The 102,355-nt window shown below is 39.2% G+C and overlaps 2 protein-coding genes and 1 non-coding gene across 3 annotated transcripts; 1 reads left to right on the top strand and 2 right to left on the bottom strand.

Moving 5' to 3' along the window:
• Window positions 1-737: 737 nt before the first annotated feature.
• VEGFD (vascular endothelial growth factor D) lies at window positions 738-36,175 on the bottom strand. Its single transcript, XM_053580379.1, has 7 exons — window positions 35,524-36,175; window positions 15,841-16,051; window positions 11,520-11,710; window positions 8,599-8,747; window positions 6,930-7,030; window positions 1,992-2,187; window positions 738-1,391 (listed from the first exon to the last, which is right to left on the bottom strand). The coding sequence occupies exons 1-7, from the start codon at window positions 35,620-35,622 to the stop codon at window positions 1,265-1,267; spliced, it is 1,074 nt and encodes a 357-aa protein (XP_053436354.1). The 5' UTR covers window positions 35,623-36,175; the 3' UTR covers window positions 738-1,264.
• A 268-nt stretch (window positions 36,176-36,443) lies between these two features.
• PIR (pirin) lies at window positions 36,444-97,282 on the bottom strand. The gene is made up of 10 exons (XM_053580380.1): window positions 97,118-97,282; window positions 95,160-95,290; window positions 91,190-91,282; window positions 77,834-77,917; window positions 74,014-74,220; window positions 58,972-59,056; window positions 50,639-50,683; window positions 41,860-41,942; window positions 38,434-38,500; window positions 36,444-36,784 (listed from the first exon to the last, which is right to left on the bottom strand). Exons 2-10 carry the CDS (start codon window positions 95,253-95,255, stop codon window positions 36,672-36,674), a joined length of 873 nt encoding a protein of 290 aa, XP_053436355.1. The 5' UTR covers window positions 95,256-95,290; window positions 97,118-97,282; the 3' UTR covers window positions 36,444-36,671.
• LOC128578729 (U6 spliceosomal RNA) lies at window positions 78,726-78,833 on the top strand. Its single transcript, XR_008377864.1, has one exon. It is a non-coding gene; the product is annotated as a U6 spliceosomal RNA (small nuclear RNA).
• Window positions 97,283-102,355: the final 5,073 nt, after the last annotated feature.

Here is a 102,355-nt window from a genome sequence, read left to right on the forward strand (position 1 = left end):
ACACAAATTTGATCAGGGCACAGTTTTTGATCATTGAGGAGGTCACAGTAGAATGGGGAGATAAACATGAACACAACTATTTACACAGGTGTGTGGTAAATGTTTTATATATAGAGATATACACATCTATCTGTCAATCTATGCAAGATACCGTGGGGATCAGTTTTTAAGTGATTTGATAATAACTTTGCTAATGCTGCTAAATTCCCTGTGTTATTCCAAAATATCACGGAACTCTATGCCACCAAGAAGTGAAATGTGGGGGTAGTTTGGGGAAAAATCAAAGGAAAAAGGCTTTGTGCTCCTCTGGTGCATAGCTTTTGAACAGGGAGAAGGATCATGTTGCTATAAGAGTTGAGATGTCCATGAGATCAACACTTGAACAAGTGCAGAAACTTAGAGCCTGAAGTGACCAGAAGAAACGCAAGATTTCAAAGATGTCAAGAGAATGGATAGACTCTCCTCTGGCATGGGATGGGGATCAAGTCAAGTTCAACTTAATCTCAAAGCACAGAGTGATTCCCAGCTTATTCTTGGGTCACATTTGCTCAACCTCATCTATAATCTTAAACCTGAGAGTTACTCCCTTTGTTTCCACAAACCGAGGTCTGGTTTTGCTGTATTTATGTCTCTCTCTGCACCTCACTTTTAGATTCTTTTCTCTCTTTAAAACATTTTTTCTTTAGCATAAAATGTAGAGTAGAAACATGTTAAAAAACATGAGAACAAAATTATACGGCTTGAATAATGGTGTTTATTTTTTTAAATACAATTAAATATGAAACATCAGACAGTAGTTCACTAAACTGGAAAACTACAAGCTGGACAGTAATCAGAAAGTCAGTGCTGATCATACAAATCAAATTCTGCATACGAAAGAATCATAATAATTCACAAAAGAGTTGCAATTAGCAAAGGATTTGGACTACACAGTCCTCACCTGCTCTGAGTCATCACATGGCACCTGTCATTCCTTGACCAGCACACCTTTCTCATTCACCAAAAATTGGGGGTGGGGGTGCTCTGGGGGTCTCATCCTCTCCATTCTTTGCTGTGCAGAGGTCTCTGCGGCTAGAAGACATCTGTCAGTGAGCCAGGGAATCCTCAGCAGGTGTGAATGAAAGCCTGGTTTGGATTTACTGTGGTGCCATGTAAAATAGATTTTTTCAAACACCTGGGGTGGGGGGAGAAACAGTGACAGCAGCTCAGCAAAGCGGCATGCTGTTGAAAATGACAGGGATGCAGAACTTGGAACAAAGTTGAATCAAGGATTCTCTTGGCTGTGGGGCCCCTGGGCAGCCCTCTTCTCCTTTGGAAAGCCACAGTGCTTTGCACATGCTGGTTTTCCATTTACACATTGTCTGGTATGAAAGGGGCATCTGTCCTCACAGCTGTTGCAAAAGAAAGTAAAGATAAGAATTCAGAATCAAGGACTGAACTCAAAGGAATAACTATGTTCTGATTTGGATTATGTGTTCAAAGAACATTTTCCAGCCATGTATTTAAGATGTCAATATAAGATCCTGAATGGTTATCCCACATAATTCAAGATCTATTAAAGTCCAATAAGTAACCTCCAAGTGTTCTATTCATTGATAAATTCCTTTCTATGTAAATTTAGTGATAGCCCTTCCATCAAAGAAAAAATGAATACACGTATATAGTCATGTATGGTGAGAGATTAACCAATGAGTTTGGTGACCCGAAACCTCCCTTCCCCCAAATAATTGTCTGAATTTCATCAATTTAGTTTTTGCTTAAGAGCTATAAACCCACAATGGCAGGCAGGATTTTCTTAATTTCACAATTACCCATTACTTTACATACTCTTACTATTTCTTAGTTGCCAAACCTCTCTTTTACTATTGAAAAAGGGCTTGGGCACTGAGAACAAAAAAAAATGGCCTGATAAGGAATCTCGGTGAATAAAAATGGCATTTACATTAAATGTCTGTGAGTTAAGGTTAGGTGAAAGTGAAAAAGCCATTCACCTGCAGGTATCTGGGTGAAATAGCTTGTGCTTCTGGCAGCAGCTCTCCAGACTTTCTTTGCATTCAAGACAACTGCAGTTTTGGGGGTGCTGAATGAAATCTTTGGGACATGATGTTTTACAGACACACTCGCAACGATCTTCATCAAACTTCATGTGTGGCTCACAGAGAGCCGGTTCCTGGAGCTGAGAATAGTCTAACAGAAACAGAAAAGCATTGGTCAGATAGGTGGAGCATGGATAATGTGATCACCAAAGTTAATTGTATATTTTATATCACGCCTAAATAACTTGCCCGTAGATTTCCAATCTCCTTTCCTGTAGATGTTTACTTTACCCCTATTTTTTTTTCCACAGGGTGAGAGAGAAATGCACCTGACTTCACCATACAAGTGCAGAAGTCATGTTTATTCTTAGTTGTGTGATTTAAAAAATAAAAATAAGCTGAATATTTCTGGTAAGTTAGTTCTAGAGATTTTTAGGTTGGTAACTTGTTAAAAATTTTAGGAAGGCATTTTACAATCGAGTATGAGTAATAAAATATAGTATGTCAAAAGATTATTAGTCCTCCCAGTGTTTAGGTGAAGATTAACAGGAAAGAGGAATAAAATTAGTGGTGGTGTAGGAATATACCTCAGACTTTCCAGAACAAGGGTAGCAACAGTGATGTGTGTCCTCAATGCAGATCATAACACTAGTATAAAAGATAACAACAGTGACAATGAACTTTGATTCCACAGACATCTGCTGGCAGATATAATCAGGTTAAAAGGAGGGTCTAAGAAGTTTTTCACACACTTAGCTGACAGATACTTCTTCTAGAAGGTGTATAAAAACAATTGGATAGTTATAACTGTGTCCATTTCTGATCAGCAAGTTGAAATTTATTGCAAAAAAAAAAATGGAAGAGCTCGACTATGTCACCTTAACATTGTTGCAGGTTTTGGAGGAAAGTGCATATTTATTTTCCTTCCCAAACTTGATTCTTTCCCCGGTTCACTTTATTTAGGGAATAACACCAAGATTCTTTTTTTTTTTTTGGGGGGGCCAGGGCTGGGTTTGAACCCACCACCTCCGGCATATGGGACCGGCGCCCTACTCCTTGAGCCACAGGCGCCGCCCAACACCAAGATTCTTAACTCACCTGCTCTATTTAGGTCTAACCACCATGTGCACTCAGTTCTGCCTCCCTGAATTTGATCTTTCTTTTCCATCACCATTGGCACCCACAACTGAGTCAGTCTCTTGTATTTCTTCTATAGATGGCTGTCACTCATCTCACCACTGCTACATCCCTCCCATCTAGTCTCCACATGATTACCAGCTGCAAACCTAATCAGATCATTCTCCTGCTTTAAATGCCTTTAAAAGGTTCCTTTCTCACAACAAAATCCAATTTTCCCACCAGGGCATACCAAACCCTCCATGAAAAGACCCTGCTTACCTCCCAGGGTCATCCTCTATGTCTGTCTCTCTCTCTCTTTTTCATATATCCTTTGCTCCATCAACACAAAATTACAGTGCTTTCTGTTTTCCTGCTAGGCCAGCATCTCTCAGCTCCCATGCCTTTGGCTTTTTCCTTCCCTCTATCATTCCCTTCTCCTGATAGCTTTCCAAACATCTGCAAGTTTAGCCAAGTGCCCTTACCTTGTGTGTACTTCCGTACTTCCATCCTGTCCTTTCCTGGACTGATTATAACTGTTTGTTTACTTCTATGTCTCCTCACCCCCACAAGGAAAACATACTGATGGGTAGAGACCAGGTTTCATTATTCTGGCATAAAATAGGTACACCCAATAAATGTTTATTGGATTTATTTGGTGTAATAAAATTTTCTTGAGGCAGGTCAAGAGAGCCTCTGAAGAATTCCATCCAGCATGCCAAGTTGGGTTCAACCATATGCTCTTGCCAATATCTGACCATTACCACAAAGGCAATCTTGTCATTCAGTCTAGTAGTTTTAACTGCTCTGTAATGGGTGATGCTTGAGAAATTATGTGGAATGGGCTCTGGAAGTCTAGATCTGGTAAGACTCCATTCTGAATGTTGTGAAGAGGAAGAATGTGAGCTTTGTAAGCCGTATGCTAGTGAGGCAGATGTCACTTTGGGGCAAGACAAGACTAGATTGTTAAGGATAGTTAAAAAGCTCTTAAAATATTTGCAACGGGGTGGCGCCTGTGGCTCAAGGAGTAGGGCGCCGGTCCCATATGCCGGAGGTGGCGGGTTCAAACCCAGCCCCGGCCAAAAACCACAAAAAAAAAAAAAAAAATATTTGCAACGATCTCTAGGTGGCAGCAGAGGTTCACTCAGAACATTTAGATCAGCTCAGTGCCCTTCTTGGACAGGGTGATCTGGGGAAACTCAGTCCACAAGGTGGTTACAGAACTTTGCAGGTTATTTGGCAGAGGCTGTCCTCATGCCCTTATAGGTAAGTTCAAAGAAATGGCAACTGGATTCAAGAGAACTTTATTTCAAAGAATTTTATATTGATTTCTATACCTAATGAGGTTAGTGATGGGATACCAATGTGTTCCATCTATCAATAAACTGATGGAATTTTTCAAAATCAATTCTCGAAACTGTGGCTCTCTTGAGGAAGGAAGGGACATATTACATATATTAAAATACAGAATTGGGACCTCTTTAATTTTTCCTCCTTTTTTTTTTTTTTTGTATTGCTTGTTTTCGCAGTTTAGAGCCATTGACCTGAATCTAACAAGATGAAATTAAACTGGACTTGGATTCACTAACCCAAATGTGCTCATTTGGGAAAGAGAAGTCATTGTAGAAAAGGCAATTGGCATAACAGCCATATGTATGAAAAACAAGTTTAGTGAGCAGTAAAATCAGAATATGTCATCAGTTTGATGAGACCACTGAAGAAATGAATGTAAACTTGACCCATATTAGTGACTTAAGGGAGGTGAAAATTAGAGTGATTACGATCCAGTCAACCCTGCTCATCTCACTTCCATCATTGCTACAACTTCGTGAAAGGTTTCCTCTCCTCTCCCGCCTAGGGCCAACCCATCCTTTTCTACACTGTTGCCGGGTTGATTTTGTTAAAATTCTGGTGGGTGTTGTCACTCTCCTGCTTGAAGTAGCTGTGTGGTTTTCCTTTGTCCTTACCATCACATCCAAGTTCTGGCAGACGGCTCACAAGGTCCTTCCACTCTACCCTGTGGGCCTCCCTAGCTTCCTCCCTCACATCTACTCAGTGACCCCACCCCTATTGTACTCCCACCATACTGAACTTCTTCTGGCACTGAGGATACACTCTGTTGTCTCACCTCCAGCCCTGAGTGCTCATAGCCCCCTGCTCATAGCACTACTCTCCTCCCCCACTACTCTTTCCACCCTTAACACACACATGTGGGCTGAGTCTCTCCCCGGGAATTACCTCCAGCAGAAAGAAGCTGCCTCACCTAAGGTTACAGCCCCTATCCGAGGCAGGCTGTATCCATTGACTGGCCCATAAGGCCCAGCCTCTTTGCCTGGATTTGAGACAATCCCCCTTGGGATTGGCTGATACCTCTCAGCAACTGCACTGGGGTGGACACCTCTCAGCAACTGCATTTGGGTGGGCCCCTTCCTCTTCATCCTTTAATGCCTTGTGCTTGCCTGCAAACCTCCTGGATGGCCATCTCTGTCTTGGGGGCTGTGTGCCAGGGAAACCTCCACTAGGACAGCCTTTAACTCTAGGCCAGTGGTTCTCAACCTTCCTAACGCTGCAATGTATTTTCATTGTTAAAAAGGGGTTGTGACCCACAGGTTGAGAACTGCTGCTCTAGGCATATTGCCCCTCACCGTAAGTTTCTAGCATTATTTAAAAATGAGTCACGTAGGGAAAGAATTAGATTGGTTTCACATGGCTGTATAGGGTAAAATGAACTAGTGAGCTTGAGTTCTTAAACTCAGGGCTGTTCAGCAAGGTAGCTACGGGCCCTGTGTGGCTATGGAGCATGAAATGGAAGTCCAAACGGGGAAACGTGTCAAGGACATTCAAGATTTGCATGGGGATTAAACTACATGTACTTTCAGTTTCCCTCACACTCTGGGTTGAGCTTTCATGAAAACATTGAGAAAGAAGCTGACAGAAAAATAGGAAGTAGATTGTTATTTATAGTTTCTAGGACAGATTCCATAGAGTTTAAAACTTATTGTGCCTGCTTGTGGACCATAGTTTAAAATATGCAAGGTTGAAATTGCATGATTCCTTGTGATTTTTTTTTCCAGTGGCACCATGTAAAATTCTCTGGGAAATAAATTAAAAACACATTCATCATCACCCCAAATAATAGCTTTACGGATTATGAGCAATGATGATAGCCTACCTCATTTCATTCTTAACTCCTCTTACTCAGACTAATAGCCATGGTTTGCTTCTACTTCGCCCTAGTTCCAGAAACAGTTTTCTCATATTCCTCATCCATTTCTTTTTCCAAATTATTGGCATGTTTTTATATGATGCAGTTGAAAGAAACCAAGTCCAAGATTGCTTAATGTTCCTGGGAGACTTTTTTGCAAATAAATCAGTCAACTGCAGTTGACCAGTGTTTAGTTCTGAAGTAGTTTTCCTTAAAGTTTAACATCCCCTTTTAAATTCAGTGCTTTGGGATACTCCGATTACTTGGAGCTTTTCTTAGAGATTAAAAAGCAGACTGATGTACTGGTAGACTTTATGATTATGCTCTGGAATAGGACTGCCTCTATTACTCTTAGCTGTGTAACCACGACGAAATTACTGGACAGCGTGGTGTGTCCATTTCATAATTGTAAAAAAGGGATAATGATAGTACATGATAGGGTCATTGTGAGGATTAAAGGAGTTAATACATATAAAAGATCTAGAGCGTTGCCTGTCATAGTCAGTACTCAATGTTTGTTGCTATTGTTATTTTTATGATCACCATTATTATTTCAACACTGCTATCATTACCTTCCGTTCCAGCAAGTGGATTCTCCTCCTGTAAAACACATTTACATTTGCTGCTATCCCACAGCATGTCAACAGGACAGAGTTTCTTGGAATAGGAACAACTGGGAAAAGAAAACAATGAACCAGATGTAAAAGTTTTCAAGTTTCAATGTTTTGGAACATTAAATAAATTTCTGAGTTAAGATTAGTTAATAGTTAAGATTTTTTTAATTAATTAATTTATTTATTTTTAATTGTTGGGGATTCATTGAGGATACAATAAGCCAGGTTACACTGATTGCAATTGCTAGGTAAAGTCCCTCTTGCAATCATGTCTTGCCCCCATAAAGTGTGACACACACCAAGGCCCCACCTCCCCCCCTCCGTCCCTCTTTCTTATTTTTTATTTTTAATCTCAGACAGGAGGAATAAGGTTTTGTGATCTATTGCCCAGCATGGTTAACTATAGTTAATAATAATGTATGTTTCAAAATGGCTAAATGAAAAAATTTCAGATGTTCTCACCACAAAAATGATAAGAATGTGAGAATAGTTAAGATTCTAAGGAGCTTAATCCACATGTATGAACTACATCTTATTAGATAGTAATTCTGCAGTCATAAATATTCTATTTGGAAAACTTTAGACACTCAACTATAATTTTGGAAAGTTATAATCTTTTTAAGAAGATGGTTAAAAGTATGCAAACTATAGTTATCAACAGTTTATTTACCAAAAGTAAATATGTTCTATCATAGATCCTAAGATTATTTTCTTTGCAATGCAGATAAGAACGTTGGCCAGGGCAGCAGGAACATCTCAAGAATAAATAATTGCTTTTCCATGAAGTGTCTCTTCTGCTTGAAAGAAGTAGAGGTATTTTCTTGGCTCAGCATTAACTAATATACCTGTAATCACCATCTTGTGCTTTCACTTGCCAAACACACTATACGGGTATTGCTTTACTTTTGCAAAATGTAAGTATCTAACTTAGTTACTTTATCATTTCATTCAGTATTTGTAATTTGCCCTTTATTTGTTTCTCTATATTAAATCCTTTTTATTTAAGTTGATTATCCTTACTTACCTCTGGTTTCAGAACACTTCAGAGTGTTATAATTTGCCTTATAAAGACTCAAAAATTAATCTCAAGAAAATGTCAAAGGCAAATTCATTTTAAGTCATTTAAATTTAAAATAAGAAGTTTCTACTTGGTAATCTTTAAGGGGAAAGTTAAAAGTTGCAAAACGCATAGACTAATAGTTTTGTCACATTCCCGTGACTCCAAGAATTCTTTTTTGTTTTTTTTTCTTATTTCCAGACATAAACATACAAACAGCAGGAAATAAGTTTTATTTAATGCTAATTCTGGGATGAAGGGACATGTGCCAAATTTGTGGCTGGAGCAGTTTTGCAACTGCATTAGACTATGCATAATAATGATCACAAAGATGTCTGCAAGTAGACATGAGTTTATAACCACTGAGATTTTTGGCCCTACCACAATATACAACTAACATCTAACAAAAATATGTATTTGTCAAACGGGTATCACCAATACATCTGAGTTAGAAGCTAAAAGATGAGGAATTTGAAGAGAAAGCGATGACTTTATAATTAACAAAGTATTCTCCACACACAGTTTTGGCAAAGGCAAGAGCAAACATAATCAAGTGCAAGAAATGCTTACCTATCTTCTTCTGGGATCTGGATGGATCTTCTGATAATTGAGTATGGATGGCGAGAGGCTGTTGGCAAGCACTTGCAACCTGTATGGTTGGCAATTTTAACAGGCACTAGTTCAGGTACTGATGTCAAAGGCACTGATATCTCAAAGAGCTATAGCAGAGAAAGATAACCACAATGCATATATTATCTTATTTTATATATTTTTAAAAAATTGTCTTCTATGGTCTGAATTTTTGCCTTTGACATTTATGGTATTGACTTTAACCAAATTGGCCTTTCGGAATTGAGCAAATAATAATAATAGGGGCTGGTAGAATACTGGGCTGAGAGTCAGGACACCAAGGGCTCATCCAGCTTTACAAAATGTCTAAGTTTGGTGAAATCTCTTAACTTTTTGGTGTCACTGCTACCCACATAAAATGGTACAATTGATTTCTGCTCCTGCTTTAAATTTGAATGTAAATTGTGAAGATTAAATGAGATTACAGCTATGAAGTTTCTTTGAGATCTTGATTCAAATTTCCCATACCATCTATATACCTACAGTTTCCTGTCTATTGACTTTAGATTTGGCCATGACACTTTTTTTGGCTAGTGAGATGTTAGCAGACATGACACAAATACAAACTTGAACCAGGAATACGTTGTGGGGCTTGTTTTCTCATGCTTATGCTGGAGTTGTGAGAAGAGCTTGAAGTCAAGCCCAGCTGAGCCCACACTATACTAACTGAACCTCAGATACATGAGTGAGGATAATTCATAGTTCTTTGAAGCCACTGAGTTTTAGGATGTTTGTTACGTAACATTGTGTATTAATAGCTGAATGATACTCATGCCCAAACAAATAGAGTTAGCACATATATCATTATTTCCATGTTTCCATATGCCAGGCCCTGTTGTAAGTACTTTCACATTAATTCATTCACCACTTATTATGGGGGGGGGTTTATTATCCCCATCTTACAGGCAAGGAAACAGATGTACAGAGAGATTATATAACTTTCTAGAGTGGTTCTATGATGTGTGAATGAATTTGAACTTTATTTTAATGAATTGTCCATTCAATCACCATTCTATGTAGTCCTTACTACATAGACTATTCATTTATTCACTTTCTTTCTAAGAGAGACTTCACCAAATAGTCCATAACTTAGGAGAAAGAGATAGTTTTTATAAAGAACTACTACTAAAACATTCAAATATGCCTATTTGGAAAGGAAAACTGTTAATGCACTTACACTTAAGTACATTCTTTAAAACTAATCATTTGTTGAGTAAAGCAGTCAAAATAAAGTACTCAATTATCTATTAAGTGGAAACAATTCATTAAGGTTGTGTTTATTCTGACCTTTGAATGTGTAATAGAACTTCCAGGAATCTGAGTAAGAGCCTTTTTTTTAGTGTTTACTTTGCATAAACTTCATCTTCTTGCACAATTCTTCAGCTATGCTCTAGGGAATATGATCATGAACTAGACCCTATTACGTTATGTGAGCATTGTTTCTAATAACAGTCAAAGCTCAGCCATACTTAGGTCATTTTTTTCCTAATTGTCAAATAGTAGAGGTCAGAAGTCTCACAAGTTCCAAGATTCTCTAATAGGTTTTAGAAAACAAATTCTCCAGTTTAAAGGATATTTTAGAGGGTAAGGGAAACAAAATTAAAAATAAAATAAGTTAACTTATTAACAAAAAATCAGCATTAAGATAATTATGTAGGGCGGCGCCTGTGGCTCAACGTGTAGGGCGCCGGTCCCATATGCCGGAGGTGGTGTGTTCAAGCCCAGCCCCGGCCAAAAAAAAAAAAAAAAAGATAATTATGTAACATGGATGTATTCAGCACATATGTAATTTTGGTTTAGTATCTCTTCACAATCATGAAAATGGATCATACAGGCAAATATGACAATTTAGTCTAGGTATATCAACATTTGAGGAATTTGCAGCATTCCACAAGGAATACAGGTTTTCCTAAGTTTGTTACTACTGTTTCCACATTGCAACATTTGTTACATTTTACAAAAATATAGTATCCACAGAAAGAAAAACTTATCTACTAAGCAAAGGGGATTTTATAAGATGCAGTGGGGAGAATTATTCCTTCCATGGGGACTGCAGAATTATTTTTGGAAGGTCCATAGTGTTCCTTTGTCCCTCCAGAAATACCATTGCCTCTCCTTCTGTCCCTACCAGGCTCTGGGCCCAGGACACTGCCCTCCACGGGATGCATCTATGGTCCTTCTTGGGTCTCCCAGCCCCTGCCTCCACCCCCTGTCAGGCTAAGGGTTGACAGTGGCCAGCCCAGCAGCTCTCTTCTCACTTTCCCTCTGCATTCCCATCCAGTGGTTCTCAACCTGTGGGTCGCGACCCCTATTTAACAATGAAAATACATCCTGCATATAGATATTTACATTATGATTCCTAACAGTAGCAAAATTACAGTTATGAAGTAGCAATGTAAATAATTTTATGGTTGGGGGTCACCACAACATGAGGAACTGTATTAAAGGGTCATGGCATTTGGAAGCATTAGGAAGGTTGAGAACCACTTCAACGGATACAGCAGGTTTCATGCCTTTGAACATCTTGTTCTAGTAACTTCCATGCGTTTTCTGACCCTTGACAGTAGAGCATCAGAGAGACAGTCACTGATGAGAATCAGGCTCCAGAGTCAACCTAGACCTGGGTTGAGTCCCAGCTCTGCCATTCATCAGATGTGTAATGTTGGATAAGTAAGTCACCTATCTGAGCCTGAGTTTCCTCATCTATAAGAAATGATAAGATACCCTGAGATACCCTGTTGGCTTGTTTCAGGGATTCAATGGGCATTTAGCACAGGGCTTCGTAACAAGGTCAGTTGTACCTGCCAACATGATCATCACGAGGGCTGGGGTGGGGGGCACACATGCTGATGCGCTCATACCTGTTTGGAAACATACGAGGTGCTCGTGTTCATACAGACGAGGCTCTCATCATTGCAGCAGCCACCACACCGGAACACATGCACACAAGGGGGCTTGAAGAATGTGTTGGTACTCTGCCCTAGCTCGCCGGCAACCTCCACGCACGTCTCTCTAGGGCTGCATTGGGTTCTTTGCCACTCTTCGTCTATGACTGCAGAGAGAAAGTTCTTTGGGGACAGCAGAGGAAATGGCCTTGACATGGCAACATGTGCCAGAGTGATGCTGAACACAGTCGTCTTTATGTTTTTACTGCTTGTTAAGGGCACTAGATGTGGATTTTTTGTCAGTTCTTTAACCAGAGATTGTTTGCAGGAAAATTAAACTCCAAACTTGTTGTTTCATCCCATTTACACCATATCTTTGTAGAATATTAAGCATTTTATTTCCCTGTGGGAAGAACACTATTTCCCACACATAATAACGTAGGATACACCTGGAGGAACTAGTTAATACGGAAATGGATGTATATAAAGAAATAACATGTAAATATTATTTATCAAGCAATTTACAGGATACAGCTGACAGCATTTCTTCTACTTGAAGTTAGGTGTGGGTAGGTTTTAGCATTAGGAAGAAATGCGTTTCTGTTGATTGCTTACGTAACTACAGTAGTTTATAAACCTGCCAAATGCATGAATGGAAATTGAAGTGGAGCTAATCTTTCTTCAAATCAGTTTTCTCATTTGCACATGCCCTATATTTATATAAAATGGTGACATAATTTTATTTTATTGGAAGGAGCAATCCTCTGGCCATAGCTAATTTGAGGGAGATGAGAGAGAGAAAAAAAGCCTCTGGGAATAAAAGATTCTTATATACTTTCTTGTAAAACAGTGCTTGTTTTTCTCTTATTTATTTATTTTTTTAATTAGATTTTGGCACTTCAATGCTTAATGCTGCATAGCCTTTTCTTTTTTTTTTCTTTTTTTGGCCAGGGCAGGGTTTGAACCCACCACTTCTGGTATATGGGGCCAGCACCCTACTCCTTTGAGCTACAGGTGCCGTCCATGCTGCATAGCCTTTGTATGACTGTTTGGTGAGGGGAGATTCAATTTCAAGATAAAGACAACACTTAAAGATGTTCTTTTAGCTTGCCATGGAATTGTAGAGTTTATTATATATGGGGTGGTGAAAACTTCTAGTTTCTTGATTCCCACCTCCTCGTAGTCACACCCCTGTATAATTCCCCCCGCCCCCTTGTGTGTGAGCTGAATCTAGTGACTCTCCTCTCAGGAAGAGAAGACACCGCAAAAGTGATGGGATGCTGCTTCCATGATGAGGTTAAAAAAGACTGCGGTCTCTATCTCTTGAAGGCTCTCCCCTTTCTTGGAAAGGTCCACCTGGCAAGGAACCGAGTCTGGCCTCTGTCCAACACCTAGTGAGGAACTGGAACTCTCAGTCCAACAGCCTCTGAGGAAGGGCCTGAGTCCTGCAAATAATTGTTGCATGAACTTGGAAGCACATCGTGCCCCAGTTGAGCCTTGTGATGCCTGCGGCCCAAGTTGACGTCTTGACTCCAACTTCTGGAGAGATCTTGAAGCTGAGAAACCAATCTAGGCCATATCTACATTACTGACCCATGCAAACTGTGAGGTAAAACATGTTTTAAGCAGCTAAGTTTTGGAGGTAATGTGTTATGTAGCAATAAACAAACTTTTCTCCATTTTTACCCCTTCTTCAAAAAACTCTCTCTAAATTATTCTGAATCCCATATATGTAAACAGACATCTCAGAAGTATAGAGAAGACTGATTTTTGAAGTATACCGATATAATATTACTGTTAGAGATTTACTCCTAGTCTTGAAATTATTCCCTTAAAATATCTTTTCCATATCCATTTTCCTTTCCCACCCCTTAATCCCAACTTTCTTCTTATGTTGCTTCTTTAATCACTGAAGACACAAAATGCAAGATTTTTGGCTCAGGAGCACTGCATTTTACTACAAAATTTACCTAAACTTTGATTTTTTCATAATAGAATCTACTCCGAGAAACTTTTTTTTTAAATTTCTGATTATAAACATTTCTATAAAATCCTGAAGGCTATACACATGAGAAATAAATTGCTCAATGAGGTATTTTTTAATTCACTATTATTAATCATGAATCCTTGAAAAAACAAGTAACCAACTTTTGAAAATATTCCCCATGTAAAATTCTATTTACATGTTGCTTTCCTTTTGCTTTTTCTTGTTTTACAAAACTAAGATTTGACAGTTGAAGTGGAAAGATTTTAATCAAAATTAAATGCAATTATGGCCAATACCACTGATTAAAGGCTTCATAACTCTTCTTTACTACCGCCAAGCAGGACTGTTCTGCCTCAAGGAATTACCCTGAAATCCATGAGGGAGTGTTGATAACAAATTATAATTAGTGTAACAAACCAATTTGATCATTTATTGCTTCTAAGTTAGTAAATAACTTTAGATGATCCCTTATGTAATTAGGAAAAGAATTTTAGAGTTCACAAATTCCATAATTTTGTATGGTTTTCTCTTTAGAAAATGTCAATGTCACTGACTTGTTTAGATCATCCAATGTTGGTTTTATGGTAATACTCTGCTTCCCAGAGTTATCTCCAGGTTCATTTCAGTCCTTCAGACAGGTAATATAGCTAAAGCCTTTGACCTCCAGATGAGTTTTACACTCTTTGTTTTCATGACGTCAGTGCTATTTCACCACATAGAAACAACTAGAGCTTCAAACCCCTGGCTGAAGTGGATTCAAGACCATGGTTCCTACCATCTCAGTTGACTTACACACAGTATACACATGAACACTCATGCATATGGTACTGCCGAGGGATTTTTCCCCTCTATGCACAACCTTCCTCATAGCCAACAACAGAGGCCTGTAAAACATCATCATTTATTTACAAATGGGAAAATAAATCAACTTGAAGTAGAAAGAAAGGAATCTTGGCTCAGTGGTTGATTTGAATGATGTGATAGCTATAATCAGTAACCAGTTAATCATGTTAATAAAAAATGTAGGGCGGCGCCTGTGGCTCAGTGAGTAGGGCGCCGGCCCCATATGCCGAGGGTGGCGGGTTCAAACCCAGCCCCGGCCAAACTGTAACAAAAATAGCCGGGCGTTGTGGCGGGCGTCTGTAGTCCCGGCTGCTTGGGAGGCTGAGGCAAGAGAATCACGTAAGCCCAAGAGTTAGAGGTTGCTGTGAGCCGTGTGATGCCACGGCACTCTACCCGAGGGCGATACAGTGAGACTCTGTCTCTACAAAAAAAAAATAATAATAAATAAATAAATAAAAAATGTAGAATGCTCCTCAATGAATCCCCAACAATAAAAAAAAAGAAAAAAAAAAAAAACAAAAAAAAAAATGTAGAATGCTAGATCAGCAATGCCATAATAGCTTCTAGTGTTGTTTTGGCATGTCTTCAAAAAATAAAATGCCTAACTGGAGGCCATACAACTTTACTTAACAAGTATTTTCATTCATCATGGCACCGTATATACAATGCTGGTTTTCTTATATATGATACCTTAGTAAAGAAAAATCATCTCCTTCATTTCAATTTATATTGTTTTCCAGGCTGAAGTTTTGTCTTCAGATTTTTCTCCTTTGTTATTCTCTTAGTAATACCAGTACCTAATATGACAACTCAGTTTCTAACTTCTACATTTCACTTTTACTAGAAATCACACGATTTTGAAGAATTAAAAAACTACACCTAATCTACTGGGTTTTTATCTTTGCATGTATGGCAGTAGAATGCCCCCTGTGGATGAATTCCTAGATTATTTTATTTTTAAAGCAAACCCAATGATTTTTTTTTTCTATTGAGAATAGTGTTTCTGGGTTTGTTTTGCTCCCACATCTTTGAGTTAAATTTATTTCTGTATTTTGAAGTGTTCTTTTGTTTTTTTGGGTTTGGGTTTGAACCTGCCACTTCCGGCATATGGGGCTGGCGCCCTACTCCTTTGAGCCACAGGCGCCACCACTTGTGTTTTTTTTTAATCCCCAAATCATGTTAGATATATTTCTCTTTGGAGTAAACTTTAAAAAGTTGGAATTCTAAATTAGCACATTGTACCCCATAATTGCATTAATGTACACAGCTATGATTTAATAAAAAAAATAAATAAAAATATAAAAAGTTGGAATTCTTCTCTAAAGACCAAAATTATAAAATCAATGATCCTCTTTTGTTGTCCCTCGGACGTGTGCCTGCCTGCCCTACTCAAACTTTTGGAAGAAATTGGTGCATTTGTCACCATTTGATAAAAGAAAGAATTTGACTCCATAGCCATACACCTACCTTTTAAGGTTTCAATGTCATAGAAAGTTGCTGCAAACCTGGTGGACCGATGAGATGTTGAGCGTGAGTCCATACTGGTAAAACTTTTGAGCCTCAGCCGGCATCTCCACAGCTTCCAGTCCTCAGAGTGCATGATTCTCAGTAGTTCCTCCAAACTAGAAGCAGCCCTAATCTGCTGTTCAGATCGTTCTAACATTGACTGAGGTGAACGCTTAAAAAATCAAAAATATAGGTTTAAGAACAAGTTAATAATTTTTTTCTTTTTTTTTTTTTTTTTGTAGAGACAGAATCTCACTGTACCGCCCTCGGATAGAGTGCTATGACGTCACAGCTCACAGCAACCTCTAACTCTTGGGCTTATGCGATTCTCCTGCCTCAGCCTCCTGAGAAGCTGGGACTACAGGCGCCCGCCACAACGCTTGGCTATTTTTTTGTTGCAGTTTGGCCAGGGCTGGGTTTGAACACACCACCTTCGGCATATGGGGCCGGCGCCCTACTCACTGAGCCACAGGCACCGCCCAAGTTAATAAATTTTAAATTTGTCATGACACCCTTCATTGTTAGCCCTTAAAAGTGGAAATAAAGTAGGACCTCCATAGTTGACTACCTCCCCATACTGACCACCTCCTTATGCTGACCTAATTTTCATAGACCAGACATGCACCACATGTATATATCAGTAGAGTAGGCCTAGTTCCTTGAGTGGTCAATATACAGAGGTTCTACTGTAGATTTGAAAAGAAACTAGAGAGATTATTTACTTATTTATTCATTTAGTTTTTTTATTTACTTTTTTATTGTTTGGAGTTTATTGAGGATACAAAGAATTAGGTTACACTGATTGCATTTGTTAGGCAAAGTTCCTCTTATAAGTGTGTCCCACTCCCAAGAGGTGTCCCATACACCGTAATCCCCCATCACCCTCCTTATTCCCCTGTCCTGGCTCCCTCAGCCCCCCACCCCACCTTGAATTGATTTGAGTTTTTCTCTTATGAGGGTATGTAGTAGATCTTCTACTGGCTTCATGTTAGAATTGAGTACATTGGATTCTTGCTTCTCCACTGTTGTGATACTTCACTAAGAAGAATGTGTTTCAACTCTATCCAGGTTAATACAAAAGATGTAAAGTCTCCATCACTTTTAATGGCTGAATAGTATTCCATGGTATACAAATACCACAGCTTGTTAATCATTCCTGGGTTGGTGGGCATTTAAGTTGTTTCCACATTTTGGTGATTGTAAATTGAGCTGCAATAAACACAGTCTAGTGCAAAGGTCCTTGTGATAAAATGATTTTTTTTTTCCTTCTGGGTAGATACCTAGTAATGGGATTGCAGGATCAAATGGGAAGTCTAATTTGAGTTCTTTGAGGATTCTCCATAATTCCTTCCAAAGAGGCTGTATTAGTTGGCAGTCCCACCAGCAGTGTAAAAGTGTTACCTTCTAGAGAGATTATTTAAATGTATGCCAGTACCTAGGAAAAAGGACATCTTCTAATAGTGTTTTTGGTTCACATTCTTCTCATTTTTGACTGAATCAAAGGATTTACTTATTCCTCCCAGGTCCTCAAAACACTTAAAAGAATATTGTAATGGGTTGAATGGTGGACTTCAAAATGATATGTCCACATATTAGCCCCCCGAACCTGAGAATGTTACCTTATTTGGAAGAAGGAACTGTGTGCAGATGTAATGAAGTTAAGGATCTTGAAATTAGATTATCCTGGGTTATCCATGGGGACCCTAAATACTATACAATGACAAGTGTCCTTATAAGATGTAAAAGAGAAGGCACAGCACAAAGGAAAAGGCCATGTGAAGACAGAGGCAGAGATTGGAGTGGTGCAGCCACAAGCCAGGGACAGCCTAGAGCTGCCCCTGCCCAAAGCTGGAAGAAGCAAGAGAAGCTTCTCTCCAAGAGCCGTTGGAGGGAGTGCAGCCCACCTGGCACCTTGTTTTCAGAATTCAGGACTACAGAACTGTGAGAAAATAAATCTCTGTTATTTTAAGCCACCAAGTTTGGGGTAACTTGTTACCACAGTTACCGGAAACTAATACAGATGTTTATCATACTATTGGGTGATAGTAACCAATGACAATTGTTTTCTTTTCTTTTTTTTTTTTTATTAAGTCATTTGTACATAGATCATAGATACATTTATGCCATTATGGGGGAGCTGGAAAATATTCTTCTTGGTAAAGTATCTCAGGAATGGACAATTGTTTTCATCTCTATTATTTGTTTGAGAAACTGATTCACAAAGACCTAGGGACCCTGCCTATAGTCACATAAGAAAGAAAGGGATCCAGATCCTAACAACCTGAATTTCCTGACTTCTAACCTTTTGCATCTTTTTTTCTTTTGAAATCTGTTTACTATTTCAAAAACATATTTTTTCCCCCTGATAAAAATACTCTTCTAGAGTTTATGTTGAAAATTTGCTTTCCACATGGTTTTCATGAACTGTATTGGGTGATACAATGCAATGCATTGGATGGATTTGGGAGGAAAAAAAGACTCAGGCAATCAAAGATTTTCAGTATGTAACCTCTTGTTCAGAATTGGGGGCTTGGTTATATAAATAATGATACATGTACACAATGAAATACTATGTGATCATCAAAAACAACAATGTAGAGGTGTCTTAGGACAGAAAGAATTGAGATCCTCCCTGAAATGTGCTGGAGAAATATTAAGGCCATCTGCCTATGGCTAGGACCTGGGATTTACTTTTGCTGAGCTTGTAGTTACTGGGTGCTTTGTTTTGCTGGGTGGTTGAGATATGCAGGCTGAAGGCATTTTTAGTGCTGGGATGAGGGGAGGACAAAGGGCCTGAGTGGCTGCAGAATGGTGCTGAGAAAAGAAGGTGGAAAGAAGGGATGAATGTCAGCTGCCTGCTACAGGGAAGGAAGAGAGAGGAAAATGAGAAATGAGCAAATGGGACTATTGAACAGCTTTATGTTGGGTGGTATGATGTACACCCTCCTTTATTGCCCTTTATAACCTATAATTAAAATCTGTATCATTCATCAGAATTTTGGGAATAGAAATTTTTTTACATATGCTAATGCATACCAAGAGTTATCCAAAGATGTGTGCTCAGAAGAACAAGTGTGGTCCATGTCATGTGTGATTCAGTTATCGTATGGTCTCTTTTAAAATCAATTGTGTGTGTGGAATGCACATCATATATATATATATACATAAATACACATATGTATATATGAAAAACTGGAGACAATAGACTTGAAAATGTAAACAATGGTTATTTAGAGCAGGGATCATCAAACTCTGACCTCCTGGCCTTATTCAACCTGTCCCCTGCCTATTTTTATAAACAAAGTTTTATTTGCACACAGCCACGTCCATTCATTTACCTATTGCCTTTGGCTGCTTTCCGCTACAATGGCAGACTTAAGAAGTTGCCACAGAGACCTTCATAGCAGTCTCAGTCTTAGGCCACCCATCCTTTTTTCCCCTGAATTCTTTAATACTCTCAGCTGTTATCTTTTTAATTATTCCACCTATAATATTGTCTCTACTCTCTTTTTTGAAATACTTACCAGTCATGTATTGGAACCTTTAAATCATGGTACGTGTCTCTTAAATGTGCTTTTATATTTATGCATTTTTTCCTTCCTCTCTCTTGAATGTTTTATGAGTAAATTAATTGATCCATCTTTCCAATCACCAATTCTCCAATTGCCTGAGTCTAAAGTTTATTTTGTTAATTTTTTAATTTTAATTACCATATTTTAAATTTCGAGTATTTCTGCTTCATTCTTCTTATCTACTTTCTGTTTCATTTCTGTATGTTTTTCCAAATTTGTCATTCTTATTTTATGAATATTTTTCTTTTCTTTTTTATCTTTGAGGGTCCTAACTATGCATATTGTAAGTATTTCTTCAAATTGTTTTATATTTTAACTTTATATGTATGATTTATATCCTATTTATTTTGTTGCTGTCATTCTTAGTAATAATTATATCTCTGTGATTTGGAATTTTGTTTAGTAGTTTCATTTTCATTAGGAGATCATTTCTCCTTCTCATTATTCTTTCCTCATCATTTAGAAGTTTTGTGGTTGCACCTGAATCTTTGGGGGTATTTATGATTCAGGGATTAGCTTAAGTCAAGTTCTAGTTGCAAGACGTATCTGCTTCCTCTTTTACTTCATAGAAGTCACAGCTTCAGGCAGTAGTGAACAATAACTCCTTTCTTTTCCAAGGATCTGCTGGAGTGTGCTCCCAGAGCCCATTTCCTACTGGAGCTGAATTCTCAATGACCTTTGCCTTCCAGACTCAGATACACCAGTTCTGCGGCTTCAGCTTCATGGTTTTAGTACATTTCTGCAAATGCTTGTCATCTGCAGATATTCACCATCATTGGATCAATTTTATATTCCATGGACTAAAAAATCTTAGAACATGAATCTACAAGGTCATCTCACTTAAAAGTCCAGACGCATGAGGGGGTGTGTGTATGTGTGCGCATGTGCACATGCTTCAATACAGGCAGGAGAGTTTTGAACATATTTATAAGCTGAGGAAAAGAGGCAATAGAGAGCAGGAAACTTCCTGGAGGCATTTGCAGGAAGGATAAGGCAGAAACCTAGAAACAGAAGGAACACAGAGAATGATATGGGTTTGTAGAAAAGGATATCAGGACTGCCTAAGAAGCTCCGTGAGCTCATATCTATGGTTTCTCACTTCTCTACAAAATTTGAATCAAAGGTAACTTTCTGAGAATGAGAGGAGAGGGAGGCATGAGAAGCATAGATCAGGTTTGTGGAATTGGAACTGAATTTAAGTGGCTTGCTACAGCTTCTTCATCTAAGAACTCTGGCAATGAAACTGAATGATTGCTGTTATCTCTGGCAACTCTGAAATTCAATGATTTTCATTAAGGCTTATTTGTCAATAGTTTGTCTTTTCCTGATTATTCCTTCCCTCTTCTAGTTGGGATAGTATAACTACTTCATAGCCAATTCAATCTTCAAAATAAAATATTGTGACAACACTGCTTCCACATGAAAATAACAAAACCAATCAAATAGCTTTGCATTTTTAATTGAAATATAGTGCAAGGATTTTATTTGTTGAGACAAATTTCATCCAATACTATCCAAAAATACAGACTGCCATATGGCTTTGTAATTCTTACAGGTTTCAATTTGATCTTAGAAATATATTTAAACTGTCCAAGTATGAGAACTCAGGAGAAAACATGAAATCTCTGGATTGAATTAAAACCATTAAATGGCTTATATGACTTGGCTCATCATAAAATATGCAGTGTTTTCTCAAGCACTCAGAGTTACTTTAGCATACTGCAAGCCTCATCGTTTAAAACCTAGTTTGAAATAACTTAGAAATTACAGACAATCATTTTGCTATTATAAATGGGAGTACTATCAATTCAACATAAGAAAAAACTTGGCAACTAATTTATCAGGGGCATACATTATAAAGGGTATAGTAGAATGGCTGTTTGCTACCAGTAGGCTTTCTGTACTGGTTGATTTTTTACATCACCTTGAGAAGACTAAAATAAGAATTTGAAAGTGTGGTTATAATCCTAAATACATACTTAAACCATTGATTTTAATATTTTTAATTACCAAATCTTCACCAAATAAGTTGTTCATAATTTCCTCCTATTTTCTGATGGAAATGCTAATCAAAGCTAAAATAACTGAAAGTAGGCAGGCAGCCAGGGGAAGGAAAGGTAGCAGGGTTAGCAGATCTCTGCTTTTTATTACAGCAGAAGCTTTTTTATGGTAATTAATCCAGGACTACTGGCAATTTTAATCCTAAATAACAAATCATTCTCTGATGTCTTGGCTACTACAAACCAGTTTCTAAATTGTGAGGTTTAAAGTCTTTGTGACACGACTTTACCATCATTTGAATGCATACTTCTTTCTGCAGGACAATGTTAAGGGTAGTCATTTCTCCTTCTGTTAATTTGTAAGTTCACACAGCATTTGCCCCTGAGGAAGCACAAGCAGCTCCACAGCCCAGGGTTAGGGATTAATCCACATGACCAAAATAGCAGGCAAAATGTTTAGAAAGGAATGGTGGTGAGGTTCAGAGGAGGAATTTGGAAGTGCCCGTGTTGTCAGGAAGTCAGAGGCATTCTGTGCTCCTACTAATTTGAGCTCTCAATTTCATCTGCTCTCCCCTGAAAAAATAATCTAGTCAAGAAACACATTCAAAGAGTGAACAAAGGCACGATTTGAGGACACCAAGGAGCCCCACTGACAAAAACAGCAAGAGATTCACTTTGGTTGAGACACAGGAGGTTTGAAAGTGGGGAAACTAGCACATAAACTTGTGAAAAGGGGTTGGTGAAGTGGGGTACCATATTCCGTTCAGTAGAATGGCTATAATCCAAAAGACCGACAATGCCAAGTGTTGTTGAGAATGTGGAAGAACAGGACCCTTCATATGCTGCTGCTGGAATTGTAAAGTGGTACTGTCACTTTAGAAGAGTTGAGCAGTTCTTTAAAAAGTTAAACATAGTTTATTATATGATCAACTCATTCCACTCCTAGGTTTATATCCCCCAGAGACAGGAAATAGATTATCAGCTGCCTGGGGCTGGAAAGGGGGTGCATTGTAAAAGGACATAAGGGCTCTTATATGCATGATGGCTACACAACTCAGTAAATTTCCTAAAAATTATTGAATTACCTAAGACAGGTGAATAGGTAAATTTTATAATATGTAAACTCTATCTCAACATAGTTGTTTAAAATAAAAAAGGGGGAAGGAATGGAAACTTGAAGGCCAGGCTACTTTTACCTAATTGGGGGGGCAATGGAAGCAGTTGAAGAGTTGAACAATGGAATATTACTGGACATTCATTTCATTGCTTTGCTCTTTTTTTTTCAGTTCTTCCTGCTTTGCCCTCAGTCCATGCCGTTCTCTTGGCCTGGAATGCTCTCCACTCTGTCTAGCTACACCCGTTTCAGCTTACCACTTTCTTAGAGAAACGTCTCCCACAACTCCCACCTATGCCTAGTTCTGGTCTGTCATGTGGATTCCTAGCGCCCTGTCCTCCTCCCCAGGGCTTACCAGCATCGACACTACTGAATTATTTGTGTCATCACCTGTTCAGTGCTTATCTTCCTGACTAGGTTGTGAAAAGCCACTTGATCCGTAATGGTATCTGTCCTATTCATCTAATAATAGTTAAGAACTGAATAAATATTTATGAAATGTCTGAATAAACAACTTGATTTACCAAAAGCTATAGAAAATTCAACCCTGAGATTGTTCATGTATTCAAACTACATCATTTATCTTTTAAATCTCTTCTTTAAGGTGTTTTTTCTTGTTGATCAAAAACAAATGCCACTCCTTCCATCAAGCATTTTATGCAGTCCCTAACTTAGACTACATCATTTATGAACACATTGCATTTCCCTTACTAGAATGTGACCTTCCTGAGGGTAGGATAGACACCTTTTTCATCTTTTTTTTATATAATAAGCACTTGATACGTATCTGATGAAGGAATTTATGAGTAACCCATACATGTTTCTGACAAATAGCAGTTGGATCCAGGTTTGTGTGGTCTGTTTAATCTTTTGTATAGAGTACTGCTTCTCAAAACTTAATGTGCATACTAATTACCTGGGAATCTTGTTAAAATGCAGATTTTTGATAGGGTAGGTTTAGGGTGACACCTAGGATCCTGGATTTTTCTTTTATTTTCTTTTTCTTTTTTTTTTTTTTTTTTTTGGTAGAGACAGAGTCTCACTTTATGGCCCTCGATAGAGTGCTATGGCCTCACACAGCTCACAGCAACCTCCAACTCCTGGGCTTAAGCGATTCTCTTGCCTCAGCCTCCCGAGGAGCTGGGACTACAGGCACCCGCCACAACGCCCGGCTATTGTTTTCTTTTTCTTCCTTTCTTTTTTTTTTTTTTTTTTTTTTTTGAGACAAAGTCTTATTCTTTTACCCTGGGTAGGATGCCATGGCATCATCATAGCTCACAGTAACCTCAGTCTTTTGGGCTCAAGCAGTCCTCCTGCCTCAGCTTCCCAAGTAGCTGGGACTACAGGTACCCACCCATAACACTAGATTTTCTATTTTTAATAGCGATGGTGGTCTCTCTCTTTTTCAGGCTGGTCTTGAACTCCTGAGCTCAAGGATCTACTGCCCTCAGCCTCCTAGAGTGCTAGGATTACAGCTGGGAGCCACTTCACCAGGCCAGGATCTTGGATTTCTATCTAACTACACTTTGAGAAGGGCTTGAAGCAGATGTTCTAAATTTTGGCTTCACCAGGAAAATACTAATGTTCAGATCTTATCTTCAGAGATTCTCATTTAGAGGGTCTGGGTCATAGCTTTGCCATCAGGACTTTTTTTAACTTCCCAAGTGTTGGGCTTAGAGGAATGTGAGGGAGGGGTATACAGAAACTCTCTGTATTATCTTTGAAACTTTTCTGTAAGTCTAAAAATACTTCAAAATAAGAGTTTTATGTAAAAAAAAAAAAAAAAACCTCTTCCCAAACAGTTTGAATGAGTGCTACTAATTTAGGGCATGCTGATTTTTTATTTAAAGACCTGTGTTAGTGTTTGACCTCTGTACAAGTTCACTAATCTTCAGTAGGGAATGAATGGCTGATGTGTGCTGAGAAAGTCTTAACCTTTAAATCACTTGGAATTATAACTTGGGTTCAATATATTTGCATTAGTATCTTGCTGAACTGGGTTTATGAAGGCTTTTCCTGACTCAAGGCACCTGCTGGTTTGTGGAGCAGTTCCCAACCTGTATGACTTTCTCAAGATTGAAGACCAACAATATGGTTTTCCAGGCCAAACAGCAGGATAAGGTTGGCTGCCTTATGTGACACCATCCTAAATGACAGGCTAAATTGCCCCTAAAATTCCCAAAAAGCCCAAACAACCCATTTCTCAATAATAAAATAAAAATATTGCTATTGTCTTAATGTACTGAAATCCAACAGAAAAGTTTCCATTCTAATCCTTTCAGAAGGCAGTCCTAAAATATAACTGATAGAAAATATAAATGAGATTGTAAATATAGATGCCAAGTTGAAGGGGCTGGGCTTGGGAGGACACAGCTGGGTTCTGATCCTGCCTCTGAGCTGTTGAGGCAGCAAAGAAAGTGTAAGTGGAAATGCTGGCTACTTTCCTCAAAGACATACAAAAGGCCTTTCTTGGGCCATTCCAGTCCCATGCTGTTAAAAATTCTATTCTAGGCTGGGTGCACATATACTAGGGCTGGTGGGTTCGAACCCAGCCCGGACCTGCCAAACAACAATGACAACTACAAAAAAAAAAAAATAGTCAGGCGTGTGGTAGGCACCTATACTCCCAGCTACTTGAGAGGCTGAAGTAAGAAAATTGCTTAAGCCCAAGAGTTTGAGGTTGCTGTGAGCTGTGATGCCATGGCACTCTACCGAGGGTGACATAGTGAAACTCTATCTCAAAAAAAAAAAAAAATTCTATTCTAGATATAGAAAAGGAGTTGAGTTTGGGTACATTCCTCCATGGAACTCTTGAGCACTATGGGTTTAAGACCATGCTTCCAAGTCTTTAAAAAGTTATCAATACTATTATCTTTGTCACATTCCGTTGGCCTTATGTTTTCAGGAAGCTTGGTGATAAGGGATAGTGGTGAATAGAATTTGTATATTCAGAATATCCAGAAGCTTTGGGGTGAGTTATGGAGGGAAGATATTTCACACAACCCTCCCTACATTTGCTGAAGGATTTACATGCAAATCCTTGCCTAGGGTCACAGCTTTCATTACTTTTTTACCCCTAGAGTTTAGGGAAACTGCAGTCAGTCGTCTCCCTTTGCAGTGGGTTTGGAGAAGTGGATCAGGTTGCAATACAAATAGTTCTGTATTCCCTCCACCTCTTAGCAACTTCTGTTTCCCTGGAAGAGCATTTTGCATTTCCTCTTTAACCTGATGGCTCAGGCTCAGCTAAAACCACCCAGTTTTTCCTGGTTTGGGGTCCAAGTTGCACTGTCACACTGCACTCCTAGCTGCCTTTGTCTACCTGGTCAAGGAATTTTCCAAGGTCATGTTAGACTTGAGTCTAAGTTGAAGTTTTGTGATTTTTTCCACTCCATAACTCTCAAGTGGAAATAATATCCCACCAAAGGAAGCTTTGCCTAATATCATAAACCGCACTCTGTTGTCTGAAGAAGAGAGGGCATAATTCGAATTGTTCAAAACTGGTTTGGAATGGTATTAACACTCTGGAAAATGTGTTGGCAATTTCTTATAAAGATAAACATCCGTTCACCATATGACCCAGCAGTCCTACTCCTGGGAATTTACCCTTGATAAATGAAGCCTCATGTTCACATGAAAACATATACATGAATGTTTGTAGTAGCTCCACTCATAATAGCCCCAAACTGGAAACGAGCCGTGTGTCATTCAATGTGTGAATGCTTGAGTAATCCATGAAATACTACGCAGAAATAAGAAGAAATAAATTACTCATATCTGGGTAGACCAAAATGCCTTGGATGGGTCTCAAAAGAATTACGACTGAAAGAATCCCATCTCAAAATGTTGCACACTATATGATTCTGTTTATATGACATCCCCCCAAACTCAAAATTATATAGTTTGGAGAAAAGATCAGTGATGGCCAGAGGTTGATAAAAGGCTTTGACTAAAAAAGGGTAACATAAGTGAATTTTGGGGCAGGGGATGGGCCATGGAACAATTCTGTATCCTGATTATAGTTGTGAGTACATAAATCTATCATCTGTCTCCTATCATCTATCTAAAAATTCATTTTACCATCTAATAAGTTAAAAAATAAAATAAACTGGCTTTGAATCAAGGCACACTTCTTTTTAGTTTTTTGACTGAGGATAACTTATCTAACTCTTCAATATTTGGTTTCCTCATTTATGAAACAGCTGTGTTAATATTCACCTTGTAGAGCTGGTGTGGTGCTTATGTGAGGCCATATGTGGGAAAGGGTCAGGTATACAGCAGGCACATAATCAAAGTTCATGTCCTTTCTCTCCTTTCTCAGACGTGGGTCTTATGTGCTGGGGTTTAGAGATCTGTGTTTTATAGTCCTTGATACCCCTTAGAAACCAGAGAGGTAAGTTTGGAAACAGGAAGATATGGCAATTCCAATTATAGTAAGTAAATATTAAAAATTAAAAAACAAAACAACTTTCCAGAGGGTCTTTTTCTGACACAAGCGATCAATGTAACCTGGTTCTTTGTAACCTCAATGAATCCTCAACAATAAATAAAAAAAAGAACAAACTTTCCTCACACCCCTGACCCTTTTAAAAACATTTCTAGGTGATATTTTCAGATAACAGGTGAGTTTAAAAATATCTGCTCGGGCTTTACATATATCTTTAAAGATGCATGAAGAAAAAAAACATTTCTTGAAATTTTGTGTTTTGTTATTTGGGTCTGATCTTATCCAGAACAGGGGCCTCATGTTACTGGTGGCTCTGGTGGCTCTTTAATTTATGCAGCTCTATATTTAAAATGAATATATGAGAAATCCAGGGTGTTTAATTAAACTTAGACTAAAGAAAAGAAGTAAATATGCAGGAAAAGTATGTGTGGAATGTGTGTGTGTTGTGTGTGTGTTTTTTGTGTGTGCCTGTGGTACTGGGGCTACGATGCTTGTGTCTTCCATGTCCTCCAGTTTGATAAAGGCTGCTGGCAGTTGTCCCCAGCCAAGTCATCTAGCCATGTTTGCAATCTGTGCTCTATTCATATCCCTCTTTTCTCACTTGACACAGCTGTGCTTAGGAAATGTGGGGGTGGATGGGTGCAGGATGGGCTTGAATGGCAAGACAGCCCAAGACCTTCTAAAGGTATGCTCTGAATAACCCAAGACAATACAGATTCATGAGGCCTGTTACAGTCTGTCACTGATCTCACAATGTCTAAGGAAACCACCCAAAGCCTTTATGGTAATTACATTGTCCTTAAAAACAATTTCATTTCCTCCTCTCCCCTCCAAGGGAGGATTATATTTCCTAGCCCTATTGATGTTGGGTCATGTGATCTGCTTTGACCAATGAGACATTACAAGATAATGATGCAAGCGGAGGCTTGACACTTATTTATGCTTACACGGTTCTCTATTTCTGCCATCACAGCAAGCACACACTCCTGCTAGCCTGCTGATCCAATGAGGATAAGAGATAGGTGGGGAAGACACACACTCAACCTAGGCCTTGAGCCTTGATCCTCTAACCCAGAGCGACATAACTGAGAATAAATGAGTGATGTTTCAAGCCACTGATACCTGGACTGGTTTGTTACACAGCATTACTATGGTGACAGTTAACTTCTACAGCCGTTTCAGCCTAAGTGTAGCACCATAACTAACCCATTAGATGGGGAAAGAATCTTTATGCAAAACGTTATTGTCCCTTCTATAAAGCAGCCCTGCCGTGCCACTGGCAGTCAGCCCAGCATAGCCCCTTTCACATTTCTTTGTAAAGATCTAGGGGGTCTCATGTAAGCATCCACCTATCTTCTTCTCTTCCTTAGCAACATCCCCTGCACTGTCTAGGATCCCTAATGAGCCCAGTCTTGCTGTGACAATGTAGGTATGAACCAAGCACGCCATTGCCAAGCAGCTTTTACTTTTTCATCCAGTTACCAGGCCCTGTTCACCTGACTGGCCATCTCATGCGGGGTGCTGCTGGTCAGGCCCTAACAAGGCCAGATGAGCCTACGTGCTGACATTTGGAGATTGTTTATTCATTTCCAAGGCCCACTGTCATTAGATAAGCTGGGGAACAGGACTCCGTGGTACCGGCCAAGGACCCAGGACACTTTGTGCACCCAGTGAAGTGTTGACTAACTATAAATTCAGTCTAGAATAAAAATGCTTTGAAGATATAATAACCTCTTTAAGATAGGGAGCTACTGTGTAACTTTGTAACCTATGAGGGGGAATCTGTTTCACCTGTACTATGATGAGTACCATATTGCTGATGTTTACTTTCACTATGAGAATAAAAAGTAACCAAGGGAAAGAGGAGGGCAGAGCAGTTCTTTGAGGAGATATCCTGGCTGTTCTCCGGAATTGCTGGCTTTTCTGTAAATAAAAGTGAAACTGTTCGTCTCTCATCCACTTCTCCATTGACTGGCTTGACTGACAGGCGGGTGGATAGACTCCTTAGTCCAGCAACAATCTCACTCTGTTCTTTTTGTGCAGTCTCTTATTTAGGATGAATTTGGGGTGTTCATTCAATCAAAATTATATTCTAACACTCTCCATGATGGAATGGTAATCAACAGAAAAATGTCCCGTAAACATATCCAACACATATCATTTTCAAAAATATTAGCCAAACCTAGATGTCAGGAAATCAACACTTATCCCCAACATGTGAGTGTTAAAGCTATTTAGTAATAGTGAACGACAAAGAGAGAATCAGCATAAAAAATTACATTATTACTTAAAGCTTCAAGCATTAAAATTATCCTTCCCACAGGCCAAATTGAACTCCCTGGCTGTTGCTTAAGAGATGCAAATAACTAAGACATCTTTATTTTATAAAAACATCATTTCCACTCATGTGCCTGGCACATGGTAGACATTCCACAAATGTTTACCGAACTGAATGTGCATCTTTCCTTTTCCCAGGGAGAAGGCGCGTCCTGAGCCATAGAAATAAACCCGTCTTCCTTCAGGACACTTTACCCCAACAACCAGCCATGTTTGTTTCCTAACTTCACTAAAGTTGTTTTGAGTATAGAAACCTGATTTCCTAAGCAAAGCATAGGTTCTCCCATGCATTAAAGGAGGCATGATGGAAATTAAGGCATTTTTTTCTTTTTAGTCTTTCTCCCCCCGACTCTCTCAACTTGTGCCAATTCAATTCATCTTCCAGTATTGCTGTAAGGTTGGGAAAGTTTTCAACATTCCATAGTCAAAGGTATGTCCAGAAACACTTAGAAGTGATCAAAGTAGTGGGTGATAGTCATTAATACCATTGCTAAATAAAATATGTCCAGCGTTCTACCTTCTAGGCACGTGGTAAGATTGCACTTCCTGGCCCCTTGTGGCTAGATGGAGCAGTGGGTCAAGAGGCTGTGGCCAGAAGTGATATGTGTCACTTATTCTGGGCCACAGCATTTAATTGCCAGGGTGAAACTCTCCAGGGCTCTTTCTCCTCTGTCATAGTGATTCATAGTATTTGAGATATGGATGCTCAGCCAGTTTCATCCCCATATGGTGGTGACCCCAGATGAACCAAGGTGGTCATATGGGATGAGCAGTAAATAAACTTTGGTTGTTTATGAGCCACCAAGATTTGGGGGGGTATTTGTTATTACAGCATATCCTGGCCTAGCCCGATGGTTAAAGTCTCTGATCAGAGTACTTTGCTATCATTTACCATGTCTTTACAAATGAAATGAAAAGCAAAGATAGGTAGTACTTCTAAGGATGTTAGGGCTGAAGGAAAACACGAAGGTGTCTACTTTGCCCATCTCTCTTTCTGTGAGCAGGCTGGAATGACGGGCTAAGTTGACTTCCTTCTATAACTTTGCTCCTAGAAGTGAACACCTTACAGGATGGCTTGGGCCTAGAAGGAGACTGGCAACTCTTTAATACATCCACCCCTATCCCTACAGAAAACTAGCACAGGGTAAATATACTGCCTTAGGAAAAAATACATTAGAATTAAAAACAATCAAAAAAAAGGAATTAAAAACAATCATGAAATCAGACAAAGCATGATGAGTATAGACATTTGGAGACTATTTAATAGAGTAGTTCACATCCTGGATGTCTCAAAATCCAAGAAGCCTACTCCATCAGTCACAAATTCTGTTTCAGTTCCCACCCTGTTAAGGCTTTGTACTAGGTGGTTAGGATACTGCTGCAAACAAGACAATTAAGAATTTCTCTTCTCCAAGAGCTTTTGTTCTAGTGGATAGTGACAAAGCAATAAACGTATACACAAGCAAATAAAAAAGGTCAGGTATGGATGTGTACTATGAAGAAGATCAAATAGTGTAATGACACATAACACAGTTGGCAAACTATGACCCATGGGCCAAATCCGGCCTGCACCCTGTTTTTGTATGATTTTCTATGTTTTTAAATGGTTGAAACAAATGAAAAGAAAATCTCATGAGGCAGGAAAAATATTCAAATTTCAGTGTCCACAAAGTTTTACTGGAGCACAGCCACACCCTACATAATCAACCCTGGCTACTCTTCCAACCTTGACAACTGCATTTCTGGCCCCCACTCACCCCCTCCAGCCACATCGTCCTCCTGGCTAATATCCGGACACCCAAGTAGACTCCCGGCCCCCACACGGCCACTGCCCCGATGGTTGCCTCTGCTTCCCTCACTTCCTTCAGGGCCTTGCACAAATATAACTGAATTAGAGAGGTCTCCTCTACTTAGTCAGTCTGGGTCCCCCTCCCCTTACTTGATTTTTTTCATGGCACTTATTACCCCTAGTATGTTACAGATTTGCATATTGTCAGCCTCCACCTCCCACGCTTAGAACACAAGTTCTAAGAGAGTTGAAGCACTGACTTATTTCCTGCCACATTCCCAGCTCCTAGATCAGTGCCTAGATATAGTTAGTAGGTGCCCAATAAATACTTGTTGAATAAATAAATGAAGGAATTGTCAAATATTGGAAAGTTCTAGTAAGAGTAAAGGGAGATTCTTTATGAACTAGGACGTTACAACCAGCCGAGGCTTTCCTGATGCAGGAGGACCTCAGGGTGTCTGTGCTGCTTAATGCCTCAGTGTCTTGGTAAAAACTGTAAGAACTAGTGGCAAAGGGGAGAAAAAAGTGGACTCCTTACCATAAAAGCAACCTAGGAAGAAATGTTTCATCTCAGCTCTGTCTAATCTCATCTCAACCATGTTCCCAATTAAATCCAGTTTCTACTCTAGGAAAAAGTTAGCCTAGAAATGTGCTCAGAAACAATTTTACTGCCACTTGTGTCCTGATATCTCTAACACCTCTATTCAACTGTGGTAATAATAAATGTGTCTGGGAGTTCCAGGTCTTATGACATCAAGTTCTACATGGAATCATCTGTATGTCAAACACTATATTCTCATTTCAAAAATTGTCTTTTTCAGGGGTTTATAGTAAAGGTCGATTCACAAGTCTAATTCATGATTTTTAAATTAAAAAATAAGTCACAGAAGGAGGCACTATATTGAAGATGTAAAGTACAGGGACTTCTGTAGTATCCTGGCACCAATAATATGCTATAGTGATATAAAAGCTTTAGTCACCAGTTATAAGTGACTGACTAATTAAAAACAGGTCTGTGTATAATAGAAACATAGAACTCAACACATTTAACTACAAGGTCATGAGTGAAGAAGAAATTAATGAAAACATTTCAGATGTCCTTTGCTCCAAGGACTGTGCTTGACAGGAAAGTAGACCTGAGCTCCTTGGGCCATCTGATTACCAACAAAGTCAGTGGACTTTTCCTGTATGTGAAAAGTCCATACACTTTGGAAGTAGAAATAGGGCAGGGATTAAGAGAGGGTCTACTTCCTGGAATTAAATATGGAAAATGTACAAGTGTACAAGGCAGTCCTTGTTATTCAATTCACTTGAGAGACAATTTCAAGAGAAGGAAAGTGACACAAAGGTAATGATGTCTTGTGATCCATGTAGTTTCTCATGAAAGTTAGAGGTATCCCACATTGCTGTGGATCTTAGACTATTCCAGTCTTACACAAAATTTAACATCCAAAAATATTTTTCTACCAATGAAGCTAAGAAAGAGGTTGGATGAAAAGATAGTATTCAGAGAAGATGAAGAAGAATGAAACAAATTTTGTCAGAAAAAGAGTTGTGAAATCCTACCATGACCTAAAATTATTCTTTTATTGCCATATTGATATGTCTTCAAAAGATTTATGAAGGCTGGCTTCCCTCAACATCTTAAGAAGACTACCAAGATCCTTGGTGATAAGAATTATTTATTAAATAAGCCAGAAACAATCTTGACCAGAAGGCCAATGTGAATAGCAGGCCAGTAAAGCTATAAGTACGAATTTACCAAATGTCCAAAGTACCTACCATATTGTATTTGGGGATATCACATATCCATGTGAATCTCTGTGGATGGAGCTCTTCAGAGTTGTGCTGTGCATACTTTGTGCAACTGTGGGTGGGTACCTGTGGCCTTCTGATTTCAAGATTGCTCTTTTTAAAGCACCAATGGAGGCAAGAAAGGCTTCATATTTCTCTGTTGCACCCTTTTTAATAAAAGCATTTGTTATGTGAAATTTGGAGTCAGTCAAAAGGCCATACTCAAAAGCTAGGAAGGCCACAAGTTTCCTTAAGGCTGTAGGTTCCTCACCTGAATGGGCAACTATCTGATTATATTAGTGAACCAAGCACAGGCATTGGGTTAACCTTACTTCTAAGAGAAAACATGCTCTTAGAGTGGAAAATTTAACATCTAACCAGTATATACAATGGATTTGAAATATCAAGGTGAGATTTTCAAATAGATTTGTCACAGTTCAAATGTTCCACGCACTGCTGGCCCCAAACAGCTAGCCTTCCAAGCACGAGTGGCGAAACTAATGAAATTAGGGTGCCTTACACTCGAATGGCATTACACACAATTGCCCAGGATATTAGCAGATGTCTGCATGGTTGCTGGAGAAAAAATTGTTCATGGACTCACAGAACCTAGTAGAGGCAATGCTAGTCTGAGCTGAAAAACAGGATAATGTTCAAAGCTAAGGCAAAGAAACATTTCCTCTTAGATTCTCTTAAGAAAAAGGTAGGGGTGCCGGTCCCATATGCCGGAGGTGGTGGGTTCAAACCTAGCCCCGGCCAAAAACCAAAAAAAAAAAAAAAAAAGAAAAAGGTAGGGGAAAAAAGAAAACTGTAACCAATATTATATATCTCATTATCCCTCAGCACCCTGTCACATCTATGCCAAACGTCTGTTTAACTAGAGGCTACCTTTTTCTTCATATCTGAAATCATCAGTATATGTAGCTTTATTTCTTAAAGAAAATGATGATCTATAAGACAGAAATCATGAATAGTATTAGTAATGTGCTTTACCCCCCATGTGTAAGGACCTGTTTCCTGTCACATGCAAATTCAACTGCTTCCTTCTGTTGTCCCATTAAACAAATTTACATGCTAACAATAAATTCAAAACATTAAAAGCTTCACAGTGCCCGGAACACCTAAAGAATTCTTGGTGTTCATACTCTTTAAAAGAGCTAAGCAATCTAAAGCATGTCACTTATGTCCCACAATTCAGAGTCTTCTCTTGTACCATCAAATAAATTAATGTTTTACAAGTAAAACAGAAACATTTTAAAACCCGATGAGCCCAGCGCATCTAAAGGATTTCCAAAAATGATGTTTTAAAGGATTTATAAGAAAGCTGGACTGTCTGGAAGGCCTTACTTGCTTTAACCAAATCAGGCTTTTCTCTTGTTACCTATGGTCAGAATTAGATTCCCTGTTACCTACAATCTGACCTTGAGATCCTACATCAAGGCCAGTGGCAGTGAACTCGAGCTGGAGACTGTGATTTGTCCCATGTACATTTGGAATTTGAGAAGTTAAAAAGGAGCATGTTGCTAGACAAGGTGACTCTCTACTCCTAATTCAATACTGTTCAACTTTTTATTTTATTATCAACCCCTGTCTATGACAACTAGGAGCCTTTTTAGACATTTTTTCTTCTATGACATTTTAAAATGGATTTTATGTATATATATATATATATTTAAGCACTGTATGTATATTAATGCTTTATATATCAAAAAAGTAAAATGTTTTCATTCCTCAAGAACCAATTCCCCCTATTGAAAAATGCACGTAACACCAGCTATAAAAATAAAAACTCAAGCTCCATTTGATTGTCTGTTCACGGCCAGAAATTTCTAAATCAATAATGATTCAGCACCACTTCAGTCAAAACAATTACATCCGAATCATTTTCAAAATAATAGGTTAAAAATATGCCCTACAAAATACATCAAATATTGTTCTGGCTGTGAGTAATATTCCTGTTAATTTTATTGCATTACTCTCAATTCGTTGGGCTGTAGTTGATGTTTGCTCATAGAACCAAAAATTCAATTACTGGATTTGATTACTGTTGAATTTTACACACATTTCAAGAAGCAAAAAACCAAACAACCTTGAAGAAAACATTTTTTTTTCTGGATGGTAGCAATTGGCAATTTCCAAACTAGACAGAAAATGTCCACAGATAGCATGTAATTTTCAGTTTACAGAAGAAATAAACTTTTGCTGCTCACAAAAGGACCTGAAATAAATGGCCCACAAAGTTATCTGCATCTTGAAACTAGTGCTTCATAAACTGCATATACAACTGAGGAGACATCTCTCCATCTGAAAAGATCCCAGAATGTTCATGTTTTATTACAACTCCAAAAAAATCAAAACACACCCCAAAACAAAAACAACCAAAAAATACCCACCACTTTCAAATACTCACGGCGAGAAGCTAGCAAGACTAAGAAACAGAACAGTTACTAACAAATGCAGGATATGTCCTATCCACCATTAGGAGTGTTCTATATTTTTAGATTGGTTCAAAATTAGTGAGGGCAAAGAAAGAAAGCCCTCTGAATAAATCAATAAAAAGAATCTTCAGCACATTAATAATTGAGCTCACCTACCTTCACAGGTCCATGTTCATTACTGCAGCCTTGCACCAGTTGCACATAAAACATCATGAAAATATTCATCACTGCCCACTCTCTGTACATTTTGAACATTATAATATCCACCGATTACTGAGCAGTTGACATCAGGAAGCTAGAGAAAACTGTTTCAAAAGGCATTCTCCAGAAGGAAAGTTTGAAACCCCAAAACTTTACATGGAAAAACAAATAATCAGTTGTGATCAAAATCCAATGATATGACTTTCAGTTAGCCAAGGTATATTTTTGGCACAATCTTGGTGGGGAGAGAGAGAGATGAAAAAAATTAAAACGTTCTCATGCTCCAAAAATAATCAGGAGGTGGACATGTCTTCCACCTGAAATTTGAAAGTACTCTAAATAAATTTCATGTCCAGCAAATTAGAAAAAAAAAAATTTCTCTCCACCCTATATCCTCAGTTCTTCCTAAGGAGGTGGCACAGCCACAATGGTTGCAGCTACAGAAAGCTGGAACGCAATTCTGGATTAAAACTTTTTTCACAACCTTCATGGAAGCTTGCAGAAGCATGTGTCTTAAATCTGACACAGATTTTGGCAGAAAATGCAGGGAAGTGTTGGCTGCAATCCTGTTGCGTCCCTACCAATAGCAGGGCAGTTTAAAAAACTGACTCAAATGCTCAGGACTGCATTATTTTCAAGCAGATAACCTGTAACATGAAACCCCCAGCACACAGGCCTGACCTTGTATCTCAATCAGATTGCTTAGGAAGGGACCTCAAGAAGCTCACGCATTTGCTGCCAGTGACACTCAGAAAGCAATCAATATGTTTTAAAAAACGCACACATGCAGGAAAACAACCAAAACATCCTCATGTACATGCAAAAAGGCAAACATACACAAAACGACTTTTTAACAGGAGCTTAGTAATTTAGGTCAAAATGAAGAACATCGATTTTTTAGAGAAGCAACGATTACTTTTATTTGCAGGTGCTAGGAAACTTTCATCTTACGTGCCTTGTTACATAAACCAGGTTACCACTTTAGCGTGTAATTCTTTAGAAGCACCGGCTAAGTTAGCTTTAGAAACTAAAGGCCTTGAATAGTTGCATGCTACAAATGGCCAAATTCTAGGAAGCATGGAGACCTGCTCTTGTGGTCTTCACTAGTTTCCGATCTTTGATTTCCAGGTTTTGGCCTTTTCGAAGCCATTTTTTCCGTTTCTGAAGTCTAGGATGGCCTGAGATATTTCCTCGTTGGTATTCATTACGAATGGACCTAAGGCAGAAAGAGACATTCAGAAACTTCTGGGTGACAATATTTTCTTCTGCCACGCGAAATGGTATGTATTTCTATAGTTCTTAATTTGAAACAAAATCCAGGCATAACTAACAATAAAAGCTTACTTTCATAGTGCTCAGTCCCCAAGGACTGTAATACAAATTTCTCGAATAGGATTGTGTATGATTATGAATCACAACAACTTCACTTGACATAAATTAATGCACTATATCTCACCCAGCCATTGCAGGTTTTTCATCAGCAATGGCATCTCTTCATTCAAAAAAGTCTTAAAATTCGTTCTATGACAACCATTTTTGTGGTTATTTTTGACTTTAGCTGATACCAAGAATTGAATCTACTGGACACAAAGAATTGGCAAATCTCTTCATAGTTTAGATGTGTAAACAATATACGAGGCTGTGTGTGTATATGAGCATTGTGAGTCATTTTGAAAATCAGCAGCACTTCACTGACAATAAACAGGAGATTCAAAAATTTTCAAGTCAAGAAAACATCATTTTGGGGGTTCCATCGGGGTTAGCAAACTTTCTGTAAAGGGCCAGCTTAGTATATATTTTAGACTTTGTGGGTCAAACAGTGTCTGTTTCAACTACTTCTTTCAGTGAAGTGCAAAAGCAGTCATAGGCAATATAAAAGTGAACAAGGATGGCTGTGTTCTAATAAAACTTCATTTACAAAAACATGTAGTAGGCAGATTTGGTCCATGCACCATAATTTGCTGACTTCTTTTGTCTACTTCCTGGGTCTGAACTTAAGTTTTGCCTTGTATAAGAAGTCTTCCCCTAATCTATCAGGAGATAGTATGTCTGTCTCTTCCCTTTCCTTCACACATTGTCGCAGCACTATTTCTACTATGCAAGTTACCTTTGTTCATTTTTTTAAATAGACAAAAAAATGACTTAACGATTTTATAAACTTAAGAAATATTATTCCTAAAAGGTTCATATTTTTCACTAAAAATACAATAGACAGTATGGAAATCATTGTTAATTTTTCTAAAGATACAAATGATATTCAAGTCCCCACTAGAATGCAAAAATCTTTTTTCAAGTTGAAATTCCCTATGAAATGATATAAAAACAGTATTTTTGTTCTTCCCACCGTTCCAAGCTCAATGTCCTACACGTGATAGGTACTTAAGAAATATTTCTTATTAAAAAATAGATAAGGGCTAGGTGCAGTGGCTCATGCCTATAATCCTAGCACTCTGGGAGGCTGTGCGGGTGGATGGCTTGAGCTCAGGAGTTTGAGACCAACCTGAGCAAGAGTGAGACCCTGTCTCTACTAAAAATAGAAAAACTAGCTGGGGGTGGTAGCGGGCTCCTGTAGTCCCAGCTACTTAGGAGGCTGAGACAAGTGAATCGCGTGAGCCTAAGAGTTTGAGGTTGCTGTGAGCTATGATATCACAGCACTCAATCCCAGGGCAACTGAGTGAGATTTTCTCAAAAAAAATAAAAAAACTAGATAGGAATTATTTTTCTCTCACAATAAAGAAATTAAACAAAATCCTCAGATGTGTAGATGGAAAGACTAAACGAAAATCTAGCTATTTCAAATAATACTCTACATGTACAATACTTTAAAAAAATCAACAAATGGAATCATCATTATTTGAGACTTACCGTGCTGAACAATCGGTTCCTTTATGGGTTCCCCAGCAATTAATACGAAGTGGCTTCTTTTCTGATCCTAGAGTTAACAAAGAAAACACAGGACAACAAACGGGCTTATTTCTGAATGTCAAACTAGGAACAGTACGAACTTGATGTGCTAGGCAAATGGATACTGTTCCCAATTCTGAATATAAATTCCAAAAATATTTTCTGCGTAACATTCAACATGGAAACATTTATTCCTTAAGTTATTTAGTAGCAATTAGAACTCAAGAATAAGTCCAAGCCACCAAAATATTAATATTCTCAAATCAGAAAAGGAGAATTTAAGATTTTCTTTAATTGGAAACATCTTCATGACAAACTATCAAACTATGCAATTGAATTGGTTTATTATAGGGTTTATGATTTCTCACTAACAATATAATTTTTAAAAGGGAAGATTACTTCTGCAAATCCAAAAATAAAATTTTACTTAGTGAATTTATTTATTTATAAAGACAAGTTCTTGCTTGGCCACCCGGGGTAGAGTACAGAGGCATGATCTTAACAAACTGAAACTTCAAATTCCATGGCTTATACAATCCTCCTGCCTCAGCCTCCAAGGTACCGAGGACTACAGGCCATGTGCCACCATGCACAGCTAATTTTTTTTTTTGTCACCCTGGGTAGAGTGAGCGGCACATCACAGCTCACAGCAACCTCAAACTCTTGGGTTTAAGCGATTTTCTTGCCTCAGCCTCCCAAGTAGCTGGGACTGCAGGTGCCAACCACAGTGCCTGGCTATTGTTCTTACTAGACTTCACTGTTTATACTTCTTAGGCTAATGGAAAGATAAAACAATTAACTGTTACCAGTTTTAAAAAATTAATGGTTTATTTTATTATTAATTTTCACATATACATAAATAAAGTATCTAGCTTTACTAGGCTATTTTGTTTTATTTCTGTCTTTCAATGTTATTTTAATCAAATGTTAATCTTTATTATTTAAATGAGTTCCCCATGAATGGTGATAGTTAAAAGGCATTGTCACTCTGAAGTATGGTTTTGATGACAGTCAGGGTCTATTGATTGTCTACTTGGGTACTCTGTAGGTGAATTTGCTAATCTATGAGGCTTAAGATCTTCTCAATAGGACATTAATATAAATATGGATATAAAAGTGAGATGGAGCCCTTCCTATCAAACTCATGTGCTCCTGATCATGAAGTCATCAGGACAATCACCATTCAGGACAAAGTTCAGAGTCCCAACTGTGGGCCAAAGCAGCACAGGGAGGCTTGGAAACAGAAACTGCTCCAGGGTGAGTGGTACCAGTCCAGGGTTAAATGTCTGGAGTAGCCTGGGGTTGATTCCAATCCCTACAAACTCTGAAAAAGTTAAGTACATTTTGAAGTCATTGTTGTGGTTTGGGCTTCTTTCAAGAAGTCAAAGTGTACAGCCTCAAGGCTCTCAAGGCTAGCATATGCCAAGCACCCTGCAGTTGCTACCCACCATGGAAGATTTCAGAGTGATGGGCACGAAAGTAATTCACACTGAGTGAGGAAGTCACCTGGCCCTGCACACTTTCATAAAGTCTGGTGGCTCAGGCTGTGTAACAATTACGGAACTGCATACAGCAGAATGATGCCCCTGCAGCCAGGAGCGCTAGTAGCCCATGAATTGATGGTTTCAGCCGACTCTTTTCTCTCCTGGCTGCCCCTGTCCTCATGTCCTCATTGTTTCTTACTGGTGTTCTGTTTCAGCTGTCAAATCCTGAGTATCTGCAGTGTGTTCTCTGTTACATTAGAGGAGGAACCGAGGTCGCCAAGTTAAACCAGATCATGTTCTAAATGACTCTGATATCAGTAGGTTGTGGCCTTTGTGTAGCTTTCCTGCCTCTTTCCTATACTAGCTTGAAATATATTAAATTGTCTTTTTTTGTAGTTCACATGGCAGTTTCCTATGGTTCAGTCTAATATGAGACGGCACAGATCCTGAGATAAGCATTTTTTTCCTGGTGCTCATGAGATCTTTCTCTTGTTTACTTCACATCTCGTGGCAGTGCTACAGATTAGAGCAGCAGGACGGGGCTGCCAGAAAAGGAAGCTGAGACAATCCCTCAATCCCACTGCATTCTGTAATACCTGAGTCAGAGGCCCAGGACTCAGGCACACTGCTTCTCCCCCGCCATTCACCCACTGGAGAAGCTCTCCACCCTTACTTTTCAAAATTCATCTTTATAGAAGCTTTTGTACAATTGTTTCCTGAATCCTCTTTGTGAGAACGTCACAAAGCAGTCAGATTGGCTTACCAGACTCATAAGATGCTAAATCAGTCACCCAAGGGAACAAAAAGGACATGAGAAAGAAATGTGGAAACCTGGGGGTAAAATTTCCCAAGACTCCTACAATATCAGAAACTTTAAAATCAGGGATTTGTCGCAAAAGGACTGTGAAAGGCATCACCTGCTCCCCTCGGTTCAAAATGCAGACTATTTTCACATGGCTCTGCAATGTACACGCAGACCCATATTTATGCTTCTAGTATTCACTTAGGCTAAAAACAAAATCGTCTTTCCCTTGCTGGCTGCTTGAGGATCGCCTACCATCGTGAATGACACAGTGACTGGACCAGGAAGTTCATGACCAACTGACCATTTCAGAGTAAACAAATGGCCACTGATGTCCTTCACCCTGGGAAGGCAACAGCCCCAAAGACAGAAATGAGGGAAAAACTAGCCAGAATGTACAAGACCACACCCGATGTCATCTTTGTATCTGGATTCAGAACTCACTTTGATGGTGGCTAGACAACCGGCTTTGGCATGATTTACAATTCCTTGGATTATGCAAAGAAAAATTAGCCCAAACATAGAATTGTGAGGCATGGCCTGTATGAGAAGAAAAAGATGTCAAGAAAGCAGCGAAAGTTAAAAAAAAAAAAAAAGAAAGCAGCGAAAGGAACGCAAGAACAGAATGAAGAAAGTCAGGGGGACTACAAAGGCTAATATTGGTGCTGGCAAAGGGTGAGCTGGAGATTAGACAGCAGGTAAGGAAGCAGGGAAGATTCTACAATGACGTTATCTGCAGCCATTGTGTGGATTTTTCACAAGGGGATTAATACACCAAAGACTTGTCATGTGAAAAGAAACAAAATAAATTAATTGTACAAAGAAAGAAAATTAAGAGACAACAAATACGTGTTGCCTCCAGATTCAAATTTTTAGGGATAAATAACAGGGACTTTAGATGATTCTTGGAGATGAATCAATATATAAAAAACTTTAAAACAAACCAATAGAAATAGCAGAAATTAATGAAAGGGGACAATAAGTTTGTGGTATCATTTCTTCCCCAATTTCCAGCTAGGCAGGAGAGTTAGGCATTTTCCTGGAAACTAGGTGAAAGTGTAAGTTAAGAAAATTGAATGAAAAAAAAAACAAAACACTTACTTTGTTCTCCACCTGAACTTTGTCACCTTCCCCGAGCACGGCCGTATGATGTGGTTCTATTTTTACTTGCTCATCATTGGGCCCTAAAAACAAAACCAATGACCCACGAACTTTAGTCCTCATTATAGTACATTCATCATACAGTTACACACTGGGTTAACTATGTAGCACCATAATATTAATTTCAATTTCAAAAAATAACAGACAGCAATTTCCTTATGGTTGGTTATCATCTGAAACTGATTGGTTTTAAATTTTGAAAAGAACAGGAATGTGAATCCTGCATTGTGATTTCATTTACTTTTAATGTCATGCTTAAACAGTTCAAATAATAGCCAAGCCTTTGGCATTACGTGCTAAGAGTGTTTCTTTGGGTAAATTATAAACCTTATAAGAATTAAGCACACTTAGAAAAATTATCAAATGCCATTATTAATTCATTGCAACAAGTATTAATTGAACACCTACAATTGCCTAGTACTACCGGGGAAATACAAAGATGTGCAAAGCAGATTTCTTGCACACATATAATTCATAGTGTCATTGGAGCAAATAAATTATACAAACAAAATAATCCAAGAATAATTTAATTGAAAAATAAGTAAATTGGATAGTTGCTGAACCATTGCTATTGAACTGTGAACAAGACCCTGTTCTAAATGCTGTGGGGGTCTTCAGGATAGATGAATGTCCATCCCTTCTAAACTGATGCTCACAGATAAAGCAATACTAATGAAATTATCTCTTGGGGCAATGATAAATTAATAAGCAAAATGCAATAGAAGAAAAGGGCTGGTAGGGGCTCATTCAGGTCTAGAGACCCCAAGAATTTGTTGTGGAGGAGGTGAGATTTGAATAGAACTCTGCAAGATTAAAGGCAAATATGGAAAAGAAAGGCATTCTAGAAAAGAGGACAGATCATGCAAGGGTAATATGTGTGTATTTCTGGGGAAACAGTGAACAGTCTACCATTCTTCTGGGAAGAATGATCAAAATATAGTCTGTCTTTAGATCATGGAAAACCTTCAAAGCCATGTTTATCTACATAAAATTAAGAGCCCTCGAGGAGTGAGAGAGAGAGAGAGAGAGAGAGAGAGAGAGAGAGAGAGAGAAATGGTCAGATCTTGAAGAAATAATTCTAGAAGCAGAGAATGAACTGGAGGGAGGGGCAAGACTGAAGCTAGGATGACCTGTTAGGGGTTTGCTGTAACAGTCTAAGACAAGTGAAGACGAATTACAGTCTGAACTGGGAGAGTGGCAATAGAAAGATGGAGATAGATTTGAGAGAGTTGAGAAAGAATCTAAAGGATTTGGCAACAGTAGGAGAGAGAAGAGTCTAACATGATTTTCACCCTGTGCAGAAGAAGATTCTAACAGTAGGTCTACAAGAATGGAGAGGCTTAAGTGAGCCAGAACAGCCACAGGGGGCTGGAGAGAGGGGATGAGATTTGGACTGGTCTTTCAATTGGCTAAAAAATCAGACATGATTGGAGAACAGAGAGAAAATTCCAAGTTAGGTGAGTAGCTCATAAAGATGTCTAGGCGGATACCCCTGCATGCCATTTGGGGCTATAAATAAGGGCATTCACTTGACCTGTTGGAGTTAAAGCTAAATAATCAATAAGGAAGTGCTTATTTAAAAGATAACAATATAATTAAGTAAACTAGATGAGGTATATATTAACCAGTGCAATGTAAGCGTTCCTAATTTTATATGAAATCAGCACATTGTATCCCATAAATGCATTAATGTATACATGATCTATGTGTATATGATTTAATAAAAAAATAAAAGATAACAATAGCTTGAGCAATTATTATGTAAACATAAACATAATTCATGAATTTACGGCATGTTGGCTGGAGTCCAACTATACCTATATTTTCTAGAGAACTTATCCTTTCCATTACTACTTTGGAGATAACTGGTATGACACAGCAGGGTTCATTCTGATGCTTGCAAACATGAAATAGCATTCTAATAGAGCAGGAGTTCTTAATGTGGTGTCAATGTGCTTGCAGGGGTCTATGGATAGAATTCAGGGCCTAGTGCACTTGGATGGGAGATAAATTACATGCTTATTTTCATTAACACCTAATTGAAATGTAGCTTTTCCTTCAGTCATGAATGTAGCCAACAACCTGCAGTAGTATTAAATGGACCAATGGCTTTGTCTCCAGTGGAAATCATAGATGTTATATTACTGTATTGTAGCTAATTCATAATACAGTTTATGTTAATTATTACTTAGAATTTAGAATGGGCCTGCTGCTAGATTATGTTATTTCAAATGTCATTAGACAATCACACATATAACTATATCATGAACTTGTTCCTTTACAATTTTAATAACTTCACTGAATTTAAAAACATTATATGAGAGAGACAGCTTGGCAGATGTCAGTAGGGTCCATGGGACAAAAAAGATTAAGAACCTCTGTCCCAGAGGCAGTAGTGTGCTGTATAATCATTGAAAATTGGCTTTAACACATTTTCATCACAATAGTTAACACTGTGATGAAAATGTGTCAAATGGTCTATGAAGCGAGTGTATGATGCCCCATGATCATATCAATGTATACAGTTATGATTTAATAAAAAAAAAATAAAATAAAATAAAGAAAATTGGCTTTACAGGATGAGGGGGAAAACAGATTTGTAGCACGTGTCAGTTTCCATGGTGTAAATTATTCCAATGTGGCTAATACCATGCTACCAAAGTGAGGTCAGGGAAGAAGTGCACAATCAGTGCCTGCAAGCCAGCACGAGCCAGCCCCAGCATAACACTAAAGGTTTCTCCCCCATCAAAGATTTAGGTCAACGAATATCATAGAAGTGAATGATAGAACTCCACCAGTTTTCTATTTACATAGGAATGTAGCAATAAAAGAGCAATCTGAGAGTTAAAGAAGAATCTCATTTAGAGTTGGGTAATATTTTTAACTGTGATACAGAGCAGCATTTTATGAAGTGTGCTTTACTGTGATCCCCCAGGAGCCATGTCTTCAACCAATTCATGTATAACACCCATGACCCACGTGATCCACTCCTGGCCTCTAACTTTGTCATGTACGATGTTTCATGATACATAGACTAAAACGGTTTATAAATGCCTTTACTGTATTTTAATGGAGTGAGCTGATGAGATACAGCATTCAAAACTCATGCCGAATTGGTATTTCTCTGCACCCCCATCAGGGGAGCTTGCTTGACTGTGGTGTTCACTGGTCTGTGAGGAAATCTTTTTTTTTTTTTTTTTTGGCCGGGGCTAGGTGAGAAAATCTTAATATAGAAACAAAGAGTTCAGCTTGCCCAAAGGGCCCTAATTCTAACTTCATGTGGGATGAAGTTCTGCCCATTCTCTTTGCAATCACAGCGTTGACACTGAAGAGGCCTTTTGAAATGGTCCACCCTACAGTAAACCTTTCTTATAGACATTGGAGTCAGGGTTCTAGTTAATACTAATTGTAAGTACACCTTTAACTTCCCTGTTATTATATGAAATCTTTAAAACAGGGTCACAGAAAACAGACTTCTTCTATCTTTATTTCCAGGTCATTTCTATAATATTTCATTCATCTGGTTATTTCCTAAACCTAAAATAAGTCTCAAAGAAAATATATTTTATCATTTCTGACTACTTTTAATTATAAATAGAGCCAAATCAGATAATAAATAGTTTCCACTGGGAATCTGTACCAAGAATGTTAAATCTAATACTGCAGTTAAGGGAAATTTAACTGAAAACAACTCAGTTGCATTTTTTTTGCCTAAGTAGTGATAAAAGGACAAAATACTGTAAAACTGAAAGTCAGTGCTGCATCTTCAGTGTGCGATTAATCGCCATAAAACTTTCCTGCTCATACCATCTTTCCTTTTTCCTTTTCTTCTCGTTATAAGCAGTACTGACCCACTTACTCTGTTTTCCACCTTCTGATACTTCTAGCAAAGATCTTCAAATCATTGATTTTATGTACATAGTTGAAGCCTTCTTACCTGATGCAATTGAGATTGTTAATTGAAAGAGAAACTGCCTCAAACATTTTATTTTAAATTAAAGCATAAATGTGCATTTGTTTGTGAATTTTGTAAAGTGCAGGTAAGATGGGTCTGTTAATTGGCCTGAAGCACTGTCTTCTAGATTATTACAGTTCCTCCCAATCATTTACTATCATCTCTCCCACACTAGCTCAAAGGCATTTTCCTTAGCAATTCATTTTCACAAAGCATTTGACTTACTTGTTCTAGAAATACTGACTCTCTTTTCACGGCTACCTCATTCATTTACATATCATTTAATTAAATTACATAATCGCAATCATTGGTGCATCTGGCATACAGAGATTGCGAACAAACAGTTGCCTTTAAGTCCACCACACCTCAGCTGTGGGCAGGCAGACCAGGGAGGAGCTGATCATCTTGGTCTCAGGCACCTAGGCCCTCAAGGTATTTGCCACTACTGGCCAATCCAGTTAGTTGGTTGGGTAAGTGGAGGGCAATTAAGAGGCCTTCTGGGGCACATTATGTATTTTCCCCTCTTTATTGTAAGATCCAGAAACCGTGTAAAACTTAATACCACCCAGAGCAGAGCAAAAGGATGAGTACAAACTAAACATGAATACTTATTTAAATAAATGTGAAACGTTTTACTACCATCCTAAGCCAGTTCATTTCAATAACCGCAGATAAATGTTTTTAGATTGCAGATTTCTAAATACATTTTCTAAGCACCAACAGTATACTTGATATTGGACCTTCTAGGGGACTGGCATGCAAGCAGATAAACTGTACCAAGCTTCAAGGGTACAGGACATAAACTCTTTCATCCTTTTATCTCTGCATTAATGTGTAAAGTAATTTCCATCACAGCTGCAGGCAAGAGATTTAGTATTAGTAGCTGCGGAATCTATTGGTTTTCTGGCCACATAGTTTTTCTTTTCTTTTGATTTCTCTTTTTATCATATGTTGCACAGATTCCAGCTGAGGGGTGGTCAAAGGACTTTTTGCCTCAGTAAAAAAATTATTGTCAAAGATTCTCTCTCTGCTGCACAATTTTTAAAGCTACTATTCAACAGTCAGCTTAGAAGTTTCTTCATTGTTGGAAAAAAGCAGATGTAACAAAAATTAACAAGATTCCTGAGGAGTATAAAATGAATACTTTCTACTCAATCTCAAATGAATACTTGTGCTAACTCTACTTAGTCTTATTTTAGCTTTGTTAATTCTTTCTTTTTTTCAAGGCATCATTAGAGGATAACTACATGGCTTCACCACACTTACCTTGAAGTTGGAAATATCTGACTAACCTTGACAAACAGTATTAATAGTTACATGTCCAGTATTTTCTAACATTCAAATCTCTGAAAGTTTATAGTCAAACTAAATTTACCATTGCCCATCTTTGAAGTACTTCTTGTATCAACTAACATTTTAACAGACCTTCTAAATTTCCACTTTATGCAGTCACCCCAGATTATTCCTCAACCCAAACTGCAGCTTATTTATCCCAGTCTGATGCCCTAAGTATATAAATATATATATATATATATATATATATATATATATATATATATATATATATATATATATATATATAAAACATCAATCTCAACAGAACAGAGGCACTTGACTTTTTCAAAAGACAATTCCTTGCTTATCACTTCCAGCCGTCAGTGGTTGGCTGGCGCCATCTTCATCTTATAAGCAAGATAAAATTAAGGCAGTAAAGTCAGAAAGCATTTTCTGATTTTCTCCATAGATTTTCTAAGTCAGTACATATTAAGTAGCTATTTAGGTCTTGCCATTTTTCCCCCTGGTGATTTATTCTTGCCCTTTTGTTGTTCTCATTAACTCCTCTGTCAGAGGGTAGACAGGAGCAAGAGAAGTAGGTAAAATTCAAATGAGGTCATTCTACCAGTGACCCCCCTGGTTAAAGCAGCGTCCCAAGAGACCAGTTTTGTGAGCTGGATTCTCTCCAAGGTCTAGTTGATTCTGGACAGATGCAACTTTGCTCCAAGGCTACAGATCACTCTACCCTATTTCCTTCCCGATGTGTCGCACTGTGGCCCCTGGGCACCAGGAGGAACCAAGCCAGTGAAAAGAGATGACTCAGGAAAATCCTGTCTCACATGGAGAAAAACAAGTGGATGTGTGAGTCATTCTTACCCTACGAATTACAGACCTTTTCACTTGTTAACTTCTCGGACTAAAGGTCTGTTGGGAAACAAGGCTGTAAGAACTGCTTAAAACAGGTTTATGAAGATGACTTGTTATTTTTTTCTTCCCTCATCCCCTACAACACCATTCAAATCCAAATCAATTGTGAGCTTTTGTAGAGCCCACAGGCTAAGAAAGGTTTTTACTTTAACAGTTAAATGGCTGGAAAAAATTAAAAATAGTATTTCATGACACATGAAAAATCCATGAAGTTCACATTGGAGTGAATTCAGTGGCCATAAGTAAAGTTTTCTTGGAATAGCCGCCCCATTTGTTTATGTGTTGTTGTGGCTGCTGTTGTGCTACACTGGCAGAGCTGAGTAGCTGCAACTGAGTCTGTATGGCCTGCAAAAATGGAAATATTGGCTATTGTTTCCTTTCTCCCTTTTTCTCATTCTGCACAAACATTTCTGGTATCCTTACCACCTTCAAGTCCACGTGCTTTCTTATTACTTTCCATTTGTACAGATCATTTTGTTGCTCTTGAAATCATAAATCCAGATGCACTACCACCATAAAAATGTTTTTTTGATTTTTATAAAGTATTATGTGATTCTCGGGGTTTTCAGAAGATCATAGAAACAAATGATGCCTCATCTCTTCCAGATGGTTAATAGGGCTTAATTGTTAATATGTATGTGCACATGGATTTATGCCACTCCTGCTAGATTTTTTCCTACTTTCCTGAGTGTTGGAATTGAATGAATTTTGCTTCTGACCCATAATTGAGATGTTATTCAGTGAAACTGGAACAGAAACCATTTATACTGTATTAAGAATAAATTCAAAATATATCAGTTTATATGGCTTATTTTACAGAAGAAGAATTTCAAGCAACTAAACAGCCTTTGTAGAGAATATAAGGAATAGTTTAAATAGTTCCGGATGTGACTTTCCTGTCCTGAAAAGATTTTATCAGCAAGCCATCTGTCTGGAGCTGGGAGTGTACTGTCCAATGAGGTGGCCATGTTAGGGCCCCAGGAAGGTCAGTGATGACACCACCAGAGGGCTCAGGAATGAAGATTCTTGGTGATAGAGCTGAATGTGGGGACCTGCCCAAATAGAATCATCCCACCCAGGAAGGAATGAGTGTGCCAATCCCCAGCCCTCAACTCTCATAATCGCACCCATCCTTAACCCACGTGCTGACTTCTTTTTCGAACTCAGCCCGCTCGCATCCAAGTGAATCAAGGCCACGCTGCCCACACGGAACCTGCACTCGGCTTCCTTTCGTTCATGTCTCAGAATAACCTCTCATTTTCCATCCGTAACCTCTCATTTTGGTAATGAGAAACCAGGATGGGGAGAAGCCCCTTGGGGGGCTGAGATACACCCCGTCAGACCCACTCCTAACTAGACCGACTCTTGTTCCAACAAGACGAAGGGAAACGGGAATTTCGGTGCTTAACCTGATCCCAGGAAACAACAACGCAGAAGTCAGGAGAGTTGGACAGAAAAGAGAAGCCAGACAACGAAGGGCGTGTCACAGAGCAGATCCCCATTGTGGCCAGCGTGACCCTGCTGGGAAACTAGGAAAAGGCTTTGCACACAGGCCTCCGGGGGCCCAGGTAGCTTCTGGGAATGTGAATTACCCAGTGCTTTGAGCCTGCCCTGACTGGTTTCAGAGAAAGCCTTCAGGCAAAGCGGGCAGATACTGGCAGGCAGATTAGAAGTTGGTCAGTGAGCAGGAAGTAAGGCTCCAAGGTGTGGTGGGTGGGGTGCCAATAGCATCTGCTGCCAACCCCACAGAAAGCCTCTTCCTGGAACCCATGGCTGCTTTTAGGAGGATGGGAAAGGTGGGAGTAGATGCAGGCAGGAGCCAGCGTGCTCTACAAGGCCCGCTCTTACACCCTTCTGTCCCTTGGCTCTCCTGCTATTGGGTTGGCTGAGGAATTAAGACCAAAAAGACAAGTTAGGTGGCGTGGTCCCTGCACTGTCACCAAAGAGGATGGGGTGGAAAGTGGGGAGTGGGATTGAGGAGCCCTTGGTTCTGGTCCCAAATGCAGAACTCTGGCCAAGTAAACAACTTTCTGTAGATTTCACATTCCTCATCTATAAAATGAGAGTTGGTTGGGTTTCAAACATCTTTTCTTGACTAGACTCCACAGGTTAACATGTATACAACCCCTCAGTATAGGAAAATCACAACTTTGAGGTTTGCAGAGGCAACTGGCACCGCAAATTCCCCTCCTTCCACCTCCACCTCCCAGGAGATAGATGGATTCCTATTCCCTTTAGAACCCATTGTAGCTCCATCCCTTTATCTGTATGAAAGGCTGCCAACCTCCTAGCAAGCTGTCAACACACATAACTGTGCCTGAACCTTCCGTCTGGGGACAGGCCACAATGAAATGGCTATATCAGGATTGGGTTTCATAATATTCTGCCTCAATAAACATTCTGTAAGCCGAGAGGCACCCTGCCCTGGTGGTACCTGTGTTGGTGTGGAAGGGAAGGAGGCATAGTATTCAATTACATAAAGTGGTTTCAGTTTGCCTTTTCTTCCTTCAGTAGTTTAAATTAAACTGCAATTGAACCCAAAGTGATATACCCGTAACTTACCAATATATACGTTTCCAGAGATCGTGTAAATAAAACTCGTCCAGCCTGGAAAGTTAAACCAGCAACATTAAAATGTTAGTGTCCACAATGCCAAAGGGAACATATATATACTTTTCCTTTACATATATATTTTACGATTTCAGTTCTGTGAACTATTTACAATACACACTCACACTCACAGATGTTCTCTCTCACACAAACACACCCGTAAACCTAAATGACTTGGATCCAAATGTTTAAGAACCACCCAAAATAGAGAGTGTACAATTCACTTGGCTGTATATCTGCATGCCAAATGTTGTAATAACAAGAAAACTGTGCCTTCCTATTCTAATATCATTCTATTAACTGCAACACTCCAGTCCGGCCTTATCTTCAGTTTGTTGTGCCTCCAGGTTGTTTGAAATGTGATGATGATGCTAGAAATTTGCTATTTTTGTACTTATCTGCATTCCAGTTTCTAATGAACTCATTCCTTTTTATCTATTCTAAAACAGATTATGCATCAGTTCCAGGGATGCAGGGATGCATAATCTTTGGGGTATAAATGAGTTTCAGATGGTCTGTGAACTCCCTAGAACTGATCACACAACTTTTCAAATGTATACCCTTTTCTGAGAAAAGTCATATAGAATTCACCAGATTCCTACCATGATTTGTACGGCCAAGAGCTCAGAAGCCCTGACTACCTGCCATTTGCAGTCTCAGCACCAGAAAATGACTATGAAAGGCATTTAGGAATGAGTCTAAGGACAACTCACCAGTATTTTTCTAGGCTTACCCAAATCATTGAAAAAAAAAAAAATCACAAGAGGGATCATGACTTGTTTCTGAGTCATTGACCACATGGAAAAACATACGATACTTTCAACCAAGATCATAAGTGCGGTGGAAGACTAAAACACTCACATGACCTTGCCTCGTAGTACTGCCCTGTGCGATCCCTTCTCTGAACATGGGCTGTACCTCGTGGCTTGCTTCTAACCAGAAGAATACCCCAATAGGGATGGAATGTCACTTCTGAGATGAGGTTACATCAAGACTCTGGTTTCTACCTTGCTCATCCTCTCTTGCTCCCTCATTTGCATGCTCTGATGAAGCCAGCAGCCATGTTGTGAGCTGTGCTATGGAGAGGCCCACATGGCAAGGAACAGAGAGCAGACTCTGGGCAACAACTGTCAATGAACTGAAAGCTGCCAATAAGCACATGAGTGTGAGCTTGGAAGCACATGGTTCCCAATTGCAGCCCTGGCTGATACCTGGATCTCTTCCTTGTAACAGTCCCTGTGCTAGAGGGACTGTTAGACCCTATGAGACAATACATGTTGTTTTAAGGCATTCAGCTTGGGGTAGTATGTTATACAGCATATAGAAAATTAAAACTATAAGACTTATTTAAATGTACACTAATGTGATTTACTATGCAGCTATGGTATGCATGGCATGAAAATGTACTTTTTAATTGAGGAAGATAACAGCTTCTTTCCCTTTTCCCCTTGAAAGTAAAGACAGAAACAAAAATATATGGACAATATTTAAGAGGGTGCTTTAGTTTTTTACTGTTGCTGTAATAAATTATCCCAAAACTTAGTGCCTTAAAACAATAAAAATTTATAATCTTATAATTACGGGGGTCAGAAGCCCAAAAATGGGCCTCATGGTCTAAAATCAAAGTGTCAGCATGACTGTGTTCTTTCAGAATACTCTAGGAGGGATTTTTTTTCCTTGCCTTCTTCAACTTTAGAGGCTGCCCCTAGTCCTTGGCTTGTGGTCCCTTCCATTTTTGAAACCAGCAATCACATCATTCTGACCTCTGCTTCTATTGTCTCACTGACTCCCCCAAATCCTTCATTTATATAGTCTCTTGTGATGACAGGGGACCCACGTGGATTATCTAGGCTAATCTTCCCATCTCAAGGGCCTTAATTTAGTCACATTTTCAAAGTCCTTTTTGCCATGTAACATAACATATTCTCAGGTTCTGGACATTTTAGTGTTGACATGTTTGGAGTACCATTATTCTGCTTACCACAGAGGGGTAGACTAGATGTTATCTAAAGAAACTATGTTTACTGATCTACATATACTGCAAAGGAAAGTTACAAGGTGAGGAAAGCAAAGAAAGCTCACAAAATGAAGTTTTTCCCATATTATAATATTTCTCTATTTTCAACATTCCAGAACATGCTTTAAAGTATCTAGAAGCAGAGGTGCTGTAAAGGAGGATGGGGAAATAAACAGAGTGGCTGCTGAGAACCAAACATTGATACAGTCAATCAGAAGACGAGGGGGCATAAGGACCAGAAGGCATAGATTTCTTGGAAAAGATCAATATTTTCCTAGAAATACAGATTTATGCCCTTCACAATGAATGATAACAGTGTTATCTATAAATCAGTTTACAGCAAGGAAAATCAAATTGCCTTGTAAGAGGATGGTAAAAGTCACCACAAAAAAAACCCCTACTTATCTTAGCCAAGAGCTAATATGAAAAATGTGTGGCCAATGTGAAAGGAATCTGGTACTGTCAGAGACTCAACAAATTGGATTCTTTTAAAGTGATGCATCGTCCAACTCAATTCCTGATATCAACTGCCTTCCAAATCATCACTGCATGAAACATCTGTTTTCTACAAGATTAGCACAACCCAGCAAAAACGTGCCTAGCCCGAAGGAAATAAAGAGATGGTAAAAATCGATTCTAATACTATTTATGGGAAGGAACTCAGATAAAACTTGGTCTGATTCATGAGAAATGCTTCCAATCTCCTTTAACTGGATTTGTCTTGGGACATATGCATTTTCTGACTATCGGGGAGGGATAGTAGCAGTGTATGCTTCCATCTCTATCCAGTTAGTCTGGTAACAATACAACCAAGTCAACATCAAATTAGTTAGACTGTAAAGCTTATGCTAAAAGCCAAACATAATCCAGACATCCATGTCAAATCCCTTTACCATGAGTAACAAAACAGTCAAGATACAAACAAAACATGTTCAGCAGCCAGTCAAAGGCTCACACATTTCACAGGATATTCGATGCAACAAAGCACTCAAATAAAATGAATTTAGAGAGTCCTCGGATTTGATGATGGAGTTTGACCTGGAAAGGTGATTAAGAAAAAGACAAAGAGGGTGGCACCTGTGGCTCAAAGGAGTAGGGCACCAGCCCCATATGCCGGAGGTGGCAGGTTCAAACCCAACCCCAGCCAAAAACTGGAAAAAAAAAAAAAAAGACAAAGAACGATCTTGATTCCAATGACTTCATAATAAAATTTACATAGGATAATTTTACCATCCAGAATGTCTGATTAGAGACAACCAGAACTAACAGATCTGCAAATAATAGGTGCTTTCTAATATTTGAATTGTCTGTTTGGCATTAGACAGGGAAACTTAAACTTTGGATTTGTCACCTAATGCAATGGAAGTATAGATGATTGTGAGTGTGTGTGTGTGTGAGTGAGAGAGAGAGAGAGAGACAGAGGGCGGTGCCTGTGGCTCAAAGGAGTAGGGCGCCGGCCCCATATGCAGGAGGCGGCAAGTTCAAAACCAGCCCTGGCCAAAAAACTGCAAAAAAAAAAAAAGAAAAAGAAAGACAGAGACAGAGACAGAGAGAGATGAGGGAGGATACAGGAGGAAGAGAGACTGAGGAAGAGAGAACATATGATACCTGGAAATGATGTCTTGGAAAAGACAAGTTCTTTTGCTTCATAACTGCGTTCATAACAGACTTGTTTTAAGTAGGCTTACAGAGACTCAATGCTAAATGTGCATACAAGCTACCTGCTTTTGTATCCCTCCCTCCCTCCAAAAAAATGTTTTTAAAAACATTTAGACATAGGAAATGTCTAAATATATCATAGTAAACCCAGCAATATATAAAATATCACTGTTAAAGGGAGCCATGCAAGGAGATTGGGAAGGATTTCAATAAGGCATTGTTCAGTGAAATAAGTAAGATGCAGAAAGAATTTATATATGATTCCATTCTAGTAAAATGGTGATAAAATAACCTTATGTATGTGTATATTTGAATGCACATATATGTTAGTAGAGAAAAAATAAGTGTGGAGAAAATACAGCAAGATATAATTCAAGAATAGATCTGAGATATAGCCTAGATCTTGAATATATAGGAGGAAAAGGGATTGTAAGGAAGCAAAGTCAAGAATAAAAGAAAAAAGCACTGCTCTGTAAAGTTAAAGCACATGCACTCTCATTGTTCTAAAAATGACACATAGTGTAGGCATATATTTAAGTGAATGAATCTAAATTTTTTCTATACTTAGAAATAGCCATAATGAACCCCAAGTAAGTAAAAGGAAGGACATAATGAAGATCAAAGGAGAAATAAATGAAATTGAGACAAAAATCAATACAGAAGATCAAAAAATCAAGCTTGGTTTTCTTTAAAGATAATCAAAACTGAAAAAATTTTAGCTAGCCTAAGAAAAAAAGAGAGAAGACCCAAATAAATAAAATCAGAAATAAAAAAGGAGACATAACTGAGACCACAGAAATACAAATAATCATTAAAGACTATTATGAACTGCTGTATGGTAACAAATTGGAAAAACTAGAATGAATGGATACATTTCTGGGCATATACAACTTACCAAGACTGAACCACGAATAAACAGAAAACTTCAGTAAACCAACAACAAGTAACCACATCAAGGCCATAATAAAAGATCTCCCATGAAAGAATAGACTAGGACCCGACCAATTTACTGCTATATTCTACCAACTATATAAAGATGAACCCATACCAATTCTACTCAACTGTTCTACACTTGAAATTGAGAGAAACACTTTCATACTCATTCAATGAGGATAACATTACCCTGATACCAAAACCAGACAGGGATGCAAGGATAGTTCAACATATGCAAATCAATGAATGTGATGCACCATATTCACAGAATCAAGAACAGAAAACATATGATTATTTCAATGGATGCTGAAAACCCATTTAATAAAATTCAACATCTCTTTATGATAAAAACACTCAAAAAGCTGAGTATAAAAGGAAGATATCTTAAAATAATAGCCATATATGACAAACCCACATGTAACATTTTACCACGAATGGGGAAAAACTGAAAGCCTTTCCTCTAAGATCAGAAACAGAACAAGGATGCCCACTTTCACCGATTTTCTTCAGCACAATCCTGGAAAACCTGCCTAGAGCAATTAGACAAGAGGAAGAAAATAAATAAAAGGCATTGTGGCAGGCACCTGTAGTCCCAGCTACTCGGGAGGGTGAGGCAAGAGAATCGCTTAAACCCAAGAGTTCGAGGTTGCTGTGAGCTGTGACGCCATAGCACTCTACCGAGGGCGACATAGTGAAACTCTGTCCAAAAAAAAGTAAAAAATAAAGAAAAATAAAGAAGAAATCTAAAGATTCCACCAAAAACTATTAGTATTAATAAATGAATTCAGTAGAGTTTCAGGATACAAAATAAAAACACAAAAATCTGTAGCATTTATATACACTAACAGCAAACAATCTGAAGAAGAAACGAAGAAAGCAACTACATTTACAATTGCTACAGAGAATGTAAAATAACTAGGACTTAACTAAAGAAGTGAAAGTTTTATACAAGAAAAATTATAAAACAGTGATGAAAGAAATTAAAGAGGACACAAAAAAATGGAAGGATAGTCCATGCTCATGGATTGGAAGAATTAATGTTGTTAAAACAACAATATTACCCAAAGCAATTTATAGATCCAATGCAATCCCTATCAAAATACCAATAACATTCTTCAAAGAAATTGTAAAAGCAATCCTAAAATTTATAGGGAAAGAGAATATGATCCTGATAGCCAAAGCAATTCTAAGCAAAAAGAATAAAACTGGAGGCATCACATTACCCAACTTCAAAACGTACTACAGAGCTGTAGTAACCAAAACAGCATAGTACTGGCATGAAAAAAAAACACAGAGACCAATGGAACAGAATGGAGAACCCAGAAATAAATCCATGCATTTATAGCCAGCTCATTTTCAACAAAGATGTCAATAACATACAATGGGCAAAGGATGCCCCCTTTCAGTAAATGGTGCTGGGAAAACTGAATAATCATGTGTAGAAGAATGAAATTAGAATCCCATCTCTCACCATGTAAAAAAAATCAAATCAGAATGGATTAAAAGACTTAAATCTAAAACCTAAAACTATGAAAAGAAAACTCTGAGGAAGCAGTCTAAGACATTGGTTTGGGCAAAGAATTTTTGTGTAAGACCTCCAAAGCACAGGCAACCAAAACAAAAATAGACAAATTTGATTATATCAACCTAAAAGCTTCTGAATAGCTAAGGAAATAATCAATAAAGTAAAGAGAAAACCCACAGAATGGGAGAAAATATCTGAAAACTATCCATCTGAGAAGAGGTTAACAACTGGAATGCAGAAGGAACACAAACAATAGAAAAAAAAAAACCAAATAGTCTGATTTTAAAATAGGCAAAAGATCTGAACAGTAAAAGAAGATATACAAATGGCCAATGGGTATATGAAAAAATGCTCCACATCATTAGTCATCAGAGAAATGGAAATCAAAACCACAATATGATCTTGTTCCAGTTAAAATGGCTTTTATTAAAAAAGGAGTAACAGACCCTAGTGAGGATGTGGAGAAAGGCGAACCATCGTATACTATTGGTGAGAATGTAAATTAGTGCAGCTACTATGCAAAACAGCAAGGACGTTCCTCAAAGAAACTAAAACTAGAACTACCATATGATCCAGAAATTGTACCACTGCATATAGATTCAAAAGAAAGGAAAATAATCTATTGAAGAGATATCTGTACTACCACGTTTACTCCAACACTATTCACAGTAGCCAAGGTATGAAATCAACCTGAGTACCCGTCAATAGATGAATGGATAAAGAAAATGTCATACATATACACAGTGGGATATTATTTAGCCATAAAAAGAATGAAATCCTGCCTGTCATTTGTAGCAACATGGCTAGAACTGGAGGTCGTTCTGTGAAGTGGTAAGTCAGTCACAGAAAGACAAATATCACATGTTTTTAGTTGTATATGGGAATTAAAAATTAAAACAATTGAACTCGGGCTGATAGAGAATAGAATGGGGGATACTAGAGGCTGGGAAGGAAGGGGGAGATAAAGAGAGATTGATTAATGGGTACAAGTACACAGCTTTATAAAATAAGACCTAGTGTTTGATAGATTAGTATGGTGACTATAGTTTACAATAATCTATTGTATATTTCAAAATAGGTGGAAGAGAATAATTCAGATGTTTCTAGCATAAAGAAAAAAAGCACACATATTTAAGGCATTGAATATCCTAACTACTGATTTGATCTTCACAAATTGTATGACTGTATTAAATTATCATATATATCCTGAAAATATGAACATCTATGCATCAATAAAAGACAAAATTTATTTTTTAAATCTAATAGCCAGAATGATGGCTCGACGCCTGTAGCTCAGCAGCTAGGGCGCCAGCCATATACACCAGAGCTGGCGGGTTTGAACCTAGCCCAGGTCTGCTAAACAACAATGACAACTACAAGCAAAAAATAGCTGGGCCTTGTGGTGGGCACCTGAAGTCCCAGCTACTTGGGAGGCCGAGGCAAGAGAATTGCTTAAACCCAAGAGTTTGGGGTTGCTATGAGCTGTGATGCCACAGCACTCTACTGAGGGTGACATAGAGTGAAACTCTGTCTCCAAAAAAAAAAAAAAAAAAAAAAGAACAAAATGATGGGCTCAAAGTTGGTGCCTAATCACCTTGGGAACAGCCATTTTAAAAAATAAATTTGACATTAAATACTTCGGAATTTTGTAATTTTTGTTTAGGTTCAAACACCACCTTAAAGGCAATGCTTTCATAACAATACTTGTATCAAGCAAAACCTGCGTCTCAATCAGAGATGCACTTACTTATGAGAAACACAAGTCTGAATTTGCCTCCAGGAACTCAGTGAGTCAATAGGACCCAGGAAGTCAGGAGACAGGTGTATTTTATTCACCCTAATTTGGCCAGTAAGTCTTTCTGTGGCCTTAAGCAAATGACTAATCTGTCAGGCCTTAGTGTCCACACCTTAAATGGAGGGATGTGGCCCAGAGGGGCTGACCCTAACATTCCATGAATTCCTCCTGATTTTCTTAACTTGAAAGGCCCCAGCAGTATTCGTTAATTTAAACAAAATTAAACATAAACAAAGTTCATAGGGCTTTGTGCTAAGGTTCAGAAACAAGAATATTCTAGAGAAAGCAGCTCCTTGGTTGTTGTTGTTTTTTTTTTTTTCCCCGACATGATTACTAAATCCCAGAACCCATCATACCTCTGGGAATTGGCTGAATATGTTTCGCACCCTCATCCAATTTAAAATCCAGATACAGAGTTGGCGTGCGGGTGTAAACTTTAGACTGAAAAGAAAAAAAGAATTAATATTTTTCTAATAATAAGGCTCTTCTTTACTTGAGTAGGGCCCTTTGTAATAGGCCTGGGCCTGGATCCATTATATTTATAGTTCTTCCTAGGGAAGTGTCATTAAGGCCTGGGAGGACCGGTTCAGCCCCTGTTAAGTGTGGGGTTGCCCTCCTAGCTTTATAATATGGTTAACAAGCTAATTTCAGACGATGGCTGTCTCCCTATGGCAGAAGGTTCTCAACCTTCCTAATGCCACAACCCTTTAATACAGTTCCTCATGTTGTGGTGGCCCCCAACCATAAAATTGTTTTTGTTGCTACCTCATAACTGTAACTTTGCTACTGTTATGATTCGGAATGTAAATATCTGATATGCAGGATGTATTCAGGTGACCCCTGTGAAAGGGTCGTTCGACCCCCAAAGGGGTGGTGACCCACAGGTTGAGAACCGCTGCCCTATGGGCATTTCTCAAATATGGTGTAATGTTACCATTTTCCTGGCCAATAGTTGCTCCTACTTTCTTACTTCCAGTCTTCCATTTGAGATGGTAGATAATCTCACATCCAAATACTTGTTTCTTCCCCCAGGACTCAAGAAAGCCATTTCCATTTTGAAATTCAAAAAAGTGTCCTGTACGTATTTTTATTTTTTCTTACAAAAAAACCAAAAAGGTACTCTGCCGTGGCTGGCTTGAAAAAACCACAACACCAAATGTAAGAAAGGCAATGTTTTGCAGGATTTTCCATTGTAAACAGTGGCTTTGATCCCATCATAAGTTAAGCAGAGTTTGTAATTCAATATAATACCATCTTGAATTGTTGGCATAGACTAAAATCCAAGGGATTAGGATTGTTGCTATTAATTTTATGATGTCTCATTATTTATCACGAAGTCCGAGTGGTTCTATTCTACTTTTTTTAACTTAAAAATGCACATGAAAATGAAAAAGCACATGACATTAAGCTTGGTTGTGGAGTAACTAGAATTTTCATATGCTGCTGGTGGGACTATCCCTTGGTGCGAACACTGTGGAGACCTTTTTGGCCGTATGTAGTATGGATGAATATATCCATAACCTATGACCCAATCAATATTCCAACTCACAGATGTATATCCAATAGAAATGTTCACCTAAACACATGTACAAGGATCTTAATTGTGAACGGTCGATAATAGCCCACACTGGAAATAGCCCAAATGTCTCTAACAATAGAATGGATAAATGAATTAAAATATACTTACAGAGAAGAATACCATACAGCAGGGAGAATGAATGAGTTCAACTACACCCTAGAACTCATTTGAATGTAATACCTATATTGAGCAAATGAGGGCGGACACAGACCATACATCATATGAGTCCATTTCTATAAAGTCCCAAACAAGGCAAAACTAATCTATGGTGTCAGAAGTCAGAAAAGCAGTTACAATGGGAAGGTTAACAACTGGAAAAAGTTTAAAAAGAGGTTCTTCTGGGAGCTGTTAATGTTCTGTTTCTTGACCTGGCTTCAGGTTTCATGGATGTGTTCATGTGGTAAAAAGTTTCTGAGCTGTCCACGTGATTTGTTTACTTCTCTGTGTTCATGTTATATTTTAATAAAAAGCCTACATTGGTTAAAAACAAACATTTGTAAGTAGACCAAAAGAGAATTGAGAGACCGGAAGTATTTGCTATGCTTGAATGAGGTGTAATTTTGCAGATAATAATTATGTAAGCTCCATGAGGAGATGAACATTTCTGCTTTTTTCACTGCTTAATCCCCAGGGCTAACCAACTGTGTCTGTCTCATCGTAGGTGTTCAATAAATATTTAATGAATGATGTTTCATAATAGAAAATCCCATGTATAATAATACATCTATTGACAGTATACATATGGTGCTCGTTAACATCCTTACCTACATGTACCAAAATGCCTCTCTTTAGAATAGTTGAATTTGGTAAGGTCAAAAGGTATGTCTATACAATAAATTTTGGAATAGAGAATTGTAAATAAAACTATCAGAAGATTTTTGCCTGTTCTGTGAGTGTCTCCTATTGAAGCTTTGGAGTTTAAAATGGGCTGGAAGAGTTTTGCATGGCTTAGAAGGTCAAGCTGCATTAATACAGCTCCAAAGACTGGAAAAGCAAATTCTCCAGTGCATACATAAATGAAAGCAGAAAAACCTGTGACATCAAGGGCTGCCTGAGGCCAAAGATTCACAGTCAATGTGAAGAGCGCGAGACATACATAAAAGAAGGGCAGCAGCACATCAGAGACATGGGGTTTGACTGTCCAAGATCATTAGGGGTGGAAGGCACCATCTGGAAAGGGATTGCTTTTGTTGGATGAAGACTTCTACAATTACCTCTGAAAAGGTCAAGGGTGAACCTCCAGTAACATGTGTTGGATGATTCCTCTGCTTGGGTAACATTTTGCTCTCTTTCAGACAAAGGATCCCTGTTTGTTTAAGCAACTTTCTCAACCTCTGCCTCGGTGGCAGGTGCGGTATCCCTTCCTACAGTGAAGAGATTAATTGCAAAATGGTTCTTGATTTAATTTTTCTTAGTATTCTCCTAGAATGTAGTCCCCAAAATAACCATTAACTGGAAACCAGGAGTCTTTGATTCTGGCATTGCTTTTCATGCTGACTAGCAAAGCACTTTTCTTCTTCTGGGTTTGGTTCACTCATCTGGAAACCCTATAAGGGGACTCACTCATGTTTAAGTCTATTTCTAGTCCTGAAACTAATTTTTTAGACTAGTGGTGTAGGGAAGTGAGAATGTAGCTGGAGAGAGGGAGGGCAACTAGAGCTATGGGGAGTTTTGGGGGGCCTCTGGTTAATTCGCTCTCTTCTTGCCCTCAACCTTAGTCATCAATCTGCTGACCTACCTGGCCCTTTTTCTTCTGTCCTTCATGCCTCTAGCTTCTCAATCTAATCCATATTGTCCCCAAACAGTAACTCGCCTCTCTGAAAGCACAATTACACGGACACAGACATGCAATGTGTGTACACACACAAACACATAGTGTTCTATATTCATTTATCTATTCATTAAAAATTTTTAAACAGAAACAGAGAGACTTTATAAAGCCATAAATATATTCTATTCTCGTACACTGTGAAAAGGGCTAAGAGAAAATCTTAAATTCATTTGGGAGGTGTTTTTCACAACATCTACAACCTAAAATAGGATTCCATTTCTAGTATTTTTTTCACATTGACTATTGGATCATAGAGGGTTTCTTTTTTTTTTTTTTTTTTTAATTTTTTTATTAAATCTTAAGTGTATACAATGATATGATTATGGGGCATCATACACTCACTTCATAAACCATTTGACACATTTTTATCCCAGTGGTTAACATAGCCTTTCCGGCGTTATCTCAGTTACTGTGCCAAAACATTTATATTCTACATTTACCAAGTTTCGCAAATACCCCCATAGAGGGTTTCAATGTAATATTCCTCAAATAATCAATGACTCCATATCCCCCTAAATGCAATGTTAGGATGCAACATTATTCTAATTCATCTATGAGATAAAACTCCACTCGGAAGCTGTTCCCATGAAGTGTGTGTGTAGGGGTCTGTACACATATACACACAGACTTTTGAAAAGCAAGTAGGTTTTTTTTTCAATTTTGTTCTCCTGTGGTGACTCTGTTGAAACAGCAAGTGTTAATTATGTTCATTTAACTCGAAGATGATAATGTCAGCCTTGAATGTACTTTGAGCAAACCTGGGTTTAGTTTTTCTATTACACACTCTGATAATTTTTAACCGTAAAGAATTTTTGACAGTAGGCACATTTTCCCTGTGTCCTGTTCTGTTTGTTTTTATATATAGTATTAAACTAGTAAGATAGCCTAAAAATGGAACAAAAATTTCATTAAATCATTCTTTGCTAGTTAAAACTTAAGTTATCCATGTCCCTATTTCCACAGGATTAAGATAAATTGGTCCACGACAAACTAAGAAAAATCCCTCTGTAAATCTGTTTCAGCATGGACAGAACTAACGTAATTGTTTTTTTTTTTTTCTTTCCTTTTCTCTGCTTTGGTTCTGATTAATAATACCTGCAGAGGACTCAGTGCCTGTAGCTCAGTGGCTAGGGCGCCAGCCACATACACCAGAGCTGGTAGGTTCGAATCCATCCCAGGCCTGCCAAACAACAATGACAACTACAACCAAAAAATAGCCAGGGGTTGTGGTGGGTGCCGGTAGTCCCAGCTACTTGGGAGGTTGAGGCAAGAGAATTGCTTAAGCCCAAGAATTTGCTGTGAGCTGTAATGCCACAGCACTCGAACCAGGGAGACACAGTGAGACTCTGTCTCAAAAAAAAAAAAAATAATAATAATAATAATACCTGCAGAGGTACTAAAATCTTTTCATCTTTCTTCTTTCTTCTCATTTCATAATTCTCTGTTGAAAGTATTTAGAGCACCTTCCTTTAAAGATTTTAGCCTATAGTAGAAAAGCCTAATGGCTTAAAATTGTAAGGTTCATCTATCACGTAGGCAAAGCTTCTAGAAGGCAAGTAATATAACTTCATAAGCGGTTAGGGGTAAATTATGGCTTACCTGCAACAACAGGGATGCTACTAAATATGGGAGAATCTCATCTCTCTTTCCCTATCAATATGTCAGAACCAAACCCTTAATGAGTCTCACATACCACCCCAGTAATGACCACAAAACAAAAACTTGCCACTCACCCTGACCTTTGGTATGATACCCTTGTCAAGCTGGCTTCCTTCCTCTGCTTTTATTCATAAACATGATCTTAATTAGAAGATGAAATCACTGCCACATGGAAGCCATGTGACTTAAAAACATCTTCCCATGAAAAGGAACGTGCCTACCACATTGCCATGTCTGAGTGTAGCAAAAGAGTTTTGCCACTGCTCCTTTCACCCATTGATTCCTGAATGCTGCTGTTTTTACCACCATGCTGACAAGTGTCATGTGTCAGAGCTGTCATAAATATTTTTACATTTCTTTGGGGGAACTATTTTCAAAACACTTTACGATTTAGTGGTTTTTCAGGAAATGCACTCAAATTCTCAATTTTATTATACTATGTTGCTCAAGCAAATTGCTCCCAGTAACTGTACTAATGAGTGCCAATCCCCAGAACCCTGTAGGAGAAAGCAGCAGTGCTTCTGTTTGTCTCTACACACTCACACACACACAGTGGACCACCCCACTAGTGCTGGGCATTTTGTTTTATGGGGGTTTTCCAGCATCATTGCTAACTTTTGATGAATACCTTTCACATAAGTCTTTGACTAGCCTTCTAATTTTTTTCTTTCACAGTGAAATTATAAAGGTCTAGACAATGTGGCCAAGAGCAAACTGGTCAATGGAATCATCTGGTAAAAACAGCAATTTTGCTGAAAGTGTCTACTGCCACTCATTGATTTTTCTAGTCTTGGTAATTTTGTTACACGACAGGGATGTTTTTCAGCTCTTTATATGTCCTAAATATTGTTTATTTGTTTTTTTTCCAACAAATACCCTATTGTTACCGAGTTAACATATCTCAACAAGTCCCCTGCTGTACATTTAGATTCATTTTCCTTGCCACAAACATAGAAGCAAAGGATTAATTGCTGGGGGTAGAAAGTAAAAGCAAAGAAAAATATTTGAAAAGTAGACAAAAACTAAGAAAAAAAAGCTTAACCTAAAATAAAATATTTAAAGGCATTACCACGATAGTTCAAATACCAATATTTCAACAATCAGTACCTGACAGTATTTGTTTTTGAACAAATCATTCTCATTACTTGTTATACCAACTAACCTACTTTCATCCTAATTACTTTGGGTCAAATCACTTTTGGTCAAATTACGTTACTGTAAAAGTACTCATCAAAATGTTGACCATCTTATTTTTTTTAATCTTAGTTAATTTAAAAAGCAGAAATTGATGTTTCCTTACTCTTTAAATCTGACTATTAGTTTGGGTGATATTAATATTAATTTAATAAATATTACATATTGTTAATACAAGAATAACAATAACTAGATATATTGAGGGCTTAGTAAGTACCAGGCACTATTATAGGTGCTCTATATGTATTAATTAGTCCACTTACATTTTTATTTTAGTAAACCTTCTGTTCATTAACCTCTTTAGCTCTCCATTCATTATTTTCCTCATTCAAAAAATATTGGTTGAGAACCTACAATGTACCTGTCTTTGGATATATGTGTGTGTATATATATATATATATATATACATATATATATATGGTTTGCTTTCTAGTGAAGAAAAAAATTTAAAAAATTAAATATAAAATGACAAAATGTGGTCTATGATATAAAAGAAATAAACACAGAGTGGTACAGAGAGAAAAAACAAAATGGGGGGAGTAATGCAAGGGCTTGATAGGGAAACTACACTGAAGCATAAACTTGAATGAGAAGAGTTAAAGGTATGAGGCCTCTGGGCAGAGAATGGAGCAAAGCATGTCCTAAGTCCTTGAAGGCAGTGAAGAGCGTAAAGTATCCAGGGACTGAGAGGAGAGCAATATGGCAGGCACAAAGTAGCTGCTAGAGAGAATGACATGAGTTTAGAAAGTCAGGAAAGATCCAGTCAGGTGTAGACTGTAGTCAGGGATTCTCCTTCCACCACCTTCCCAGTCTCATGTTCTATTGGGCTTTGCACTGTTGAGAAAAATTGCATCAAGAAAAATTGCATCAATTGGGCTGCAATAAACATTCTGGTACAAATATCTTTGTTATGATGTGATTTTTGGTCTTCTGGGTATATACCTGGTAGAGGAATTATAGGATTGAATGGCAGGTCTATTTTTAGATCTCTAAGTGTTCTCCAAACATCTTTCCAAAAGGAATGTATTAATTTGCATTCCCACCAGCAGTGTAGAAGTGTTCCCTTTTCTCCACATCCACGCCAACATCTCTGGTCTTGGGATTTTGTAATATGGGCTAATCTTACTGGAGTTAGATGATATCTCAAAGTAGTTTTGATTTGCATTTCTCTGATGATTAAAGATGATGAGCATTTTTTCATGTCTGTAGGCCGTGCACCTGTCTTCTTCAGAGAAGTTTCTCTTCAAGTCCCTTGCCCAGCCTGCGATGGGATCACTTGTTCTTTTCTTGCTTATACGTTTGAGTATAAGTACACAGATATGAGTATCTGTGGATTCTGGTTATTAAACCTTTGTCGGAGACATAACCTGCAAATATCTTCTCCCATTCTGAGGGCTGTTTGCTTGCTTTACTTACTGTGTTCTTGGCTAAGTCATGGAAAAAGCCCAAGTGCCCATCGATCCACGAATGGATTAATAAATTGTGGTATATGTACACCATGGAATATTATGCAGCCTTAAAGAAAGATGGAGACTTTACCTCTTTCATGTTTACATGGATGGAGCTGGAACATATTCTTCTTCGTAAAGTATCTCAAGAATGGAAGAAAAAGTATCCAATGTACTCAGCCCTACTATGAAACTAATTTATGGCTTTCACATGAAAGCTATAACCCAGTTCTAACCTAAGAATAGGGGGAAAGGGGAAAGGGAGGGGAGAGAGGGAAGAGGTGGGCAGAGGGAGGGTGATTGGTGGTATTACACCTGCGGTGTATCTTACAAGGGTACATGTGAAACTTAGTAAATGTAGAATGTAAACGTCTTAACACAATAACTAAGAAAATGCCAGGAAGGCTATGTTAACCAGTGTGATGAAAATGTGTCAAACGGTCTATAAAACCAGTGTATGGTGCCCCATGATCACATTAATGTACACAGCTATGATTTAATAAAAAAAAAAGACATACTTTTCTCTCCACCACCGTATACACTCAAACTCTGTCATCACCCCTGTGTGAGAAAGCACACTTTCCTCTTCTCCTGGAGACCTTCAGGCTTTGAGGAAATGAAAAATATATTTACCAGATTATTTAATGCAAACTTCAAACTATCATCGTTTAGAATAGGCTGCTGCTCTTCAATGAAATGATGTCTTCTGTCCTCAATCCAAAGCATGCTGATTTCTGAATTCTTGATTATTTTAAAAAATTCTGATAAGGAGTGGGAGAGATTAGTTTCCATCCTCAGTGCCAAAGGTATCATGGGAAGGATTAAAACCCTGTAATCATATTTTGACATATACATGAAGTGCTACACAAAGAGAAGACAAGGAACTTGTAGGCAAAACGCCAATGGCTCTGTGTAGGGTGGGAGTTAGAGAGGGCCAGAAAACATTTGTAACTTCTATCAACCAGGAAGGATTGTGGACAGTCTTGAACATCAAGCTGTCCAGCTGATAAAGAATTTTGGACATGGCCAAATTACCCTACAGTCTAATCTCTATAGTATCCTTTTCCAAAGAGTCCTTTAATGAATAATAACATTCTAGTCCAGAGGTTCTCAACCCGTGGGTTGCAACCCACAGGAATTGTATTAAAGGGCCACAGCATTAGGAAGGTCGAGAACCACTGCTCTAGTCTCTCTCTCTCACACACTTTTTACTTATGGGAGAGGAGGTGAGGACAAAGGGCTAATGGGGAAGGGAAAACTGATGCTGACAGGACTCATGGTCCTGAAATTTAACCAGAGACATGTTAGTTGTGAAACTGTACTTTTATTTCTTCACTCTTTGAGTCAGCATCCTTGCCCCAAACTGGGTTACAGATGTTCCCATTTTTTTGGAAATTAAAACCAAAGAAGGAATAGCCATCTCTTATATAAATAATCTATCCATACCCCCCATAAAGGCAACAGTACATTAAAACCACCAATGGCCCCCCGAATGTGCTAACAGGGAGCCTTTCTAGCCTTTATCTCTGATCCATGGGTGATGTATTCCAAGATTGAGTCAGTAAGTGTATTGACTGATGCTAGAATATTTCTCATGGGGCTTTGTAATATTTTTAATCTCATCTAGTTACATTTGGTATTTACCAAGATTTTTTTAAGATTTCATACAAGAAAGTACATCAAGATGTAATATGGGAAACTATTTGGCAAAGGTTAAGATTTCCTAGAGCTCTGGGAACTAATGCCTTCAGACAGATATGACCCCTCAATCTTGAAACCTGGAAGTGCAGGTTGTGATTGGCTTTGAAAAGCATCTCATATTTTTGGGAGTTCTAGACTCATGCCTCCTAAGAACCTTGTTCAGATCCTAATACTCCATTGAAGCAATGGAAGAGCTGAATGAACAGAACTTTCCTGTCCGACGATTACATTTATTTTTCTTTTTTATTATTCATTGAGGGTACAAAGAATTAGGTTACACTGATTGTATCTGTTATATAAAGTCCCTCTCATAATTGTGTCCTGCCCCCAAGAGGTGTGCCATACACCGTGACCCCCATCCATCTCTCTCCCTCCTCCCCTCTCCCCACTTGCTCATTCCTTTACCTCCCCACCTTGTATTAGCTCATCTGCTGCCTTCATATTAGAATAGAGTACATTGGATTCTTGCTTCTCCATTCTTGTGATGCTTTACTAAAAGGATGTGTTCCACCTCCATCTACGTTAATACAAAAGATGTAAAGTCTCCATCTTTTTTAGTGGCTGAATAGTATTCCATGGTGTACATACACCACAGCTTATTAATCCACTTGTCCAACTATTATAGAAATGCACCAGAGATATCTTGATTTTTCAGTGAAATGCCACCTTGGAGTACCTATCTATACCTGTCCACAGAAGCAGAATTCTTTTTGTAAAAACAAATGTATCGAGGTATAATTTACCTACTGTAAGCTTCTGATGCTTCAAGTAATCAGAATTATGTCTGACACTGAATTTGCTCATCACATTTAGCATGAGTATGGTCAAATTATTCAAAAGCTATGTGATCCCAAAGATTTGTGCCTTGGTCAAAATAAAGTATTGTGTTTGGGTATATGTCAATACCAGATTTTAAAACACTGACCTCCACCTCACTTATATCCACCAGAGCTCAGCTTTTAATACAACTTTCAATAGTCTAAAGACAGCTCTTTGAAGCTGTCCTGTATTTTTTGCTGCAGTTAGAAAAAACCCATAATGTGTTCCCAAGACTTATTATATCCTAAAAGTGTAAGCCATGACAGCCATAGAAGTAATTAAAGTGTTCACTCATTTTTATTGAAGGTGACATCATGGTTTTTTGTAGCCTTTATTATGCTCTTAGTCTAAATTTCCTGCTAATTTATAATCCTGCTCACCAGGGCCAAGGATGTTTGAATGGTATGGGATGTAGTAACTCTGATTTAAAAGCACACCTATCCATTCTTCACTTACTGGCAAGAAGAGGTCTTGTGTATACCACTGGAATGTACTTCCTAGGTGATTGGGTCAGCGAGGACATTTCGAAAGAATAAGAACATCTGGCACCCTTTGTGCACACCAAGAACGATATTTCAGGAGTGAGTGGGCTGCCCTGGGCAAGAGCAACCTTTTGTACAGCTGATTTAAGCAGATCCCGACCGCTGTTTATCTGAACATTCCTAACTGCAAATGAAGTGCCAACTATGGCTGCCTAGCACAGGACAAATACTTTGAAGATACTGATTACATTTCTTTGGTGTCCTCCTATTTACTAAACAAGCCTAACAGACCTAATTGTGCCCATTCTTAACACTGACTCAGAGCCAAGTTTTACACTTGTCTGTGGAATGATGCTGATCATCTGTTCAGGCTCCATGGCCTGTGTTGGCCAGTCCTATAGAATAAAACGCTTCGTGAAATTGGAGATGAGGCAGGACTGCACACGGCATGCTGGGGGCTTAACCTCAGGTCGTACCATCTAAAACCCTGGGAGACAGGCATGCAGGAATATACACATGGCCAACATCAGCCTTCGGTACAACTCAGAAGTAGACAAACTTGGCCTTGGATTTTTCTCTATCCCCATGTTTTGAATCATTTCCTTCCTTTTGACCTGCTTCAACTTCAGCTTTCAACTACATTTTGAAAAATTTAGTTATGCAATACATGAATATTGTATTGGTCTGCCCATCAGAAGGAAGACTGCTTTTGTTGAGTCTGTAGGACACATGAACATTCTCCAAAGCTTGTTGTGGAAGTAAAAATAGCAACCGCTTACTTACAGAGAGCTTACTCTGCATGCGTTCTTAGTGCTTTATAGATATCAACCAATTGAACCCTCCCTGCGTCCCTCTGAGCTGGGTCATTAGCATTATCTCCATTTTTTAGATGAGAAAACTGAGGCCCAGGGAGCTTGTGACTTTTCCGGAGTGAGTTAGTGAACCCAGGCCATCTGGCTCCAGACTGCCCCTCTCTGACCCCAGTGGGGCTGAGGTCTCTTCAACATTTGCTTCTGACAATGGAATTTAGAGCAGCAAAAGGCAAGAAGAGGCGGTTTTTTTGGCAAAAGAATTATGTTCCAAAGAGAGCTGGTAATAAATATTGCAGATTGGCTGACTGATAAGGATGGAATGGGGTTTGGAGAATTTCATACTCTCGTGAAATAAACATGTGATTTTTGACCTTCCAGAAGTGACAGACACTATTCAAACTATGTCATTTTTATATTTTCCCCCCTTTTGGCCTTCACTTTAGACTGTGCTGTCCTGGTAGAATCTTGCTCAGAATGGGCGATGGCTCTACAAAGACTGAATAAATGCTCAGACTACACACAGCCTGGGAAACTGGGATGCATCTAGCCTCAGGAATATCAAAAGGACAGTGCTGTTTGTTCATCAAGGCATACAGCACCTTGCACAAAAACCCCTCACCATTTTTGTGGATGTAGGAACTGAAGTTCAGAAAAGTTAAATGAGATTTGCCAAAAGCCGAGTACCAGACCGACCATTTAACATCTTTTATAGGAGTCTGATCAAACTATTCTTCAAGGTGGCCCCCACGCCCAGGAGTGTTACAAAGAGTGGCCCCCCGACAACAGCATCAGCGGGCATCCCCCGGGAGCCTGTTACCAATGCAGAATCTCGGACCCCACTCCAGACCTGCTGACTCGGAATCTGCATTTTATCAAGACCCTCAGGTAATCCACATGAATACTAAAGTCAGGGAAGTGCTGGAATGGTCACTAATTCCATTTCCACTAATTACTAATTCCAACTAGATATTTTCATATTAGGGAGGGGAGTTGTTGTTGATTGGTTATAAATACATCAATCTCTTGAAAGATATACAGTATATTCCTCAGCCTTATCTCATAATTTACCTTAAAATCATCTTTCTGATACAAAATGATCTTCAGATTGCATTTATGGTAGATCTACATCTTTTAAGTCCCCCATCATTTCTTGGTGAGCAGAGATTAAGGCTTCAGATGTGCAAAACTATGTTTCTTATGAGACCTATAAAGAAATGGCCAATGCCCCCCCATCTTTGCAATCACTGACACTAGTGTCCTTTCTTCAGGGCAGCAAATCCCTTTGGCACAGACTACAGACATAAACCTTAGCCCAGCTCCTGCTCCTGCTTGACTTACCCCAAGTAATCAAAAATAATAACATCCACCACTTAACATGGTGTTTACAATGTGTCCAGTGCTGTTCTGAGAGCTTAATGGAGAAAAAGTTACTTAATCCTCATAGAAACTCTATTTTATGGATGAGGAAACTAGGCACAGAGAGGTTAAGTGGCTTTCCCAAGGCCACACAGCTAGTTTATGGTAAGAATCTAACCCAGGCATTCTGTCTCTAAACTGCATACCAGTAACCATGGCACCTCGCTGCCTTTCCAAATCCAAATTAATGCTGCCCAAGGTTCTGAAAGATGTTATTATTAAATGCTGGCCTCTTATCATGGTGATTTATCATTTACTTAGGAGAATATGATTGGCTTCAGAAGTTTTACTTAACAAAAAGAAGTAATAGAGACTTACAGCTACTAAGACATTATTTTACAAAGTTAAAACACTATCTCAGGTCTCTAATCCTGGGTTGTGATTGCAAGACCACATGGTCTGCTTCTTGAAAGTGCTTTAAAATGACCTTCTGATTGTAACCGGAACCAGCTCCAACCTTAAAATCGCCTTATGTCTTCTATAAATAAGAAGCAGTTGCAAACTCTAAGGATTGAAGATATTGCTGGCTTTGCCTGGCTATTAAAACACGGATCTGATTTCTCTTTTTAGCTTCTGACCTCTCTTTTTCTAAATAAAATTTTATGGACAATTCCAAATATACAACCAGGCAAAGTCTTGTGCTCCAGTGGAAGTGGAGCGGGGGTGGGGGCTTGGAGAGGGGACCTGCTGTCCTCACTATTCACAAGGCTCAATATCCCCTAAAGGCATGTCCCCAGAACCCTAGAGTCCCAGAAACGTGCAATGCTAAACACCACATGAGGCAGAGTGAATGGCTTCATATCTGCATCAACTCAGCTCCCCTTAGTTTCCATCTGCCCGATTCTACACCCAGCCATGTCCTCTGGCCTTACGCCAGCAAGACCTCAGGATTTTAACTCTCTTCTGTTGAGCTGAGAGGAAGGAAGCTCTTCACAAACAGCTGAAAAGGGGCACTCACTGCCCAGTGCTTGGCGAAATAGCAACAGAGAAACACAAGAGAGGTTTGTTTCAAACTTCAGAATAAGCTCTAGGCCTGCCAGGGGTGTGGACAGCAGTCAGATATGCTTAGCAGGGGACAACTTTCAATTGTTCTTCCTGTTCAAAAACAAATCAAAATAATACAATACACCTAGGCATGGTATAGGTAAAGAACTGTGGTGGAAACACAGGGAACTGTGCAGGAAACACAAAAACCATTAAGTTCCGACCAATAATCATGACCAATCTGTTAACTGTGTGATGTCCACTGAGTGGCTGGGTAGTGGTCATTGCCAAACCATTATCCCTGCAGATGCAGATTTAAAAATGAAAATTTATATAAGTTAATATTTAAAATCATTTTAAGTGCTGGTTGCTGGCTGGGAGAATGGCAAAGTAGCATCCACCATCTTAATGCTCTCAATGCCATGTGTGATACTTGATGTCAAGGCCCCAATCAGACCCTCTTGGATGCCTTTTAACCATTGCTGTGCCCTCTATCCCAAAGTTAATGGCTGTAACCAATGACTATCGAATGAGGAAACATGACAGCCCAGATCCCTTGCCCGCAGTGGGTCAGGACAACTCTGAGGCATATTGATCCGCCCCAGCCCCCTGCAGGATGGAGCTAGAGACACTGTCTTCTGGACTTAGCCTGAGATGGGACCTTTCTTGGCTTCCTCCCCTATCTTGTCCTGGTTTCTTTTACTGTTCTTCTAGGAGTACTTTTTAAAAACGCATTTGCATAGGAAGCCTCATCTCAGGGTCTGCTTCTAGGAAACCCCACCTAAGAGAACACAGTACCCCGAAGCAGTTCAGGTGCGCAATTAACACCATATTTGCCACACCCCCTTCCTCCCACAAATGTGTCCATAATCTTTTGCCTGACTTTATCTCATTTGATCAAAAAGGTGGGACCCTTATCCTAAACAGTATAAAGTCTCAGTTTAAAAGGATGTGCAGGGTATGTCATGTATAGGTTTAATAAATAATGGCCAAGTTAATTTTAAAAAATAAACCGTCTATAATGTAGTAATGTGCTTTACTTACTAAGTTGGGCATAAGTAATTTACATAATTCTTTGTGAAGTGCCATTGGTCTTTCTTTTCCATTTTTTTTTAAAGGTTGTGATCTTGTAATACCAAGGAGCTAGAATTGCAAGCATAAACTTACACTATTAAGTGAAAGTAATTAAGCTAAATCAGCACCTATACTAAGACATAGCTTGAAAATTGCTTTTTGACCAAATTACTTATATGAACTTGCTTTCTTATAATTTTCCTAACTTTATAGGCTTTTATGCAGCAAAACAGTTGCATAAAATGGGTTCCATTAGGTTACACTTATTCTGATACCTAGGAAGCAAGTCCAACCCAGGGGTCATGAATTATGTTATACCCAGTGACAGTTGATAACCCAGAAGCGGCCAGCCTATGTTACTGCATACTTCAGATTTCATGGACACACAGCATGGCTTACCTTTATCCCCAGTGCTTCTCCAGAGATGACCGCGATGGTTACGCCATCTTTAGTGGGCTTTGGAATTTCTTTGTTTTTTAGCTCTTGGTACTGAGGCTCCACCATCTTTTCGGAACCCCTCAGGTTAACCCACAATTGTAGGCCATGTGCGGGCTCCTCTGAGCAAGGCATCTCAGCATGCAGGATGCCCCGGCCAGCAGTCATCCACTGCAAACACCAAAGCAACAAGGAGGAAAGTTAACTATACCCCTGACAAGTCTGCAGGTGGAATAACTACAACGCTGTTGCTAAGTAAGGCATCATACAGCTGCTGCTGTCAGAGTCCCAGGGCATCCAGAGAAATAACAAACATCAGTGACAGCTGCTGGAGCCCTTTCCAGTTTTCCAAATGCTTCCTATGAAATCAATGCATCAGAACCGAGATTTCTACAAATTGAAGAATGCTCTCTCTGATATCCCTGAGTCTTAGATGGAGGTCTATGATGGAGAGTTGCAGACAGACGTGAGCAAAGCAGGGTTAGGAAGGGGGAGAGGCCAACCAGCAATGCAGTTATAGCAGAGGCTTCAGCCAATCTGAGGGGAGCCATGGAATTGGGATGAATCTTCAGAATTGTCCCGACTTAAGGCAAGGTGGCCAAGTTTTTGCCCCTCCCTCTACATCACCAAGCCACTCACTGTGAGCCACCCCCAAGGAGAAAGCACAACTTTGGGAGGGACAATTCCCTGCTACAGAGGGCTGGTCCCAGGGAGGGATGCAGCTGTGAGCCTCGGCAGCCAGTATTCTCAGCAGCTGGAGGATTACGTATGGGCCTAAATCCACTTTTGGAGGCCTCCGGTAGCCACTATGCTGTGGACAGCCGACTTGCCTCTCTGCTTACTCCATCCCAGTAATGGAGTCCTTACTACTTAGAGAAAAATTTATTGCCTCTAGTGTTCTGCATATTCTTCAAGTGGTCATCTATTTCTTTATTAAGAGTGGAGTAGGAGGCCAGTCCTGGACACTAATCTCAGAATCTGGGGATGAGGACGGAACACGTTAGATGTGTATCCTGCCTTCTTAGCTTGGGTTCTTCCACAGAAGATCCCAAGACAAGGACTTCAGAGCAGGTAGTCTATTAGGAAAGTGATGCTGAAAGCACAAGGGAGTAGGGGACAGTGAGACAGGCAAGGGAGAAAGCTAAAGAGGAGCGTAAATAGCAGATTTCAAAAGCTAAAGAGGAGCGTGAATAAGCAGATTTCACTTGTGGACAGCTGGGGCTCAATTCCACTGGGAAGCAAGGTAGATGCACTTTAGAATTGTTACACAGAGGAGAAGGGAAGATGGGGCATTTAGACTCTGAGTCCCATCTCTCACTGACCAGGAATCCCCCCCTAGGAGTGTTAAATCCCACGCATATCTAGGCCACCCAGCACCTGGGCTGCAGACAGTCCTCGGACAAAGAATCAGCACTTGACATGAGATGCTATGTGCACATATGGAAACCATCACCCCCTGAACTCAGAGGTGGGCCAAGGGGCTGGGAAGTAGGCTCCAAACAGCACCTTCCACAGAGCCCTCATGGAGAGAAAAATCCTTACATGAACAATCACACAAATAATGACTGCCATGACGATTGTGCTTGGTGCTGTGAGGAATGACAGTGTTCTGTGAGTACGTGAAGTGGCCTGCCCAGTTCAAGGCAGCTTACCTGAGGGTGCAACCTTCAGGCTGAGATCCAAACAGGGAGTAAGAACTGACCAGGGGAAGGGGAAGAGGAAGAGGATTCTGTACAAAGGCAACAACAGCATGTAAAACGAGACTTTGAGACAAGAATGAGCAGCATTTTCAAAGATTGGAAAGATCAATGCATATTTTAGACATTTCTTCCTTTCATTAAGTCTAAATAGGTTTCTGCTCCTATTTGAAAAGGCTTGTTAAACCTTCTGGTGTAGCAGTTGGCAAACTACAGTCTAAGGGCCCGATACAGTTTGCCACCTGTTTTTGTAAAGATTTGCTGAAACACAGACATGCCCATTCATTGACATGCTATCTGTGGCTGCTTTCATGATATCAATGACAGGGTTGAGAAGTTGCAACAGAGACCACATGGCCCCCAAAGCCTATTTGGCCACTATAGACAAAATGTGCTGACCCTGCTCTACAATATAAAATAGATCTAAACTCTTGTGCTGCCTTTCTTCTGTCTAATGATAGCTACTGGTGTCCTTCAAAGACATCCTCCAATTTTTAGGCATTTTCCTGTTCCATTAAAAGCTTTCTTTGTATCTTCAATACCTTGATTATCGTTTTTAGATATAAGCTAGTTTGCCAATTATCTTTCTTGAAATGGCCCACCTCACTTACTAGCTCTGAGGCTATGGCATCTTTTTTTAAACAGCTTTAAATCCCCCATTCCCTAGTTTTAAAAATAAGATAAGGATAATACTTATCTCAAAGAGATCATGATATAAAAATGCTGAGTAAATCGAAAGGTACTCTGCAATCATCATCCTAATCAAATGTGAAATTGCAAGCAGTCCCTGAGTTACAAACAAAATAGGTTCTATAGGCTTGTTCTTAGGTTGAATTCATATGTAAGATGTAACAGGTGCATTACCTATTACTTGTAATAGCCTCTATGCACAAGTAGAAGTCGTGCCCCACGGGCTACAGCCAGCAGGGCTATCATTTTGCAGGGTTGATTAGTCAGATGTTTGTAACTCAGGGACTTATGGTAATAGCCTCCATTCATAAGTGCAAGTTGTACTTAAGTCAGACGTGTATAACTCAGGAACTTCCTGTATAACAACAGAGGAAGTGTTGACCAGCACCTCACACATGGTATGGATTGCAGAAGTCACCACTGACTACCATGATCAGGACGTGTCCAGTCATCATGTCTACCTTTGTAGGCAGTCTATCATGTTCTGCTCCAGTGAGAGGTTTACTCTTGACTGTTCATCACAACTCTGTCCTTTTGCTTTTTTGTCTTTAAATTCAATGAACGTGTTTCAAACAACATGATTCCAATATGTGCAATTAGCATTCCAATATATGTGTGTGTATGTGTGTGCGTGTATTTATACACAGGGGTGCTAAAACATGTATACAGATTTTAAGAAAGGAAAAGACTGTATTTTATTTGTGATACAAGTCACAGTTGACTTCAGCAATCACAAGAAGTCCTCAACATACTTGCATTCACCTTTTGTTATTGATATATATTGAGTATTACTATTTGAATACAATTTTTTTCTTTTCTTAAAATATGTATACATTTTTGCCACCCTTACAAAACTGGAAAAGACAACCTAAACATTTTAGAGGATTTTAATTGTAACACATCTCAGACAAAACTAGATTGGTGGAGGGGTTTGGGTCATTGTCTTAAGTGACAACACTTAGCCCTGCAAATGACTTGGAAGACAAATAGTAAAGTGGCTCAGATGCAGCAGAGAAGTCTAGAACGATGAAGACGGAAATGGTCTCTGAATTTGCCAATTGGGACATCACATATGATCATTACCCAAATAGCTTCCAGTAAAGGTTTAGAAGGAGCGTGTGGAGAAGTTAACCCTAATTTCAGTGAGGGAGGGACAAAACAGAAGATGAAGTTGAGACATGAGAAATGTAAGAAAAAAAGATGGCTGGGAACTAAGAAGTGATCGAAGGGTTGAGGAAAATGTGACAGGAATATGAGAGACTGTGTGGGTTTCCAGGCTGCGTAGAAGGATCTGTAGAAAAGGAAAGAAAGATCAAGGACATAATAGAAAGAGGGTAGAAAGGGCACCTGTATGGAGAAGTAGGCGGGGCCAAGCATACACTTGTCCTTGGCCATACCTGTAGATCTCCAGGGTCCATTTTACCAACATGTCCACAGAAGTCTTCATGAGCCATGCTGCCCCCGTCCAGGAGGTAAGACACCTTTAAAAAAACAAACGAAAAATAGGTCCTTTGCCCATTTTTTTAATGGGGCCACGGGGGGTGGGGGGTTGTTGTTATTAACTTGTATGAGTTCCTTATATATTTTGAAGATTAACCTCTACTTGGATAATATAGTTTGCAAATACTTTTTCCCATTCTGTGGGTTGCCTTTACAGTTAAAAAAATGAGCAAAGAACCCGAATAGACATTTTTCCAAGGAAGACATGTAAGTGGCCAACAGCTACGTGAAAAGGTGTTTCAACATGAGTACATTCTGGAGACCCAATGTTTAGCATGGTGACTAGAGTTAATACTAATGTACTGTATACTTGAAACTTACTACACACACACACAAAGGTAACCATGAGAGGTGAGGGCTATGTTAATTGATTCCACAATGTATGCTTATATTAAAATATCATATTGTCCACTTTGACTACATACAATTTTTACTTGTCAATTATATCTGTTTGTCGTTGTCCTTTGGCTCTTTTGTCTTTAAGTTTCACATTTGTTGTCTGTCTTCACTCAGAGAATGTAGCCCTCCTGATGGCAGGAACTTGTTTCTTTTACTCATCTACAACAATGCCTAGCATACAGCTGGCACTAAAGATTTGCCAAATGAATAGCATCTTGTATTTACACTGCATTTTGGCATGTACAAAGCACATGACCTTGGAAATACAGTATTACCTACATATTATTGATACGAACATTGTGGCTTAGTGGGATTAAATTTACACTGCTAATAACAGCAGAGCAGGTATCTAAATCAACATTTTCTGTCTGAGAATAAAACTATTTTCATGTGCTTTCTTCAGCAGCACTTATACTAAAATTGGCACAAAAACAGAGAAGATTAGCATGGTCGCTGTGCAAGGATGACATGCAAATTCGTAAAGCATTCCATATTTTTGTTGGAACATATTCTTAGTAAAGTATCACAAGAATGGAGAAGCAAGAATCCAATGTACTCGATTCTAATATGAAACCAGTAGACGATCTAATACATACTCTCATAAGAGAAAAATTCAAGGCGGGGGGCAGGGGAACGAGGGAGCAGGGAGAGGGGAGGTGGGGGGGGTCACAGTGTATGGCACACCTCTTTGGGGCAGGACACAATTATAAGATGGACTTTACCTAACAAATGCAATTAGTGTAACCTAATTCTTTGTACCCTCAATGAACCCCAAAATATATTTTTAAAAAACAATTTTCACCCTCCCATACTGCCCTGCAAATGCCAAGGTCATACCGGCAGTAATGAGTGTCACCAGCACAGTGCTTGCTTCAAAGGAGACCCCTAATGTGAACTGCAACAGCAGCCAGGACTGCCAGGCTTTTCACACAGGTGACAAGGACTCTGCTGGCTTTGAAGGCTTCAGGCAAACTGGCTATCTCAGGCAAGGAAAAGGTCCTTCTGCTATTGTATACAAAGCTGAAAACAAGCCTTCTGATTCCTGGGCTAAGGGAAGTGGGTGATGGACTGATTCAGAGTGTCAGGGTCCCAAAATGATGTGGCCATGGGATCTTTCTTTGCTATGGATAATCAAGAGTTCTACTCAACAACATCTCACTACAAAGAAAAGAATAACTGACATACTTTCCTCTTATTAATGTTTTTTATGTTGCTCTCGGTTCCCAAAAGTCTCCCAAATTTACTTATCTTCTTTTCACTCTGATTAAAATTTCTGACATTCACATCAAGGTTCTGTGACGATCATATTCCCAAACCTAACTACTCAGGTGAAGTGAATTGCAGGCTCTCTTAGAACTTTCCAGCTGCCTCGAGAGCCCTGGGGCCAGGAAAGGCCCCTTCCTGCTCAAACCCAAATCATGATTCAACTTTTTGAAGAACCTCTTCAGACAAACTCTTCCTGAGTCCCCAGGTAATCAGCAGCTCAACTTCTTAACTGGCACCACCTATACCCTGTAAAACTGTGTTCAAGGTGCTGGCTTCCATGGTTTTATTTTCTATGTTATGCATGTATTAAAGGGAGAAAATGGTTTGCCAACATCTGTGACTACTCAAATTTCCACCAAAAAAGTGATCGATCCACCTGCACCTAGGGGATGCAATGCAAATACTACATGCTTGATGTGACTGGGTTGCTCTAAGTATTGCTGCTCAAGAGAGCCCTCTGCTGTCCCAAATGGTGTGTGCACACACTCATTTGCTATTATCAGACCTCACCAAACCAGGTATATGTCTTTCTTGCCAACAGAGTTACTGACTACTAAATATGTCTTGTAGCACACGCATGCTGTCTCTAATTAAAGACTGTGGCAGTGTGGTATCTGCCATCTAGTCATTCAGGGACCAGCTACTTTGCAGTGCACAGTCTCCACTTGAAAAAGTTGTCAAGACAGATGCTTAAGAATGAAGTGGCTGAAAAACGCTCATTTGCACATGTGCTCTTGGGCAGGGGCAGGGCTCACAGGGCTGTTACCGAGGGGTAGGTTTGAGGGACTCATGTCAATTTTCCTTTTTGTTTTAATGTATTAAAAGTTCACCTTTTTTTTTTTTTTTTTTTTTGTAGAGACAGAGTCTCACTGTACCGCCCTCGGTAGAGTGCCGTGGCGTCACACGGCTCACAGCAACCTCCAACTCCTGGGCTTACGCGATTCTCTTGTCTCAGCCTCCCGAGTAGCTGGGACTACAGGTGCCCGCCACAACGCCCGGCTATTTTTTTGTTGCAGTTTGGCCGGGGCTGGGTTTGAACCCGCCACCCTCGGCATATGGGGCCGGTGCCCTACTCACTGAGCCACAGGCGCCACCTTTTTATGTATACATCATTATGATTCCGTGACTCCATTCACTATAGAGATTTAATTCTCAGACTTTTAATATTCACTGTATTGGATGTTATGGGGCCACAGTCCCAGGATTTGGGACTTCAAGAAGTAATAAAACATTTTACAATAAAGGAGTCTTAGACAGGGATGCCAATTTTTTGTCTTCCTTTTGTCTCAATAAAATTTTGATTTCAGAATAATTTTAGATTTATAGAAAGGTTGTAAAGCTCGTACACCCAGCCTCTCCTACCATTAACGTATTACATAACCTTAGTACATTTGTCAACACTAAGAAACCAACATTGATACATTACTAGTAACTAAAGTATACACTTATGTGACTTTTGCCAGTTTTTCTATTAAAGTTCTTTGCTTGCTCCAGAATCCTTGTCATCCTGTCTCCTTGGTTTCCTCCATCTGTGACAGTTTCTAACGTTTTTCTTGTTTTTCATGAGCTAATTTTGAACAGTACTGGTAAAGTACTCTATTGTATGCTTCTCAATGGGACAGGGGTCTGTGCCAACTTTTACATTCAGATTGTAGAAGGGAAAAATCATCTATTATGATCATCATTTCATAAAGGAAAGGCCATTTTGATAACTAGAAAAGGAGAAATAAAGATCAATCTATTAAATAAAATAAACTTATCTCTTAAAAAGGCACACTATTTTATGTGGGTGCTCTCCCGCCTCCCCCCCCCCCGCACTTCTCTCTCTCTCACACACACACACACACACATTTTCTTTCATTTTGGCCCACACAAGGGAAAATGACATCACAAACTTACAAACAGGAAGTTAGGAATCCCATAGAAGGAACACAGGGATCGTTCCTTGCTTACCCGCAGGCAGCTATCACTCTAGCAGGGCATGAACTACTAAAATATACAGGCAAGAGATTGAAAGCCAAAGAGAAGTACAAGCAAGCCCAGTGGAAACACAGAAGAAAGATTGATTCTGATGAAGAATCTGGAGGATGAAGGAGTGATTCATGGAGGAGGCATCCTCCCAGGTGAACCTTAAAAGAATGAAATTTTGCTACAAAGCTGGGGTGCAGCAAAAGAGTATATGGGAGATAAAAAAATGTTTTAGATTGTAATAAAACATCATAAATGATTAAAGTATGAATTTAATTATCATGTTATTACAAGATCATGAACAGTTTCTTTACAGCTTTAAGAAGATAAATGATTATCCTTTAGTAGCTAGGTACAATCAATCTATCCATTTCCTCATTATACTGGAAGTCCAGAGTATAAGTGGGAGCATTATTTTGCATTCACAGGTAGGAAAATCTGGATCCCTGGACCATGAAAGCATCAGGTCTCACAGTAAGTGAGCAGCAGCAGGAGTATGGGTTGTTCACAGTTCTGGGCTCTAGGTCACCCCTGGAATCTCATTCCTAATAGTATTAAAAATCTTGTAATTATCTGAATGTATAAGTGTATTGAGTGAATATCAGGTGTAGAGAAAGAAAGGATTGCATTAAAAAGTGGATAGTGCGGGTCTGTCCAGATGGACCCACCAAATCCTGTTCTGCTTGGGCTGTGTGATTGGGGCAAGTCACCACCTCTTTGAACCTTAGTTTCTTCACCTGTAAAATGGGGGGATAACAATTCCCACTTTCCAAGGTCGGTGTGAGGCTTAGAGGTAATGCATAAACCCATGACCCTTCCCATAAAATAGTAGTTAGTATTATTACATGGAAAATGTCCTTTGGGCTTAATCCTGTGTGGTCAGGCCTTTTATTTTAAAAGTCTGTTGGTTGGATAACTTCAAAGTGGCTTTGCTCTATGTCTGCTCTATGATCTATGTGAATATAGTTTGAACTTATTTTTAGTCTCACTTGAAAAGTATCATCTTATACTTGGTGTCATAAAATCATGTTTTAGTGACTGGCTTATAGTCTTTATACATCTCTCCCATCCACCCCCCAATTTTTCTACTCAAGAACTCTAGCATTGTAGCCTCTAAGACATGAATGAGTTTTGTGTATAATCTTAATGTGGTGTGGATGGGGTGGTGGGAATTTATTTGGACTACTTTTAAAGAATATTTCAGTTAAACTGCGGCTTTCCCTCTGGTGACCTATGCTTGCTGACACAGAGCAGGGTTTAAGTCTTTGCTATGGGAACTGTCCTGTGAACGAGTAAGTTGAGCAGCATTCCTGTCTTCTACCCACTAGATGGCAGTAGCAGCCCCCAGTTGTGACAATCAAAACTGACGGCAGAAATCGCAAAGTGACCCAGGCATAGATAGTATTCTACAAAAAGCTCAATGCTAGGCTAAAGATGGTTCCACTTTAACAAAAATGTGTTAACTTTTTAAGAGTTGCAGGATGTAAAATACTAGTCATTTATGCATAAGTAGTGAGCAAGCTTCGAAGGCCTTCCCCAACCTACAGCTTTAGATCCCATTATGCCCCCCAACCTCTTGCCCTGACATTCAATTTTTAAGCCCTGCTAGACCACTCACTGTTCTACTATATCCCCATACCGTGTCCTTCACCTTCACCTCCACTTTCCAGAGTCAAATCTCACTTATTCCTTATGGCCTTGCTAAATGGCCAAATTTCCCCTAAAGCCCTCCCAGACCTTTTTGTTAGAAGGGATACCTTCTCCATCAGAAGGTGAAATTTCTTCAACTGGGGCTCTCTCATTCCTCCTTAATCATTTTCTAACTTCCATATACAGCCAAACTCCTCTGCCTCCACTTCTAAACTCAGGCGTGCATACACTATTTTAATTTCCTTTTGCCTAGAAAATATGTTGTAGAGAAGAAAGTTATACTTTTGATTTGAAGTCCTCTTTTAAATTTTGTGAATGTTCTAATGGTCTGCAGATCACCCTTTCCATTATATTGGCATAGATTACTAATATTAGTTTATCTGTTTACTGGAATAGAACCCAAACCAGATCCATGTCATCTAGAGAGCACAAACTCAAGTAGGAGGCCTCAGCAAGAGTTCCTAGAAAGAAAGTAATCATGGATCATTTACTATCCATGACAGCATGGTTTACCTTTAACCTCCAAAGGGCTAGCATGTAAAGAAGGAATTTTAAAAACATCAATTTCTTAAATAATGAACAAATTATTTCAAGATTACAAGGGTACAGAGAAAAAGAGAATTACAATGGAAATTAACAATCTTGCCCAACCTTCCTCTTTGTCGCCCAGTAACCGTCCCTAAAAGTAGTGTTACCAGTTTCTTGAGTTCTTTTTCACAAACATCCAGGCATACCCAAGAATAAAGGTGTGAGTGGAAGCCAACAGATGAATGGATAAACAAAATGTGATCTATCCATACAATAGAACAGAAAGGGATGAAGTACTGATACACGGGAAACATGCAGGAACCTTGAAAACATATGGTAAGTGAAAGAATCCAAATGCAAACGTTCACATACCATATGATTCTTTTTATATAAAACGTTCAGAATAGACAAATCCAGACAGACAAAAAGTGTGGCTACTAGGGGCTAGAGCAAAGATGGGGAGCAACTGATAATGGGTACAGGCTTACTTTTGGGGGTGATGAAAATGTTCTGGAATCAATAGTGAAGTTTGCACAATCTTATGAATATACTAAAAACCATTAACCTTTTTAAAAGCTTTGTGAATATACATTTGTACCTGTTATGTGTTAATTTTGTCTCTAAGTATCATCTCCTTTTGGTACTGTAACATGTACATTTAAATTTTATTTTCTTTGCATCAATGTAGTCTATGAAAGTATTCATTAAACTAGCCCACTTTCCCACAATAATGGTTGATAATATGCCATTTAAGAAGAATAAAGATGTAGTTTTTGCTCTTAACACAAATCCTACATTATACCACAATTCAGTACCTTGTCTCTGTCACTTTGCAAATATCAGAGATTGTTCTATATTACAACATGTCAAGCTGTGTCATTATTATGGGCTGTGCAGTAGGCCATTGAATTAGACACATGTGTTTAAACTACTGGTTCTCAACTAGGGGTGATTTTATCCCTACCCCCACCCCTAGTTGGCAATGTGTGCAGACATTTTTTATTGTTATAACCTGGGGTAGGGGAATGCAGTTGTCATCTAGCAGGTGGAGACCAGGGAGACTGCCTAACATCTGACAATACACACACAGCCCCTACAGCGAAGAATTAGCCTCCAAAAGGTCAATAGTTGGGGAGATTGAAAACTCCAATTTAAACAATCCATGACTGATGAACATTTAATTTGCTCATAATTTTTGTCTTTATAAATAATGCTGTGTAATACTGCATCTTCCAGATACATAATAACTTCCTTATGTATAATTTTTACAGATATATAATTGTTCCACTGTTATTATGAATGCTTTGTTTCTTTTTAAAAATGCACCAAAATAAACACTTGTATAATAAGTCTTTCTTCTTTCCTTGGGTAGGTTTTTTTTTTTTCCTCCAGAAAATCATTACATTTATAGAAGCAAAAAGAGTGACTTTTTTCTCAGGAATTATATGGAGTTAGTATGGCTATCATCAATAGGGTGTTTTTCCAAACCATTACATCTGATTATTGCTTCAACGCAGGAAAGTAATTAATTTTTATAGTTATTTTATATTCAGCCACTTACTAAGAGGTTTTGCCTGACATTCTTAGTATGGTGGTGCCAAGGGTTGTTTTAGGGGTGGAGGTGACTTTAGCTTCCTTCCTATAATCTTCTAGCTTCACCTCTGAATCATGCCAAATTGCCACACATGCTAAGATTCATGTGATGCCCCATAATCAATCATGACTTCAGGACAAATCCCAAGCCCTCTCCCTCCTCCAATCATGTCAACAACCAAAGCCAGATTTGGCCACTTCTTCTATTTATCATATTACCTGTAAGTAAATAATTTTCCTTTTCCTTTCCAAAAGCTTTAATTTTTATTTATCAATAGCTTCAAAGTTTCCAGAAGCATATTCAATTGTGATGGTCAAAGACAGTCTTGTCTTGTTTTTAATAATTGGAAGATGGTTAATATCTCAGTGTTCAATATGACATATGATGGTCATTGACAATAGAGTCTTTATCACATTGAAAAAGTATTCTTTCCCAGTTTTCAAAAATAGATGTTGAATTTAATCAAGCCTTTTCTTTCCATTTTCAATTCAGCCCTGATGGCATGGTTTGCTTTTCAAAGTGGTACACGGAAAGCCAGAGAAAAGGCTGTGTGGGAAATGTAAGGTTTGAATCCGGTCATAAGTTTTACGTGTGAATCACCAGGACCTTCCTTTCCTCTCTGGGACATTGTTCAGGCCTTGCATGCAGACGCTGCCGGCTACCAACCAGTGAATGTGAGTGTGGTTTTTCTGATGGGTACGCCCTTGGAAACAGGGTGGTTTTGTTCTCTAGAACAAAATCAAAGAACTTGCTGAGGCTTGTAGTGGAAAACCTTTAAAAACATTTCTCAGCCTAATTAAGAACATAAGGGACAAGACTATCCTAAAATGTCCCTGCAAAACAGGAAGAATGGTTTACTCATAACAGTTCTTAAATTTCCTTAAGCAGGAGTGACCTACCATCCCAGTTTGCTCAGGACTGAGGTGCTCCAGGGTCACAAGACTTTCAATGCTAAAACCTGGAGAATTCCAACACTATCATTTAAGGGTGATTTTGAAAGGCACAAAACACATTTTCTTCTCCTCAGGGCAAGTGAAAGGGTCATCAAAAATGCCTAAACTCTAAGTACCTCCTTTTCAAGCTAATCTTTGGCAAGGTTTGCATAATTTTCAGATTGTTCTTTGTTTCTGATCTTTTATACTTGCCCCAAACACGTCACAATATAGAGCCTGATCAGAAATAGAGTAACTACAAAATTGTTCACCCTTTACCACTCAGGGCTTTTGAAAACAATCCTCCCCAGAGTCCAAACTTCAGGCAGGAAACCCTGAATGCATTTCTCCCTTTGTCTTGTGACCACCAGCTACGTGGGCCTCCTTCTCCGGGTTATGCCTTCTTCCTCAATTTATGGGCAAGTTTTTAACAAAAAATATATAGTGATCCAAACCTAATCATTAAATTTAAAAAAATGATTAGCCATTAGTAAAATCAAGTTCTCACTCTGATCTCATAGAACCATAATACTTCCGGCTTGGAAGGTCATCTAGACCAGCATTTCTCAAACTTTAATGTTTATATCACTCACTCGATGATGTTGAAATGCAGATTCTAATTCAGTAGCTCTGAGGTGCAGTGTGAGATTACAGGAGATACCACTGTGCTTCTTGGGCCACACTTGAGATAATAAGAATTTCATAGAACAATATTCTTGACATTTCTTAGGTCATGTATTACTATCATGCATTACTAAACGTGAGCATGTGCTCAAAATATGATATTAATTATATTTTATATTTGTTAGTAGAGCATAATTTAATTTTTATTTAAAAATGATAAATGTGAGCTCTAACACAGAACTGACTATTGTGAGGAATGCTGATCCTGATAACAGGCTCATTAGATGAACATTCAGCACATGCTTATACATAGTATTACTCCAGGTTCAAGAAAACTACTTTGATCCAGGGAGCCTATTCTGTCTTTGCTTAACTGATTGTTTTTCCTTCTACTGGTTTGTACATATGCTTTGTATCCAAAGGTTTACCTTTAAAGGCATGTAAAACAAACCTAATCCTGCTTAACATTTATGCAACTCCTATCACTAAAAATGGCCTGATTTCCTTAAAATGCACATATAAAGAGTTTCCACAAAACAATAATACCAGCAACTCAGTAAGGAAAAAATAATCCAAAGATATAAATATGTATGGTGAACAGATGTTTTCAAATGAAAAGAAAATCAATATCACTCAGATAGGAGAAATGCAAATTTAAACTATGATAAAGCATTATTTTTCACTTGTCAAAATGGCAAAGATAAGAAAAGTCAAGTAAACACATCATGTTAGTGATGCCAAGGGAAAACAGGTGCCTTCATACATCACTGTGGTAATATTAACTGGTGCAACTGTCATAGCAAATGCTTAATAATGCCATTAAAAATTAATTTTTTAAAGAATATTGGAAAATGCTAAGAGTATAATGTTAAGTAAAAAGAAGACACAAAACATGAATATGATGCCAGCAAAAAAGTACTGGATAACAATAATGACAGCTATTTCTAGATGGTAAGATAATAACATCACAGGTTCACAGGTGATTATAACTTTCTTCTTCATATAGTCAAAATTTTCAAAATTTACAAGCCTGTATAATTCAGAAAATATTGCAGAGAGGAGGTGATAAGAGACTACTGGTTGACTTGGCTTTAAATTTTTAAAGTTCACATTATTAAGCGGCAGTTAAGTGCCTAGCTTACATACACTCCTAGGGGAAACTGATACAGGCGAATCTCATCATTTGGGATAGTTATGTACTATAAATTCACCAGGATCGCTGGATTAGTGATAACTAAACCATTGGTCTTAGGAGAAATACAGGATTTGGTTCCTTCAAGCCCAATAGATGATCTTGTATTATCCTTGTTTCTGTTTAAAGACATTGTGTTTAATGTATCTATATTACACATTTTCTTCTCCTCAGGGTAAGGAAATGTGATTACCACTAAACTCATTGTCAGCATCCCTCCAACTCATATCTGAATAAAGTTTATCTAATACACGTATTTTCTGCATAAGGCCCATCACACTAGACGGCACTGCTGTACTGTGCTTGGGAGCCATTTTAAACAGTAAAATCACCAACAAAAATCAAAAAAATATGAAAAACGTGCCACTAAATGGACCATGGAAAGGACACTTGGTTACATTTTCAGAGCTGAACCAAGAAAGCAGAGCATCTCCCTGTTCAACCTAAGCTGGGACTGTGCACACTGAGCAACTCAGATTTTTTGCCACTCTGCACATGTCCATGAATTACCATGGAAGCACCACAAGTATTGATTTGGGGGTTACAGACACATTTTGGCAAGTAGGTGAATTTGTGAATACAGTATCCATAAATAATTGCAACTACAGTTCTAAGGACAATTCTTAATCAAAAAAAAAAAGAGAGAGAGAGAGAGAGCCCAACACCAATACTCACAGAGTTGTTTGAAATTGAGAACCTTACAACTTATAAAACAGGCTCGCTAGAAGGCACTTTCCATGATGGAAATGAAAGAAATGGGCTTCATCATTCGTTTTATTTAATGCAGTCATTGTCTTCAGCAAGAACCATATCTTTTGATTATCCAATCAATTCAGGCGAGTTACTGAATATCTTCACATGATGTGGCATGATCTCAGCTGAAGCAATTTACAGTCCTTTTGGGTGTGTAGGGGGAGGTTGAGGTAATTCCCAACTCTAATGCAAGATCAAGGCCACCATAAAGCCATAATGTACATGACACTGGTTTAAAAGATATAATGCTATGGGGACAAAATGAAGGAGAAACCCATCCTCTTGGAATCGTCTACAAAACTTGACAGAGATAATGATATCTAAAAAGACCTGAAGGATTAGTAAGATGGTAACTGAAGCTATGGGATGGGGTAGACAAGAAGCAGTTGAGCAAGAGCGCAGAGGGGAGATGTGTTCCAGGAATAGGGTCAGGATCCAGCAGGAGTGTAGGGTAGGGGAACAGAATCGCTTTCATTCTTGCTCTAAAGCAAAGCACAGTACCTTCTATGTGTTAGCAGAGACAGGAACTGGAAAGTGAGTGGCTATGTGAGGAAGGGAGAAATACCGAACAATAGCGATCCTGCTTCCAGAAACTTCTTGGTTCATTCCACTTTTACACTGCAGTGGTGCACTCTTTCCCTGCCCATTTTTCACCTTCTTAACCAGTCTGCACACAGAGGAGCAGAGATCACGCCCTACACTTCTTTAGCCTCCCTCCATCTTCTACCCACACTCCCCAACACACAGCACACACCCCAGCATACAAAAGATCACCCTACACCAATACCTGCATATCAACAGCCTTCAATAAATATTGATATTTAGTTAGTCACTTACTGACTCTGCAAACACACTAAGCCTTCACAAGCCCTGGTCTGTTTCCTAAGAATACAAGTTGTTCTCACCAAGCAGATGGCCAAACTTTGTAACTAGGAAGTAACTATCCCTGAGCTTTCCCAGAATATACATGGAAAACGGGAATCATTGAAAGTGCCCCAATATTGTATTACACATCTTTATTTCTGTATCTAATTAAAACTGAAATCAGTGTTCAGCAGAATCTACAAATTTTATAATTAAACTTGTATATGTATATCCTTAAAGTCCTTTTAAGCTGTTATATTTTGGCCCCTTCAGTCTATAATTCTCTAGAAATTACTACAAACACTCAGATAGTTCTTGGATTGTCTTTTGCAATTTATACTATATAATTGACCAGGTAAACATTTCTGAGAATTCTTGTATAGAAACAGATTTTATATATAAAGTTATTTTAATCACATCTTAAATAGCTTCTTCTATCTCCAACAAATTATTTTAATTATAAAAATATTTTAGGAAGACAATTGTTGCTCTTATTAAGTGCTCAAATAGGAATATCTCCAGTGGAACAAATTTAAAGGATATTAAAAACAGTAAATATTTAAATTTGAGTATACCTTATGTAAAATAGATATTACAATTCTATAGTAGTAAGTCAGTAACTTATAATTTAATTTTAGCCCATTATTCATTGCTTTTAAAATAGAATTTTCTAGCTAATATGACCTTTTTGGAAAGAAGTCTGGAGAACACTCAAGGAACTACAAGTAGACTTACTGTTCAATCCTATAATTCCTCTACTAGGTATATACCCAGATGATCAAAAATTATTTCACAACAAAGACATCTGCACCAGAATGTTTATTGCAGCCCAATTCATAATAGCCAAGACATGGAAACAGCCCAAGTGCCCATCGACCCATGAATGGATTAACAAATTGTGGTATATAAAAAAAAAATTGTGGTATATGTACACCATGCAGCCATAAAAAAGGATGGAGATTTCACATCTTTTATGTATACCTGGATGGAGCTGGAACATATTCTTCTTAGTAAAGTATTTCAAGAATGGAAAAAAAAAAGTATCCAATGTACTCAATACTACTATGAAATCAATATATAACCACCTACACACTCATACGAAGGGCAAAACATAACTATAGTCCAGAAAGTAGAAGGGAAGAGGAGAGGGAAGAGGAGAGGGGAGGGAAGGGGGTATATGGGAGGAGGGAGGGTATTTGGGGGGACCTCACCTAATGTGCATGATACAATGGTACATTTCAAAACTATTAAGAAATGAGTATAATTGTGATGGATGTGTTACTTAGTTCAATGTAAACATTTCACATTGTATATCAAAGCAGTACCCTGAACCCCATAAATGCATCAATGTACAAAGTTATTATTTAATAAAAAATAATTAAAAAAATAAAATTAGAAATTAAAAAAATAAAATAGAATTTTCTATTAGAAGTGGGAGCAACTTTTAAAACACATACTTCCACAGTCCAATTATTTTACTTACTGTTTCAAAACCTCGATGTGGGTGATCAGGAAATCCACCTGGTTTACCTCCTTTAAATTCATCGAAGAGCAAAAATGGATCTAGATTTTTTAACTGAAATAAAAATAAAATTCATCACATTAAATGTGCCTTTAACCCATGCTGCCAGGGGCTACACTCATGAACAAATCCAGCAAGCCTCATCAAAAGCTACATAGCCAATGAGCAACTTTTTGCAATAGGAACTGCTTTGAAGAGCACTTTACACACACACACACACACAGACAACACGGATTCCCTAATTATGTCAGTAAGTTGACATTTTATGAGAGGCATAAAGAGTTGACAAACGTAGTTAACATGTCCTTAAATAGTTAAGTTCAAAGAAGATACAGCCTGTATTCTAAACAGATGAACAATCTTACGGAGGAGCAGATAAAAAAATCAATGTGACAACAAATGCTCTGGAGGAAGACAACTTTGGATATATGAGAGCAGGTGGGATCAGAGAAGGTTCTATCAGGAAAATCACACTTAAGCTGGGTCTTGAAGTCCATGTAGGAGTTAATCAAGTACACAGGGGAGAAGGGAGGATATTCCAGGTAGAAGAAGAGAAAAACAGCTCCGTGTGCTTGAAGAACAAAAGCTGCCTTAATATAGCCATAGTGACTTCATTTTAGGCCATGTTGAGTTTGAAGTATTTATATAAATATTTTCTGTATAAACAGAATGATTAATCTTCAGTGTACATTACACTGTGCAAAGGCTAGCAGGCTATTGAAGATAAGTCTCAAGCTCAAATGAGAATTAGAAACAGATGTAGTTGTCACCAGCACGTCAGTATGATTGTCTTGCTTATTCTTAGCCATTTGTTATTCTACATAAATTGCAGAAAATTTATCAAATTCTATAAATAAAAATGTTGGTCTTTTGGTTGAAATTGCTTTAAATCTATGGATTAATTTGGTAAGAATTATCATTTATATAACACTCATTTTCCTCAATATTTCCTCAATATAAACATAGTTGTCTATCTAATCCCTCCCTGTGGGACTCATGGGGAATGTACCTAAAAATGGACGGGGGTATATAATCCTATCATAGGGAGGGAGGGAGAGACTGTATATTTGGAAGTAATATTCCAAGTAACAGCCATTCGGTAGCAAATAATGGGATTCTTTTCAATCCTTACAATTTCTATTTCTTTTTCTTGTCTTTGTTAGAATAGTGTTGAGATGAACAATGTTGAAATGATGGAGGTAGACATCCGGGTCTCTTCCCTGATCTTACATAGATTGCTTTTTAAATTTTCCCTGGTGACCAAGTTGTTCAAGTCTCTTCGTAAGGTAAGGAGTTTCCCTTCTAGTTCTAGTTTACGAGATTATTGGGCTTTTTGTCAAACATAAATGGATGTTTAATTCTTCTGACAGTTTTTTCTTCACTATTAAGATACTTACATGCTTTGTTTTCCTTTAATCTCTTAATTGTAGTAAATTAGATAAATAGATTTTCTAACATTAAACCAAATTTGCTCTCTTCAGATAATATATATTGGTCATGATACATTATCTTTTTTATACATTGCCGAAATTGAACATTTTTTTCAATTATAAATGTAATGAACCACAGAAAATTCCTAATACCTGTGACTTTATCACCAACAGAAATCAAAGCCATTTTCACATTATATTACAGTTGTGAGTAGGTATACTGAAGTATCATTCATGCTCCTCACAGCTTTGAAATTAGGGAGTTATTAGAACTGCCACCCATTCTTATTATTCAATGTAGACTTACTAAAATACGAAGTTTTTACCTTTGCTAACCACATTTCAATATAAAAGTTTCCCTTGGTAATCTTATGTATTTTATTTTATGTATTTTAAAATATTAAAACATTGTTTTGAAAAGTATTTGTTAGGTTTTACTAGACTGCCAAAGGGGTTTACAAGACAAAAACAATTAAGACATTCTCAGATGTATTCCTGGAAGATGGACTAATTAAAGTATTAGCTACCCAACATGGTGTCTTCAGGGTCCCAGAATTCTTTCCAATTGTTCTGCTGCTGATGTAACCCATTAGAATATGACACCATCTCCATCTGCGTCTCCCCGACATCCCCTGTGCATTTAACTGTTAGAATAATTCTGTTTGTGTGTATCCTTCAGACAACAATGTTTGATGAACCTCAAAAGACATCTTGGGATAAACAAGAAGCCAGTGTTGGAAAGAGAAATGACAAAGGAATAGATGGGGCAAATCTGATGGGGCTGATGGAGAGTTAGATGACAGTTCTGCCCCTGACTCAATGGCCAATCAACTTTATGCTAGGTGAAATAAGCCAGGCACAGGGAGGCAAATACGAATGACCATACTTAAGGTGTGGAATCTAAAAAAATCAAACTCATAAAAGAATAGAATGGAATTGTGGTTACCATTGACGGGGTGGGGCATGGAGAGATGTTGGTCAAAAGGGACAAGTTTTAGTTAAATAGAAGGAATAAACTCAAGAGATCTATTGCACAACATGATGACAATAATAAATAACAATATATTGTACACTTGAAATTTACTAAGAGAGTTTTCTTTTTTTCCCCTGAGACTAAGTCTCTGTTGCTCTAGAGTGCTGTGGCATCAGCCTGGCTCACTGCAACCTCAAATTCCTGGGCTCAAGCAATCCTCCTCCCTCAACCTTTCAAGTAGCTGGGACTACAGGCACTCACCACAACACCTGACTAATTTTTCTATTTTTACTAGAGACAGGGTCTCACCCTCGCTCAGGTTCATCTCCAACTCCTGAGCTCAAGGGATCCTCCCTCCTTAGCCTTGGAGACTGCTGGGATTACAGGCATGAGCCACTATGCTGAGCCTACTAAGAGAGATGTTAAGTGTCCTCACTACAAAAAAAAAAAAGGATGTGAGGCAATGTATATGTTAATTAGCTTGATTTAGCCATTTCCAATGTATATAATCAAAGCATCATCTTGTACACCATAAATACATATAATTTTTATTTGTTGATTTAAAACAAATAATTTTTTAAAAACGTTGAATCCATCAACAGTGTAAGTCAGCACTCACTAAGGAAAGGCATGAACTTTTTACAAGTGAGAAAGTAACCCTTATGTATAATGGGTGGTATTAAAGCTTAGGTCTAGCAACAAAGTAGTATGAAAATAAAATAGTGTTTAAAAAGAGGGGCAAACTAGCCTTACTGTTCAAAATGGAATCAATTTCCCTAATGTATTTCTTCTTTTATTAAAAGAATTGTTTTTGAAATATGACATGGTCCTGGGGGGCTATATTCTTTGGTCTATGACCACCATTTGATACCTTTCTGTGTATGTCAGACTTTTTTCCTGCAAATCCCAAGTCTCCCATGTTATGCAAGTGAAAACATTCACTAATGTTGAAAGACTTCTCCCTAATTCACAATCATCCTGTCTGAGAGCGAGTCCCCATTTATACCTGCCCCTTACCTGAAGTCTACAGAGTTGAATGTGGGCCGTCTCTCCAAAACTCCAATCCCTGGCCATGGCTTATTGGCCAGATGTAGAGACTTAATCCATGCTGAGCCAAGCAGATTCTCTTTCCTGGGCATTTGGAATTGGGAATCAAAGCTACTCCAGATACTTTGAAGTGTGGGCATATAAACTTGAGGACTATAAGGTGGGCATGTTTAGTGATGTGCATGCTGAGGCAGACAGATCGGCCCAGGGCAGGACATGGAAGAGCAGAGAAAATCAGATACGCTTCATGAAGCTCAGCTGCACCTTCTGTCCAGAATATCTGTAGCCACATTACAGAAATCCCCTTTGGGCTGGGGCTGATCTGCATGAAGCCCCAATTGCAAAGTTTAGAGTTTGCATCTAGACACCCAACAGGTCAGGCAGCTCATGACTGCCTTGGCCCCCTAGTCTCAAGTCATCATCAATGTCCCAATAGTCCCTTCTGAAAAGAAAGCAAAGAACAGCCACCCAATCAGCATACCTCAGGTCTCCCAATGCTTCTGCGGACTCTGGCTCCAACCCCTTCAGATTGTTCCTGGCTAAGCAAGGTGAGAGTAACCTTCTTGGAGGACCCCATGTCAAAGTCAACGATGAGATGGTTCAAATGCTCAGCTGTAGAAGATGCAAGGTAAACGGGGAGATAATATAAAAGAGGTCATAAAAGAAGCAACATCTAAGGACTACAAAATAAAGGATATTAAAATTAGACTCTCAAAATAGTAGCAACTCCAAGTATTGACGGTTTATTATGTACAGGGTCTGTGTTGGCTGATTTAAAACAACAAAGATGGTGAATGTTTATGAGTCCTCACCAGGTGACCAGTACTCCAGCAATTATGTTGTTATCTAATATAATGCTATAGTCACCTGGTATGAGAGTACATAACGACCTGTTTCGGTCAGTCATGAATCGTATGTATACATGACAGTAGTTCCAGAAGATTATAATACTGTATTTTTTTTGTACTTTTTCTAGGTTTAGATACACAAATACTTACCATTGTGTTGTGGTTGCCTCCAGTATTGAGTACTGTCGCCTGGTGTACAGGTGTGTAGCCTACAAGCAACAGGTCATACCATACCGCCTAGGAGTATGGTAGGCTCTACTGTCTGTCTATCTAGGTGTGTGTAAGTGCACTCCATGTTGCTCGCATAACAGTGAAATTACCCAGAGTGCATTCCTCAGAATGTATCTCCTTCTTTGATTGAAGCATGACTGTAATAGCTGTACTGGGCACTTACTAAAAACCTCTAATGAGTACTTTATCTGCTTTGTCTCACTAAACTCTCTCGACCTCCACATACTCCCCAGGGCCATCCCATGAGCTAAGGGCTACCAGGAAGCTGATGGATGGGAATTTGTCGGGCAACTGTAGGGAACAGAGGGAAAAAACAAGAGGTCTGTGACTCTCACTGGAACATGCTAAAGATCTTGACATTGAAAAAGAATACTCTGGTTTCGCTTCAGATCGTATAAATCTTTCGCCTTTTAAAAAGATCTTTGAGGGTCATTAATTTCAAAGACCCATTTGTCCCTGGTTCAAGGCCCACTTCTCAGGTAAGAAATCCTTGACCTTTCTCTTAAAGTCTTGTAGAACACAGCCAAGTCATGGACCAGCTGCCCCTGACCATGCACCCGCTATTTCAGGGCTGACCTACAGGTTGAGTCATTACTCAGACCTTCCTCTTGGGAGGTCTAAGTTCTAAGCAATGGACTATCACAGAATGAATATAATCAATCCCTTCTCCATTTCAAGTGTCCGTAGACAGCACCTCCAATAACTAAATCTCTTCTTCGAATGAAATATAATCAATCCCTTCAAAGATTCCTACAGAAACCAAGACAGATGCTTTTGCAAAAAGCAGAGCTGGGCAGCCTGGGTTTGCATTCAGCTTCACCACATACTAGTTGTATGACCTGAGGCTCTCTGTACCTCAGTCTTCCTATCTATAAAATGGGAGTAATCAGATAACTGCCTCAAGGGGGTACTATGCGAATGTTATGGGCTATTATTCAGACAGACTCTACTCGGCAATACCCTTAGTCAAAGCCAACACTAAAATCTATCCTGCCCGAAGAGTAGTCAATAAATTTTTATTGGGTGATGGAATGTAGGGCACAGGAATGGACTTAATGCTCAAAGCAGTGCAGGCCTGTCATCGCCTATATAAAAGCAACTAGGAAGTATTTTTATCCCCATCTAGACTATTTCTGGGCCCTTCCAGACTTCTACAATTAAATCCTACTCCTGTAAACAACCGATGAGGTTCTTAACAGATCTGTTTTGCAAAAAGGAAAGCCATCTACCGCTTTCACCAAATTTCAAAGAACGACTGAAGCATCTCTTGTCATCTGCCCCAGGAGGCTAAAGCGGGCCGCGGGAAGCCGGATTCCGCCAGCGCGCCCGACCCCGCTCAGCCCGGCCGCCCGGTACTCACGCGATAGTTGCGGCGTTCGGATCCTCCGCAGCGTCCGGCGGGGCACGCGGGAGTCGGCCTGAGCGAGCGAGGCCGGGCCAGCAGGTTCGAAGGGCGCCGGGCCAGTCGCGTCACGGTGACTCAGCGGTTCATGGCCGGCATCCTCTGGAGGGTCAGGGCGTGGGGGCCCGGGCCGCCGGGTGTCAGGGGCCCGGAGCGGAGGCGACACGCCCTGTTTCCCGTCGCCGGCGCCGCCGCGGTCCTCGCCCCGCCCCGTGCCGCTCCCGGGACGCTCCTGCCCCTGCATCTCTCCCACGGGGACAAGAAGGGCGCTCGGGCAACTTCGGGGGTGCACTGGGCTCCAAGGAGGGGGTGCGGCCCAGGTGGGGGCTCTGATCTGGGGTAAGACCCAGACTGAACCTTGTAGGAAGCTCTTCCGTAACTGGGGTCTACTTCTCACCCAGACCGTGGAGCTTGGCCACGTAGATTCAAGGGCTGCCTCCAGCACACCACTTGGTGTGACCCGAGGCAGGTGGCTCAGCCCCTCCTAGCTTCACGTTGCCCCTCTGTTAACTGAGGTGGTGATGATCATACCACCAACTTCATAGGGTTGCGGTGATTATGACGTGACCGGGTTGCGTTCTGAGCACTATGCAAGTGTTTGTTACGTACCTAAGTCGCAGGTGGCCTGCCGTTTGCCAGTTAGGGGGCGGGGGCGCCTGTGGGGAATGGGGAGAGGCCAAGACATCTTTGTTCCTATCTAAAGACACGGCAGGCCCTAGTGGGGAAACAATTGGTTGAGAACTTGTCTATTGCTGGAATATAGCACATGGGCCTTGGACAGTTTTCCCACAAACCACGCAGGGGATCTGGCTCACAGCTAGGATTATGAACAGAGATGCAGTCACGGCTGTGGTTTCTGTTCTCTACACACTAGTAGGCCCATTTCCTGGCTCTGAGAAAGGGTAGACGAAGGACCCTGGTCTGTGAAGGACCAGGTAGTAAATACTTTGACTTTGCAGGGCATATATGTTCTCTGTGGAGACCGCTCCAGGCTGCCTCTCCAGCGAGGAAACAGCCATAGACAAGAAAAAATGGAATCACCAGAGAAAGGGAAATGTAGATTTTAAGGGAGTTAAGGAAATGTTTTCTTTCACCAAATTACCCTCCAAAAAAGTATTGCCAATCTGATCAGGAAACACCACATATCAGTGTATGTTTAATTTGTATTTTTCTTGTGGGTGTATTTGAGCTGATAGTCCTCGAAAAATATTAATAAACAGTATTTTAGTGCACGTCTGTTTTCTGTGTGGCAATGTGTGAGGCCCTATTCTTAACCTGGGCAGTGGAAGTTGACTCAGGCAGCCTCTGAACTCTTGTGGAACCCCAAACAGTGTCCTGGGTTTCTGTAGAGTTTCTTTTGTGATAGTACACATTTCGGAGATAGGCTTTCAAACTCTGTCATTCAGTAAAGAATAAAGAACATGCAAATGCCTACCTCTTACAGATCTAACACTCTACTCTCAGGAAGCAAAGTGTAGGAGCTTAAAGCAGAGGAGAGCAGGGTAGTGCACAGTCCGAAGAATCTGAGAATTTCCATTTCATACTGACTTAAAACTTTTTTCTACTATTCAGTCAGTCTCTTGAAAATTAAAAGAAACTATGATGATCATGGATGTTAGGCTACTTCTACAGTAACTTTATTCAGCAGTTCTGGTCTACTACTCCAAGATCTAAGGTTCGGCATTTTAGAGCTTCTGGAATTTTTTAGTCCTCTCCAGGTTGGATTCTGGGTACTATGCCAATCTAGGAGCTTTTACTCTCAGATTTTAACTAAGTCTCAAAAACCCCTGATGTTGTATTGTATAACCTCCCCTTCTCCTACCTGAGGGGTTGGCTCTTCCTGGTCTGGCCTGGTATTGGGGAATGAGAATTTGAGGGCTGTCCTCCCAGTCAGGCAGCTGAACCTTAGGCTTCAGAGGCCTGAGTCCAGGTGGCTGTTGGCTCCTGTCCTGGCTCCACCAGGAGAAAAAGGCTCTGCCAGGAACTCTGTGGGAGCCACAGAGGAGAGTCTGCCTCCAGGCCCCATTTCTCACAAGCTGTGCACTGTTAGGGTTGCTTTGTGCCAGCCAGAGCCACCTACAGGGCCAGCAATGAAAGGCCTGTCCTTTCATCTGGGGAGGCAGAGGACCAACAGAACATTACAGCATGAGTACCTAGAAGTTTCCCAAGGACAGGTCTTCTCTGAATGCAGTCCCGAGGCTCAGAGGTCCCTGTGTGAAGGGTATTAGGGCAAGTGGGGATGGAGACTGTCGTAGGCATAGACACCAAGGCACAGTGTAGAATTAGGGGAATTGGGGTCCTAAATGATATTGCAGAGTGAAGGCTTTGCATCCTGTCATCGTTTCCTTAAAGATCACTCAGGAGGCTGAGGTGGGAGGATCACTTGAGTTTGAGGTTGCAGTGAGCTATGATCATGCCTATGACACACTCCAGCCTGGTGACATAGTGAGACCCTGTTTCTTGAAAAATAAAAATTAAGGCTGGGTGAGGTGGGCCTGTGGTCCTAGCACTCTGGGAGGCCAAGGCAGCGGGATCCCTAGGGCTCAGGAGTTCGAGACCAGCCTGAGCAAGAGTCTCTGCTGAGAATGGAAAGACTGGCCGGGTGTTGTGGCGAGTGCCTGTGGCCCCCGGTTACTGGGGGAGGCTGAGGTGAGAGGATCACTTGAGCCCATGAGCTTGAGGTTGCTGTGAGCTAGGCTGAGGCCACTGCACTCCAGCCCACATTCTTCTATGGGCATCAGAGACCTTGTCTTGAAGAAAAAAGACAGAGAGATGTAAGATAAGAGTTTCAAAGAAACATTTGCGTGTCTGTGTTTATAGCATCCTCAAGAAGCTACTAGAGGAGGCTGCTCTAAAATGACTAGGAAAGGAAGACACAGGGCTTCTAGCGCAGCAGGTGGTGACAGGAGCCTCAGGGGCCCAGGACAGCCAGTCGGTGCAGAGGGGGCAATAAATAGCAAATGTGGTTGTATTTCAATGGAACTTTAATTGTGAATCCTGAGATTTGAATTCATGAAATTCATGTAATTTGGAATTCATACAATTTTTACTAGTTACAAAATATGCTTTAATTTTTTTTTTTAATTCTGACCACTTAAAAAATGGAAGAACCGTTCTTAGCCCTCAAGCTATACAAAAATAGGTAGTAGGCTACCTACCCTTGGCTGCAAACCAAAAAAGAACTGGTTCATAGCGCAACAAAGACTTTTCCCTGGGCTTTTTAACTATCAGCGGGGCTCACAGCCACCCTGCCCACCTTACTTCAGTGATTGGAAGCCAAAGGATGTAATACCCATGAACATTAAAAGTGCCATGGAATAATAAAGTATTATTGCTTATCGTTACACTTACATCTGCAACTGTCTCCCAGTAAAACAGAAGAAAGGGCTCTCTGTCCAGCACTTTGCAGTCTTTAGTAAATGCTTCTGCATTCCTTATCAGATAGCTCAGTGTTCAGCCAGTTGCTTGAGCCTGAAATGTGAGCTCTTCTCTCTCACTCCTATACCCTATACCTTGAAAGCCCGTGGATTGTCACTCCTAATATCTCTTAAATCCATCCCATCCTCCCCATTTTGACTACAGCTGTCCATCTCCAATAGCCACTCCATTCTTCCTGCCTTCAGGCTTGCCACTGGCCAATCCATTCTCCAAATCACAGGCAAATGTAGTAACACTTGCTTAAAATCCTCAATGGCTTCTCAATAAAGTCCCGGGTTTGCCTTGGCCTGGCTTCACCCGCAACAGGCTTGCTCAAGGACACACACACACAGGCACACTCCTAGGCTGAATTTGTTTTAGTCTCTCAAATGTACAGGCTCCCTCTTGTTGGCTTGCTGTGCCCCTGTCTGGAACTTTCTTTCCCTCTCCTTGATCTGGTTTATCCCCATTCGTCTCTTAGCTCTCAGTTTACAGACTGAGTTTCTTCTGGGAAACCTCCAATGCCTGTCCCCTCACAAGTCTGGCTGAGATGTTTGACACAGCAATCTTCACACCTCCATGTTGCTTGCCAGAGCCATTGTTTATCATCCTTTGGAAGAGTCTACCTTCCTCAGATGGTTTGAACAGTATATCCCATTGCACCTGCTTTGTTTTCTGAATGTGACCTTGACACCTCTTCGCCAAAAATGAAGTTTACTTCTCTTCATCCCGAGTGTAGGCAGAGCTTGTGGCTGCTTTGACCAGGCAATACAATGGAAGTGACATTGTGCCAGTTCTGGGCATGGCTGTAGAATGGCCTGGCAGCTTCTGCTTCCTGCTTTCTGGAAGCCAGCTGCCCTGTAAGAAGAGTGATAATCCTGAGATCATGGCGATCACTCTGGGAGAAGCCCACGACACACAAGGGAGAGGCCCTGGAAGAGGACATGTCACAAAAGATGGAGAGATTCAGCCCAGGATGAAGTAGAGAAATGGAGTGGGAAGGGAGGGGAGGGAGGAGGTTTGACAGAGGGAGGGACCACACCTGTGGAGTATATGACAAGGGTACAAGTCAAATCTGTCAAGTGTAGAACACAGATGTTTTGGCACAATAATCAAGTAAATGAAGTGAAAGCTATATTGATTGGCTTGATCTAACCACATCAGATTGTATAAAACAAAAAAATCAGCACATTGTACCCCACATATGCATGAATGTATTCATGATCTATGTGTATTAGACTTAATAAAAAAAATTGCTTATCAAAAAAAAAAGAAAAGAAACTTATAACTATGTTTTTCTCTGTCTTTCCCGTGGGTTTTTGGCAGTGTCCCAGAAAAGGACAGCTTATGACCCTCTCTTTCGGGCCACAGAGCTTTCTTAGACACCATCAGAAGCAAAACACTCGCAGCTCTGAAAGGCCGATTCATCTCTAAACCAGGGAAGTGGAGAAATTTAGGTGAATGAGTCCCCTGACACTTACCTCAATTACCCTGATAACCTTTCTCAGTTTTCAGCTTTTATAAAGTGTCTTCTGACTAAATGAAGGCTGCTTTTGAGATCACAGAGTATTGGAATGTATTGGAGTTAAAATTAAGAACAAATTTGAATCAACCTCCAGCTAATGTTATGCACGTTGAAGTGTTTATGGATGAGCTATACTGATGTCTGCAACTTACCTTGAACACATCAAAAAATAACAATAACAATAATAATGATAGTAATGACAATAAGGTGGTTTAATACATGAATTGAGAGATGGATAAATGGGTAGATATATG

The sequence above is a fragment of the Nycticebus coucang genome, chromosome X (genome assembly GCF_027406575.1).
Source record: "Nycticebus coucang isolate mNycCou1 chromosome X, mNycCou1.pri, whole genome shotgun sequence".
In the NCBI taxonomy this organism is placed as follows: Eukaryota; Metazoa; Chordata; class Mammalia; order Primates; family Lorisidae; genus Nycticebus; species Nycticebus coucang.

Bases quoted from the DNA above. Each gene is read 5' to 3' on its own strand.
- PIR (XM_053580380.1), bottom strand. From the start codon at position 95,255: ATGGGGTCCTCCAAGAAGGTTACTCTCACCTTGCTTAGCCAGGAACAA. The intron at 59,057-74,013 runs GTAAGCCATGCT...TTTTCTTTTCAG, and splicing joins GAGAAGCACTGGGGATAAAG to TCTAAAGTTTACACCCGCAC. The intron at 38,501-41,859 runs GTAAGTGTTTTG...TGTTAACTCTAG, and splicing joins AAGTTCAGGTGGAGAACAAA to GATCAGAAAAGAAGCCACTT.
- VEGFD (XM_053580379.1), bottom strand. From the start codon at position 35,622: ATGTTCAAAATGTACAGAGAGTGGGCAGTGATGAATATTTTCATGATG. The intron at 11,711-15,840 runs GTAGGTGTATGG...TTCTCTCTGCAG, and splicing joins TGACATTGAAACCTTAAAAG to TCATAGACGAAGAGTGGCAA. The intron at 8,748-11,519 runs GTATGAGCGCAT...TCTCTGCTATAG, and splicing joins CCTCGTATGTTTCCAAACAG to CTCTTTGAGATATCAGTGCC.